Genomic DNA, 144,179 nt, shown 5'->3' with positions numbered 1-144,179 from the left:
CTGGTACCCCGGTTGCCTCCTAGCAGACAGCTTCTCTCTAATCAATCTTCACAGTACTCTCAGGGCTGAAAACACAGAGAGCAGAAGGGTGATCCTGGGCTGGGATACTGGGGGCAGCTGAGCCTAGTTATCTAGAACCGCAACTAGAGTGGCAAGTGCCGAGGTTCAAGGCCAGGGAGGCGGAAACCCTCATCCTGCCTCCAGGCAAGTCAGGAGCTGATGCTTAACATTAAAGCCCCGGCCGACCCCAGCAGACCCCAGCAGACCCATTTCCCAGAACCCAGCCTGCTGTCCCCGCTGTCTGCAAGGGCAGCCTCAAAGACTTTGCTCACGGTGCTCCTCCCTGCCCTTCGTCCCAGCATCTACTCCATAGGCACTTCCATGTTTTCAGGAGGCGACACTGACTTTCACAAACCAGACAGTCATCAACATGAGCCTCGGAAACAGCTCTGACCCTTTTACTCCCAAATCAAAACCTTTCAGTGTTCACAGAATTAAGTGCAAACCTTTTGCGGGGCACTCAGCACTCTCTGGCCCAGCTCCTGTCTTCCTTCGTGTTCTTGCTTTCAGTGATCTAACCTTTCGTCTCCCCTGCCCACCTCTCCCTCCCCAGCCCAGCATTCTGGGTTCCAGCCTCTCCTCCTTCCCTGTACAAGTTTCTCTTTTGCTTCCCAATCTTTGCTCAAGCTGTTCTCTTGGCCTGGGAACGCTCCAGATCAACTCCCACCTCCTCCAGGAAGCCTTCCTGGTCCCTCTGGCCATAGGGAATCTCTCCCTTCCTCCACTTTGTCCCCATCTCTTGCAGCATTTCTCCCTCATCTGCGGTTTCCAGCCTCATTTGTTTATCTTGTTCCTGGGGGCAGGCGCTAAATTGCCTTTGTGCCTGCTCATTCTGTAGGCCTGGCAGAGTGCTGACACTTAGTAGGTGTTCAATAGATGGGTTGCCAGATTGAGCTGAAAATTTCCAGTGAAAAGAGTTTGTGACTTATGTGTCCTGTGTCACATAGCCACAGACAGCCGAGTGTCCTAATGCCCTTTGTGCCTAGTTCTGGCACAAAGACACTTTCTCCCACGGAGAAACTTCCTAGTCCCACGACTCCCCCAGCAAGTGAGCAGTGAGTTGAGAGTGAGGAAGGCTCCCGAGTGACCTTCTCCATGGTGGCATCAGTCCCTGGCAGGCAGGGTTTAAGGGAGGACTAAATTGGTTTCTACCAATTTAGAGGCTGGTGTCTTGTCTTTTCTTCCTTTCTTCCTATTACTCTTTAAATAAAAGCAATAACTGTGCGGGATATACAAATTTGAACAGTACAGAAAGATCTAGAAAAATGATTAAAATCTCCCTCCTTTTCTGTGACCCCAATCCTCATCCCCAAAGTTTCCTATGTATCCCACCAGAAAAAAGTATGCGTTTATCTGCATAGAAATATATATCATTTTAAACAGTTACATAGGGGAGCAGGATATACACACATTATTCCATATCTGGCCTTTCCCCCATTTATTTAATGATGTATCTTCAGTGTCTTTTACTGAGTCTAGAACTTTGCCTCCTTATGTTTAATCACTGCAGACTATTCTGCTGTATGGATGGGCTGAAATTGATTTGGCCTGCTTTGACCAACTGAGAGTCATTTGGGTGGCCTCCAACTTTTGGAGTGACCATCACGTGTGCACACCTCGATTTTTTTTGTGCATGTATCCATAGGGGGCACCTAGTGGTAGAAGCGCAGAATTAAAGGAAACCTGCATTAGAAATGTCAGCCGAGGCCCGGCGCAGTGGCTCACCTGTAATCCCAGCACTTTGGGAGGCCAAGGCGGGAGGATCACTTGAGGTCAGGAGTTTGAGACCAGCCTGGCCAAGATGATAAAACTCTGACTCTACTAAAAATGCAAAACTTAGCAAGGCATAGTGGCGGGTGCCTGTAGTTCCAGCTACTCAGGAGGCTGAGGCAGGAGAATCGCTTCAACCTGGGAGGCAGAGGTTGCAGTGAGTCAAGATCGTGCCACTGCACTCCAGCCTGGGAGACAGCAAGACTCCGTCTCAAAAAAAAAAAAAAAAAAAGTCAGCAGAATTGCTAGAAAGACTACACCTGCTACTTTCCCACCAGCTGGGTAGAAGGGCATGGCTGGTTTCCCAGCAGGCACCAGTACCTGAGACACCTTTGCCCTTTGTGCAGGGTGTGCCCTTTGTGCTTTGGGGAGCTGTCCTCCTTGGCTCCCTCTCCTTTCCCCTGTCCTGCCTCAGGTTCCGTCTCTGGTCGGGTCTTCAGGCTGCCACGCTCCCAAGTGAAAGCTGAGGCATCAGGTAAGCCTATTGTTTGGCACACAAGACGCTTAACAGTAAATCAATTCAAAAGTAGCCTGAGTTCAAGTGTTCTTTTAAGGTGAACCAATCAAGTTGATCTGGTGGAATTTATTCAGATTTTTGTACCCTCTGAATCTCTGTGTAGAAAAGATGAAGAAGGCCCAGCATGGTGGCTCAGGCCTATAATTCTAGCACTTTGGGAGGCCGAGGTGGGAGGATTGCTTGAGCCCAGGAGTTCGAGACCAGTCTGAGCAATATAGTGAGATCCCCATCTCTACACAAACTAATAAAATTTTTAAAAAAGCAAAGAGGAATAGATGTTCATTTGAATCAACGTATACAATTTTGGTGGAAGGGCTATGTGTATCTGAGAGCGGCAAGACCAGACCAAGTGATGTAAGGCGAGCAGGTCCAGGATCAGAGGCTCCTGCAGGCTCCATAAGAATGAGGGGCCCTAGGACACAGGCTGTACCTGTGTGAGCGGCCCCTGTCAGCCACCCCACCATGCCCTTTTCCCTTCCCCAATCATGCTCCAGACACGTCTGGACTTTCTTCCAGGCCTTGCTAAGGGCTCATGACCGTCACCCATGCTCTGTCTCTTCCTGGACCCCTCTTTTCTGCCCTCCACATGGCCAGCTCCTTCTTATCTTCGGGTCTCAGACAGGCCTTTCCTCCCTCTATCCTCCTCCCCACTCTTCCAAAGGACACTCTGCCAAGTCCTTCAGAGCATCATTCCGTCCTCATTAACATCTGTTTGTTTGTTTTGTTGGCTGTCTACCTTCCCCGCCATAGGGTGTCAGCACCACGCTCTGCCTGTCAGCGCATTGCCCAGTGCACAGGGCCTCATGCAAGAGTCACTTGGTAGATGTGGAATAAAGGCATGCATCTGGCTGGGGGCAGTGGCTCATGCCTGTAATCCCAGCACTTTGGGAGGCCGAGGTGGGCAGATCACGAGGTCAAGAGATCGAGACCAGCCTGGCCAACATGGTGAAACCCTGTAGGTACTAAAAGTACAAAAATTAGCTGGGCTTGGTGGCGCATGCCTGTAGTCCCAGGTGCTCGAGAGGCTGCGACAGGAGAATCTCTTGCACCCGGGAGGCGGAGGTTGCAGTGAGCCGAGATCGTGCCACTGCACACCAGCCTGGCGACAGAGCAAGACTCTGTCTCAAAAAGAAAAAAAAAAAAGGCATGCATCTGTGAATGAAAAACCAAATTAGGAAAAGGGAAGGAGGAAAGAAAAAATTAGAGGGGATCTTCAGTGAAAGTAAATAAGTCCTCCGCTTCACCAGGCAGCACCAAAGAGGAGTGTCCACTTCTCGGGGAGATCAGGCTACACCAGCCACTGCCGCTTCCTGACCTAGGAGCTCCTGGTCCCTCTGAGGAGGTGGATCCTGTGAGAGGGTAGTTGCTATGGAGGTGGAGCTGAGAGGTGATTTCTGGCTGCTCCCAAACTATGCCAAAGAGGCAGAGAGATGTGGTAAGTGTACAAGAATGACACAGGAGTTTATGGGAGTTCAATGCCTCTCTGACCAGCCCGAGAATAAAGCATTAGGGAAAAAGGCATTGGGGAGAATTTGCCAGGAATTCTTAGCATCAAGCAGGAGGCTACCCACTTAATGTTTGTTACGGCGTTAGAGGCTGTCCTCAATGGGATAATCAGATAAGCATTTTTCTTTTTTTCCCGAGACAGAGTCTTGTTTTGTCGTCCAGGATAGAGTACAATGGCATGATCTCGGCTCACTGCAACCTCCGCCTTCCAGGTTCAAGCAATTCTCCTGCCTCAGCCTCCCGAGTAGCTAGAATTACAGGCGCACACCACCATGCCCAGCTAATTTTTGTATTTTAGTAGAAATCATGTTTCACCATGTTGGCCAGGCTGGTCTCAAACTCCTGACCTTGTGATCTGCCTGCCTCAGCCTCCCAAGTGCTGGGATTACGGGTGTGAGCCACTGCACCTGGCCCAGATAAGCATTTTAAACCACTGATACCCCTCATCGCTCTGTTACAGGAGATAACAGATGTAGACTGTCATACACTAGCTACTGAGAAAAATAATTTGAGCTGCCCCCAGGTGGTGCTGCCTGCCAGCCAACTGTTCACTGTGGGCAGTCGCTCTCTTTGTTCAACAGAATATGCACAACTATTTGAAAATTTTACTGTACTTTGTCCATGTTGTTTTACAAAAACAAGTGGAAAGTAGAAAAAAAAAGAGTAATCTCAAAGATAAGCAATATAAGTTTTCTATGCTTAATACACTTGCTTCCAAAATGGAGATCAGTGACCAATCTTTGGGTTCAGTTGAATGCTTACTGGACTTAAGTGGGTCTACTATAGACTTAATGGCAAAGGAAAAGAAAAACATAAAATAAAATGCTATACACATGTAATTGGAATTTAAAACTATTTTGGACCTCTCGGAATCAGGGCCACTACGAGCTAAATGGTGTCTTGTGCAAATTGGGAAGAGGAATTCCTTTCTTTTCTGGATAAGTACAACTCTACATCAGGATACACATGTGGATTTCAGTCTAACCCTTGGTCAGATGCCCTTGTATAGTGTACAACCTTACCAACGGTACAGTGCTGCCTGGGATGGAACAACCACTTATAATGCATAAGTTATTGCACTTCTATACAGTTAATTTGATACATATTTTCATATTTATAAAAGCAGAGGACTGCCAGTGTACAGTTTCTCTGTTCACTTGTTAAATTAGAAGGCTTGTCTCATATTTGAGACATCCCTATGTAATTTGAGAATGCAGGATCAATAACTATGAAAAATTGCCTGAAGGACAAGACCAGGGTTCACATTCCCTTCAGCAATCCTACTGCCTTCTTAGGACAGGAGCTGCTCTTTACCTTGTTTGCTAGTTATTTGGATGGCTTCTTCTTTCTTCTACTAGATTGTCAACTCTCTGAGGGCAAGAGCTGTTTGTCTCATTTGTCTCTTTACTTCTAGCAAACAGTGCAGAAACTTGTGGGGGTTCGTTGATTTCACTTTGATAGACAATGACAAGAATTTCTGCAGTAATTGTTGTTATAATGCAGAAGGGCTGATATATTTTCTCCAGGTGCTTGTACCTCTGAGCTTCTATAGCCTTCTGAGCATATGCAACACCTGGCTAACTGATTTGCTTTTATTTTAGAGGTTGATGGGAAAACCACTCAGACACCAGTAGGTGTTATGGCTCAGGGACATTTGTTAAGTATCAGATGTTACTCAGGACTGAGTCATGCCTTCTCAAAAGGCCTGCAATCAGAGACTGGTGGGTTCTAGTACTTTCGATGAATAGTGCATTTTTTTAGTGGGTTCTTTCCTATCCATGCCTGGGAGCATGGGCTGAGCTTTTGGAATAAGCCAAATGGGAGAAAGGGTCCGAAGTGGGAAGAAGCAAGCACCCACAGTAGCCGTACATGTGATGGGCTTTTGGGCAGCACCACAGACCGTGGAATGGAATGGCTTAGGTCCTCTTCATGAAGGTATAACTCGGGGATACACTTAGGAAAACTGCAGGACCCTCTCAGTTTGCCACACAATGGAGCTGCATCAGCTGGGAGCTGCCTCAAAGAGGAGTGAGTTGTGCTCATTTCCCGAATGTTGCCAATCTGGAAATTATCTTACGTTGGAAAAGCAACGACTGTTCCTGCACTCTCCTCCCATGTCCTGAAAACTTTGATTTTTTAAGGATATTCTGAGAAGAGTAAAAACCCACAGCTGCGGCCAGGTGTGGTGGCTCATGCCCGTAATCCTAGCACTTTGGGAGACAGAGACAGGTGGATCACCTGAGGTCAGAAGTTCAAGGCCGACCTGGCCAACATGGTGAAACCCTGTCTCTACTGAAAATACAAAAATTAACCAGGCGTGGTGGCACATGCCTGTAATCCCAGCTACTCGGGAGGCTGAGGCAGCAGAATCGCTTGAATTGGGGAGGCGGAGATTGTAGTGAGCCGAGATCACGCCATTGCACTTCAGCCTGGGCGACAAGAACAAAACTCTGTCTAAAACAAACAAACAAAACAAAACAAACAAACAAGAAAACCCCACAGCTGCTCCTTCTAAGCTATGTTGTATGCCGCAGGCCCTTGGGTAATGCGTTTCCACTCCTCCCCAGATAGCATACTACTCATTTTCACTTAATGTCTCTGTTCTTGAAACTGCCCATCTCACCCAATTTTCTCCCATCTCACAGTCAGGAATAAAGCTTACCTTGTTCAGCAAGTGGAGTACAGGCTCTTGGGTGGAGGAAATGTATTCACAATTTACAGATAAACCTCACAAGGTTGTTTCTGACCAGCAGCTGCTTTGAAAGTGACCCTCTCCTCAAACTCCACCAGATTGTGCCAATTGTGTTCTGTGTTGCCTTTCTCGGCTGCTTTCTGGATCCTCTTGGGCTAGGAACAGTTCCTCTTGGGCTCCATGCTTATTTTCTGTAAAATGAGCAGGAAGTCAATGTCTCCTAAAGTCTTGCCATTTCAAAGTGTGCTCCTAGGACAAGGGAAATGTGCAGCCCTCTGAAACTTGCAAGAAATGCAAAACAAACAAACAAACAAACAAAAAACAACAGCAGCAACAACAACAAAACCCAAACCAAAACAAAACGGAACAAAAAATTCAGGCATTGCACCAGAACTTCAGAATCTGTGTCCCCAGGTGATCAGCTTGTACGTGGAAGGTCGAGAAGAGCTACTCTGAAGTCCCTTATGGCTATAAAGCTTTATGATTCTGTGGGAAGGTATCCTGTAGCAACAGCCAAAACACATTGAGTCCTTAACTCCGTGCCAGGGATTCTTACATGAGCTCATCTCATCATCAGCACAAGCCCGAGGCAGGAGTAATCATGATTCATATTTTACAGGTGAGAAAGCTGACACTTGGCTCGGAGAAACTGGCTTCCTTGGCAGAGGTCACCCAGCTAATTGGGTACAGAGCTCAATCCACTGTCAGGTCAGCCTGACTTCAACCTCCCCTCCATGCAGCGTTGCCTCAGGGGTCCAAGGCCAAGTTTTGGGGAGTGATTGACCTTTGAACTTTGTATTGTCAGATGATGAGTTTGCCAGGTGGTGAGTGGGAGAGAGACATTCCAGGGAAGAAAAGAACCAGACAAGTGGCCCAGGGGCAGGAGAAAGCTGGGCAAGTCCAGAAGGTGGTCTGAGGTTTAGTTTTAACAAAATGAATGTTAATTTGGTATGAGCTTGTTTCTGTTGAGCACAGGGTGGGAGGAGGGGGAGATAGTCAGGTTACCGAAATTACCAGCAAGTTTAGATGAAATCTAATGACATTTTAATGTGTTTTCTGAAAGTACTGTCTATTGAAATGAAATGTATCACACCAGTGAAGTATATTCATTGTTCTGGAGAAGGATCATTCTTGTAGATTGACTTTGCTTTTTGTAATTTTGCTGCCAATATGTAAGAAAGGTCAACTTCACCCTTGCTACTTGAAGCAGCTCCAAGTCAATAGAGCCTGGAAGTCTCTCTTTGGAAGGATGGATGTTACCAAGGAATCATATAGTTGAAATTCTTCCTGCACTTGCCAGGTTCTGAAGTTGTCCTCAAGGGGTCCCCATTTCACTGGGCAAAGGATCAGAGGGTCTAATGGAGAGGCCAAAAGTAATTTCCTAACATAGTAGAGCCACGGTAAAACCCTCAAAGTCTCAGAGCCATCCATTGGAGTGAACATTCTTTTTTTTTTTTTTGAAATTATTATTATACTTTAAGTTCTGGGATACATGTGCAGAACATGCAGGTTTATTACATAGGTATACATGTGCCATGGAGTTTTGCTGCACCCATCAACCCATCATCTACATTAGGTATTTCTCCTAACGCTATCCCTCCCCTAGCTCCCCACACCCCAACAGGCCCCGGTGTGTGATGTTCCCCTCCCTGTGTCCATGTGTTCTCATTGTTCAACTCCCTTTTATGAGTGAGAATATGAGGTGTTTGGTTTTCCCTTCCTGTGTTAGTTTGTTGAGAATGATGGTTTTCAGCTTCATCCGCGTCCCTGGAAAGGGCATGAACTCATCCTTTTTTATGACTGAATAGTATTTCATAGTGTATATGTGCCACATTTTCTTTATCCAGTCTATCATTGATGGGCATTTGGGTTGGTCCCAAGTCTTTGCTATTGTGAACAGTGCTGCAATAAACATATGCATACATGTGTCTTTATAGTAGAATTATTTATAATCCTTTGGGTATATACCCAGTAGTGGGATTGCTGGGTCAAATGGCATTTCTGGTTCTACATTCTTGAGGAATCGCCACACTGTCTTCCACAATGGTTGAACTAATGTATACTCCCACCAACAATGTAAAAGCATTCCTATTTCTCCACATCCTCTCCAGCATCTGATGCTTCCTGAGTTTTTAATGATTGACATTCTAACGGGCATGAGATGGTATCTCACTGTGGTTTTGATTTGCATTTCTCTAATGACCAGTGATGATGAGCTTTTTTTTCATATGTTTGTTGGCTGCATAAATGTCTTCTTTTGAGAAGTGTCTGTTATAACCTTTGCCTACTTTTTGATGGGGTTTGTTTTTTTCTTGTAAATTTGTTTAAGTTCTTTGTAGATTCTGGATATTAGCCCTTTGTCAGATGGATAGATTGCAAAAATTTTCTCCCATTCTGTAAGTTGCCTGTTCACTCTGTTGATAGTTTATTTTGCTGTGCAGAAGCTCTTTAGTTTAATTAGATCCCATTTGTCAATTTTGGCTTTCGTTGCCATTGCTTTTGGTGTGTTAGTCATGAAGCCTTAGTCAATGCCTATGTCCTGATGGTATTGCCTAGGTTTTCTTCTAGGGTTTTTATGGTTTTAGGTCTAACATTTAAGTCTTTAATCAATCTTGAGTTAATTTTTGTATAAGGTGTAAGGAAGGGGTCCAGTTTCAGTTTTCTGCATATGGCTAGCCAGTTCTCCCAACACCATTTATTAAAAATAGGGAATCCTTTCCCCATTGCTAGTTTTTGTCAGGTTTGCCAAAGATCAGATGGTTGTAGATGTGTGGTGTTATTTCTGAGGCCTGTGTTCTATTCCATTGTCTATATATCTGTTTTGGTACCAGTACCATGCTGTTTTAGTTATTGTAGCCTTGTAGTATAGTTTGAAGTCAGGTAGCATGATGCTTCCACCTTTGTTCTTTTTGCTTAGGATTGTCTTGGCTTTATGGGCTCCTTTTTGATTCCATATGAAATTTAAAGTAGTTTTTTCTAATTCTGTGAAGAAAGTCAGTGGTAGCTTGATGGGGATAGCATTGAATCTACAAATTACTTTGGGCAGTGTGACCATTTTCACGATATTGATTCTTCCTATCCACGAGCATGGAATGTTTTTCCATTTGTTTTTTGCTCTCTTATTTCCTTGAGCAGTGGTTTGTAGTTCTCCCTGAAGAGGTCCTTCATATCCCTTGTAAGTTGTATTCCTGTGTATTTTATTCTCTTTTTAGCATTGTGAATGGGAGTTCTGGAGTGAACATTCTTTAAGCCCATCTTTAAAGAGTTTGTCAGAGGTCCTCACTCAGGGATGAATCATTTGGATAGAAATGTGAGAAAGAAAAGAAAACCAATATACCATTCTCTGTAACTTGGATTTTCCTCTTTTGAGGAGGTATCTGAATCATCTAGGAAGAATTGAACTATAAGGAACAAAACCTGCAAAGAAAGGTGGCCTAAACCATGAGGACAGGTACCAAGTAGCCCTGAGTTAGGGCAGCTCCAAGGGTTGCCAATTGGGTGGGTTTTCAATGACATTTTGAACTTGGGCTCTTCCCAATCTGTCTTCTTCAGCCTGTTGGTTTGTCCTCTTCCTGGCCCCCTCATGGTCCCAAGATGGCGGCAACAGTTCCAAAAGTCTACTGGCATGATGAAAGGAAGAATCATCTCATGGATCTCTTTCAAAGAGGAGGGAAGCCTTTCCAAAAAGCCCTTCAGCTGACTCCTCACACCTCATTGGCTGTAACTGTGTTATATGCTCTCTCTTCAACCAATTGCCAGCAAACTGCAATTGGTTTGGATTAGTGAAGATTTTTTCCCCTATAGTTGAAGAGGGCACCTTCCCTGAATGCTTGTCCAGGCTAGGCAGAGGGTGAAATCCTGAAGAAAATCAAGGTTCTACCAGCAGCAAAGAATGGATTTGGGTAGGTAACCAATAAGAGCTGCTATTAACAATCACGTATTAAGGACTGGCGTGGTGGCTCACGCCTGTAATCCTAACACTTTGAGAGGCTGAGGTAGGTGGATTGCCTGAGCTCAAGAGTTCAAGACCAGCCTGGGCAACATGGTGAAACCCTGTCTCTACTAAAAATACAAAAAATTAGCTGGGCCTGGTGGCACGCCTGTAGTCCCAGCTACTTGGGAGGCTGAGGCAGGAGAATCTCTTGAATCTGGGAAGCAGAGGTTGCAGTGAGCCAAGATTGCACCACTGCACTCCAGCCTGGGCAACACAGTGAGACTGTCTCAAAAACAAAACAAACAAAAAAACCAATTACGTTAAAAATAACAGAACATTTCTTCAACTTCTGAAATCAAGGGGTGTAATATTCAACTATTTTATGGAAATGCTGCATAACAAACAGCCACAACAATTTCAGAGGCATAAAACAATAATAGCCAATTGAGCTCATATCTCTGTGGGTCAGCTGGAGGTAGTCTAAAGTAGACTAGGCCTGGCTGGACATGGCTCAGCTCCACCTGACTCTTACCCTTCTCCTGCAACCACAGACTGGTTTGGGCATTTTCTTCTCACCAAGACGGTCGAGGTACCAGAGCCCAGGCCCAGAGTGTAGGTCTGTTCCAAGCCTCTTCTTGCATCATGTCTGCCAACATCCCATTGGGCAAAGCAGGTCTCGTGGCCAACCATGGCACTGGTGGGGTGGAAAGCCAATGCCCACTTCATGGAAAGTACCAGAGGCAAATGACAGAGGGTGTAAATACAGGCAAGGGTGACAAACTGGAGTCAGTGATGCAATCTACCACCCAAGAGGAAAGAAAGAAAATATTACATTGAAAATAAAATTGGGCCAGGTATGGTGGCTCATGCCTGTAATCCCAGAACTTTGGGAGGCTGAGGCGGGTGGATCACCTGAGGTCAGGAGTTCAAGACCAGCCTGGCCAACATGGTGAAACCCTATCTCTCCTAAAAATACAAAAAATTGGCTGGGCAGGGTGGTGGGCACCTATAATCCCAGCTACTTGGGAGGCTGAGGCAGGAGAATCACTTGAACCCAGGAGGCGGAGATTGCAGTAAGCCGAGATCGTGCCATTGCACACCAGCCTGGGCAACAAGAGGGAAACTCCATCTCAAAATAAATAAATAAATAAAAATAAAAATAAAAAATAAAATAAAAGTAAGGGTAACTTTAAAAATCCTTTTTTTTTTTAAAAAAAAAATGCACTTTAAAGATTTAAAATCTTTCTTTAGAGTATAAAAGAATTAGAGGATATTCAGGTACACAAACATTAAAAAGTTGTATGTGGGTATGTGTGCATACATAGCAAAGGATCTCAAAAGCAGATTTTTCTAGCTCTGAATGCCACCACTACCTATTGTTCTATTAGCACTATATATTAGGGTATCAGTTTCACAGAGCTAACTACTCCCATTGCTCCCTCTCCCCCTCTTCAAAAGCAATCTGTACAGTGTATATTGAGGAAATAAACGAAAACCACTGAAATGAGAACATGCAAGGTGTTTATCTAGAACAGAAACTCAAAGGCAGGCAGGGGAATGGGGGAAGCTTTATGGTGAAGAGAAAGGAAGATTTCGTGTGTACTTTGATTGGAGGTTGTTGGCACAGGGAAGCTGGAGGCAGACTAATTAGAAACAGGGCATTTTATGTGATTGGTCCTGAGGTGGTTGGAAGCAGGGGCAAAAAATAGGGAAGCTGGCAGTTGTTGCCCAAGACCTGACTTTTCTGGCTGATTGTTGCAGAGGCTGTGGTTTGGCTTCTGGTCAAGTTACTGCTAAGTTTGTGGATCAGAGGTCCACAGTCATCTAAGGTCTGGCCACTGTCCATTTGTATATTCAGTCTCTCAAGACACATCAGAGAAAGCTCCAACTCCTCAGCATGGAATCAAGAGCCCTTCACACTTGACTCCAAGCAAGGTGGGGTTTCTGATCCTCTCTCCTGAAATCAGAGCCACCCCTATCCACAGACACATCCAGATCCCACCTCACCAAACCAGCCATGGCAGATCTGCCATGTCCCCCGTATAGAGCATGTCTTTCTCATGCCATACTTTCGCCTGAACTTGCCTTTGGCCTGAATACCTTTCCATTGCTTTACACCTGTCCATCAAGAATGGGCCAAGAGCCTGCACCCTGCACCTTTTCTCAATCTCTTTTCCTCCACCTTATCCGGTTCTACCCCAAACAGAATTAATCGCTTCTTTCTCTGTGGTCCCTGAACTATTTATATGTACATTTATTGGAGTAGGGGAACTGCATTGTGCTAAAGGCATTTGCTACTGCTTTTTCCCTTCCCCTATGCTACGAATACCATGAAGAGGAACATTATGCTTTATCTGTTTCTAGTATAGGACTCTGCAGATAGTAGTCTCACAACAAAGGCTTTTTTGAAGGAAGAACAGAGGAGGAAAAGAAGGAAGCAAAGAAGAGGGAAGGAAAGGAAGGTCATACATAGGGTTGATAGATAAAATATGGGATACCCAGTTAAATTTGAATTTCAGATGAATAACGAATAATTTTTAGTATAAATATGTTCCAAATATTGCATTTGTAAATTTTTTTATTTTGAGACGGAGTCTCGCTCTGTCACCAGGCTGGAGTGCAGTGGTGCCATCTCGGCTCACTGCCAGCTCCTCCTCCTGGATTCACACCATTCTCCTGCCTCAGCCTCCTGAGTAGCTGGGACTACAGGCGCCCGCCACCACGCCTGGCTAAATTTTTTTTTTTTTTTTTTTTTTTTTTTTGTATTTTCAGTAGAGACGGGGTTTCACCGTGTTAGCCAGGATGGTCTTGATCTCCCGACCTCGTGATCTGCCCACCCTGGCCTCCCAAAGTGCTGGGAATACAGGCATGAGCCACCATGCCCGGCTGCATTTGTAAATTTTTAAATATTCCGTGGGACATACTCATACTAAAATACCACTTGTCCACTATACAAAACAAATTCATCTGGGCCTCCTGTATTCTTCTTTGCTAAATACAGCAACTCTGGTCAAAGGGCAAACACCTAATTAAATGTTATTATTATTATTATTATTTGGGGGCTTTTCTTTTTTTAATGTCAGTCATTTTTGGGAAACAGGTGGTTTTCTGTTACATGGATAAATAATTTAGTGGTAATTTCTGTCATACAAGCAATGTACACTGTACTCAATGTGTAGTCTTTTGTCCCTCACCCCCCACCACCCTTCTTCCTGAGTCCCCAAAGTCCATTAGGTAATTTTTTTTTTTTTTTTGAGATGTAGTCTTGCTCTGCTGCCCAGGCTGGAGTGCAGTGGCACAATCTCAACTCATGGCAAGCTCCGCCTCCTGGGTTCACGTGCCTGCCACCATGCCTGGCTAATTTTTTGTATTTTTAGTAGAGATGGGGTTTCACTGTGTTATCCAGGATGGTCTTGATCTCCTGACCTCATGATCTGCCCGCCTTGGCCTCCCAAAGTGCTAGGATTACAGGTGCAAGCCACCGCGCCCGGCCCTGCATTATGTCATTCTTATGCCTTTGTGTCCTCATAGCTTAGCTCCCACTAGTAAGTGAGAACATATGATATTTGGTTTTCCATTCCTGAGTTAGTTCACTTAGAATAATGGTCTCCAACTCCATCCAGGTTGCTATGAATGCTATTCACATGAGTAATATTCCATGGTGTACATATAACACATTTTCTTTATCCACTCATTGGTCAATGGGCATTTAGACTGGTTCCATATTTTTGCAATTGTGAATTGTGCTGCTATAAACATGTGTGTGCATATGTCTTTTTCACATAATGACTTATTTTCCTCTGGGTAGATACATAGTAGTGGGATTACTAGATCAAACGGTAGATCTACTTTCAGTTCTTTAAGGAATCTCCATTCTGTTTTCCATAGTGGTTGTACAAGTTTACATTCCCACCAGCAGTGTAAAAGTGTTCTCTTGTCACCAAATCCATGCCAACATCTATTATTTTTAAATTTTTGAATTATGACGTTTCTTACAGAGTAAGGTGGTATCTCATTGTGGTTTTAATTTGCATTTCCCTAGTAATTAGTGACGTTGAACATTTTTTCATGTTTCTTGGCCATTTGTATGTCTTCTTTTGAAGAACTGTCTATCCATGTCCTTTACCCACTTTTTGATGAGGTTATTTGTTTTTTCTTGCTGATTTGTTTCAGTTCCTTGTAGACTCTGGATAATAGTCCTTTGTCAGTTGCATAGTTTGTGGATATTTCCTGCCATTCTGTGGGTTTTCTGTTTGCTCTGCTGGTTATTTGTTTTGCTCTGCAGAAGCTTTTTAGCTTAATTAGGCCCCATCTGTTTAATTTTGTTTTGTTGCATTTGCTTTTGGGTTATTGGTCATGAACACTTTGCCTAAGCCAACGTCTAGAAGAGTTTTATCCAAGTTATCTTCTAGAATGTTTATGATTTCATGTCTTAGATTTAGGTCTTTGATCCACCTTGAGTTGATTTTTGTATAAGGTGAGAGATGAGGATCCAGTTTCATTTTTCTACATGTGGCTTGCCAATTGTCCCAGCACCATTTGTTGAATAGGGTGTCCTTTCCCCACTTTATGTTTTTGTTCACTTGGTGGAAGATCAGTTGGCTGTAAGTGTTTGGCTTTATTCTAGGTTCTCTATTCTGTTCCATTGGTCTACCTGCCTATTTTTATGCCAGTACTGTGCTGTTTTGGTGACTATGACCTTATAGTATAGCTTGAAGTCAGGTAATGTGATGCCTCCAGATTTGTTCTTCTTGCTGAGTCTTGCTTTGGCTATGTGGGCTCGTTTTTGGTACCATATAAATTTTAGGATTGTTTTTTCTAGTTCTTTGAAGAATCATGGAGGTATTTCGATGAGAATTGCATTGAATTTGTAGATTGCTTTTGGCCCTATGGTGATTTTCACAATATTGATTCTATCCATCCATGAGCATGGGATGTGTTTCCATTTGTTTGTGTTGTCTATGATTTCTTTCAGCAGTGTTTTGTAATTTTCCTTGTAGAAGTCTTTCACCTCCTTGGTTGAGTATATGTCTAAGTATTTTATTTTATTTTATTTTATTTTTTTGCTGCTGTTGTAAAATGGATTGAGTTCTTGATTTATTTCTCGGCTTGGTTGCTGTTGGTGTATAGCAGTACTACTGATTCGTGTACATTGATTTTGCCTCCTGAATTGATCTTGAAACTTGACTGAATTCATTTATCAGATCTAGGAGCTTTTTGGATGAGTCTTTAGGGTTTTGTAGGCATATGATCACATCCTCAGCAAACAGCGACAGTTTGACTTCCTCTTTACCGATTTGGATGCCCTTTATTTCTTTCTCTTGTCTGATCGTTCTGGCTGGGACTTCCAGTCTATGTTGAATAGAAGTGGTGAAGGTGGGCATTCTTATCTTGTTCCAGTTCTCAGGGGCAATGCTTTCAATTTTTCCCCATTCAGTATGATGTTGGCTGAGGGTTTGTCATAGATGGCTTCTATTACCTTGAGGCATATCCCTTCTATGCCAGTTTTGCTGAGGGTTTTAATCATAAAGCGATGCTAGATTTTGCCAAATGCCTTTTCTGAATCTGTTGAGATAATCATATAATTTTTGTTTTTAATTGTTTATGTGAAGTATCACATTTATTGACTTGCATATGATAAACTATCCCTGCATCCCTGCTATGAAACCCACTTGATTATGGGTGTATTATCTTTTCGATATGCTGTTGGATTCAGTTAGCTAGTATTTTGTTGCAGATTTTTGCATCTATGTTCATCAGGGATATTGGTCTGTAGTTTTCTTTTTTTATTATGTCTTTTCCCGGGTTTAGAATCAGGATGATACTGGCTCCATAGAATGATTTAGGGAGGATTCCCTCTTTATCTTTTGGAAGAGTTTCAATAAAATTGGTACCAATTCTTCTTTGAATGCCTGTGAATCCGTCTGGTCCTGGACTTTATTTTGTTCACAATTTTTTTTAACTGTTTTAATCTTGTTATTGGTCTATTTAGAGTTTCTATTTCTTCCTGATTTAATCTGGGAGGGTTGTATATTTCCAGGACTTTATCCATATCTAGATTTTCTAGTTTGTGTGCATAAAGGTGTCCACAGTAGCCTTTTGTATTTCAGTGGTATTGGTTGTAGTATCTCCCATTTCATTTTTAATTGAGCTTATTTGGATTTTCTCTCGTCTTTTCTTGGTTAATCTCGCTAATGATCTATCAATTTTGTTTATCTTTTCAAAGAACCAGCTTTTTGTTTCATTTATCTTTTGCATAGGTTTTGTTAGTTTGGTTGTTTCAATTTCATTTAGTTCTGCTCTGGTCTTGATTGTTTCTTTTCTTCTGCTGGGTTTGGGTTTGGTTTGTTCTTGTTTCTTTAGTTCCTTGAAGTGTGACCTCAAGGCTGGGGCACGTTAGCCCTGCCACCACACCCAGCTATTTTTCTGTCTCCTTGTCTGATGTTTTCTCACCCCAAGCCAACACCACTGCCCTGCCAACTGCCAGAGTATCCTCAGATTCCAGGAGCACTGCCTATTATTTTTTTTAATTATTATTATTTTTTGAGACTGGGTCTCACTCTGTTGCCCAGACTGGAGTGCAGTGGTGTGATCTTGGCTCACTGCAATCTCTGCCTCCTCAAGCAATCCTCCTGCCTCAGCCTACTAAGTAGTTGGGACTACGGGTGTACACCACAATCCCTAGCTCATTTCTGTATTTTTTGTAGACATGGAGTTTTGCCATGTCATCCAGGCTGGTCTCGAACTCTTGAACTCAAGCAATCCTTCCGCCTTGGCCTCTCAAAGTGCTTGGATTACAGGCATGAGCCACCACACCCGGCCCCTGATTAGATTTGAAAGTAGTCTGACTCCAAGGCCCAGAGAAAGTCTCTTTGGTCCACTTTTCCCTTCCCCATTTGCAAGAACTCTGCCATGGGGCTGGTCAGGCTTTACTGCCGTTGGGCTGACATGATAACCCACCAAAAGGGTGGCTCCTTTTTTGGAGATCAGAAACTAGGCTGGTGGTTGCCTGGAGAGTGCTTTGAAGCATCATAGAGGAGAGGAAATGCATGGAATGGTTGTGGGAAGACAAGCAGAAGGAAGCATAGGGCCCGTTTTCTAAGTCTCAGGCATTTCCTTCTCATGGAAGATGTAAGTTAACTGTGGAGTACAAGGAGGAAGCCTTCCGTGATAAAGCATGGTGTTCAGAGGAGCCCTGCATAGTCAGGAAGGAGGAAAAGACAAAGGCTGCTCCACACGGTGCCCCACCTCTCATTCTGGACCCCAATTCATCCATTGACATTGCAGGGAGAACGTGTGCAGTGGGTTGAATGAGGATCCTAAAAACCTGCGAATGTGACCTTATTTGGAAACGGGGTCTTTGCAGACGTAATTCAAGATTTTGAGATGAAGTGGTCATCCTGATTATCCAAGTGGGCCTGAAATCCAATGACACGTGTCCTGATAAAGGACACACAGAGGAAAAGACAGACACATGGAGGAAAAGGTAAAGTGAAGACAGAGCAAAGCCACCCAAGCCAAGGAATGCTGATGGCACTAGAAGCTGGAAGAGGCAAGAAAGGAGCCTCTCCTGGAACCTTCAGAGGGAGCGTAGCCCTGCCGACACCTTGATTTTGACTTCCAGCCTCCAGAACTGTAAGAGAACAAATTTCTATTGTTTTAAGCCACTGAATTTGTAGTAATTTGTCATGACAGTTGTAGAAAACTAATGGGACATACGAGTAGAGTCCTAAAGCCCAGCCTGTGGTCAGGGAGGTGGAGAGGGAGCTGAGGATGTCCTCCCCAAAGGCCACAAGCTCATGTGAATATAAAGCCTTTTTTGGTTTCTTTTGAGTAAATCACTCACAATCCCATAGATTTTCTTTTTTCTTTTTTTTTTTTTTTTTTTTAGACAGAGTCTTGCTCTGTCGCAGGCTGGAGTGTAATGGCCTGATCTCAGCTCTCTGCAACCTCTGCCCCCTGGGTTCAAGCAATTTGGGTTCAAGTGATTTTCATGCCTCAGCCTCCTGAGTAGCTGGGACTACAGGCATACACCACCACGCCTGGCTAATTTTTGTATTTTTAGTAGAGACGGGGTTTCACCATGTTGGCCAGGCTGGTCTTGAACTCCTGGCTACAAGTGACCCCCCTGCCTCAACCTGCCTGGGATTACAGGCATGAGTCACCGCACCCAGCCAGATTTCCAATTTTATAGAAGACCAAGCCCTACTTACCAGATACTTTTATGTAAACTATTCAGTTGCTACTAACATTGGGCAGAAGGCATTGTTTTACATTTTAATATCATGTACAAAACCACTTTTTTTTGATAAAGCAAATCAGTGGTTTCCAAGTGGGGTGCTCAGTACAATCTGCTGGGTTGTGTGAAAAATATTGGAACTTTGGGGCTAAAAAATAAGAAAGCAATTATATTTTCCTAATCTTTTAATATTCAGAAGATGATACTTTCAAGGATCATTTCTATCATTTGTTACTAGAAAAGTTTCTCTGAATGTGTAGAACACCAAAAAGTATTAAAAATTAAAAAAAAAACACAAAGCATAAAAAGGACTCAGCTTGACAGTCATAGCTTTCCTCAGAGGCTCCTTTGTCACCCAAGGCACAGGTGCACCATTGAAGGCTCTATGATGTCGGGGCCGGTGCTGGTAACCTCACCACCTGCACATCAACACTCAAGGGAATCTGAGATAGTTTGGTCTATTTGCAAGTGGGTAGATGGATTTACAAACTACACAACCTAGATCCTTTTTTGTTTTTGTTTTTAAAGAGACAGGATCTGGCCCTGTCCCCCACACTGGAGTGCAGTGGTGTGATCTTAGCTCACTGCAGCCTCGAACTCCTAGGCTCAAGTAATCCTCCTGTCTCAGCCTCCTGAGTAGCTGAGACTACAGGTGCATGCCACCACACCCAGCCTTTTCTTTTTTTTCGTAGAGATGAGGTCTCTCTGTGTTGCCCAGGCTAGTGTCAAACTCCTGGCCTCAAGAGCTCCTCCTGCTTCAGCCTCCCAATTGCTAGGATTTACAGATGTGAGGCACTGCACCCAACCCATGATCTAGTTTTACCTAAATTGGTCTTTACAAAATGAAAATATGGTTTCAATAGATTATTATAGATTGAAGATTAAAGATAATACTAATAGTACAAGTCCCAGAAAACCATAAGAAATTGGCAGAGCTTACGTGGCTAGTGTCAGCTCTGTATCAGCACATTATGAGGTAAAATGAAATCTGCCAAGAAGTCAGCTTCTTTGCCCCCCAAACTAAAATGATCAAGAGGGTCCCTTGAAAGATGGATTTACGGCCACTGTCATTCATAATGAGCTCACCCTTAGTGTGTATTGTGCCTAGGAATATTATTTATTAATAGTAAAATGCCATCAAAGCACCAAAATATTACATCTTTAACTCATCTTTTAAATTTTTAAATTTAATGAAATGTATATGTAATGTATACATAACTAAAATATTACATCTTTAACTCATCTTTTAAAAATTTAATGAAATTTATATGTAATGTATACATAAATATGCGTGTATTAGAGCTGCAAGTTTTTTAAAAAATAGAGATTTCTATGGACCAAACTGTGTTCCAACAAATACATATGTTGAAGCCCAATGCGACCGTATTTGGACATGGGGCTTTCAGGAGGGAATTCAGGTTAAATGAGGTCATAAGGGTGGGGTCCTAATCAATCAAATTGGTGACCTTGTAAGAGAGGGGTGAGAGAGAGATTGTACTCTCTCTCCACGTGCATGCACCCAGGAAAGGCCATGTAAGAATATAGCAAGAAGGTGGCCATCTGCAGGCCAGGAAGAGAGACCTCACCACAACCTAACCATGCCGGCACCCTGATCTTGGGTTTCCAGAACTATGAGAAATAAATTTCTGTTGTTTAATCCATTCTGTCTGTGTTATTTTGTGACGGCAGCCTGAACAGACTAACACAGGGATATATGATCAAAAACATTTGGAGACCACTGAGGAATGAGTCAGTGTGGCTGGTTGTGGCAGTAACAGCTCCCACTTGTTCCTGGTTCCCTGGTTCCATGCCCTTGAGTGGTCCCCTCCCATGGACTCTGACCTTGTGACTTGCTTTGGACAATGGAAAAATAGCTAGAGGAAAGTGCTTGTGAGTTGGAGTTTGCCTTCTTTCTTACTGTGGGACTTTCTGGCACCTATTGAACAAGCCCATTGTACCCTTCCTGTAGGTTAAGAAACCATGGGGAAGGTGGCTGCAAACATCCCAGCTGAGGCCCAGGACTCATGTATTAGGCCATCCTGGATGACCCATGTATCAGGCCATCCTGAACCACCCACCTCTGGCTAACCTGGTCCAGAACACAAGCATTGCTCAGATCACCCATAGAGTCATGAGAAAGCAGAAACGTCTGTTGCTTGAAGCCACTAAGTTTCTGGGTGGTTATGGAGAAAGAGCAAGTCCTACAGTGGGGCAGGTACATCACAAGCTCTTTTGCCCGGTTTAAATGCCTTGTAGCCTCACAAATGGATGTTCATCAGATGTGTGACATTTCCAGAGCCTAGAATAGGACCTAGCACATATTAGATGCTCAAAAACATTTATTGAGTGAGTGAATGAAGAAGATAAATCATAGCAAATACACATTGAACAGTTCCTAAATATGTTTACATGGATTTTTGCACTTAATCCTTTGCCCAAAATGTGAGGTAGGTACTATGATTTTCATGCCCATTTTAAGATGGGGCAACCAAAGCTTAGGGAAGTTAATTCCCTTGCCGGAGATTAGACCACTGGAAACAGCTGGGTAGGGACTGGGTCTCTCCCATCCTGCCTGTCTGCCTGCATAGTAGCCGCTTAGGTGCTGTGCAATACCACCAATTCTAGACTGCCTGTCCCGCTATATGGAATGAAATTCTGAGAATAAAAGCCAGTACCAGAATTTTCAGAGTCCCTCTGTTGCTTAAGTTGTCCTTAGTTCATTGGACCCCTCCATGCATACAGTGGTGGTTGGGGTCTGATCACTTAGCTCTGAGAACCAGGTTTCTCATCATGGTGGCAGCTGTGTGCCTGGTAGGCCCTGCTTGATTGGGAAGAGGTCACCAATGGAGGTCGTTAGGAGTAAAAGACGCAGACCAGGAACTGGCTGCTTCCAGCGCTAGTACCTAGGAGGAGAGCCAGGCTGTGCTCCAGCTTGGGCTCAATGAGAACTAATTGATGCCAGTTGCAGTCCCAGGGACCCAGGTGGTGCCCATTATGCAAAGGAACAAAGCCAGCTCAGTAGAGAGTCTGCGCTAGGCAGGGCTTCTGCAGCCAATAGCTTTCCCTGGTAGCAGTCTGTGTGCGGCCTTCTGTCTGTCCGTCCTGACCTGCATTCATCTTCAGATAGACAGAAGCAGCACAGATTGGATTGGCCTGGTAGGGTCTACACACAGGGTGCACGCTGGGCCACTTGGGCTTTGTTTACGGCAGGCTCCAGTCTGAAGGGAGCAGGTCTGGCAGCTTCTAGGAGAGGACTCTCATGTAACTGGCTAGTGTGCTCAGAGCTTTACATGAGGTTATTCTTTCAGTCCTTGACGGGAACGAGCTCCCAGTTCCAAGTGTTCCCATGCTGTTATTCTCCATTACAGTATACTATTTGCTATGATGATTTTGTGTATTTATTTGCTTTATCATCTCTTCCCCATTGGGCTTCAAGTTCCATGAAGGTCAAAGTCTTACCTTTTTCTCCATATCTTCAGCATAACATCATGCAAATAGCAGATGTATAATAAAAATTTGTTTTTTTTGTTTTTTTTTTTTTTTGAGATGGAGTCTCATTCTGTCACCCAGGCTGGAGTGCAGTGGTACAATCTCGGCTTACTACGAACTCCACCTCCCGGTTTCAAGCTATTCTCCCGCCTCAGCTTCCAGAGTAGCTGGGATTACAGGCGCATGCCACCAAGCTCAGCTAATTTTTGTATTTTTAGTATAGATGGGATATCACCATGTTGGCCAGGCTGGACTTGAACTCCTGACTTCAAGTGATCTGCCTGCCTCGGTCTCCCAAAGTGCTGGGATTATAGGCTTGAGCTATCACGCCTGGCCTTGTTTGATAAATTCTTGAAGAAAGACATTTTAATTTTTTATTTAATAAAAGCAAAACTGAAGTTTAGCAATGTTGGGTAACTTACTCGTGGTTACACAGCTAGTAAATCTTAGGAACTAAATTCTAACTTGGGTTCAACTGACTGTGAAACCTGTGAGATTTTCTAAAGCATGAGGTAGGTACCACCTGTGGTAGGAGAGAGAATTTAAGTCCTGCACAAGCACATTTAAAAAAATATTAAATTATAATGCAAAAGTCATTTCCTTTCCATTTATCTTTCAGTTCTGATTATTTCAAGAAAATAATTTTTCCAAAAAGGAGCAGGCCTCGAGCTCAGAGCCAGGCTAGAAGAATGAGGTTTGGCTGTGAGAGGCAGAAAGCTTGAAAAGAGTGGTGTAACAAGATAAAGTATATTTCTTTCTCGCGTAAATGAACCAGAGGCAGGCAGCCTAGGGTTGTAAAAGCAGTTCTATGATTGTCAGCAATGTACTTCATTGCTCTGGCATCCGCATTAGAATCTACTCTATAGCCCGAGATGGTTGCTGCAGCTCCTGCCATCATGTCTATCTTCTAGCCATCAGGAAGAAGGGGAAATTCCTGCCTTGTTCTTTCAGGACCACTTCCTGGAAGTCATATGCAACAATTCAGTTTATAGTCCTTTAGCCACTAGGAGAATTGAAAAAGGAAGGAATGGAGGGAGGAGGAAACAATAATTATGTTCCCATCACTGTATTAGGAGCCTGGCTTTCATAAGGCCCATGGGCTTGTTGCACTTGGCAGAGTCTGTAAGCTGGAAGCTTTGATCAGAAGATCAAGAAGTGCTTGGTTGTTGGACAGTCTGTACGCTGGGACTTACCCTGTGGTTCTGGGTCCGAGACTGATGAGGAGAGGAAGTCACTGTACTGGGCCTTGTGAGGGAGGAGCAATTTCCTTTTCTCCCCAGGATTTATATGTGGGAGGAGGGGCTGTTCCCCTTATTATGCCTCTAAGCCCAGTGAAGGGGGAAGATTGCCAAAGAATCCCTATAGAGTTCAGGGGTACCCTCAGGGGGCAGAGCCTGGTACTCCATCCCGGTCAGATAATGCCCAGGCCCTGGACTTGCTGATCTCTGAATGCGCCGACCTCTGGATGGGCCTCATTGAGCAGGGGAGAAGAGGGCAGACAGTAGGCTGGGGCAGACACTTGTCCACCCATGTGTGGCCCTGAACACCCATATGTGTGAGTTTCCCAGGCATCCAAGGTACATGGTGGAAGGTTACATCCACCAGCAAGAGGCTATGGGTGTAACTGCCAGTGAAGATAGCTCAGGTGTGTGGTGGAATAGAGCTAGATTGCTCATGTTAGGGAATTAGGCAATGGAAGGCCCCCCTTGGATCTAGGTGAACTCATGTCTGCATCCCGTAAGGCACCAGCCTCTGGAAGCTGCCCCCAGTAAGGGTTAGCCCTGTAAGCAACACCCACCAACCCTGAGGAGACTGCTGTCCTTTATCCTGAATTTCTGGCTCCCAGCTCCTACTCCTAAAAAGCTGGAGAAGAGAAGGGGAGGGTTGTCCCAGAGACAGACCAAGCTTCCCTCCACCCCTAGGTCATAGAGGAGGAAGACGGGAAGGCAGATTGCTTGACCTCGTGCAAAACCCTGTAGCTGCGAGCCCATCTGTGGTGGGGAGGGGGGTCACCTTGGAGTCAGATAAGAGATTAGAGTTCTAAACCAGACGGGGCTGAGCTTCAATAAGGAAAGGGATCCGAAAGTTCTGAAATCTGCCCAAGATCTTGTGAAGTGATGGGAAAGGAAGGGTTAACAGAGACTGGTTCATTCTTTGATTTGCCAAATGTACTTGCCACATACTATGCGCTAGGCACTGCCAAGGGCACAGGTCTCTGCCCTCATCAAGCAGCAAGAGAGACAGATGATGAAAAATAAACACACACTCCAGGGTCAGGGAGTGAAAAGTGCAATGAGGGACTAGGAAGGGCATGGAGGGAGACAGCCACCTTCCCAGGAAGGGGTACTGAACAAGGACTTGAGTGAGGGGGGATTTCCTGTGACTGCTTGCGGAAAGACCCAACTAAGGTGGACATTTGCACTTTCTCCCTTTTCCCACTGGAGGTGGCCCACCCAGCCTGGTAGAGTCTCCCTGAGTGTGTCAAAACCGGCTGGTAATAAGGATCTCAGATTCCCAAACCCAACCCTGGGATTCTGACCCAGTTGCATAGGGGGAAGAGGCAGGAACCTTTCCCCAAACTGCTCATCTGAGTCTGATCATCTGAAAGTCCAAGAACCACTGATTGACTCAATCATCACATCTGCTACTCACTAAGCCCCTGCTAGACTGAGGAGGGAGTTGGAACCATTGGTACTGGGAGCTCTTACTGTGTATCAGGTACTCTATTAAGCACTTTATCTGCATTATCTTTAAAAAAAAAAAAATCATTGTGACAACAGTGAGTACTATTCTACCCATTTTATTTTTATTTTTTAAAAACACAATTAGTACATTGATTATTCTATGCATTTTGTAGCTGAGGAAACCGAGGCTCAGAGACATTAAATAACTTGCTTGAGATCACAAGGTGACATGGTGGAGCCAGGTTCTGACCTGGGCATCAAACTGTGGCCCAAAGATGAGACAGAGATGCACTAAGGAAGGAACCAGCCACACAAGGCAATAAATTCCAGGTGACAAATAGGACAACTTAAGATTCCAGAGGACAGAAAGAAGCCAGTGAGGTCTGGATGTTGAGATGTGAGGGCTGGGCCATCTCCAGTGGGGAGTGGAGTACAGGAAAGGAGAAGCAGGCAGAAGATGATGGTCTAGATCCAGAGTGTGTGGAACAGTTGCAGGAGAGAAGCAGAGACCAGAGACCATGTGGGCCCTGGATGGGGAGGTGGAGATAGTGAAACTGACCCAATGTCCCATGATCTTTTATTTTATTTTTTATTTTTATTTTTTAATACATAGAAATGGACCCTTTTGGTCTTAAAGCTCGAAACTTACATTTGTTTTATCTGAGTTCCTTCCTGAGGAAATGACCTTCAGGCCTCTCAAAAAAGGTATCAGGCCAGGCACGGTGGCTCACACCTGTAATCCCAGCACTTTGGGAGGCCGAGGTAGGTGGATCACTTGAGGTCAGGAGTTCAAGACCAGCCTGGCCAACATGGTGAAACCCTGTCTCTACAAAAAATACAAAAAAATTAGCCAGGCTTGGTGGCGGGCGCCTGTAACCCAAGCTACTCGGGAGGCTGAGGCAGGAGACTTGCTTAAATCCAGGAGGCGGAGGTTACAGCGAGCTAAGATTGTGCCACTGCACTCCAGCCTGTGCAAAAAGTTCAAAAAAAAAAAAAGAAAGTAATCAAGAACTGAAACTCATCAGATCACCCTATCCAGACAAAAAGACTCCAGGCCCTTCATTAATCATGATTGGTTCCTTCCCCACCTACTTCCTGTTTTCTTACACATTGTTACATTTATTCCTCACTGTATAAACCCCTAGTTTTGGTTGGTCAGGGAGACGGATTTGAGCCTGAGCTCCTATCTCCTTGGCTGCAGCACCCGATTAAAGCCTTATTCTGTCATCTGAATGATTGACTTTCTGTGTGGCAAGCAGCAGGACCTAGACTGAGCCCCTGATGTTTCTGTAACAGTAGTACTTGCTTTGGCTCCCTATGGTAAGAGACAAGGATCCCTGTCCTAGGGTGGAGAGATAAATGGAGGCTGGGGACCAGAATTTTCCTGGAAACTAATAGGAGACACCTAACCAGAGGTTTCATGTTCAACGTAGCTAAAGATAGGAACTCAATGCAAAAACCAAAATGGTGAAAGTTCTCTGCCTCTATCTTTGTGGCACCTCCATGGACTGGTACTCAGGGACATGCATCTTCTCTGCCCCCCACCTCCCTTTGCTATGCCTCTGATAATTTGCAGGAGGCTTGGAGGTATTTTGTTTTTCTGCCTCCAGCATTCATGAGATCTCGGTAGTCTTATAATAAACCCTGCCTTCTGCTTCAGTTAGTTTAAATGGTTTCTGATCCTTGCAACCGACATATCCCTGTCTAGAATAGAAATAATGGGGAAAAAAAGAATAGAATAGAAATGACAAATATGGTTTCTGATATAGGCAAGTTGAGATGCAGGAATGGACCATACATGTGGAACTCTACCAGGAAGCTAGGGATTGAGCGATGGTTCTTGAGTGATGCATTAGTTAAGATAACACCAGGTGCTGTGGCAGAGAAAGCCTGAAAACCTCAGTCGCTTAACACAAGGTGATTTCTTGTTTGTACCACAAACGTGGCTATTTGTGTTCAGGCAGCCTTCACCCAGGAAGCACATCCTTCCTTCTTGTGGCTCCTCCCTCCCGTATATAACCTTGGAGTCCTCTGCGGTCAACTATGCCTAGGCCAGGCCTGTGGGAAGCATCCTGCCCAAATGTGACAAAGATCCCCTCCACTCACTTGCCATTGGCAAAAACAGGTTTTCAGTCACATGATCCCACCAAAATCCAAGGGAGCTGATGCCATGGAAAATAATATGGCTATTCCTCAAAAAGTTCAATAGAATTACCATCTTGACCCAGCAATTCTATTGCTAGAAAATTCTATTTCTAGGTTTCCATCCCCAAGAATTGAAGACAGGTGTTCAAACAAGTACTTGTACACCAGCGTGTGTAACATTATTCACAACAGCTCATAGGTGAAAAGAGCTCAAGTGTCCATCAGTGATGAATGGATAGACAAATTGTGGTCTACCCATGCAATGGAATATTATTTAGCCATAAAAAGGAATGAAGTGCTGATATATGCTACAACGTGGATAAACCTGGAAAATATATTAAATAAAAGAAATCAGGCACGAAAGGCCACATATTGAATGATTCCTTTTATAAGAAATATCCAGAATAGGTCAATCCATACAGATAGCAGTTTGGTGGTTGTTAGGGGCTGGGGAGAAGGAGGACTAGGGAGTAATTACTTAGTAGGTATAGGCTTTTCAAATCTTGGAGTGATTGAAGGTGTTTTGGAAGTTGATATAGGGAGTGGCTGCACAACACTGAATATACTAAATGCCACTGGTTGGCCCACTTTAAAATGGCTAATTTCATGTTATGTGAATTTCATCAGAATTTTTTTATTTTTATTTTTATTTTTTATTTTTATTTGTATATTTTTTGAGACGGAGTCTCACTCTGTGCCGGGCAGTGGCACAATCTCAGCTCACTGCAACCTCCACCTCCCAGGTTCAAGCGATTCTCCTGCCTCAGCCTCCCAACTGGCTGGGATTACAGGCACCTGCCACCACGCTTGGCTAATTTTTTGTATTTTTTTTTTCTTTTGAGACAGAGTTTCAATCTTGTTGCCCAGGCTGGAGTGCAACGGCGCAATCTCAGCTCACCACAACCTCCCCCTCCCAGGTTCAGGCGATTCTCCTGCCTCAGCCTCCTGAATAGCTAGGAATACAGGCATGCGCCACCATGCTTGGCTAATTATTGCATTTTTAGTAGAGACAGGGTTTCTCCATGTTGGTCAGGCTGGTCTCGCACTCCTGACCTCAGGTGATCTGCCCTCCTTGGCCTCCCAGAATGCTGGGATTACAGGCGTGAGTCACCATGCCCAGCAATTTTTTTGTATTTTTAGTAGAGACGGGGTTTTGCCATGTTGACCAGGCTGGTCTCGAATTCCTGACCTCAGATGATCCACCTGCCTTGGCATCCCAAAGTGCTGGGATTACAGGCGTGAGCCACTGCACCCGGCCCATCTGAATTTCTAAAAAGGTAGCAAGAGGGCTGGAAAATGTTGTCCCTGGCTGGACAGCTGCTGCTTCCTAATGATGACCCCACAATCCAGAAGAGGGTCACGTATCTTTGGTGACCAGCTAAATATCTGTGTGCACATATCTGCCTCACACTGTCCCCAGAATACACACCTTCTCCCCAAAGGAAATATCTCAAAGACCTCTTAGGTCATATCCAGCTCAAAGCTGAGGATGTGCAGTCCTCTGTTGAGTTTGGATGCAGCTTCTCTTGCTTTGGTGACACATAAACTAAAAGCACAAGTTATCCAAATGACTCCCCACTGCCCCCACCTCAACACCCAGCATACGGAGGCAGAGTAGAAACAGCATGATGGCCCAGTGCAGTGGTTCACGCCTGTAATCCCTGAGCTTTGGGAGGTAGAGGCAGGTGGATCACCTGAGGTCAGGAGTTTGAGACCAGCCTGGCTAACACGATGAAACCCTGTCTCTACTAAAAATTCCAAAAATTAGCTGGGCGTGGTGGTGGGCACCTGTAATCCCAGCTACTCGGGAGGCTGAGGCAGAAGAATTGCTTGAACCTGGGAGTCAGAGGTTGCAGTGAGCCGAAACCATACCACTGCACTCCAGCCTAGGCAACATGAGCAAAACTCTGTCTCAAAAAAAAAAAAAAAAAAAAAGAAGAAGAAAGAAAGGAAGGGAGGAAGGAAGGAAGAAAGGAACAGCCAGCATGACTACTGGCCGGGCGCAGTGGCTCACGCCTGTAATCCCAACACTTTGGGAAACTGAGGCAGATGGATCACTTGAAGTCAGGAGTTCAAGACCAGCCTGGCCAACATGAAGAAACTCTGTCTCTACTAAAAATACAAAAATTAGCCAGGTGTGGTGGTGCACACCTGTAGTCCCAGCTACTTGGGAGGCTGAGGCATGAGAATTGCTTGAAAGGGAGACGGAGGTTGCAGTGAGCCAAGATCGCGTCACTGCACTCCAACTCCAGCCTGGGGGACACAGTGAGACTCCATCTCAGAAAAAACAAAACAAAACAAAACAAAAAGGAACAGTGCAACTACACTACACACTTGAATTCAGAAAGGAAAGAATGGCAGACAGCAGCCACTGGCTATGGCAACTGTGAGATCCTGCAAAGGCAGGCACTGGGGAGGTGAGACCACTGATGGAATCCCTCCATTAAACCCCATTCTGATTCCTAGAAGAAGCACCCGAATCCATTGTTCTTGGTGGCCCTGACCCCACCCTTTGGGAGATTCCTCCTTGATCATTATTTCTTGGGCCACATCTAAAGTTAGTACTGGGGAGTTTGCCCCTCTTAGAGAGTGCACAGTGTGTGTAAGCCAACTTCCTGCCTGTGCAATCCATGGGGCCCAAGGATTGTTTAATGCTTGAACAGTCAAAACCTTTCCTAGTTTCGACTTGTCTTTTCTTTGGCAATGAAATGCCCTAAAAAATGTAGTGGGCTTCTTACCACACACAAAACGTACATACTGTATTATTTTAGTTATGTTCAAGAATGAGCAAAATTAATCAACGGTGACATTTTGTGCAATGCCAAGCACTTTCCCAGAAAGAATCCCTTTGATTGGAATCTTATAGATAGAAGAGAGAGGCCGGGCACGGTGGCTCATGCCTGTAATCTCAGCACTTTGGGAGGCTTAGGCAGGTGGATCATGTGAGGTCAGGAGTTGGAGACCAGCCTCACCAAAATGATGAAATCCCATCTCTGCTAAAAATACAAAAAATTAGCCTGGCGTGGTGGTGGGTGCCTGTAATGCCAGCTACTCAGGAGGCTGAGGCAGGAGAATCGCTTGAACCTGGGAGGTGGACATTGCAGTGAGCTGAGGTTGCGCCATTCCACTTCAGCCTGGGCAATAAGAGTGAAACTCTGTCTCGAAAAAAAAAAAAAAAAGAGAGAGATTCAGAGGGACTAAGTGACTTGCCTAAAGTCACAGAGCCAGTTTGAGCAGAGGCAGAACTGGAACCCACATCTCCATATTTACAGCCCAGGGAGTTCTTTCACTCTTGGCTGTAGCAACGAGTGTACAGACACAGCAGTTACCAAATACAGCTTTTTCTTTTGGTGCTTTTAATTAGCACATATGAAATACGCTGCCAATCTAATTTAATTATAATTAGGTAACCAGAAGGCTGATTATGTTGTAAATTTAGATTAAAGAGCTGTTGTTTTCAATTAGGCTTGATTGTAAAGTGCTTTGACACTTCTCCCGGCCTCAAGGAAAGTTCATAATTTCCCACTTACTTTGATTTTGCCCAGGTCTGGGGTGGTAATAACTGGACTCAAGTTCCCAGGGCATCCCTAGTCTGGTACAGATTTAGACCTGGTACATATCTTGGTGGCAAGGGCCCCCAGATGATGCTGGGCTGTTTGGTCAGGTGTTTTCAGCTGCCTGTTATGGAGGATCCAACTGAAAATGGCTCAGTCCTCAAGAGGACCTAACATCTAATGTAAGAAGCGTGGAGATAAGGGAGTTCCAGGGTTGGTTAATCTGCTTTCAAAATGTCCTTAAGGACCTAGACTCATTCCATCTTCCTGCTCTACCAACTTCGGCATGTTGGCTTCTATCCTCAGTCTAGTCCCTGACTGGTGGTATGATGGTTCTTGCAGCTCCAAACTTTCCCATCCCCCCAAGAAGAGAACATTCCTTCTTGTATCCCTTCAGCTTCTGGTAGACTTCTCATGACTCTTTGGCCACGATTGCAGCACAGACCTGTTCTTAAGTCAATCACTCTGCCTAAGGAATCACCATGACTGGCTTGAGCAAATCAAGATTCATCTTGTAGAGTCTTTCCTGGTGATCATGGTTGCCTGATGCCTGCCAGCACATCCGTAGAGGCCGTAGGGGCAGGGAGTGGCTGTTGCTAGGCTGCCAACTGTCCATACCTGGAACTAGTGTGGCCACAACCTCAGCAGGTCTGGGTGAGCCCAGCCCAAGTCTGCAATACAATCAGAGAAATCCAGCTGCAAATAATTGCTTCTTGACTCTGCATCAGATATCTGCCATCTCTATGTTTCATAGGGCTGTTGGCAGAAAAGTCAAACTCTGTAAAATACTTGAAGAGATTTATTCTGAGCCAGGTGTAAGGACCATGACTCATAACACAGTCTTACAGGTCCTGAGAACATGTGTCCAAAGTAGTTGGGTTCTAGCTTGGTTTTATACCTTTTAGGGAGACATAAGACATCATCAATCAATATATCTAAGGTATACATTGGTTCTGCCTGGAAAGGTGGGACAACTCAAAGTTGGGGGCTTACATGTCACAGATGGATTCAAAGATTTTCTGATTGGCTTGAGAGAGCTATGCTATTATCTAAATACTTGGAATCAATAGAAAGTAGTGTCTGCGTTAAGATAAAGGGTTGTGAGACCAAGGTTCTTATTATGTAGATGAAATCTCATAGGTGGCAGCCCTTAGAGGGAATAAATGACAAGTGTTTTCTATTCAGACCCTTAAAAGGTGCTGGACTCTCAGCCAATCTCTTCAGGATCAGAAGAAGACCTGAAAAGGGAAGGGGATTCTCTATAGAAAGTAAATTTTTCCCACAAGAGAGATATTTGCAGGGCCATATCAGATTATGTCAAATAAATATATTTTGGGGTAAAATACTTGGAATTTTTTCAGGGCCTGCTATCTGTCATGTGATGCTGTAGTAGAGTCAGGTTGGGATTCGGTATCTTATTGCTACCAAGAGTCTGTTCTGACTGTCTTCAGATCGCCCTTTTAATGTTAATGCTGGTCAGTTGTGCCTGATATGCCAAGGGGAGGAGAGTATAATGAGGCACGTTCAACTCCCTCTTCCCATCACGGCCTGAACTAGTTTTTCAGGTTTCTTTGAAATCCCCTTGGCTGAGAGGAGGGGTTCATTCAATTTGGTTGTGGGGCTTAGAATTTTATTTTCGGTTTACAGGGCTAAGCTTTAGCATTGCTTTTAGGTAGTGTTGGCAGCATAAGCCATAGATAGGTGGGGAAAAAGAATGGTAAAAAGAGGAGAAAGAGAGGACCTTCTAAAGATGAAGAAGGAGGTTAGCTGATGGGAAGAAGAGAAGTACAAATGGCTAGGGAGGGGCCAAGCCCGCCCACCCACACCTGCATTGTCTCTGGGGAATATTGGGAGAGGTGCCTCTTGGAAAGAGGGTATCAGGAAGAAGGAGACAGGCCCTCAGCACCTCAGGGAACCCTCCCAGCAGTTCTCAGAGGTAAGTATTATCTGTCTGACCTAAATGCTATTGTCCTATTGCCCCAGGCTGCCTCCGGAACTGACCATCCTCCTGCTGGCCAGCCACCTGCGTTTCTCCAGGGCATGTGTGTCCCTCTGGGCCATCTGTGGACACCTCCAGAATGGGGTGTGGGGGACACCTACTTACATTCCAGCTCCTAACCTCTGACTGTGGGACTTTCCTTATGGTCTCTTAGCCTCGGCTTCCTCAGCTGTAAAAACTCTACCTCATAGGGTTCTAGTGAGGATTAAATAAGATAATCCATAGAAAATGCTTAGCACAGTGTCTGGCATGCAGTTGTTAGGAATAAATTTTCGGTGCCACCAAAGAAATAGCGCTCAAACATAAATTTAATTTTCTTAGCAAAACAATTTTTACTTCTATAGAAGGGTGCGACTTGTGGATGGAGCAACGACGAGAGCATGCCTGAACAAGGGAGGGGAAGGGGTTCTTATTCCTGATGCAGGTAGCCCCTCCTGCTGTGTCGTTCCCCTCTTGGCTAGGGTTGGACTACAGAGTCTAAGCTAATTCTGATTGGCTATTTTAAAGAGAGTAGGGGTACAAATCAGAGTGGAGGGGTGAGTAGCTTCGATGGGAAAGATGGTTATGGAACAGGTAACTAAAGGTGACTTAGGTCAGAGCAGGTGACCAGGCCGGGCACGGTGGCTCACGCCTGTAATTCCAGCACTTTGGGAGGCTGAGGCAGGCAGAGCATGAGGTCAGGAGATCGAGACCATCCTGACTAACATGGTGAAACACTGTCTCTACTAAAAATACAAAAAATTAGCCGGGCCTAGTGGTGGGCCCCTGTAGTCCCAGCTACTCGGGAGGCTGAGGCAGGAGAATGGCATGAACCTGGGAGGCGGAGCTTGCAGTGAGCCAAGATCGCACCACTGCGCTCCAGCCTGGGCGACAGAGCGAGACTCGTCTCAAAAAACAAACAAACAAAAAAAACCAGGTGACCAGTATGAGTCAGGACAGAGCAGGTGACCAGAGGAACAGATGTGAACTACTGATTAAAACTGGTGGAAAAGGTTGTTTACTGAAACTATGAGGAAGTTAAACTTTAAAATGAAGGACAAAGAATAGGGGAGCTGAACATACTGATACATTGGTTCCTCGGAGAAGATCTCAGAACTCATTGTACTTAACAATCTACAGGCTAAAACCTTTGAAGAGGAATTTATTATATCCTACATAGTTAACATGCAGTGAATGTTTGCCATTGTTATTATCATTGTTAGTAGTAGCCTTAATATTACTAATATAGTCATGCACCACATAAAGGATGTTTTGGTCCACAACAGACCACATGCATAACGGGAGTCCCAAAAGATTATAATGGAGCTGAAAAATTCCTGTCACCTACTGATGTCTTAGTGATTCTGACCCTGTGTAGGCCCAGCTAATTCTTAGTTTTTAACAAAAAAGTTTAAAAAGTAAAAAATAATTTTCAAAATAGAAAAAAGCTTTCTTGTATGATATAAAGAAATTTTTTTTTTTTTTTTTTTGAGACAGAGTCGCGCTCTGTCACCCAGGCTGGAGTGCAGTGGCGTGATCTCAGCTCACTGCAAGCTCCGCCTCCCGGGATCACGCCATTCTCCTGCCTCAGCCTCCCAAGTAGCTGGGACTACAGGCACCTGCCACCACGCCTGGCTAGTTTTTTGTATTTTTTAGTACACACGGTGTTTCACCATGTTGGTCTCTTAGCCAGGATGGTCTCGATCTCCTGACCTCGTGATCCGCCCGCCTTGGCCTCCGACAGTGCTGGGATTACAGGCGTGAGCCACTGCGCCCAGCTGAAGGAAAATATTTTTGTATAGCTGGACGACGTGTGTTTTAAGCTAAGTGTTATTACAAAAGAGTCAAAAAGTTAAAAAATTAAAAAGCTTAGAAAGTAGAAAAGTTAAAGTAAGCTAAGGTTAACTTATTAAAGATAGAAATGTTTGAAAATAAATTTAGTGTAGTGTAAGTGTACTGTATAAAGTCTACAGTAGTGCACAGCAATGTCCTAGGTCTTCACAGTCGCTCACCACGCATTCACCGACTCACCCAGAGCAACTTCCAGTCTTGTAAGCTCCATTCACGGTAAGTGCCCTATGCAAGTATACCATTTTTATCTTTGATACCATATTTTTTGCTGTACCTTTTCAATGTTTAGGTATGTTTAGATTCACAACACGTTCCAATTGCCTATAGGACCCGGTACAGTCACATGCTGTACAGGTTTGTAGCCTGGGAGCAACAGGCTGTGCCACATAGCCTAGGTGTGTAGTAGGCTGTGCCATTGAGGTTTGTATAAATACAGTCTATGATGTTCCCACAACAACAAAATTGCCTAACAACTCCTTTCTCAGAATGCATTATCATCAGTAAGCAACGCATGCCTGTATTATTAGGCATGGTGCTCTGGGCCACATGGAAAAGCTGTATAATGCTGTGGCCATCCTCACCCTCAGGCTCCTCAGTGTTGGTTTTAAGGGTAGTTCTTGTCTAAAGGAAAGGCAGCCCAGGCTGGATGAAGAAGCCACTGGTATGGGCCAGGCACCCAGTAGCTTTACAACAGCTATCGGATGCCTTCCCTGCCTTAGCATTATACAACCAAGTCAATGACCTTCCCATTTTCAAACCTTAAGGATGATGCTTAAACTCTCACCTCGGAGATATTGTGCCCCAGGAAAGAATTTTCTGTTTTGAATCTCTGATGACTGCACAGGAAGGCCTCTGTTTCCTTACAAAACATGCCTCTCAAAATATTGGGACAACTGAACGGTTCTCATAAAGCTAAAAATAGTATAAAATTCTCAACGACAACTGTCCTTTCCAATAGTCCTTGACAGTACTTTGTTGCCTTTGAACTTAATTTTGTTCTTTACTTTGCAATGAAACACATCAATGACTGGCTGAAGTCCCATGAATGGACGGATAGAGATTAGAATGCCTGCTTGCCTCCTCCCAATGGTTTCTATCTGTGTCTAAATCGGATTAACTTTGTAGATTTTTTTCTTAATCACTGGTATCAGATCATCCAGTTTTCCATTTTCTACTCATTTTTATAAAGTAATGAGGCAAAGCATGCAATTTTTATAAACATATAATATTGACCAGATACATAGAGGGTTGCTGCCAAAACTGACCTGTAGGCTAGCAGGAGGCACCTCTGTGCCAAAGCTGATGTTTGGGTTTAGAATATGAAAGGTGATTTGAGGTATGGTGTATGAAAGAGCTGATTGTGTGTGAAACAAGTGATGTGGAGACTCGTTTGTATCTGCTGCCTCTTAAATATGACAAGATAGATACCAACTCCTCCTGGATGATTAGTGTGGCCTTCAAAAGACACGCTGGCCTCTACCCAGGGTTAATCCGTTGAGAGTGTTGGTGCCAAGATCGAAGAACCAGGTGTCTTGTTGCTCACAGTTGCCAACCTCAGATCTGCCCCTGGCACCTGGCAGTGATGGCTGACAGTGGAGATCCAGTCCTGCATTTCGGTGCCAGGAAGGGCCTCCCTTGCAGGCCACAGCTGAACTGTGTTAGGCCCAGGTACCCTCTTCCTCTAAGACTCCATTGGGATTGGACACCCTGGACCACTCAATGTTGTTTCATCACCCAAAGTACAAGCAATGACTTTTAATAAACTTCTGAGTTCCTTTTTTTTTTTTCTGAGATGAACTTCTTTCCCTCTTGTCACCCAGGCTGGAGTGCAATGGCGCGATCTCGGCTCACTGCAACCTCTGCCTCCCGGGTTCAAGCGATTCTCCTGCCTCAGCTTCCCAAGTAGCTGGGATTACAGGCATGTGCCACCACACCTAGCTGATTTTTGTATTTTTGGTAGAGACAGGGTTTCACCATGTTGGTCAGGCTGGTCTTGAACTCCTGACCTCAGGTGATCCACCTGCCTCGGCCTCCCAAAGTGCTGGAATTACAGGCATGAGCCACTGTGCCTGGCAGCACATTCTTTGATGTATTTTTTGCTTGAAATATTCCCTCCAGGTTCTTGCCTTAACCTGAGCTATTCTCCGAGCACTGCCTCCCTTGTGACCTCTGAAGGGCACACTGTTTTCTCATGTCCTATATTCCTCTGATAGTGAGGTGGTGTTGATGTCTTCCTTGTTCCCACACTGCTTCCATTTCAGTCCTTCCCTTTCCTCTTGTGAGCGCCGCTGAGGCTCTCACCATGGACGTTTTCCACCTCACCTCTTCATAGAAACGATTTCCTGCTCATTATCAACCGCCCCCCCGCCACTCTTGTTTTTTCTATCCAGATAGAGTGTCACTCATCTCCTGGGCTAGAGTGCAGTGGTGCGATCTCAGCTCACTGCAACCTCTGCCTCCAGAATTCAAGCGATTCTCCTGCCTCAGCCTCACGAGTAGCTGGAATGACAGGCGTGCGCCATCACCCCCAGCTAGTTTTGTATTTTTTGGTAGACACGGGGTTTCGCCATGTTGGCCAGGCTGGTCTTGAACTCCTCACATCAAGTGATCTGCTCACCTTGCCCTCCCAAAGTGCTGGGATTACGGGCGTGAGCCACCGTGCCCAGCCAACCTCCTCTCTTTTGTTCCTGGGTGGATTTAATCTCCATGCCAACTCCTGCCATCATTCATTCTCTTGAGGGAAACGTCAACATCCCCACAGATGGCTCTTCCAGGCCTCTGGCCTCTTACCTCCCTGGCCTCCTCACCAGGCCTAATTCTAACTTTTGCGTCACAAGTGCAAATGGACTCATTTGTATGTCTAAATATTTAAATGTTATACATACAGCTAACAAACTGCTAAGTAACATACTTCCTATCTTCCTTCCTTGACAAACATACCTTCAGATGATAACAAAATAAAAAATACATGTAAAGTTATGGTAAAATAACAAGGATGACTGAATGGAACTATTATTGTGTATCTCTGGGTGTTCTTTTCATGGACTGGCAACATGTGGATGAGTAATAAAAAAATACATAATTCATAAATTATATGTATTTTATGAAAGTTAATTTTCTTGCCATCTTTTAAGTAAATTACCAATTATGTTGTTATAATCAAGACTTTTATGTAATATGTGTTCTATTGAGAGTAATGACAAATTAGGCAACCTTTCTGGGGATATTATGGTTCTTAGGGTGTTTTTCATTAATTTGAAAATGCAGAAACTATGTTCTGCTGAGGTCAGAGCAACTGGAATTATCAATTAAGTTCTTAAAGCCATACTTAGATGGGAAATGAACTATAAATTTAATATATCATGCTCAAACATTTTAATGGGGTTAGGCTGTATATAATCAATTACTGTCACAGAAAATAGTACAAAATATTTTAATTTCATTATACAAATTTCTTTTTTTTTTTTTTGAGATGGAGTCTCACTCTGTCCCCCAGGTTGGAGTGCATTGGCATGATCTTGGCTCACTGCAAGCTCCGCCTCCCGGGTTCACACCATTCTCCTGCCTCAGCCTCCTGAGTAGCTGGGACTACAGGTGCTGGCCACCACACCTGGCTAATTTTTTATATTTTTAGTAAAGACAGGGTTTCACCATATTAGCCAGGATGGTCTCGATCTCCTGACCTTGTGATCCACCTGCCTCGGCCTCCCAAAGTATTGGGATTACAGGTGTGAGCCACTGTGCCTGGCCTCATTATGTAAATTTCTATCACTAATATGAGTTTCACTGTCTCCAAGCAACATCAAGATCAATACAATACTTTTAAGTATTTTCCTTTCAAATTCTTTAATGCTGGGATATAATAAGAAAATTGACAACAGCAGCATGTTATTCAATTTATTAAAATCTTTTTCCAGATGGTATCATGATCTAAAATGGCCAAAAATATTCTCCAAAGAAATTAAAGGAAATTTTTTGAAAATCATACATTAATTTTCTTCATGGTCATGCAAACATGTTTGTTTCCTTTTAAATTTTCTTTAAAAATTAAAAAAATTATGCCAGGCGCGGTGGCTCACGCCTGTAATCCCAGCACTTTGGGAGGCCGAGGCGGGCGGATCACAAGGTCAGGAGATCGAGACCACGGTGAAACCCCGTTTCTACTAAAAATACAAAAAATTAGCCGGGCGCGGTGGCGGGCGCCTGTAGTCCCAGCTACTCAGGAGGCTGAGGCAGGAGAATGGCGTGAACCCGGGAGGCGGAGCTTGCAGTGAGCCGAGATTGCGCCACTGCACTCCAGCCTGGGCGACAGAGCGAGACTGTCTCAAAAAAAAAAAAAAAAAATTAAAAAAATTATTCAAGAAGTAAATTCAAGAAGTAAAATAGACAACTCTAGTTTTTTCTTGTAAGTGACAGTTCACACCAACTGTGGTTGTGCAACTGTGGATAGTGCAAATACAAAAGTAATTTCATTTTCCACTAAAGACCACAATTCACTCATACTTGAACATCATTTATTGTTTCACTGAACTCTTCCAGTGTGTCTCATCTATCTTGTCTAACTTAAACTGCTTTAATGCAGCGAGTAGCTCCAGGACCCTGCATGAGAACACAAAAATGGTCACTTGGTGCAACTGAGAAATAAGATTTTGCTTTGCAAGAATCTACTGCATCAATGCCAACTGAAAAGGATTTGAAAAGTTAGTTTTCTGTCTCTGTTAAGTGCTTCTGTTGTTCAGATCCTCTCTGCACTCTGAAGCAGTTTCTTTCGTTCATATGACACCATCCAGAAACCTTCAAGGCCTCCAGATGTGGTTGCTTTCTGATTTGAGGACCAAGAGTGCAGAGAAGCACTTAATGGGAGCTGCATTGTGTGAGGCATGGGAGTGAATGTGTGGGGTGTGGTTATGCTGCACCAGCTCTGAGCACTGAATACCAATGCCTGTATGCCCTTGGTGAATTTACTGTGTGTAGCATACAAAGGGCACATACAGAGCTCTTTAAAATGTGGGGCCCATGGCAGCGGCCCCTTTTGAGGTGAGGTCTCCTCCCACCCAGGGACTTTTGCTTCCACTCCATCTTGGCCAACCACTCCCATGGTCCCACTATACCTGTCTGTGTTTCTGGTTGCAAACAACAGAAACCAATGCCAGTTAACTAAAGTAGAAGAGGAATTTATTGCAAGGACATCGAGTCTGAGGAAACTGGCCTAGAACACAGACAGAAAGCAAGGAAAGCTGGGCAGTTGAGAATACAGCTGAGGTCATGCCAGAGGGGAAGCTTGGTTAACACATTGCCTCTAGTCCCACCCTTACTGTGAAACCTGAACTCTGCAGATATCATGAATCATTTCCAGTGATTCCCGTGGTTTTGTATTACTCTCTTCAGACTCAGATACCTTGGCAGAGGGATCTGGTTGGCTGAGTACAGCATGTGTGCCCTTGCTCTTGATGGTAGCGTATGGGGAGAGGGAATGTCTGGCACCCTTTGGCTTCCTGGACCACAGTAGGTGGGGACTTGCCTAAGCAAACAAATGTGAATGTGTACAAATAGGAAGGAAATCAGGCACTTGACAGACAAAAACAAAGGTCAATGTCTGCTATTCCCACAGTAGGTCTTGTCACCAGCAGCAACCGCAATACCTTTGAAATCATGAATTCAGCCTAACTTTGGGTTATGACCCAACCTGCTAGTTTCTTGCTTAAGGACAGATGTCCCTTGCAATAGCTCTTCAACCTCACGGACACCTCTCATCCATGAAAAACTCTACCTTCTCTCTACCCATCTGCTCCATCTATCTTCACTTTCTTATTCAGCTTGGAGTCCATGGCTGATTCATCATTTCCATTGCTCATTGAACTTTGCTTCCCTTGCATGCATCTAATAAATTCCCAGCTTTGAATAGAATGTGATGCTCTATCCCGGTGTATATCAGAACGAGCCATCCTTGAAACCTTTCCCTGGCCCTCAATGTTGAATCTACCATCAAGAACTGTCCATTCTAATGCCAAAATCTGTAGCCTCCTGGTTCTCTCTATATCCACTGCCATCCTTCTAGTCCAAGCCACCATCATCTCTTGCCTGAAGTATTGCCACAATTCCCCAGTTAGTCTCTGTTTTCACTCTTTCCTTTCCTACAGACCATTCCCCTCAAGGCAGTTAGATGTCCTTATCAAATGTAGGTCACTTCCTATGCCACTTCTCTACCTCTTTTCCATTCAAACAGAAACACTAAATCCTCAACAGGCCTTACAAGGACCTGCATGACCCAGCCGTGTCCTTTCTGCCTACGCCATTCCTATCCACTCCCCTTCAGGCTACTGCAGTCTCATTGCCTTTCTTTCAGTTCAGAGATGATGTCAAACATTTTCCTTATGTTCTCCCTTCTGCCTGGAATGTTCTCTTCCTAACTCATTGTCTGGCTCTCTTCTACCCATCCTTTCATCTTAGCAGAAATATTCTTTTTCAGAGAGGTTCTCCTTGATCCTCCAAAGTAAAAGAATTCTCTCTGTAATGCCCAGTCATGGCATTCTTTCGTAGCGCTTGTCATGCCTTGGCTCATATGGTTGTTTAGTGCTTGATACCTCCATGGAATGGAAACTCCATGAGGAAGAGTGCTTTTTGTCTGTTTACTTTTTTTTTTTGAGACAGGTCTCACTCTGTCACCCAGGCTGGAGTGCAGTGGTGTGATCTTGGCTCACTGCAGCCTCCACCTCTGAGCTCAAGTGATCCTCCCACCTCAGCCTCCTGAGTAGCTGGGACTACAGGAGCACTCCACCATGCCCAGGTAATTTTTGTATTTTTCATAGAGACAGGGTTTCACCATGTTGCCCAAGCTGGTCTTGAACTCCTGGGCTCAAGTGATCCTCCTGCCTCGGGCTCTCAAAGTGTTGAGTTTACAGGCGTAAGCCATGCACCCAGCAATCCATGTACTCTTATAGCCCCTGCACAGTACCTGAACACAGAAATATTGGTGAATGACTGAGTGAAAGGGATAGGCCTGCAATGAGGTGTCGACATAACTCCCCGTCCCCTGCCTGCTTGTTTTCTCCCGACCTCCTTCAGCCTCAAGTAATTTCCTTCAGCTCCTAAACTCATCAGGGTTATGAGAGAATCTGCATCGTTTTCTCTGTTTCCCTGCTAGGATGGAATTCAGAATTCAGATGTTAAGACGTAAAAGGAAGGAATAAAATTGAACATGGAAAGAAATACTGAATACAGAATACTCCCCCGAGTGGCTACACATCCTCACTGTAATCCTTAATTTCAGTGTGCAACTGTTGAGGCTTGAGTTATTTACACGGCTCTAATCCTCTTACCTTCCAATCAAGATCATTCCAATAGCTCTGCAGTTAGACTTCCAACTGCATTATGCATTCACAAATTATTTCTTTGTCATGCTGTATTGGTACAATTCTAATCTCCTAGGGATTAAACACAAGTATTCATTCTTCTTTATCCTAATATAGTTTATCTCCATCAAAGTTGAGTTTTTCAGTTTTCCATGCTAATTCCTTTGTGTAATTAATAGTCAATTTAAAATGAATAGCAATTAAAAGAAATCATCTATATGTCTGTATGTTGTCTACTACAGTCTTTTCTGATTCAATGAGTTCTTGACTGCTTAGAAGAGGCATGTATAATTTTTGGATTTTTCACATATATTTTTTCTCCTCTTCTTTCCTCTTATTCACTTCGGAGCAATTTCATCCTTCACTAACAATGCCACAAATGCCAGGTTGGAAGGGTAGATGAAAATAAATAAAAATTGCAATAATACTTTCTCTTAGGGACAAATGTATCGCATAGTACATGCTGTGCTGTCAGAGTTGACTAAAGGACAAAAGTCTTTTCAGCCAGTCACCACGGGCCACACCCATAATCCCAGCACTTTCAGAGGACAAGGTGAGCCCAGGAGTTTGAGACCAGCCTGGGCAACGTGATGAAACTTCATCTCTACAAAAATTAACTGGGCCTGGTGGTGCACACCTATAGTCTCAGCTACTTGAGAGGCTGAGGTGGGGGTACCGCTTGAGCCTGGGGGGACAAAACTGCAGTGAGCCATGATGATGCAACTGCACTCCAGCCTGGGCAACAGAGCAAGATCTTGTCTCAAAAAGAAAAACGTCTTTTGATATAAAATATGATTTCAAGTAGATTTAAGCTAGTCATACACTGATTCATTAAAAAGTATGGAACAATTACAAATAAGTATTGTGTGGGAAAGTGACAATGTATTTAAAGTCATACAAAGACTAATCCTGAGTCATCAAGTCTCTGTAGCACCCCACCCCCATGTTTTAACTATTTGAGACAATTGGCCACATATGCATTTCATAATTAAAGAAACATGGATTATGTCTTTCTTTTTTATTTTTACTTATTTATTTATTTTTAAGATGCAGTCTCACTCTGTCTCCCAGGCTGGAGTGCAGTGGCATGATCTCAGCTCACTGCAACCTCTGTCTCCCAGGTTCAACTGATTCTTCTGCCTCAGCCTCCTGAGTAGCTGAGACTACAGGAATGTGCCACCACGTCCAGCTAATTTTTGTATTTTTAGTAGAGACAGGGTTTCACCATGTTGGCCAGGTTGGTCTTGAACTCCTGATCTCAGGTGATCCACCCGCCTTGGCCTCCCAAAGTGCTGGGATTACAGACATGAGCCACTGTGCCTGGCCGGCTATGTCTTTGTTGATTCTAATCAGTACATACATAATTTTGCATAGATATATTGATTAGGGAGGCATTTATGAAGGGCAGGTAGTGGAGAGGCTGGGGTAAGGTTAGGTAAGAGGAGTTCTAGGAGATTCCATACTTCAGCCTATAATGGACATTGTAGCCTACCCAGCACTTATTTAAACTTTCCAGATTGACTCCAATATTTGTTCTTCTATCCACTCCTTCCCCTCTCAGCCAATGTACTTAGGGAGAAGCTGATCCCATGCTGAGTTCCAGGAATGGGCCTTATTTTCCAGGAATGAATCCATATGCTTTCCAGTAAAGGGCTCTGGAATCCAGGTCTAAGTGCCATGTGATTGGTTTAGGAATGGACCAATGACACACTGTGAGGAAGTTTGCTGAGGGCTTCTGGGAATTTGCTCATAATAGAAAGCTACTAGAATTTACAGGCCCTTTTCATCTTGACCTTCTTGTACATGGACATGAGGCCAGGGGCTGTGGCAGGCATTTTGTAGGCAGTCTAAAGGTGAAGCCTGCACAAGAGAGACCGGGACAAAGAACACCACAGAGAAGCAGAGCTCAGTAATTGCTGAGCCCTGCCTCACCTCTGCCATTCCTAGACCTTCTCAGTCTCTTAGCCAATGAACAACCTTGATTTTAAAGCAATTTTTATTTGAGTTTTCACTTCTGGAAGCCAAAACAAACATTTTAATCTATGGAATCCCAATTTATACTTCCTTAACATTTTTGTTTATTTGTTAATCTTTAAGTTTCAGAATTATTTTCTGATTATAAAATAATACATACTTATTGTAGAGAACCAAGAAAACATTGAAAGATACAAAGAAGATTAAGACCATCCAAAATCTCATTATCCCTAGATAACTGCTATTGAGTTTTGAGTTAGTTTCCTCTTTATGTATCCAAACTGACACAGAAATTGTACACATATATTTATCCTGCTTTAATGAAATTCACAGCCTAGTGGGAAATAGAAACAAACAAACAAAAATTAAACTAATAGATGAATATCTGTGACTATGGAAGGTCATAGTGGCTATTAACCTGTGTTCACTGTTTTTGGGTCAATGTTGCCAATAACGTTATACCCCATCTCCACAACCCAGAACAAATCAAAGATTTTATGTTAATAACTATTAAAGTATAATATGCTCTTAAGTATAACAATGTCTTACAATGCCACAAAATCAACCAGTTACCAATATGTTCATTTGGTTTCCTTTCAGTAGGATTTCTTATAGAAAATTGTCCCCTGTCAGTGACTGGTTTCGCTCAACTGTCATTAGGTCTTGTCACAGTAGTTTAATTACAGCAAAAATGAGTGTCTTATATTGATCATTTTGACAGCACACATATAAAAGGTTTAGTATTCATCAGTGTGCTGGGTAAAAACCCTTGGAGCAGGGCCCTCAAGAGGATGTAAGTTATATTGCTATGATAGTACCAAGCTTAAAAAAACCGACATCAATTCTCAGTTCTGGAATCTAGAAGTCTGAAATCAAGGTGTTGGCAGGATGACACGCCCTCCAGAGGCTCAAGAGGACAATTTGTCTCTTCCAGCTTTTGGGTGGCTGCCAGCATTCCCTGACTTGTGAATGCCATCACACCAATCTCTGCTTCTGTGGTTACATTACCTCCTCCTCTTCTCTGCGTCTTCTCCTCTTCTACCTCTCTTTTATAAGGACTCTGTCATTGGATTGATGGCCCACTTGGATAATCCAGGATGATCTTCTCAAGAACTTTGATTACATCTGCAAATGCCGTTTTTCCAAATAAGGTCATACTGACAAGTTCTAGGGATTAGGATATGGACATACCTTGTGGGAGACCATATTCAATTCACTGCAATTAGAGAGGGAGTGAAAAATCACCTACTCTGATGGTAGACTTCTCTGTCTTCTTATACTTCTGTTCATTTTTGCTTAATATATTTTGTGGCTATATGGTGGCTATGATATAAATCCTTAAATATGTAAAGACTTGCTTTATGACACAGTATGTTAGAGACACTTTTTTGACTCTATCTTCCCTGTATATTGGACTTTTTTTTTTTTTTTTTAATGTAAAGACCCTTTATCTCATCGCACGCACCCACCCATCTACCTAGAAAGTGTCTGTTGATGATAAATCATCAGTTGTCTGAAACAGAATTTGCCTTCCTTCTCCCTTTCTTTTGCCACACATGTAATTCTAAGGTTTTATGTTTTCCCCTTCAGCATACCACTTAATTCTCTTTTCCCTTTTTTTTTTTTTGGAGACAGTCTCACTCTGTCACCCAGGCTGGAGTGCAGTGGCGCGATCTCGGCTCACTGCAGCCTCGACCTCCAGGACTCAAGTGATCTACCTCAGCCTCTGGAGTAGCTGGGACCACAGGCACACGCCACCATGCCCTGCTAATTTTTTTTTTGATATTGGGTCTTGTTATGTTGGTCTGGCTGGTCTCGAATTCCTGGGCCCAAGCGGGCCTCCCGTCTCGGTCTCCTAAAGTGGTAGAATCACAGGCCTGACCCACTGCGCCCAGCCCTTTTTTTTTTTTTGAGTGGAGTCTCGCTCTGTCGCCCAGGCTGGAGTGCAGTGGCACGATCTCTGCTCACTGCAACCTCTACCTCCCGAGTTCCAGCAATTCTCCTGCCTTAGCCTCCCGGGTAGCTGGGACTACAGGCACATGCCACCATGCCAGGCTAATTTTTGTATTTTTAGTAGAAACGGGGTTTCACCGTGTTAGCCAGGATAGTCTCATCTCCTGACCTCGTGATCCACCCACCTCGGCATTCCAAAGTACTGGGATTACAGGCGTGAGCCACCGCGCCCGGCGGAAGCCGGCATTTTTAAAAGTTGGATTGTTGGTCTCAGTGCATACAAGCGTAAAGGAATTTTAAAAACAAGCATGAGTAACTCCAACGCATTTCTTTTTTGGGCCATCCTGCTATGTGTGATTCGGTTTTTAGTCTGGGTTTTGTGTTTGTGTCGCGACAGCTGGGGACCGACCCAAGGAGCAGTCGGACCACAGGCCGCCCAGGGCGGTCTCATCCGCTTATAACCTGAGACCCCGGGGTCTCTTGTGGCCCCGTATCTCCGTCCCAAGCAAAAGCCGGGGCACTCAGACACTCAGAGGTGCGAAGGCCCGGTAGATTTCGAGGACGTGAGAAAAACAACTCCGGTAAGTCTGGCCAGTCCACAGCTACTGCCAAGACCGCTCCGCGCGTCCTCAGGAGCCGGCCGGCTCCTCGTCGTCATGGTAACCAGATTGCGACCGCGCGTGCGCAAGACAAACACCTTTGTCACGTGAGGCCTGGCCGGGGGCGGGGCCGGCGAACGCCCGTCAGGACCCGTCGCGCCTCCCTTGTCAGTTCCCTGCCAGTCGAGGCGGGGCGAACCTCTGCCCTGTTGCGTGGGAGTGACTCACAGCTCCCGCCCCTTTTGGCTCCGCTTTCTTGCGGCCAGTCCCTCGCACCACGTGCCCTCCTGGCCGCGCCCCCAGCTGCCCTTTCCAACTGCCTGTTGGAAGCCGCTGTAAAATGTCGTGAGGAGCGCCGCTGCTTTACGGCTGCCTCTCCCAGACTAGAGCCCCGGAGCGCCCACCGCCGTCAGCCGCGTCTCCAAGCTAGTCGGCCCCGTGGAGAGCAAGAGACCCTGCGCACCGCAGCCCTCTCCGCTGCGCCCATTCCTGCCCCCGGCGATGTGAGCTCGGGGAGGCAGCGGTGCCCGCTGGCCCGGGGTTGAGACGGGCGGCAGGTGCCTGTGAGGCGGGCGGGTGCCGGGGGCCAGCAGGATGGAGGAAAGCATGGAAGAGGAGGAGGGGGGCAGCTACGAGGCGATGATGGACGACCAGAACCACAACAACTGGGAGGCTGCGGTGGACGGCTTCCGGCAGCCCCTGCCACCCCCACCGCCCCCCTCTTCGATCCCGGCCCCTGCCCGAGAGCCTCCAGGGGGGCAGCTGCTGGCGGTGCCCGCGGTCTCCGTGGACAGGAAAGGCCCCAAGGAGGGGCTCCTGATGGGGCCGCCGCCACCGCCTGAGGCTAATGGGGTGATCATGATGTTGAAGAGCTGCGACGCGGCCGCCGCCGTGGCCAAGGCGGCCCCCGCCCCCACCGCCAGCTCCACCATCAACATCAACACCTCCACCTCCAAGTTCTGTGAGTCCAGCCTTTCCCAGCAGCCTTGGCTTTTCTCCACCTCACTCGGACGCCGTATCCACCCCCTCTTGGAGAAAGCCCCGCTTCCTTTGTTTCAGGCCTCGGTCTTTCCTCTTCTCCCGTCCCCCTTCGCCTCCGTGCCTCCCTCCCCCTCACCGTCCCCTCCCCCTCATTTGGTGTCTGCGGCCAGCGCCTGAGCGGCCCTGGCTTCTTGTATTACCTGGTCTAGAGAGGCAGCCTGGTACACACGGAGCCCCAAGTTCTACCAACGCGATCCCTATCACAACTGGCAGTCTCTCAACATTGGGAACCGCTTTTCGCACCCGTCTTCTCTTGAAGTTTCACCCTCAAAGTGAGGGGAAAAGAAGGCTGCCTGAGTCTCGTTAGGGAAAGGCCTTCAGTCTTTTGCAGCCAGAGAGTAAAAAGAAACCTGGCAACTTGTGTTCTTGTGCTTTTGGCTAGGCCGTGTTAAACAAGTCAGGACTTTGAAAGTTGACCTATATCTACACCTCGTTCCTCTTCTGTGTTACACCTTTGCATCCTGCTAGGGTAATGTGTGAGTTACTTTCCTACGCGGTGGCAGCTCCGACATTGTTTTGAAGCTAATAATGCATAAAATCACTCTTCAGAGCTTACACTCATAAGAATAAGCCTTTCAGGATGGGTTATGTCTTGTGTCCAAACCCAAGATTAGGTTGCATGTTGAACTTTATGTTAGTGATCTGTCTTAACGCTCAATTGCAAGCAGAAAGATTTAAGACCAAAATCTGTTTTGTAATCCGAAACTGCCTCTGACCAGGATGTATGTATGCTTCCATAGCTAGGAAAAGAATGTGCTTTTACTTTGGGGGGGGTGTGTGTGTGTGTGTGGTGGTGGTGGTGATAGGATGTTGAAAATGAGATGTGACCATCACAGCCAGGTTTTTCTCTCCTATTACTAACTGCAAGTTTTGAATGGCATCTGGTAAGCAACTGGAGAGTTCATTTCTAGCTACTAATTTTATCAAGCTGTACTTGTCCAGTTAGCTGTGCAGAGAAAATATTTGCCTTGATGCAGATAGTCGGAATCTTACACACTGTGTGTGGGAACAGCGTGTAATTTTATTTGCCTCAAGATACTGCCTTAGTCAAAGACATTGATATGTAGGTTTGGTAAAATTTATATACGCTTTGTCTCCTTATTCATGATAATCATGTTTGTATTGTATAGTTTGTGTGTTGAAGGCTGTGTTGTGGAACCAGACCTTCTGTAGAGTGGCAGAATGACTTCACCTGAGTCATGAAGGAAGCTTGCTTTAGTAAAGTTCATTTGAAGAGTTCAAAAAAAAAAAAAAAAAAGCATAAAGTTAGGAACAGAAATCAGTAAAATTGAGAACAAAAGGATTTGTCACACCAAAAGATTATTTTTGTGAAAAGTTTAGTAAGCTAGGCAGACCTCTGATAAAATCGACAAGAAAAAAAGATGCCAATAAATGAAAAATGGAAAATAACTACAAATATCAGATAAAAAAAGAACGTTGTGAACTTAGGCTGGTAAATTTGAAAGCCTAAATGACAGAATTCTTAGAAAACTATTAAATGTGAAAATTGGTATCAGAAGAAATATCTTGAACTAATAAACTGAAATGGTAAAGATCTCCCTTTTTAGAAGCTCTGGATCCAGATACTCTGATGAGTTCCATCAGACTTTAACACTTAATTCTTTTTGCAAGTTGTCCTGGAAAATGGTGAGAAAAAACACCAAGTTCATTTTATGAGGCTTGTGAAATCTTGATTCTAAAACAGATAAGGACGTGTAAGAAGAGAAAATTATAGGTCTGTTTTACTTAGATAGAAATGAAAATACTGCAAAAAAATACTAGCTCATCAAATCCAACAGTGTGTTAACAGTCGTGATCCATAGAGTTAATCCTAGAGATGTAAGCGTGATTTAACGTCTACTTTGTCGCTCTGGAAGTACAACTATTCCACTGAAATCAGGGAACCCCTTTTAATGGCAGTATTGCCCATCTTTAACCCAGAATTACAAGGGACAACCACCACAGCATTTTTTTCAGTAATTATATTTAATTATTTATATATTTTTCAGTTGGTGAAGGACCTTCTCAGAGCACAGTTTAGGGAGTAAGAGTGGGTTAGAACATGACAAATTCATATTCCTTTCTTCATATGTCTGGACTCATTTCTCCACCTACTAAGGCATTTCTATTCTGACCACCTCTTCCTGACTCTTCTTCCTTTTCCTCTCCTCTTTTTCCTTTGTGTCCATTTTCTTCCTCCACACCTCTTCTCCTTCTCTTCCGTTCAATAGAGTGTACCCATTTTAGGTGTGCAGTCTAATGCATTTTAACCCATGTTTCCGTCTGGCGTGGAGTTTGATTTTACCCTACTAATAGCTAAAAGGTAGCCTATTACAATTAAAGGTTGACTATCCCTCATCCGAAATGCTTGGGACCACAAGTGTTTGGGATTTCAGATTTTTTTGGATTTTGGAATATTTGCATTATACTAAATGATTGAGCATCCCAAATTCAAAATCCAAAATTTTCCAATGGACATTTCCTTTAAGCGTCATATTGGTGCTCAAAAAGTTTCAGATTTTGGATTTTTGGATTTAGAATTCTCTACTTGTATTACTGGGCGCTGCTGACATAAGCTGGGGGACTCCTGGGTGAGAGATGAAGGAATTTATTTTTCTTACCGTAGCACACAGCATGAGAATTGCTATATTTGCATAGGTTCTCCCTTGCCCCAAGTCCCAAGAGGGTGACATGCTATGGCCAAGATGGATGCTCTCTCAGTGGTTTTGTGTTGCAGCTGAAGAACATCAAACTTGGGGAATCCACTACTTTTATAGAAAGCAGTAGCAAATCTGCTCTTTGTCTAGGGGGAGATGTTATCTCGTCTTTCAAGGTTACCAGGTACAGAATGGCCCAGGTTCAAGAGTGATTGGTCATGGCCTTGCATTCCTGGCATACTCAGTAAGACATGTGGGAGTGCGTGTGGCCCACGGAGGACTGTCCAGTGGTAACAACAACAACAACAACAACAACCACCACCACCACCACCACCACAACAAGATAACAGTTCTGTCACCCTGAAATACTTCCCTATGTCTCTCTCTCTCTCTCTTTTTTTTTTCTTTTGAGACAGCATATCACTCTGTCGCCCAGGCTGGAGTGCTGTGGCACAATCTTGGCTCACTGCAATCTCCGGCTCCCGGGTTCAAGTGATTCTCCCACCTCAGCCTCCCGAGCAGCTGGGATTACAGGCACACAGCACCACGCCTAGCTTATTTTTGTGTTTTTAGTAGGGATGGGGTTTCACCATGTTGACCAGGCTAGTCTCGAACTCCTGGCCTCAAGTGATCCACATGACTCGGACTCCCAGAGTGCTGGGATTACAGTTGTAAACTACCATGCTCCGCCTTCGCTGTGTCTCTTTGCAGTCAGTTAACCCTGCCTGCTTCCCCCAGCCCCAAGCATTCCTACTGATCTGCTTTGTGTCACTGTAGGATTTCATATAAATGAAATCATACAATGTGTATTGTTTTGTGCTTAACTTGTTCCTTCTTATTCTGTTCTTGAGATTCTTCCATGTTCTCACATATGTCAGTAACTTATTCTTTTTTCTGGCTGAGGAGTAGTATTTTTTTTTTTTGGATATCCCAAAGTAGGTTTTTTCTTTTTTTTTTTTTTTGATTTACCAAAAAATCATTAATTTGTTGGTCATTAGTTTGATCATTTAGGTGGTCTCTGGTTTTGGCTGTTATGAACACAGCTGCTGTAAACAACCATGTACAAGGTTTGATGTGGGTAAAGGTTTCATACAAGTGGAATTCCTTGCTTATATGTTATTAACATAAACTTTATGAGAAACTGCCAAACAATTCTTTAGGGTGGTAGCACCATTTTACACTCCCATCAGCTGTATATGACAGCTCCAGTTGCTCCACTTACTTAATTGGCACTTGTGCTGGTTAGGTTCTGCATTCTTGGTATTGACAGTCTTTTAAAGTTTAGCCTTTCTAGAGCATTGGTCCCCACCAGGGACCAGTTTTGTGGAAGAGACGATTTTTCTGTGGACTGGGGGATGGTTTGGGGATGAAACTGTTCCACCTCGGATCATCATATCTTAGAGTCTCATAAGGAGCGTGCAACCTAGATCCCTTGCGTTATAGGGTTGGCGCTCCTTTGAGAATTTAATTCCTGCACTGATCTGACAGGAGGCGGAGCCCAGGTGGTAATGCTCACCGGCCCACAGCTCACCTCCTGCTGTGTGGCCTGGTTCCTTCCAGGCCACCGACCGGTTCCCACGACCTGGGGTTGGGGACCCCTGTTCTAGAGGATAAGTGTAGTATCTCTTTGTGTGTTTACTTTGCATTTCTCTTTTACATGTGCCGTTGTTTTTTTCATGTGATCATTTGCTTGCGTTATAATTTTGTTTGTGAGCATCGGCTCACATCTTTTGTTGTTTGTCTTAATGTGTGTAAAGAATTCACTGTAAGTTTTGGATACAAGTTTTGTCAGGCATGTATTATTACTGTTTTCTCTCTCTGGCTTGTCTTTTTTTTTCCTTAATGGTGTCCTCTGAAGAGTAGCTGTTTTTTAATTTTGATGATGTCTAAACTGTCAATTTTTTCTTCTCTGGCTGTTGCTTTTTGTATCCTAAGAAATATTTGTCTGCCCCAAAGTCAAGATATTTTCTGTATTTTTTCAAGCAGTTTTATGGTTTTAGCTTTTATGTTTAGGTCTGTGATCTGAATTACGAGTTGATATCTTTATAGTGTGAGATAAGGATTGAGGCTCCTTTTTTACATATGGATATCTAATTGTGTTGGTACTATTTGTTGAAAAGACTATCCTTTTCTTACTGAGGCAACTTTGTCAGAAGTAACTGATCATGTATGTATGGGCGTCAGTTCTGTTTCATTAATCTTACTTAGTCCATCATATTTAGGATTGTTGAATATCTTCTTGATGAATTGACTGTTTATCATGATGGAATGTCTGTCTTTATCCTTGTTAATGTTCCTTACCCTAAAGACTACTTTTACTTGTAGGCATTCTAGGTTTTTTTTAAAGGATTGTTGTTTGCATAGTGTATTTACCATCATTTTACTTTTATTTGTGTAAAGTACATTTCTTGTAGACAGCATATGGTTAGATCTTGCTTTTTTAAAATCCAGTCTGACAACCTCTGCTACCATTGTGTTTAATGTAGTTACCAATATGGTAGGGTTTAAATCATACTGTCTTGCACTTTTGTTTACTCTTTGTCCATCTGTTATTTTAAAAATCTTCCTCTTTTCCTGTCTTTTTTTTTTTTTTTTGGAGATGGAGTCTCGCTCTGTGGCCAGGCTGGAGTGCAGTGGCACGATCTCAGTTCACTGCAACCTCTGCCTCCCTGGTTCAAGTGATTCTCCTGCCTCGGCCTCCTGAGTAGCTGGGATTACAGCCCTGCACCAACACACCCGGCTAATTTTTGTATTTTTAGTAGAGATGAGGTTTCGCCATGTTGGCCAGGCTGGTCTTGAATTCCTGACCTCAGGTGATCTGCGCACTTTGGCCTCCCAAAGTGCTAGGATTACAGGCGTGAGCCACTGTGCCCAGCCCTTTTCCTGTCTTCTTTTTTGTTATTTTTATGATTCAGTTTTGTCTCCAGTTTGGCTTATTAGGATGGTTGTTTTGCTCTTTGGGGGTTACTCTAGGATTTATGATTATGAAAGTTTTACTTATAACAGTCTACCTTTAAATAGTGTTAGACTACTTATAATATAAAAACCTAATAGCGGTATACTTCCATTTATCCACTCTTGTCCTTTATGCTATTGTTGTACATTTTACTTTAATATGTCATAATTCCCCAAACACACTGTCATTAATTTTGCTCAAAACAGTCATTTATCTTTTTTTAAAAGTTGGAATAAGCCAGGCATGGTGGCTCATGCCTGTAATCTCAGCACTGTGGGAGGCTGAGGTGGGTGAATCACGAGGTCAGGAGTTCAAGACCAGCCTGGCCAACGTGGTGAAACCCCGTCTGTACTAAAAATACAAAAATTTGCTGGTTATAGTGGTGCGCGCCTATAATCCCAGCTACTCAGGAGGCTGAGGCAGGAGAATTGCTTGAACACAGGAGGTGATGGTTGCAGTGAGCTGAGATCGCACCATTGCATTCCAACCTGGGCAGCATGACGAGAATCTGTTCCCATCCTGGCCCCCCAAAAAAAGTTGGAATGAAATTTATGTAACACACAATTAATTATTTTAAAGTGAACAATTCAGTGGTATTTAGTACATGCCCAGTGTTGTGCAACTACCTCTGTCTATCTAGTTCCAAAACATTTTCATCAACCCAAAATAACATTCCATGCCCGTTAAGCAATTAGTTCCATTTCCTCACTTCTCCCTGCCCCTGGCATCCACCAGTTTGCTTTCTGTCTCTATGGGTTTACCTATTCCAGATCATTGTGTGTGTGTTTTGTTTTTGTTTTTGTTTTGAGACGGAATTTCGCTCTTGTTGCCCAGGGTGGAGTGCAGTGGTGTGATCTCGGCTCACCGCAACCTCCACCTCCCGGGCTCAAGTGATTCTCCTGCCCCAGCCTCCTGAGTAGCTGGGTCTACAGGCATGCACCACCATGTCCGGCTAACTTTGTATTTTTAGTAGAGATGGGATTTCTGCCATGTTGGCAACGCTGGTCTCGAACTCCTGACCTCAAGTAATCCGCCCGCCTCAGCCTCCCGAAGTGCTAGGATTATAGGCATGAGCCACCTTGCCCAGCCTCCAGATATTTCATATGAATGGAATCATACTGAGATTTCTTTGAAATAACAATAAACTGGAGTGTAAATCTTTCGTATTTACCCAGATAGTTGCCATATCTGTCCCTCTTCTTTCCTTTGTGTAGATGGAAGTTTCCACCTCTTATTTTTCTTCCCTCTTTAGGGAAGAAAATATTTTTATAATGTAGTTATATTATACATTTTTTTCTTATATTTTAAATATTTTTTATAATGTAGTTCTTTAATATTTCTTATAATGTAGTTCTGTTGGCCTTCAATTTATTCAGCTTTTGTCTGCAGAAATCTTTATTTTATCTTCATTTTCTAAGGATATTTGCTGGATGTAGAATTCTAGCTATACAGCTTTTTTTTTTTTCTTCTATAAGCACTTTAAAGATGTCAAGATGTCTTTCCATTGTCTTCTGACCTGCATTGTTTCTTTTTTCTTTTCTTTTCTTTCTTTTTTTTTTTTTTGAGACGGAATGTAGCTCTCGTTGCCCAGGCTGGAGTGCAGTGGCGCGATCTCAGCTCACTGCAACCTCCACCTCCCCGGCTGAAGCGATTCTCCTTCCTCAGCCTCCTGAGTAGCTAGGACTACAGGCACACGCCACCACGCCCAGTTAATTTTTTGTATGTTTAGTAGAGATGGGGTTTCACCGTGTTAGCCAGGATGGTTCGATCTCCTGACCTCGTAATCCACCCGCCTCAGCCTCCCAAAGTGCTGGGATTATAGGCGTTGAGCCACGGTGCCTGGCCACTATCACAGTTTAAAAAAATTTTTTTATTTTGAGACAGAGACTCACTCTATCTCCCAGGCTGGAGTGCAGTGGTGTGATCTTGGCTCACTGTAGCCTCTGCCTCCTGGGTTCAAGAAAATCTGGTGCCTCAGCTTCCTGAATAGCTGGGATTACAGTCATGTGCCACCATGCCCGGCTAATGTTTGTATTTTTAGTAGAGACAGGGTTTCACCATGTTGGCCAGGCTGGTCTCAAACTCCTGATCTCAGGTGAGCCACTGCACCCGGCCTTATTGTTTCTTTAATAAATGTCTGTATAGTCTTATCTTTGTTTCTCTCTATTTATGTCCCTTTTTTCTCTGGGTACTTTAAAAATTTTTACTTAATCTTAAGTTTTCAGCAATTTTTTATGTTCTTTTTTGATGTTTATTTTTTGAATTTGTGGGGTTTTAGAATTTGTCAAATTTGGAAAATTATTCATTATTTTTTGTCAGAACCCCCCTGCCACTAGTTACACATATGTTATATCACTTATTATTGTACCATGTGTCACTGAGGTTCTTTCTGTTCATTTTCGTAAAGATTTTTATTTGTATTTTTTTTACTCTCTGTGCTTTAGTTTGGATAAATTTTAATGCTATGTCTTTACGCTGACTGATGTTTTCTTTTTCAGTATCTAATCTGCTGTTAATCCTGCTCTTAATCAGTGAGAGCTCCAAGTGTTTTTAATGCAGGCTGACAGTCCAGGTTTCAGTTAACCAAGCAAACTGTTAAAACTGTACCCAGCTTCTTGAAGTAGTATAGTGAAAAAAGAATCTTTAGTAAGTGCATTCCTTTTAATGACTTGTCTCATCTAAAGTTCTGTCTTCATTATTCAGCACCTTCCGAATCCATTCCCACATGTATTCCCAGATTTCTGCTGTATAATGTATTAAAGTCTTATAGTTCTTTTGGAATGTAAGCTGTCTCCTATTTATTGAGGGTTGGTACTTATTCCCTTGGGAAATCTGATTCTAGTTAGAGATCTAGAGACAGTGAGTTCTGCTTAGAGAGAGAATCTTTTTTGTGAGGTTTCAGGTAATAATATGGCAAGGTCTTCAATCAAGTAAAGTTAGTCTCATGTTGGGAAGGAGGGGTGTGTAAGCAGGGTTTCATGAGGTCAGGGTTTTCAGATTGATCGTACTCCACCAAAATGGCCCCGTTTGTGCTGGGATTACAGGAGTGAACCACTGTTCCCGGCCAAACTTCAGGATCTTATTGGAGATCTTGTCTTGCTATTTTTTGACCTGCATCATATAAAATGATGTTGATGAAACTGTAAGAGAAAGCCATTTTAATGTTTACTTAAGGCCCAGTCCCAAATCTCTAAAGAAATTGAATACTGTTTATTTACCGTAGACCGTATGTATTCACATTGTAAACTGTTAAGCACTATGTAAAAGTTGATTGTTGATATCCTTTTATGGTATGTCTTGACAGGGCAAACTGGCCTTTCATTTTTCTTCCTGCTTCTGTGGACATTTGGTTATTAACCTCTATAGATAAAGTTGAATAGATCTGTAATATGTAGTTGCAGGTATGCTGATTCATCATCTGAATGGCATTTTATTAAGTGTTCATTGTATGCCAAAGTAATATTTTAGCCTCTGGTAATGAAGAGACACAGTTTAATGTGGGAGATGACAGAAAGATAATTATGATACATTATGATTAAATGCTATAAAAGAGTTATGTATTTGGTAGCATTCAGGAAAGAGAGTCTTTATAAAAATGAATAGAAGTTGGCCAGGAGGATGGGGGTGGGGATGGGGAAGCTGGACTGGAAGAGACTTCCTTGCAGAGGGGCAGCCTGTGCCAAAGACCCAGAATTGAAATTATTTTTGGAATACAGAGTATGAGGAGAGAGTGGCACAAATTAAACATGGATAGATAGAAAAGGCTAGATAGTGAAGGACCGTGTTAGAGGAAGGATTTTCTTCTGTAGTAATGGGAGGTTTCAAGGGAGAAATTTGCTTTAGTGTGTTAATTTAGAGCGGAGAGAGAATGAAGGCCTAGAGGCTAGTTAGGGGTGTTAAAATTTCTGTAGTCTAGACAAAGATGAAGACTTGAACGAATACAATTTTACAAGACAGGAGGTTTAGGATTCAATTTGGAGATATTTAGGGACTAGAATCTACAAAATTTGGGGGGTGAGGGAAGGAAGATGAAGATTAAAGATTGCTGGTTTGGATGACGGGTAGCTGTCAGTGCCTTTGACCCAGATGTGAAGGAGTAAAGGTGTGAAGTGAGGGTGTGTGTGTGTGTGTGTGTCTGTCTGTCTGTCTCTTTTAAGGTGTCTATGGAACAGTCAGAGAGGTCCAGAGGCAGTTGGTAAATTCTGAGTTTTCTCATTTCCTTTGCCTTAGAATATTGGAGATACTATGAAACAAAATTTATCCTGAAACAAAAATTTAATTTCAATAGATTTTGCTTTTCCATTTCTGAGGATTTGAGATTCACCAGACTCTTTGTACTTAAAAAACAAAAACAGTACTTTGCTCTTATTAAAATAATACAGGTTTATAATTTTAAAACTCAAATTATGCAAAAAGACACATAATGAAAATCAGTGGTTCCTTTCCCTACCCCTTCCCATTCCTAGACCTGTTACTCAAAGTCAGTCATTTAATTACGATTCATTTAGCTGTTTCTTCTGGTATTAGCCACACATTTCAATGTGGTGATATTGTTACTGCTTAATTTATCATTCTTATATTGTCTATTGACTTCCAGGATTTAATTCTTTTATACCTCTAACATACCTTACCTTTCTAGTTCTTTTACTATCACAGTTTTGTTTTGTTTTGTTTTTTTTGAGATGGAGTCTTGCACTGTCATCCAGGCTGGAGTGCAGTGGCATGATCTTGTCTTATTGCAAGCTCTGCCTCCCAGGTTCACCCCATTCTCCTGCCTCAGCCTCCTGAGTAGCTGGGACTACAGGCACCTGCCACTACACCCAGCTAATTTTTTGTATTTTTGGTAGAGATGGAGTGCAGTGGTGTGATCTCGGCTCACTGTAGCCTCTGCCACCTGGGTTCAAGAAAATCTGGTGCCTCAGCTTCCTGAGTAGCTGGGATTACAATCATGTGCCACCATGCCCGGCTAGTTTTTGCATTTTTATTAGAGATGGAGTTTTGCCATGTTAGCCAGGCTGGTCTTGAACTCCTGGTCTCAAGCCATCTGCCTGCATTGGCTTCCCAAAGTGCTGGAATTACAGATGTGAGCCATTGCACCCGGCCACAATTTGTGGTTTAATCAGTAAGCCATATTTACATTATAGCTATGTAAATATTTACTGAAGGGCCTAAAGTGTACTCAGTTTACATTTTATTTTACATAGAATGTTGTTAGTTGCCTGATTTGTATTGGCATAATTATTGTTGAACTTAGTCTTTTTTTCTTTAAGATGGAGTCTTGCTCTGTCACCCAGGCTGGAGTGCAGTGGTGTGATCTCAGATCACTGCAACCTCCGCCTCCCAGGTTCAAGCGATCCTCCCACCATAGTCTCCTCAGTAGCTGGGATTACAGGTGCATACCACCACACCCAGCTAATTTTTTTGTATTTTTAGTAAAGACGGGGTTTCACCATGTTGGCCAGGCTGGTCTCGAACTCCTGACCTCAGGTGATCCACCTGCCTCAGCTTCCCAAAGCGCTGGGATTACAGGCATGAGCCACCGCACCCAACTGAACTTAACTCTTAAAACTTCTCAACAGCTTCGTTTGATTCACCATGTACCTGGCACTGGTGTTTTTGAAATGCTCGAACAAATCAGCTTTTGTTTTTGTCTGTCTGTGAAGCTTAGTCCTCTTGTTTCTGTTTATTGCTTAGGGCCAGTGCATAGTTGCCACTCAGGGACTTCCCGGATACTTGGAATGATTGCTTCTTCGTCTTCATTTTTATTGATGAATTTCCAAGTATGTGTATAGAGCATATCTTCTAGTCATTTCCTGAGAGTGTGTGGATAAAGTTTCAGGTCTTGGCATATCTAAAAATGCTGTTTTCACACTTGATTGATAGTTTGGGTATATAATTCTTAACAGAAAATAACTTTTCCTTGGCATCTTAAAAGTATTGCTTCATTAACTTTAAGCACGCATATTACAATGGAGAAGTCAGGTGCCATTCGTTTTTTCCCCTTGAGAAAATTTCTGAGATTTAAAAAATATTAATGTGTTAATATTTCTCTCCCTTTACGTTTTCTTTATTCTGTTTTCTCTGGAATTACTGGTAGTCAAATGTTGAATTCTGTTTTGATCTTCTAAGTCTGTTAACCACATTTTGCTACATCCCCTTTCTCATAAAGCTGTGGGAGATTTTCTTGGTGTTGTATTTTTAACACTGACTTTTTTTTTTTTTTTTTTTTGAGACGGGGTCTCCCTCTGTTGCCCTGGATGGAGTGCAGTGGAGCAATCTCGGCTCACTGCAAGCTGCGCCTCCTGAGTTCACGCCATTCTCCTGCCTCAGCCTCCCGAGGAGCTGGGACTACAAGCGCTCGCCACCATACCCGGCTAATTTTTTTTGTATTTTTAGTAGAGATGGGGTTTCACTGAGTTAGCCAGGATGGTCTCGATCTCCTGACCTCGTGATCCACACGCCTTGGCCTCCCAAAGTGCTGGAATTACAGGCGTGAGCCACCGCGCTCAGCCTTTTTTTTTTTTTTTAAGAGCACTTGGGGCTGGGCGCGGTGGCTCACGCCTCTAATCCCAGCACTTTGGGAGGCCGAGGTGGGTGGATCACAAGGTCAGGAGATGGAGACCATCCTGGCTAACATGGTGAAACCCCGTCTCTACTAAAATTACAAAAAATTATCCAGTTGTGGTGGCACGTGGCTGTACTCCCAGCTACTCTGGAGGCTGAGGCAGGAGAATGGCGTGAACCCGGGAGGCGGAGCTTGCAGTGAGCGGAGATCGCGCCACTGCTCTCCAGCCTGGAGACAGAGCGAGACTCTGTCTCAAAAAAAAAAAAAAAAAAAGAGCGCTTGGATTGCTTGTTTTTTATGACACGGTTTTTAATTTTTATCTTACCTTTCTAAATGTAGTAATTATAGTTTTTAAACAAGTTCTATTCTCTGGATTATCTTTGTTTTTAGCTTTTCAAATTTTGTTTTGATCTCTTGTCCGAGACTTTCTACAAATCTTTCGTGATTCTTAGTTGTCTATTCATATTTAAAAGTGAAAAAAGATAATTGCTAGCTCTGTGTTTATAATGAGCCTTGTCAGGTTGAAGTGTTGGGCTTCATGTTTGTTAGGCTGATTGAATGCAGGGCTGCTATTTTGTTGAGGAACTGCCAAATACTAGTATGTGAATGTCTTTTCTCTGGGACTGTTTAGTTTCTCTAGAGAAGGATCTTCCACTCTTGAGAGAATGGCAGAGTGGATAGGTGGAGGGGGAAGCAAAGCATCTTTTTCCTGGCGCATAGCATTCTGGAATGAAAGGAGTGGGGCTAGATGTTTGAGCATTTCTTATGCTGATTTCTGCTTAATCTGCCAGCTCTGTGCTTCTCATTCCCTCACAGTCCTGACCCGCATGTTTCTAGGTCTCAGAGTCCTAACCCTTTGTCTCTCAGTTTCTCCACAGAATAATCCTCCTCTTTTCTTTTTACTGTTTAGTCTGCAAACTTTTCTACTGCATCTGCCACCCATTTCCAAAAATGCCTTTTCATAGTATTCCGTCTTCAAGTCCTGACCTTTTCAGGGGCCTACAGGGCAAGGTTTGTTTATCCACCATTGGTGTCCACCACAGCACCTGCCTCAGACTACTGCTTCAAGGTTCAGACTCTACTGGGCTTTTAATGCCAAAGAGAGATTGACTTACTTAAATCTTGGAAGACACCATTAAATTTTAAAACTGTGGTAAACCTGCAATTAGCATAGTTTACACCTATGTAATCTCAGTTGGGCAAATACTTTTCTGTTTTGAATTTTGAGTACTTTGAATTTTATGAGATTTTGGATTAGGTGGAGTTGGAGCCAAATTGGATGTCTTGATAGCTCTTGAACTTTTTGTATGTGTATGTATGTCGTAACATGTCCATTTTAGGAACTGTGTCACAGGCTCCTATGGATGTTGTAATGGTAGAACCAGTGTTGTACAGTAACTATTCTAAAGGAACATAGATCTCAATCTGCTGGTAGGCTACAACAGCTAGGTCTTTTTTTTTTTTTTTTTTTTTTTTTTTTTTTTTTTTAGATAGTAGTGATGAAGGAAGTTTCTAGTATTTTATTACATTTCCTCTAATTGAAAATTGTGTAGATTTCTAAGCAGTAAAACGGTAACCGTGTGTTTGCTTTACAAGTTTTACAGTGTTTTGGGGGACGAGGCACTTCATTTGAAGCAAGGCAAAGGAGGTTTTATACAGCTTGTATGTTACAAGGCTTATCTGGACCAAAATGTTGTCTTGTTATGGGGTGGGGGGCACAGAACCCTTAAAGAGTATGTTAATGGGAACTTAGATGAAATGAAAATAAGACATCGGTGTCATCTGGTTGTTTACGTGAATGTAACCATACAATGAGGAATGACTAACTCTTGATCACAGTAGACATTTTAAATTGTCCATAGTGTTTAAACTGAATTATATAAACCATAAACCCTAAAGCTTAGAAACTTCCCAAACAAATACCTGAAGCACACAACTTTCAAAAGGCTTTAACTTACTTTAGAAACAATTGCTGCCCTCTTGTACTGGCAAATCAAAATATACCTGAGTAGACGGTACAAGTTTTTTTCCCCTCCTAATAAGGAAAAGGATAAAGTACAGTTATGCTTTGCTTAACAACAGGGATACATTCTGAGAATGGTTTTGTTAGGCGATTTTCCATACTGTGGGAACATCATGGGGTATACTTACACAAACCTAGGTAGTATAGCCCACTACAACTTTAGGCTATATAGGATATAGTCTATCGCTTTTAGGCTACAAACCTGTACGATATGTACAGCATGCTACTGTACTGAATACTGTATGCAACTGTAACATAATGGTATTTGTATATTTAAACATAGAAAAGGTACAGTAAAAACATGGTATAAAAGGTAAAAAAATGGTACACTTATATATGGCACCTATCATGATTGGAGCTTGCAAGACTGGAAGTTGTGTGGGTGAGTGGGATGAGTGAATGTGAAGCCCTTTCTGTATATTGCTCTAGACTTTTTAAAAACACTGTACACTTAGGTTTTACTAAATTTATGTAAAAATTGCTCTGGCCAGATGCTATAGCTCACGTCTGTCATCCCAGCACTTTGGGAGGCTGAGGCAGGCAGATCACTTGAGCCCAGGAGTTTGAGACCACCCTGGGGAACATGGCAAAACCTCATCTCTATCAAAAAAAAAAAAACAAACAGAAATTAGCTGAGTGTGGTGGCACTTGCCTGTAGTCCCAGCTACTCTGGAGGTTGAGATGGGAGGATCACTTGAGCCCCAGAGGCAGAGGTTGCAGTGAGCTGAGATTGCGCCACTGTACTCCAGCCTGGGCGACAGAGTGAGAGAAGCTGTCTCAAAAAATATATATATAATAATAATAATAATAATAATAATAATAATAATAATAAATCAACCTTAGCTTCCTGTAACTTTTTTACTTTATAAACCTTTTAAGTTTTAAACTTTTTGGCTCCTCTGTAATAACACTTAGCTTAAAACATAAACACAGTACAACTATACAAAAATATTTTCTTATCCTGATAAAGTTTTTTCTGTTTAAAAATATTTCTGTATGATTTTTACTTCTTACACTTTTTATGACCATTCCTCTCCTGTATCTACAAGGGCTTCCCTTCCATTCCTCAGGTTATGTTCTTGGCCTTCAACTGCTCTGAGTCTGAATCTTGGAAGAGTTCAGTCGTCCCCCTGTGCTGGAGGGAGCAGAACATTTTGCTGGAACATTCAGCCAGATTTATTGGATTGTTATTGACAGATAAGCATAATCTAGTGACAAAAAGTCCTATTTTTCTTTTAGATAGCATACATTAACTAGCTGGAGTTAAATAGGTAACAAAGGGCTCTTTTCTCCTTGTCCGTTCTGATTATCTAGTTGCAGTTAATTTTTTTTTTTTTTTTTTTTTTTTTGAGACGGAGTCTCGCGCTGTCACCCAGGCTGGAGTGCAGTGGCCGGATCTCAGCTCACTGCAAGCTCCGCCTCCCGGGTTCACGCCATTCTCCTGCCTCCGCCTCCCGAGTAGCTGGGACTACAGGCGTCCACCACCTCGGCCGGCTAGTTTTTTGTATTTTTTAGTAGAGACGGGGTTTCACCGTGTTAACCAGGATGGTCTCGATCTCCTGACCTCGTGATCCGCCCGTCTCGGCCTCCCAAAGTGCTGGGATTACAGGCTTGAGCCACCGCGCCCGGCCTGCAGTTAATTATAATTAAAAAGTCATTTATAATTTAGCCTTTTAAATTTGGCTTAATTATTTATTTTATAATTGCAATTACTACATTCTTAAAGATTCTGTTCTAAATGAAGGTGACTTTTGGTGGGGAGAAAGGATATGGAAGAGTTTTAGTGAATCTTTGGTAGGAAGACAGTTCCTAGCTACCTTTTTAACATTTTGTTTGATATATTCACACCTTTATTTGACTCTTCAATTCAAGTTGTTGAGAACAGGCAAACCATATATTAGCAATTGAGGAAAGAGGAACACCTAAGTGAACCCTGGCTGTCCTGAGCTGCTGAAGCATTAGAATGTTTTTCAGACTTTAACAGGCGTTAAGAATTATCTGGAGGGCTTGTTAAACAGCTTCCTGGGTTCCACCCACCCCTAGAATTTCTGATACAGCAGATCTGTGTTGGGGCCTGACCGTCTGCATTTGCAGCAAGTTTCCAGGTGATGCTACTGCTGCTGCTCTGGATCTACACTTTGGAAGCACTGATAGAAAGTAATAATCAGTCTCTACAGTAGACCAAGTATGAATTCATAATGCTTACTATAATTTCTGAATTTATTCTTCCCTTATAAAACAAACAAACCTTAAAAGGATTATATAGTAGGGCTAACCTGGTTTGCTTTAGCCTGTGTGAAATCACATGTGATTTAAGCTTTAATTCCAAAACAGCTAATAAGCAATATATCTTGTACTGTTTTTCTGTTCAGCATTTGTTTTGCCTCACTAAGTTAATTCGCTTTACAGATGTTATTGAGTACCTACCAGGTGTCATATCCTGTTTAGAGTTGGGGTTCTAGCAGTGAATTCCTTCTCCATGGGGCTTACGTCTAGTTTGAGGGAGATTGACAATAAATAATATGTCAACTTATTTGGATTAAAAAAGTGTAAGAGTTGAACATATTTATTCCTGCCTGGTATGAATTATAGACCTCTAATGGTTTCCTGTTTATCAGCAACCCGATAATATTTCCTGAATGAAGGTTCCAGCTATTCCATATGTTTTAGACTTGGTTTCATTTTATCTTAGTAAAGGTCAGTTAAACTACTTTCTCAGTGGAATTTAGACTGTGTGAGCTTGTTATTTTATAAATATGTGTTTCTAGGTTTAAGCCTTGTGGCATGATGTTTTTACATTTTTTTTAGTAAGTGTTTTAAAATTTCTTGAACTTCAATGCCTCTAGAGGGCAACACACATTCTGCTGTTCAATAAAGCCCTCACCACTTTTGTTATTCTTGCACCAGGCCTGCTTTACTTGTTTATGTTATTAGCATGGCTCTTGTAGGTGTTTGTGCCTGTAGTGCCTTCTTTAAATAGCTTAAAAAGTAGTTCATTATTTTCAAGCTGAAAATCTAACCTAGATGAAATTTAGTAATTTAGTGGTAACTTAATTTTGTTTAGATTTCATACTTTCATTTTGGCTCTTACTTGCTGATAATGCTCATTACATACAGAAAAGGAATTTAGTTAATTATCTAAAAAGTAAAATTCAAGGAATTCTTTAGTTCATTGGATGTCTGTATATACTCTTTAGCCACATATAATATACATTGAAAAGACTGGCACAATACACTGGCACAGCCACAATATACTGGTGGTGAGATTATGAGTGATTTTTTATTTCCTCCTTTTGCTTATGTATTTTCTAATAACAGGCTTAATACTGAACTATAGAAATCAAGAAATAAAAAGTTGAAAAGTATTGTCTAAATAGGCAGCCCTGCAGATCTCCTAAGATCTCATCATGCTGCTCTGATCTTAGCATTCCCATTTTAAAGTAGTAAATCAGCTGTCTTCTACACATAGCATGAATTTTGGCTACTCTTTTGTGTTTTGTTTCATTTTTGAGACAGTCTTGCTTTGTTGCCCAGACTGAGTACAGGGGTGTGAGTGAACATGGCTTGCTGCAACCTTGGTCTTTGGGCTTAAAAGATCCTCCCACCTCAGCCTCCCGAGTAGCTGAGACCACAGGCGTGCGTCACCACGCTCAGCTAATTTTTTTTTTAATTAAATTTTTGTAGAGGTGAGGTCTCACCATATTGCCCAGTGTAGTCTTGAACTTCTGGGCACAGTCGTTGCTCTCGGCTCGGCCTCCCAAACTGCTGGGATTACAGACATGAGCCATCGCATCTGGCCTTCTCTTTCTTTTGGTCAGTGTAAACTTTTCTGTGGGCAAAGTTGAAAGTAATTACATATCTCTAATATAAGGATCTAGTTTTTAAGTTCAAGATTACACACACACTCTGAGACTGTATGTGTCAGATGTTAAACTGAACAAATAGCTAGGAGTTTTTGTTTTTTAAACCAAGGATTGGGTTGAGATAAGCAAGTAAATAAGTATCTTAAAGTTTCCTGCATTGTCATTTTAAGTGTTCACTGCAGATTGTTATGAAGAACCTTCCTGGGAAGAAATGTTAGCTAGCATGTAAGGTCACTGAATTGGCTTTCTATTAGTTATTCAGGTAACATAGATATGTATTGTATATAATAATATGTGTGGAAATAGAAACAGCTTTTGTTTTTAATGTGTGGAAATAGGGTTTTAGATTCTCTACTGTGACACATGCCTTTTTCAATTTGGTTTTAAAGTCTCTTTTCAAAGATATGTAAAAGCATCAGCAGTCACTGTTTCTGTAGTGAGTCCCCATTTTGTACTTAGAACTACAGGACTTTACATTTTGGTTTCTTTTTCCCCGTTTCTTCATATCTTTGACTTGGTGATTTGCGAAAGTGCGAAGCCTGTGCTTGAGAAGTAGGAGTGCTCCCAGATGGAGCCATAGCATGTGGTTTATTGAACTAAGCATTTTAGGAGCCCAGGAGATTGGTATATTAATTACTGGCATTACTACTCGTAGTTTTCTTTTTGAGCATGTTATCTAAGCTTCAACTCTCAACTTTTGGTGTAGAGAGGTATTTCATGTGGTTTAGGTGGTACACTGATAAGGGATTCTCTAACTCAGAATCACATAGAATGTAATTTCTTTTTCAGTTTTTTTGAATCCTAAGGATTACAGAAATACAAAGGTCATATTCTAGAGCTAGTGTGTAACACTTTTCAGTATCAAGTGCAAGAGGGTGACCCTGGGAAGCAGCTCTGGGGGGATTGGGGAAGTGAGACAGGGAAGGTAAGGAAGCCAGTAAGGTAAAGTCACCACTGCAGGCAGCTGGAGTTTAGTACCAGTGAGGAGCTCTGGGAGTCAGTGTAGCACAGGGGCCTGAGAGTCATCTCACCCAAAAGGAGAGGGAGCTACTGGGGTAATGACACTGAATCTTCAGTAGTCATTGGTTGAAGTCTGCTCTGGGGTTGTTAATTCGCCCACAATTTCTTACCTGCTCCTTCTGCAAGCAGAGCAAGCTCTGGCAGCTGGACAAAACACTGAGAGAAGTAGCTTTAGGGTATGGATGGGGTAAATGGGTGGGTGGGGCACCAACAGTATCTGCTATGCCCCCTGGACAGCTAAGCTTTTTGTGCAGTCTTCCTCATTTTAGTAAACGACAACCCCATCCTTCGGTGCTCAAGCGAGAAGCTTTGGAGGAGCCACTGTTGACCTTACTTTCACATCTCACATCTAATCTATCAGTGAATCTTGTTGACTCTATTTTTAAAATATCTTCAAAATCTGACCTCTCCTTATTGTCCTCAGTGCCACCCTCTGGCCCAATCTCATATCAGCTCATAGCCTCCAAACTGAGTTTACTCTCAGCACAGCTGCTGGAATGATCCATATAAAACCTAACCCAGATCATGTCACTCCTCTGCTCAAAACCCTCCAGAGAGGCCTCCATCTTAGAGTAAAAGTCAAAGTCTTTACAATGGCCCATAAGGACCTACATGGTCTGGCCTCTTCCTACTGCATGTTTGCGCACATGCATGTACAATTCTTTTTGTCTTTAGCTTTACATTAGTCAAAACACTCCTTTATTCACCATTCCCTTCAGTGTGGGTTATGTGATTCATTTGTAATTAGGTTCGTTTTGTTGTGTTTTGCATTCTGTCTTTACCACTACAGCTTTGTTGGTTTTTTTAAAATTTGCATAGTCATTTGATATACAGTTCTGTTGGTGTTGACAAATGCGTGAAGTGGTGTATCCCCCACCACAGTTCCATGCAAGACAGTTAATTGCCATAAAAATTCCTTCATGCTACTGCTTTATAGATAATCCTTCTCCCCACCTTCCAGCCCCTGTCGACCACTGATCTGTTTTCTTCCCTGTGGTTTTGCCTTTAGTAGTATCATGTAAGTGGGACTCTTAGACTATGTAGCCCTTGGGTCTGGCTTCTTTGACTTAGCAAAATGCATTTAAGATTATGCCATGCTGTTTTGTGAACATTCCTCAGTAGTTCATTCCTCAGATGTCCTATGAAATAAAATTAAATAACAGAAGTGAATCGATTTAAAGAAAGTATTGAACAAAAGTGATATAGATGGTACATAGAAAAAAATCTGGAACCTGGATGACGAAGGTGTGGAAATCAATAATGTGATAAAAAGACGCTGGGAAGGCTTTGTTTTACCTGGTATCTCTGACAGTAATGAGTCTTGTGTTCTTGAGTCACTTAACCTCTCTGCTTCCTAGTCTGGTAAAATAATGAAATACCTGGTCTCGTTGTTGTTACTCCTGAGGTAACTGTGGTTCATGACACAGAATATAGGTAGGTTCTTCTGGTAGCTCTTTTTAAAATATTAACATTTCAGTGCCGTGAAGCAACTGTTACCTGGATTTCAAAGCTGTTAGGATCCACTGTACAAATGCTTTGTGAAACCTGTAGTGTGGGAGTAAGAGCCTGTCTGTAGGAGTGAAGTAAGCCTCAGCACAGGGTGCCAGTTCACTGACTTCTTTTCTGTTGGGCTTATCCAGTTTAAGATAGTAGCAGCCTGAGTTGGAGCTGTAGTAATGATGAAGAGGTGCTGGTGGTATTGTAAATCTCAGCAAGTTTTCCAGCAACCTCTTTGTGACTGCAGCATTTGGACCTTAATCCTCATAGTCCTGTCCTTAGGTACATTTCCTCAAGGATGTCTACAAAGATTGATCGTTGGTGTTCACAGTTTCTCTGAATTTTCCTGTGGTTCATTGATAGGTCATTTTGTCACATAATTGACTGTGTATCTGAGGGTCAGAGCATGTTTGAGACTGCTCCGCTGATGACAGAGGCTTATGGGAAACCCAGAAGGAAACCAGTGATGCTTGCTTGTTGGGTTGTTATTTTTAAAGATGGACAGGTCCATACTAATTCCTCTTAAACTCATGATTAATGGCTGCTTAACATCCTTGACCAGGTTGCTTTTTTTGTTTTTAATTGAAATAGGAGAGTCAGGTGATAGAGTGTCAGTGTAAAAGCAGAAGAGTAAGTGAGAGGAATTTGAGAGTGCAAAATGGCTGTGATTTGTGTTTGCTGCACATATAGCATGTAGTAATATTTATTTTACTTTTTACTTTTAGTAATGAATGTTATAACTATTGAAGATTATAAGAGCACATACTGGCCAAAATTGGATGGTGCCATAGATCAACTTTTAACTCAGAGTCCTGGTGACTATATCCCCATATCCTATGAACAGATATACAGGTAAGTCAAGATTTAATTTGCTTTGGTCTGAAAGGGTGTACCGAGGTTCAGGGCACTTGAATTATTCTGCACACAAATATGTAATGTAGAAAACGAAAGATGAGGCTCTGTGAGTGTTTTATGTATTCCACACTTACGGATTGGAGAGTTTGGTTTATACTTTTTGATTGAAAAGTGGTTTTCAAATTATGACAGAGTAAGCCTGCCACCTCCACCATACATAATGCAGACACTGTGGAAGTCAGCAATAAAAGCAAGAATGACTGAAGTATCTGGCATAAAAATTGTATTTTTAGTCTCAGAGGGAGACCTTAGTTTAATCTGTTGGTGTTTATTGACATGCAGTTCTAACTCTCTTCGGTTATTTTGTTTCCCAGCTTTTGGTAAATGGAAGCAGCAAATTAGGAAGTGGGGTGGGATATGAGATCAGCACAGTGAAAGGAGGAAGTGGCAAGTATGTTGTTCCACACAGCTGATGTACAAAGACGTTGTATTGCAAACACTTCCGTGAGTTAGAAACCTCTCTTTACTGATTATCAATCACTCTCTCTTCCTTATTTTGACATTCATTTAAAGAGAGAGAGAACCTGGTTTATAAGTAGTTATCATATTCAGACCTTAGATTCTCACCTAATGTTAGATTATCTAGTACTGATTAAATGTGTAATACACTACTTAGAAGAGCATATTGACAGCAGATGGTACTATCTTTTCCATCCGAACACTGATGGGGGAGGATGAATTTTTTATTTAAAAGTTGTGATTGGTTACTTTTTGAAGGTGTGAATTATTGGATCTGTGGCTATATATCAAAAGTGTGCTTTAAAAACTTGGTCTGAGTTAAGTGCTTTATGATTAACTTGGTTTGTGGGGGTTTTTGTTTGTTTTACAGTTGTGTGTATAAATGTGTATGCCAGCAGCACTCGGAACAGATGTATAGTGATCTGATTAAAAAGATAACTAATCACTTAGAGAGAGTCTCGAAGGAGCTGCAGGTAAAGAACTGATTGTATTGATTTTTGCTTCCTTGGGTTTTCCTGACTGGTTGCAGTTAGCTTGTCTAATACACATTTGGAAGCTTGTTAATTTGATTATGATATAAATTTATAAATGTTTTCTAGATGAATGTTGATCAAATCATGTAATTTTTGGAATAGATTATTAATTTGAAAATTTGGTATAAATTGTGGAAATTTTTGGATTAAATATATTTCAGAACTTAACTGATTCCATTGATTACCATGTCAACATTTCTTTTGTTTAAAACCTTATGTTTTTCAGTTAATGTCAATATTTGGTGACTTTTATGATACAAAACAAAATATGTGTATGTTTTAACTTTTTTTGGAACTCGTATTATCATCTTCGAAGAGTGGTTTGCCTGCTAATTTATAATGCCTTTCAATATGAACAACTGAAGTAAACACTTTATTGATAAACCTCCTGTAAATAGGCATCATCTCAGCTCTAAAGTCTGGGGCAGGTTGCAGAAAGTCTTCTGTTTAAGGGAGCACTTAGCTTGATCCTCCCCCTCCCCACTTCAGTAAACCTTCAGTGCTTGAAGATCAGGTATTATTAAGTTGGTGCAAAAGTAATTGTGGTTTTTGCCATTGAAAATAATGACAGAAACCTCCGTTACTTTTGCACCAACCAAATAATCTTTATACCAGGGCTTGATCCCACTTTGCTTTTGGTATGGAAGTAGAACAATGTCTAGAAAAATCGCTCAGCAATCCCAGCACTTTGGGAGGCCGAGACGGGCAGATCACAAAATCAGGAGATGGAGACCATCCTGGCCAACATGGTGAAACCCCGTCTCTACTAAAATACAAAAAAACTAGCTGGGCGTGGTTGCATACTCCTGTAGTCCCAGCTACTCAGGAGGCTGAGGCAGGGGAATCGCTTGAAACCAGGAGGCAGAGGTCGCAGTTAGCCGAGATTGCGTCACTGCACTCCAGCCTGGCGACAGAGTGAGACTCCGTCTCAAAAAAAAAAAAAAAAAAAAAAGAAAAGTCACTCAGCGATAGATTACCAGGGTCTACACCACAATTAGGAAGCACCCCAGCAGTTTTGAAATAACCACAGTTTATAGCATATGCTGGGTTGGGCTTTGGGCTTTGAATATTGTTGTTCACAACTTGTGGTCTGAGACAGTTTAGTCTTTTTTGTCTTTTTTCCCCCAAACAGTTGTTGTACTAAGTAGCATTTTGTTTTCTTTTTCAAATGATAGAGCTGTGTTTTGTCATAGTCAAATGTATACTTTTCTTGTTGTTAGTATAAATTTCTTTCTTCATATTTTTGCCGCCAACTATAACATCTTTATTCATTTAACACATATATTTAGTGCCTAGGCAATGTGTATAAATTGTTGATGAAACCCTAGGTCTATGCTTTATAGCTTTTGAGTGATTTGCTTTCTAATTCTTCACTCCACCATCTACCTGAATTCCCACCTGAATCCAATTTATGAACTGCTGGTCTCGCTGTGGACTCTGTCCACTTCTGTTCACTTGCCAGTACCCTAGTCAGGTTCATCATCATTTCTCAAGTGTTTTGCTGAAGTAAATGCTTATCTCAACTGCCATACTTTATTGATACACCTTAACTAGTTTTTGATTGATGAATATTTAGGTTACTTCCAGTCTTTGGCTATTACTAACAGTGCTGAAGTGTATAGTCAGTCTTGTAAGTAATGTCGTTTACTAAGTCCATATTGTGGTTCACAGAAGTTGTATCAAGTTGCATTCTCATCAGTTCTGTGTGTATCACAGTGTCTATTTTCCCTCACCCTACTAATACAGACTATTATGAAACTAAATAATTTTTAGTCTTATATTAATATAGGAATGATTCTTATTAATGATTAAAACGTAAGTCAGGGTGATATTTCTTTTGATGTTAGTGTTTTTTTTAGTTTTTTTGAGATGGGGTCTCACTCTGTCTCCCGGGCTGGAGTGCAGTGGCACAGTCATGGCTTACTGCAGCTTTCACCTCCCTGGGCTCAGGTGATCAGCCTCCCCCGTAGCTGACACTACAGGTATGTGCCACCATGCCTGGCAAAATCTTTGTGTTTCTTGCCTTAGAGATGGGGTTTTGCCATGCTGCTCATGCTGGCCTCAAACTCCTGGACTCAAGCGATCTGCCAACCTCAGCCTCCCAAAGTGCTAGGATTACAGGTGTGAACCACTGTGCCCAGCCTGATGTTAATGTTTTTAAAAGGGGTAATATTTAGTTTGTTTTTAGAATCAATACATGTCCCACTTTGAGTTCAGCAATATGCTCTTATGAAAAGTCTAGCTTCAAAGTGATTCCTTTTATAAGATTATAAAGTCTGTAACCATTATTAAATAGCAGTGGGGAGTAGTTTAAAACATGGGGATCCGGGGCTCTGTTTTCAGCTCTGTCACTCAGCATTTGTGTGTTTGCCTCTTTATTAAACATGCTAATATATATCATCTTATACATTTTCTTGACACTGAAATGAAGTAGATTTACTAAAATATCTTGTTCCTTCACACTAAGGTGTAAGGTATTTTCTCGACATTAAAAGGAAGTAGATTTACTAAAATATCTAGTTCTTTACACTAAAGTGTAAGGTATTTTTTTCTTCTGCTTCCTGCCTGGCAAATGCTTCTTCATTCTTTTCTCAGGCTTAAACTCGTTTGTGTCCATCTATGTAAAGCCTTCCTGGAACTCCTGCACTCCTCTTTAAACAGAACAGACTATTGGCATTTCTTCTGTGGATCCATAGCAGCTCAGCAATAAGAACTCTATTAGGGCAGTGATTGTGTTATTGTTTCTGCTTCCCTATCTGGCTACTTCACAGGCCCTCCCTTGACGGGGATGGACTCTGTCTTGTTTGTCTTTTTTTCCTTAGTGTCTGCCACAATTACAACTCAGCAAATGTGTTTTGGCTGAATGCTGAGTAACTCAATATGAGCTGTGCTAATGGAAAGAGTAGCATAATTAGCTTCAGATGACCGCTACTCCTATGCTCTTTAGATTTGTGGGCATTTTATTTATTTGTTCAGTGTGATGTGTGTGGCCTGATGTAATCTTTATTTTATAGAGACCTTAAGGCAGTTTTCATGGGGGACAGATCAGGAGACTGTGCCAGGCTTTATGAGCCAGAAACATTTTATTTGGATGGAGCATTTTGTTTGCAGCTCTGGTTTTCATAATGAAATATTGTTGTTATGAGCCAAAACAAGTGTGTGGGAGGAGTTGCATTTGACAGATAATCAGAAATTTAGTGCTGGAGTTGATAAATCAATGATTTGGACCTAGAGGGTGTCAGCCTCAGTCAAGGGCATCTTAAAATAGCTGTGGGTTTGTATAGTTTATATGTCAGAGGGATTTATTTATTTTTATCCCAAAGCATATCCTGTTGGGGAGGTTGAAGAGTATATAAAATAATGTTCCCATATTCTCCAGTTATTTTTAGTGATGACTTCAAAACTAGAGAACATGGTTTTTAGAGATTTTAGAATAATTTGTTGAATGTAAATGTTTTTTACGTGACAGCATAATCTAACTTGCTGCCTCTTTTTTTTTTTGAACACATTTCTTTCATTTTGGAAATAATGACATTTCTACTTCAGGCACTTTAAAAAGTTTTTTTTTGTTGTTGCTGTTAAACTAATAAAACAAATAGCTAAGTCCCCTTAGTATTCTCCTTACTATTATATTTCAGTATGTGTATATCTATACATGTTAACTTACTGCTGGATTATTTGAAATCGTGACAGTATATTTTGCTTTAATGTTTTTAAACCATGCTCTTCTCTTGTCCTTACTAACTCCCCTCTTCTTATTTATTTATTTATTTGTCAGATAGTGTCTCAGTCTGTTACCTAGACTGGAGTGCAGTGGTATAATCCTGACTCACTGCAGCCTTGACCTCCTGGGCTCAAATGATCCTCTGGCCTCAGCACTCCCAAATAGCTGGGACTACAGGCGTGCACCTCCATGCCTGGCTAATTTTTGTGTTTCTTGTAGAGGTGGGGTTTTACCATGTTGCCCAGGCTGGTGTTCAACTTCTGGACTCAAGTGATCATCCTGCCTTGGCCTCCCAAAGTGCTGTGATTACAGGCATGGGCCGCCACTCCCGGCTGTTCTTTCTTTAAATGTGATAATGAAATTTTATTTTTATTTTTATTTTTCTGTATCTCTAGAACGTCAAAATGTAAATTTCCAATTCTGGTATTTTCCTATATCAGTGAATGGAAATAGATGACTATAGAGAGTAAATTGGTTTACCAATTCAGTAAATAATATTCTGAATAGTTTTGGAAAATTCTATGGAAACATTTAGAAATTACCATATTTTTGGTGAGAGACCTGGACCAGGACCCTCAGACTAGGACCTACACTTGCCTGTTGGATTTGAATTTCATCTTACAGATACCTCATACTGAGGTCCAAATCTAAATTCCTCTTCATTCAAATTAGTTTCTTTCTGAGCCTTGATATTTCATATTCCTCTTAGCTTTTTCTCTCGTATTTCTGGGTGCTTAAGGTGGATGGAATACTATAATATCTCTTGCTCTGTCCTCTTTCATTCCCGTTGTTGTCTTCCTCTTCCACGTCATCATTGGCTCATGCCTGCACTAGTGGAGTATTTTTTTAATTGGTTGTCTTCCTGCAGTCTCTTCTTTTGGCTGAACAATCTAAAAACTCTAATTTGATGGATATACTTTCTTGTTCAAAAATCTAAAATACTATTTACTGCTTTCCTTAATTAAGTAAACACAGCTGATTTTTTGGTCAGTGTAAAAAAACTGAGTGGTTTTATTGGTTGCAGGGGTTCCTAGTGGTAACGCTAATGTATCATATTTAAGTATGACTCTATTATTGGTGGACATAAAATTGGTAAGACTAGATAGTGTGGACCGTCCCCCCGCTGAGAGCAATTACAAAAATTAGACCACAGAACTAACAAAAAAAGTGAATTATAGCGCCAGGATCTAAGAGAAGAAGGAAACTCAGAGAGAGGAACCTAACATTTGAGCCATTTATCTACTGGGGTCACCTGTTTATTCTGGAAAAGGAGGCTAATGAGCTGAGAAATTTAATAGAGCTTTGACTCACTTGTGGGGGTTGGGTAATAAATTGGAGTGTAAGGCCCATTAAACCTGAAGTACCACATCCCAGGAGTAGCAAGAATAAAAAAAAAAAAGACTAGCCTTCTTAATCTCTAAAGCCTGATTCCTGATTGGATTAAGATGGTCTTGATTTGTCCAGGCACGGTGGCTCATGTCTGTAATCCTAGCACTTTGGGAGGCCAAGGAGGGCGGATCACAAGATCAGGAGTTAAAGACCAACCTGGCCAAGATGGTGAAACCCTGTCCCTACTAAAAATACAAAAAAATTAGCTGGTCGTGGTGGTGGGCGCCTGTAATCCCAGCTACTCAGAAGGCTGAGACAGAGAATTGCTTGAACCCCGGAGGCAGAGGTTGCAGTGAGCCGAGATCGCGCCACTGCACTCCAGCCTGGGCGACAGAGCGAGACACCATCTCCCATAAAAAAAAGAAAAAAAAGATGGTCTTGATTTGCTAGAGCCTCGATTAAGCTTACTAGTAGCAAAAGTAAATTCTGGAGAGATACCATTATCCTAGGCATCAAATTGTTTCTATAGTTTTTCATAAGCAGAATCTGACACTTAATCCGAAATAACTAGTCACAGTAGGAGATGAGGCGATCATCAAACCAGGCGAAATTGTGAAGTACGTTTTTAGGCAAGAATTGGGAGAATTCATCACCAATAGTTTCTTAAAGAAATAAAAGTGTTTTTCAGGTAGAAAGAAAATGTTTCCAGATGAAAACTTGAAGATTCACATAGGAATGAAGAAGGGAAAACATAAATATGCAAGTGTAGATCAATAATAATGATAACGTCTTCTAGGGTATAAGAATATATATATATAAAATCAAAACTCGCACCAATAATGTGTAAGGTTGAAGTGTGGGGAGTGAAGGTTTAAAATGTTCTGAAACGCTTGCATTGTTCGGGAAATGGTAAAACACTACTTTCTTTTAGACTATGATAAGGCAAGGATGCAGTCTGTAGTAAAAGAACATAGTTAACAAGACATAGAGGAGAAAAAAATGGAATAATTTTAAAATAAATCAAGAAAGGATTTTTAAAAAGCACAGAGAACAGATGAGATAAATAGAAAAAGAGTAGGATAATAAAACTTCAACATGTCTATTATTATATGAAATGTTAAAGACTAAGTGCTGCATTAAAAAAAAGAAGACAATTTCAGACTGGTACTGTTCCTTGTGGAGCAGGGATACCCCGTGGACAGTGTGTCTAGAGTAGCAGCTCAGAGGCAGTTCTGCACTCATACCCACTTTTAACTATTGCAAATTAAGGGCAGTATGCAGAGATTTCTAGAACGAGGGGGAGGGTGGTAACTTCTGGGTTGGGTTGTTGCCATGGAAATGGGTGGTAACTTCTGGGTGTTGCCATGGCAGTGGTCAACTGACATGGCACACTGGTGGGCATGTCTTATGGGGAGGTGCTTCTGCCCTGACCTGTTTTTAGCTTGTCCTCCGTTTGGTCCTGATACCCAAGCCCCACCTCTGGAGTAGAGTTCTTCCTCCTATTATGAAGTTGAGAACTTTCACCTTTTCATTTAAAGGAAGCACTTACAGCTTCTCTTTGGCATATCTGAATTGCCAACATCATTTCTCTTGCTCTTTGGAGTCATTATTAAGTAAAGTAAGGGTTGTTTGAGCATGTGCTGTGATAATCGTGACAGTTGAACTAATAACTGAGATGGCTGAGGGACTGACGGATAGTGTCAACAGTGTGGATATGCTGGACAAAGTGCTGATAGATATCTCAGGTGGGATGGAGCTGGATGGTGTAAGATTTCATCATGTTACTCAGAAGACCATGCAGTTTAAAACTTAAGAATTGTGGCTAGGTGCAGTGGCTCACACGTGTAATCCCAACACTTTGGGAGGCCAAGGCGGGCAGATTACCTGAGGTCGGGAGATCGAGACCAGCCTGAGAAACGTGGAGAAACCCCATCTCTACTAAAAAAAAAAATACAAAATTAGCCGGGTGTGGTGGCAGGCGCCTGTAGTCCCAGCTACTTAGGAGGCTGAGACAGGAGAATCGCTTGAACCTGGGAGGCGGAGGTTGCAGTGAGCCGAGATCGCACCATTGCACTCTAGCCTGGGTGACGAGCGAAACTCTGTCTCAAGAAAAAAAAAAAAAAGAATTGTTTGTTTCTGGAGTTTTCTGTTTAATATTTTCAGACTGTGGTTGACTGGGTAACTTAAATCTCAGAAAGGGAAACTGGATAAGGTGGGGGACTACTGTAATGGATAGATGGATATATAATCTTTTAAAACTGTCTTAAATGACACTTCCTCATTTCATTTTTTCTATGTGTATTTCTGAATCCAGAATCCATTGAAACAATTGTGAGGCATTTTCTCCTCAATTAGTGTCGATACATTTATTGTGTATGCTAATGTGTTATCTAAAAGAGTAAAAGAGAGTATATTTTCACCAAATAAAAATATTCTGACATTTTGATATAGTAGTTTTGTACTCAGTGACCCATTAACAGTTCTTTTGTCAGTGCTTTGGAACTCACACTGTACGTTAGCCCCAGTAAACAGTGTTGACACAGAGATTTGGTTCCTAGGCCAGGATGGTAACATTCAAATGGGAGGATTAGTGCAGATACTACTAACCTACATTCAGGGTCCTATTGGGGAGAGACCACAGAGACAAAGGTGCTGGGAAATGTAGTTTTTATCTCAAATAAGGTTGAATTTATAGTAGTTTAAATATTTAACTTTTAATTAAAAGTAAGTTAACTGATTACATTTAAACCATTTTAATAAAATTAGAGTAATATTGATGTCTAACTATATGTTGGTTTTAAGCAAAATAAGTTGACTGTCAAATAAATTAATAATGGAAATTCATAGAAACTAAACCGTAATCAGCCAACAGTACTTAACTTTGATTCACTATTTGTAGACTCCAATTTGCATATAAAATCTTTACTGCCAGATTGCCAATAAACTGAGTGGTTAAAATCCCTTGGTGGTTAAAATGAGAGCAAGGATTGCTTTGCTATTTATTTTTTGTCCAGTGGGTGGCAGCATAACTCAACTAGTTATCTTGTGTATGGTCTTTTGAAATTTTTTATGCGTTTTAAAGGTTTTAATTTCTAAATCTCTTGTATTACAAAGTGTATTCTAAGAAAACTTTCCTCCCCCACATACTCTATTTGTTCCTTGCTAAAGTAAGATTTTAGATAATAAGAAAATTGATATCTTCATAGGTTTCAAATAAAATAAATATCATTGCAACTGGTAAATAGCCCTTTACATGTGTGTTCTACTGAAAATGTTTCTAAGTTATGTGGAAATCTGTTTTTTTCATCTCTACTAGAACTTAAAGCAGTTGTTGTGGCAAACCCAAGAATTTGCCAGGGAGATGCCCTAACCCTCGATCATTTGATAGACTCTCATTCAGACCATGATTCTAATAAGTTTACTGTCTTCCTTTGAAAGCAAGGATTTTGTTTGCATTTTCATGTGCTTTCATAGGACTTAACATAATACCAGGCCCAAAATAGAGATCCAGTAAAAAGTACTTGGTATAAGTTGGTTACAAAAACATACGCTGGCTTTACCACTGACATTACTAGAGGCATGTATTTGTTCCAGGTGGAACATCATCCCGAACTTGGAAAATGAGGAGAGTAAAATCACATAAATAATAGCTATTTGCATTTGTTTATTATCATGGTGTACAGAGTACAATTATGGATTGTATTCTTTTTAAAATATACTGTCTTTGAGACTGAACTGTGTAACTTAAGTTAGAAAAGATAAGGAAAAAGGTTTCCTTTCCAAAATAATAGCAAATAGGTGTAAGTACTGTAAGTAAGTTAGTGTTTGCTAAGTGTTACATAGAGATAAAGTGTGTGGGGAAGGGAGAAGTCAGCCTAGCTTTATCTGGCTTCTTTGAATATTTCTCCATTTAGTAATACTTGAACCTTTTATAGCTGCTCAGTGTCACCTAGCTAGTTACTTTAAAAGCTAGGATTAGAATACAGATTGTTTCATGTAGATAAGCTAAATGAACCCAGGATCACAGAAGCCGGATTTAATTCAGTTTATTAAGTCCAAATAGTATTTGGAAAATGAAGGAAGTGTTATTTTAGAAATAAATCATGAAAAAAATTTCATATAATGATAGTAGCAGTTAACGTTGAGAAGTAAAAGATCTAAGTGAAAAGAGAAATATCTTCTTAGATTCAGTTGACTTTATTGTAGCTTTCAATTGAAAACCATGCTTATAGTTTATATGAGAAGTGTCTGATACGTAATAGCTCTTAAATAGCTCCTGAAGATCATTACCTTCTATATCACTATTTTTTGGATATTATTCTAATATGGAAATATCTGCACAGCAAGAATGAGAATGGAGTGTCAGATGTATTTGTATATTTGGAAAGAAATTCCTTTTTTTTTTTTTTGAGACGGAGTTTCGCTCTTGTTGCCCAGGCTGGAGTGCAATGGCGCCGTCTCCGCTCACCGCAACCTCCGCCTCCCAGATTCAAGCGATTCTCCTGCCTTGGCCCCCCGAGTAGCTGGTATTACAGGCATGTGCCACCACTCCCGGCTAATTTTGTAGTTTTAGTAGAGACGGGGTTTCTCCATGTTGGTCAGGCTGGTCTTGAACTCCTGACCTCAGGTGATCTGCCTGCCTTGGCTTCCCAAAGTGCTGGGATTACAGGTGTGGCCACCGTGCTTGGCCAAGAAATTCCGTTTTTATGAAGCGCCTTTGTCAGCTTCCAGTATGTAACAGCTGTTGCTTCTAGAGCCTTGACACAGCTGTCCGTGGTAGTATATCGTATTGCTCTGGAAAGTCATGGAATAAGCTAGACTAAAAGCATATTACCCATTAGTAGTTTTTGCTATAGTCATCTAAAAGCAGATTTTTAGAAAAATTCCCAATTTGATTGAGAAAATAGTATTAAGGATCCTTGAGATGGCATCCAGGTGCATTTGTATGGGATACAAAACTGCTAAAATTGTACTTATTTAGGAATAAATGTTAAAGGATTTTGAATAAACTATTTGAGAATTTTGAACATTTCCATTTGACTCTTTTAAAAATAGTTTCCATTTCCCTGCTGAAATTCTCCCATCTTTTTGTGCATGTTATCTGCCTTTTCTACTAGGTCATTGCATATATTAATCATAGTTATTTTAAAGTGTCTGTATGATAGCTCCTTCATGTGGGCCCTCTCTGTGTCTGTGCATGTTGAATGTTTAATTCTTGACAGTGGGCTGTGTTTTTGCTCTTTTGGTCTTAGTTTTTTATTGAATGTTGGACATTGTATATAAAAAGAACAGTTTAGCTTAGAACTATTAAAATAAAAAGAACCAGTTTAGCTTAAAAAGAACAGTTTCTGTTTGGAAATGGGTATGCCTCGGCTGGGCGCGGTGGCTCACACCTGTAATCCCAGCACTTTAGGAGGCCGAGGCGGGCAGATCATGAGGTCAGGAGATTGAGACCATCCTGGCTAATACAGTGAAACCCCATCTCTACTAAAAAAAAAAATAGAAAAACTTAGCCGGGCGTGGTGGCAGGCACCTTAGTCCCAGCTACTCAGGAGGTTGAGGCAGGAGAATGGCTTGAACCCGGGAGGCGGAGCTTGCAGTGAGCAGAGATCGCACCACTGCACTTTAGGCTGGGTGACAGAGCGAGACTCCGTCTCAAAACAAACAAACAAAAAAAACGAAATGGGCATGGCTCTCTTCTGTCAGTATGAGGAGTTGAGTTAATCTTGTCAGTAGTTGATAGTTTGAGTTTTCTTGTTGCTTTAGGCTCCATGTTCCTCTAGTGGTGGACTGTGGCTACCCTGTTCTTTATGTGATTCAGGAGTGTTTTCAGTGCTTTGCTCCTGCCCTCAGCTCCTACCGGGCCCTGTCTCACTGGGAGGGGTAGGGGGATGTCTGTCTTTGCTCTATTGTCCCTCTCCCAGCTTCCCCTAGCTGCTGTTACTTGGTACGCGGCTTGGGGTGGGAGTGCAGGGCAGGTTTGCGTGTGTGGGTTTTTGTTTGGGAATTTGTTTTGTTTTGTTTTCTTGCTCCTGCCTCAGTCATAGGTAGTCCCTGTGCCCCTAAGCCTCGGAGGTGGGGCTTTCTCAGTGTTCCCATACACCTTCTCCCCACCCCAGTTGCGGATAGCCCTTACGTCTTGTCAGGTGAGGGGTTGTCAGCTTGTTCAGTTAAGGGTCAGATAGTAAATATCTTCACAGGCCGTGTGGTCTTTGTCCAGCTCCTGCGTTCAGCTCTGCTGGTGCAAATGAAAGCAGCCACACAGATTACATAATGAAGGAGCATTGCTGTGTTCCAAAATAACTGTACTTAATAAAAGTGGGGGGTAGACAAGATTTGGCCCACAGGCTCTAGTTTGTTGATCTCTGGTCTAGTGTGCAGGTGAGTTCCCTCCCCCACTCTCCCCTCCCTTGTCCTGCCTGGCACACACCCTGTGGCAACCACATTTTACCTTGTGTCTTTGGGGAACCTTGGGAGTAAGCAAGTTTCTTGCGCTTCCATCAGCAGCAGTGTATTTTTGCTTCACAATAATGTGGAAACCTGGGCATGAGTGGATTTTCTACCATCCTGAAAATGGTTGCTGACCTTTGTCAGCAGGGCTGGAGGATCACCTGCCTGTCTTCCAGTGGTAGATAGTTTTTGCCTAAGGTCAAAGAAGGGTCAGCAGGGTGCAGGGTTTCTTACCCCTTCCCTTCAGCAAATGGCTTTCCTTTGAATCTGGGTAGGTTCTAGGGCGCAGGCAGTTTTTGTTCATGTCTTCCATTGGCAGTTAATCACCATCTTTTTTGTCAGGGGGGACCCCATGATGTGTTCATCGGCTTCTTTAGGTATTCCTGCTTCATCCTCAAGTCTTACTAACCCGGGCACATCTTGTCATGGAGGATGGCCTCTCGGATTTCTTTCCCTGCCCCCAGTCCTTCTCTTGATGACCCAGTGGAAACCCATGGAAAAGAGTTGGAGAGGAGGCGCTGACTGCCCTTGTGTTGAAGCTCCCAGGGATTCTGCACTGTTAGTTCACACTTGGCCTTTAATGATTCATTACAGTTTCTGTTGTTTGCTTACATGCTTTTATGACTACCATCACCAACAGAGAAATAGTCCATCTGTCCTTTATGTTCTTTAGAGGAGCTTGTCGCTCTGAAATTCTTCTCACCTAGTTGGACATTGCAAGTGTAAGTTAAAGACACCTTAGGTGTCTGATGAGCTCAAAAAATTATGATTATTTTGGTTAACCAGCTTTTTCTTATCATAAGAACGGGAGTGATGTTCTTTCATAGCTTTCTGCTTTCTAAGCTGAGGTGGAACTTGAGTTGTATTTTAATAACTTTATACTCCCTGAATTTGATACTGGTCAAGAAGCCGTTAACTTTTAAGAGAAAAATTTACCTATAGTCTAACAATAATGTTAAAATGTTAGTGTATCCTATTTTTACTGATTTCAGTGCAGTTTGCAGCTAAATTGTCCTGCAGTAAATGCCTGTGTTACATGGGTGATTACTGCTCAGTTTTCTCTTGAATCCTGCAGACTTCCTTCCTGTAGAGCTCCTCTCATTTCTTGGAAGAGGCTTAAGATGTAGCGGTTCCTAAATGCTTAACAGGTGGGCCAGCTGTGTAGACTTCCCTGAAGTTCTCACTAAAAATACACACCTCCGGAAAGTTTCTGCATCAAGACTTTGGAGTGTGGCAAAGGAATCTGCATCATTACCAGTCCCTTCAAGTGATTCGGAGAGAAGCATTCTTTGAGGTCCATTGGCCTATGGAAATGTATCATTGTTCCTGAACCTAGTCTCTCTCTTAAGCAGGGAGTGCAGTAAGATTGTGGGCTGGGCGCGGTGGCTCATGCCTGTAATCCCAGCACTTTGGGAGGCCGAGGCGGGCGGATCATGAGGTCTGGGGATCGAGACCATCCTGGCTAACATGGTGAAACACCGTCTCTACTAAAAATACAAAAAATTAGCCGGGTGTGATGGCGGGCACCTGTAGTCCCAGCTACCCAGGAGGCTGAGGCAGGAGAATGGCGAGAACCCAGGGGGCGGAGCTTGTGGTGAGCCGAGATCACCCCACTGCACTCCAGCCTGGGCCACAGAGTGAGACTCTGTCTCCAAAAAAAAAGAGTAAGATTATGTTGTTGCTGATGCTGCTCATACATTTGCACAGCTAGAGTGCTGGTCTGGATTAGAAGTATCCATGCAGACCTGGATAACATAAACAGCAAAGCATTGCCTAAATATCCAGTGACAAGGAACTGATGAAATAGACAATGATGTGTCCAAACAGTTGTTAAAATTAGGTTATAGAAAGAAATTTGACCTGGGAGAGATGGTGATGATCTATAGCTGGGCGATAAAATCAGGTTACAGGCTGTGCACGGTGGATCACGCCTGTAATCCCAGCACTTTGGGAGGCCGAGGCAGGCGGATCACCATCCCAGCTAACACAGTGAAACCCCGTCTCTACTAAAAAAAAAAAATACAAAAAAATTAGCCAGGTATGGTGGCAGGCGCCTGTAGTCCCAGCTACTCGGGAGGCTGAGGCAGGAGAATGGCGTGAACCTGGGAGGTGAAGCTTGCAGTGAGCCGAGATCGTGCCACTGTACTCCAGCCTGGGCGACAGAGCGAGACTCCGTCTCTAAAAAAAATAAAAATAAAATCAGGTTACAAAATAAGCCATAGTTGTTTAGAAACAGACACATGCACACAGGAAGAAAAAAAAAGAACAAAGGGACCAAAATGGTAATAATTTTCTACCAATGTTGGTAGTGGTTATTTTTGTATAGTTGCATTTTAAATTTTTAAAAATTTCAAGGAACATATATTACTTCCACAAAGATACATGTTTTGTCATATTTATTAGGGCCTTCTCTTCCTCCCCTTCTTCCTGTCTACTTCATTCCAGCATGCAAAAGTCACTTATTTATTTGAAGACAACCAGAATGCTTTTGTGAAGATAAAAGCACATATTCTTAATTTTTTTCATGTTTCATTTTGGTTGGATGGGGACGAGGATGGGGGTAGGCAGAGGAGGAGGGATATAAATATGAAATTGTAGAACTCGTTTGTATTTTACATCTGCATTGTCCAGTTAGTCATGTATGACTATTACAATTAAAATGAAGTAAATATTTGGTTCCTTAGTTTAATTAAACACATTCCAAGGATCAATAACCACACGTGGCCAGTGGTTACCATATTGAACAGTGCAGATACAGAACATTCCCATCATCAAAGAAAGTTCCTTTGGGCAGTACTGACCCACATGATAGTATATTTAAGTCTGTTGACTAGTAAAATTGTTTAAACAAATCATCCTCTTCTAAAATTATTACTATACATCAGATTAGGGTGACTGACCAACCAACCTTTCTTGTTTAGCTTTGAAAATTAAAGATGACAAGCTTTCTTTCCCCTTGCCTTCTGTGAAGGTGTGGTATGTATATCAAATCTGTCTTTTCCCTTCTTGCTGTAAGGCATTTTTCACACTAGGACCATGTATGTATATGTATATATTTTTAGCGTATTTCACAGTGGTGTTTGACTATTTAAACTAGACACTGAAATTATTTTTTATATAATTATGCATAAGACTATTATCTAGTTCTACCTTTTTTAATTTAAAAGTTGTTTTGAAATTATTGTCTGTAACATCTATATGAAGTTACTCAGTGCAACAATCTGGTAACAAAGGATTAGCACCAAGCTATCAGTATGACATCTGATTAAATAAATAGTACATTCAAGCATCTTACAGAAATAGATATTCTTCTTAGTGTGTGTGTTTTGAGGACCTTGGAGGGTCCCCAGAAGCCTTTCAGAGGGGTCTATGAATAATGATGGATAGATGCTGGTGCCTTAGCATGAATCTTCATTTCCACATGCTTGTGAGGGGGAGGAAGCCGTTTTCATTAAGAATGTCCCAGATGAAACAGAGAAAATTATTAATTTTATTAAATTCTGACTTTATACTTTAAAAAATATTTTATGTAAAGAAACGGGACACTGCATACCAGAGTACAATGGCGGTTTTGAGAAAAAGTGCTTGTGTGATTGTATGAATTTTGAACTAACCCTGCCTTTCCCCATAGAACACTATTTTCACTTGAAAAATGGCTGACAGACTATGGTTAGACTTTGGCATTTGACAGACATTTTCTCAGAAATTAGTGAACTAAGATTGTCACTTCAAGGAAAATGACTGACAGTATTTGTTGCCAATAATGAAATTTGAGCTTTGAAGTGAAAATTAAAATTTTGGAAAATTTGTATCTACCACTGTGACCTTGATAGCTTCCCAATACTTAAAAAGACTTCTGATGAGATAAGTGTTGATACTGTCTCATTAGAGATGTATTTTTTGATATTGTCTAATGAAATCAACATTGGGAAGATCTACATAACTCAGAGAATCAGTATTTTCCAAATGACCAATGTGTGATGTTATAAAGTATATATGGAAAAGATCCATTCAAAGTAGAAGATAGACCAGTGGCTTTTAATGGAATAGACTAAAACAAATTCATTGACTGTTTCAGAAAATAACACATCACAACTGATTCCATTGCAGAAGCAGATATGAGAATCCAGCTGTCTTCTATTAAGCTAGGCTCTAAAGAGACTTGCAAAAATGTAAAAACAGTGACACGCCTCTTACTAAATTTTGTTTTGGTAAATAGTTATTTTTCATAAAAATAAGATGGTGATGAGTTTGTTATTGTCATTTTAGAATGAAATAATCTGTATTTTTAGAACCTAAATTTTTATTATGGTAAATACTCATAGATACAACCTGCATATAAACAAAAAGCAGATTTTTGGAATCTTGAGTTGTTTTTAGGAGTGTAAAGGTTTCCAGAGACCAAAATGTTAGCAAGAACCACTGGAATAAAACTGACTACAAGATCCATTGTTAGGGAAAGTACAGATGTGTGTGATTATACCTTAGCATTTGTGTGTAAAGAGCTATAAATGGAACATTTATTTTCTAGTATAGGCATAAAGTTCTTCTGGAAGGATATAAAAAGTATTGGTTGGTTCAGGGAGGAAGGAATGAAAGGAAAACTTACTCTAAACCCATTTGAACTCATTTGAATTTTCAACCAGATGAATGCATTACTCATTGTTTTAAAAATATTCTCACACAGCTATATTACAAAACTCAGGGAATCTAGATCTGTTACGAAAAATTGGAGCAAGTTTGGAGTAATAGTGATGTTGGTGGCGGTCCATCTGGAGTGGCTACTGCCATCACGCCGCTGTAGTAGGGAGGTGGCACTGGTGGGGCTACACGCTCCATGGACCCGGCAGGAGCTAGGGACAAGCAGGAGCTTTGCCTCTTCTGAGTTGGGTGAGCACACTGGGTGCTGCTGCAGCCACCCAATCCACAGCTGTGGACTCAGACATCCCTGCATTCTTGGGGGCCCAGGAAGGACCCCCTGCCCTCGAACGCTTAGAAGAGTCTGCTCCCACTGCCTGGCTTCTCCCTGCTGTTGGCACCCACTCTGATCTTGGAGCAAAGTTGGGGGTGAGCCCAGGTGCTGTCGCAGCCTGGCCAGGTGTGCACATGCTCAGGGCAGTGCAAACACACTAGCCCCCTGCTGCCTCAGTCCCCTTTGGACTTTGGGCACCGACAAGTATAGAAAGGAAGCCGAGGGGTGCCGAGCTCAGCTTGGCGCTGGCCTGCAAGCGCCCCTTGGCACCTACAGCATGGGCTCCTTGAATGGCAGCAGTAGGCAGACAGGTTCCTGGGTAGAAGAGGGCAGGTCCCCAGTGAGGCCCCCACCTTCAAGTCAAGGAGGGCCTGAAGGCTGGGGCCAGGCTGCCAGTCTTACAGACTGGAGTGGGAACTTGTGGTGGCTTTTCCAGGCCTGCCTGTGGCTGGCCATGGACCAGTGGGCACGTACTTCCTCCCTTCTGGGCCCATAAAAGCCCTGGGCTTACCCAGAGCTGAACAGTTGTTGAGATGACCAGCTGCAGAGAGGAGCCACTCACTTTAGGGCCTGTTTTCTGCTGAGAGCTGTGCAGACAATGGGACGACCAGCTGCAGAGAGGAGCTACCCTTTCTGCTAGGAGCTGAACACTTGTCCAGACACCCAGGCTGTGGAAAGGAGCTGCTCCCTGCAGGTTTCCTTTGAGCTGTTCTGTTGCTCAGTGAAGCTCCTCTTTGTCTTGCTCCTCCACTTGTCTGCGGATCTTTTCTTCTGGTCGCAGGACAGGAACTCGGGGCCCACTGAATGGTGAAGCTGAAGAGCTGTAACACAAACAGGGCTGAGACATGCCCCTTGCTCGCCACATTGTGGGCGAAGAGAAGGAAAGAAGAGTTGTGACCCTTCGGGAAACCCAGACCTGGGAGCTCCCTGAGCCAGGGTTGTCACTCCCTCTTTGGGGCCCTTTGGTTCTTGGAGTTTTCAAGCTTCCAGGCACCACCATATTTCCCAGTGCCATCTGTGGAAGCTGCTTGTGGTGTGCCTGGTCCGGCCACAGCCTCTCAGAGAGCCGGCACCTGTGCCAGCACCTGGAGCTGCTTGCCCTGCTGCAGCAGCCAGCATGTCTGCCTGTGTGCAGTGGCCGGACCCCATGCTCACTCACACACCCCTTGCCATTCCACACCTGACTTGCCTTTGGCAGGCGTGGGACCCAGGCCAGTAGTGTGAGCCGAGCGCAGCCTGCCAGGTCGAGTGGGCAAAATGAGCCCAGTGGGTCTCAGCAAAACTCAGGTAAAGACGGGGGTTTCTGGCCAGAAAAACGACACCCCAAAGATCCTGTAACAATGGTTATTATTTTTCTGGCAGTTTTTTCTTGTTTTCTTTGGGGAAAAAGCAAAGCTTGCTTGTTTAGGGGTAAAAACTTGAATGTCCAAGCCAAATACTGTCATGTTGAAATAAGGTAAATCAAATAGGTAACAGTTTCCCCAATGGGGCCTAGAGTGTAGGATAAAGTGATCTTTTGTAAAAAGAGAACATTATTTTAATGCAACAGCTTTTAAGATTTTTTTCACATAATGCTTCTAAAATGTATTTCTTTGCCGAAATAATCATTTTTAGAGTTCTTCGAAGCAGTTTAGAGGAAGATGTTACATATGATTCTGTTCACGAGTTATAGGTAAAAGTTTGCCTATAACATAGATCCATTTTCCCCAAGTTCTTTAGTTAACAAAGAATGCTTTTAAAAATGTTATTAGGCCAGGTGCGGTGGCTCATGGCTGTAATCCCAGCACTTCGGGAGGTCGAAGTGGGCGGATCACTTGAGGTCAGGAGTCGACACCAGCCTGGCCAACATGGTGAAACCCCATCTCTCCTAAAAATACAAAAATTAGCTGGGTGTGGTTGCCCACACCTGTAATCCCAGCTACTCAGGAGGCTGAGACAGAGGAATCACTTGAACCCGGGAGACGGAGGTTGCAGTGAGCCGAGATGATGCCATTGCACTCCAGCCTGGGTGACAGAGCAAGACTCCATCTCAAAAACAAAAATGTTGTTGGATTTTTTTTGAAGCATTAGACAAATGGGTAGTTAATTCAGAAAGGAGTTTGCTTCCTAGTTGCATATACATGTGTAATACTTGACATTTTCAAAACACCCACTATTTTATTTGATTTTCATCACATCTTGGAAGTACCACAGCTAGTATTTTTCCTATCTTGAATGTATAAATATAGATATTGAGGGCAAAATGAATTTCTTAATGTCATACAGCCTTGTTAAGTAGGAATTTAGATTTAAATAATGCTAAATTAGATTGAGAGTCAAAGTTGAGATCTTTCCTTGCAAAACAAGGAAACGAGACTCTTTCCTTGCAAAACAATGCATTCTGTATCTGCTATGTTCCACGCACTGTGGTCAGCACTGGAGATACACAGATAAGACACAAATATTGCCCTCCAGGGGCTTGAAGGTAGTGACAGAGACTACCCAGTGAGGGAAGTGAGTGTAGTGGTGCCCCACGGAAGGGCCATGTAGTTAGATATTTTTGAAGGAATGACTAGAAGTTAGCCAGCTTAGTGGGTGTGGATAGAGATGGTCAGGTAGAAAGAAGAGTCAGGGAGGCCTTGTGTCTTTTGGGGAGTGCTAGTATTCCCATTGTCAGTCCTGTTCTTTGCCGTGCAACCAGAGGTAGACAGTTGTGCCCTATATTGAGAAGTTTGTAAAAAGGTTTCAGGGTGCCAAAAGAGAATTTAAGTAGATGCAGAAGACCTTGGATTGATCATGGTTTGACTCGTAGTTCTTGGGTTTATTCACTGTAGAATTATAGATGACTATTTCTGAGCCCCAGTCACCTCATCTGTAAAATGGAAATAACATTCAATTTATAGGCAGTTAGAAGGACTAAGAAAAAGCAATGGGCTGGGTGTGATGGCTCACACCTGTAATCCCAGCCCTTTGGGAGGCTGAGGCTTGAGCCCAGGAATTTAAAACCAGTCTGGGCGATATAGCAAGACCCCATCTCTACCAAAACAAACAAACAGACAAACAAACAAATTAGGCAGGCCTAGTGCTGCATACCTGTAGTCCCAGCTACTTGGGAGGTGGCTGAGGTGGGAGGATCGATCAATTGAGCCTGGGAGGTGGAGGCCGCAGTGAGCTGCACTCCAGCCTGGAAGACAGAGCAAGACCTGTCTCAAAATGTACAAAAAAAAAAAAAAAAAAAAAAATTAAAAAAGGAAATGTAAATAAAAACACCTAGCGTGCACCAAACCTGTAAGTACTCAGTAATGGGAGATGAATTAGGAGAAGTAAAGACAATTCTTTACATGTATATAAGCTTCTAAGTAGAACTGAAATATGAGTTGAATCTTCTTTGAAAATAGTATCAAAATATTTGAACATTTCTGAAACAGCTTAGCTGAAGTGGTCTTATAATTTCATGTTTTAAAATTTAATATTTAGGAATCCTTCCATATGGCATTTCTTAATATCCTTATTTGAAAGCAAGACTTTTTGTGTAAGATGTGATTGATAGGCTGTGGGACTAACACAAGTTAGTTCTTGTGTAGAATCAGTTTTGTTTGCATTCTGTTGTGTACCATGCTCATCCCCCAACACTCTGACCCAGAAATGAATTCTTAATTGGAAGACCTGGATCTGTCGTTTGCTGATGGTCTAATCTTAGACAAATTAGTGGCCATTTAGGTGTTTCTTTAGTGTTAAAATGGGACCTAATTAACTTAGCTTTACAGAATAGAATGAAATCATGCATGGATGCACTTTTGTAAAACAGTGTCTTCGACTGGGCTGCCACAACAAAATACAGTTGACCCTTGAACAACACGGGTTTGACCCATGTAGGTCCACTTATCCATGGATTTTCTCCCACCCCTGTGACACAGCAAGGCCAACCCTTTTCCCACTGTGGAGATGAGGATGAAAATCTTTATGATGATACACTTCCACTTAATGAATAGATACATTTTTTCTTCTTGATGATTTTGTTAATATTTTTTCTCCAGCTTACTTTATTGTAAGACTACAGTATAAATGATACATATAATATACAAAATATGTGTTAATTGACGGTTTATGTTACCAGTGAGACTTCTGGTCAACAGTAGTCTGGTAAATTTGGGGGGGATATGAAAAAGTAATACACAGATTTTTGACTGTGTTTGGGTGTTGGCTCGCCTAACTCTCCGGTTTTTCAAGGGTCAGCTGTACTATACACTGGGTGGCTTAAACAAAGAAATTTGTTTCTTATGGTTCTGGAGGCTAGGAAGTCCAAGACAAAGGTGCTTCCTATTTGGTTCCGGGTGAGGGCCCTCTTCCTGGCTTGTAAATGGCTGCCTTCTCACTGCAGTCCTCACATGGCCTTTTTTTCTGAGCCCTGTGGGAGGAGTGAGAACCTGAGTGTTCTGGTGTTTCTTCATCTAAGGACACTAATCCTATAGGATCAGGGCTCTACCCTCGTGACTTCATGTAGCCTTAATTACTTCCTTATTCCTAGTATGGCAGTATGAGGGGTTTAGGGCTTCAACATAGGAATTTTAGAGGAACACCGTCTATATTCTACTCAGTTTATAACATATGAAAAAGTTGGAAGTGTTCTCTTTTGATGGTTTTATGATTTGGTATTTTGTAAAAGTGAGTTAATAGAGGAATGTATTGTATTTTACTACTCTACAGAGCTGAAGATGTATATGTGTCATTTGTATCCATGCTTTCTAACTAATATTTATAATTAGTTACAGAAGTGGTTTACAACCAAGTTAGCATAGAAATCAGAATATTTCTGTGCTTAAGGTAATTGTAAATTTCATTAGCCATTCTAGTAGTACATGAAGCCTATACCACTTAGTTGAATATCCTCCCAACTTATTCCAGGTTCAAATATAGTTTGGTTTCTATATAGAATATCCATGTAATTCAGTAATAGTTTTAAAAAATCATGTTATTTATCTTTGAGTGCATCTTTTTTTTTTTTTTTGAGACAAAGTTTTGCTCTATCGCCCAGGCTGTAGTGCAGTGGTGTGATCTCGGCTCACTGCAACCTCCGCCTCCAGGTTCAAGTGATTCTCCTGCCTGAGGCTCCCAAGTGGCTGGGATTACAGGCACCTGCCACTCCACCTGGCTAATTTTTGTAGTTTTAGTAGAGACGGGGTTTCACCGTGTTGGCCAGGCTGGTCTTGAATTCCTGACCTCAAGTGATCCACCCACCTTGGCCTCACAAAATGCTGGGATTACAGGTGTGAGCCACCACCCCCGGCCTGAGTGCACCTTTTTATTCAGTAAAAGAAGAAGCCTTTTAATTAACATTTGAGGTTACACAGCTTTTAAAGATGGCTAAACCTCAGTTTTACATAGATTTTGGAACAAAGGTAGAAGTCTTACCTTCAGAGTGTACGTGTCTTCCTCTTTTTTTTTTTTTTTGGTGAATCTCTATGAATTTTGAATTCCTTCTATTTGTATTTCAGATTGTGGTGGAAGGTCTTTCCCAGGTTTCCCAGATTGATCACACTTCTGTTCTTTCTCACAGGCCAGCCCTCCAGATCTCTATATTGAAAGATTTAATATAGCTCTTGGACAATATATGGGAGCATTGCAGAGCATTGTGCCTCTTTTCATATATATGGTAAGTTAGAGAGCTCCTTCCTCCTTCCCAAATACCTAGGTGTATTGGTCAGAGCACAAATAGATGCAAAGAGTTAAGCATGTTCTGTTTTTCTTTTAGTACATTTGTGTTAGAAATGGAAATTTAATTATTTCAGTAATGTTTGATAGTTGTTGACATAGAAGAACTTTTTTTTCTGCTTTGAAATTCCGTTAAGTAACAATTGCTGAATAGACAAGTAGGCATTAAGATAAGCAGTCACCCACATGAGTACTTACTTTATTTCTGCTATGTGGAAGGCACTGTGTTTGGTTCTACAAATATAAAGATATGTAAGATTTCTTGTCCTCAGAAAGTAAAATGCCAAGTAAGTTCTTCCATAAAAAATAGAACAGTAAAACATTGCTGCCATTCTGATGATCTGTTTTATTTGGAGAGTTATGCTGAGTATAAGCTGTAGACTGTGACTTTGTTGATCAGCTTCCTCCCTGTTTTAAATATCCAGAGTCATAGAGTCTTAATGTTAGTGCTCCTGTTGCATGGAGGAGCCCTTAGAAACCATGATCCCCATTCTTTATTAGACTAGGGAATGAGATGTTCAGGTTGATCCTACTTTTTGTAGCATGTAGGTTGCTGTATGTGGATGGCAATCTTACGAATGACTTACTTTCCATAAAATGCACTTAACAAAAACAAAACAAAAGTACACCTACCTCTAATTTAGAAGGCACTTCCCAAAAGACGATGTAGTACCTCATGATTTTCATTTACACTTACTTCCTGGTTACTGACAACAATTTTAATAGTACTGGTTTTCTAGTCGGTATAATGCCAAAGAAACTGGTTTTTGCCTTTTACCAAGAAAGGAATGTATAAAAAGTCTTTTCTTTTGGTTTAAGTGCCAGAACTCCTTTATGAATCATGAAACTAAGGAAAAATATTATTGATAACACTAGGAATAAGTGCCTCTAGGTTAGCAGAATTAACTTACTGGGGAGAGTGTAAGCCTGGGAGGGTAGCTAAATTGTATCATTTTGGTGAAATCCTGTCATGGGCTATTCATCAGGAGTGTGTGTTAGGTAAATGTCCTGTACTGACAGAGCAAACATTTTATTTCTGTGCCAGCCGACTCCTTATTCTTGCTGTTTTAAAGTTTTCAGTGGAGACCAGGTATGGAAGCGGAGCTGAAAGACAGGGCCTATTTGTGGATAAAGGAGTTTAGGGTGGGTGAATAGATTTCTTGACTTGCATGTCTGCCATTTTAATGGCATTTACCAGTAAGCATGTTGGCTAGGTAGCATTAGTAATAAAAACAAAAGTCTAATTTATAATTTTGAATCAAAAGGTAAATAGCTGGTTTATTAAAAGAATAGGTTAAGACAGAAAGGTGATTTATGCTTTTCTGTATTGCCATTGTTGCTTTCTTAAACTTTATGGTGGGATCCTGGGGTTTAAGAAGTCTTGTGTCAGTTAAGAGTAAATGAACTTCAAACTTACTGTTTCAGCTAGCAGAATTCAAATAAGGGATCTTAGATTGTAAAGTGTAACTACAACTTTTCTTATAGATTAAGAGCTTGAATTTGCTTTGTAGTTACTTTTGAAAATTTGTTATTTAAATTGCTTTTATTGTCCAGAAGATAGAAATTATTTGAACTTTGGTACTGCTTTGTTAGAAAAGTATATTAAAGAAAATAGTTTGAAATGTTAACCTACTAGTGCCATAATAAGCAAAGTTTCTTTTGCTGACACAGAAATTTTTAAAAACATTTGTCAAAATTAATGTCTTTGTTAGAAGTCTGTCTATATGAATATCAAGAAATTGTCATTAAACTAGAAGATTAATTGTAACTAAGGTCTTGTTGAAAGGCACAGAGATCAAATAAAGACATTTATTTTTGCTTACAATTTTGGAATTTAACATTATTGTACCTGAGACAAAGTTAAAAAGAGGTGGACTAATTGGAGTTTCTAAGTACTTCTGAAGTTTTCATACTATTTATTTTTATTGGTTTCTAGTTACTTACAAAGAGTAGAAAGGGTACATTAAAATGCTGGGCATTCAGATCTTAAATGTCAATAGGACAATATACCAGGAGAGAAAAGCATTATGAACATGTTACAGTGCTGCAGAGGTTTTGTTTATGGCCAGTCTTGGGGGCCAGTTTATGGCCAGATTCTGGGGGGCTTGCTCCCAACAGATTGTCATTGGTGGCAGGGATAGATAGATCAAGGGAACAGAGCCCAGAAATAAGCTGAAGTAAATGTAGAAGTTTAATAAGAAAGGTGACATTTCAGATCAGTAAGGAAGGAGTAGATTTTTCCATACCTAATGTTAGGAATTTTTTTTGTTTTTCCCTGTAGAGATGGGATCTTGGTATGTTATCCAGGCTGGTCTCTAACATCCGTCCACCTATAAGACTTCCACATATAAGAATTACGCAGGTTTATTGTCATCAGTAGGGACTATTATTTAAATAATTTATGGAAGACAGAAAAATATGCAATTATAAGTAACACAACTCTGTTTTTTTAAGAGAAAAATCTTCCAATATACAACATTAAATGAAAAATGAAAAAGCAGGATACAATGCAGTGTTTAATATTTTCTCACTAGTATTTTTTTTTTTTAGGGGGAAAAAAGCATATCCACATATATGCAAGGAACATCCTAGAAAGAATATACAGAAGTTTTCCCAGTGTAGAATGAATGGGACCTTTTGGGATTGGGTCAGAAGGTCTGCATTGAGAGACTTTTTATTGCATACTGTTTTGCATGCTTTCTATTTTTTAACCATGTGCATCTTATTTTTATATATTTTTTAAAAAGACGGAAAAAAACTTGTGTAAGAATTAAATGGCTAGACTTAGTGGCTCACATCTGTGATCCCAGCTACTCAGGTGGCTGAAGTGGGAGGCCAGGCATTTGAGACCAGCCTGGGCAATAGAGTGAAACCTTATCTCCAAAAAGAAATCTTTTTAAATTAAATTGAGAGAATCAGTGAGCGACTTAACATTCCTCTATGTGTTTTCTACTCTTCTGCATTAACACTTAAATATGAAAAACTTTTTTTGCTGGGCGTGGTAGCTCACGCCTGGAATCCCAGCACTTTGGGAGGCAGAGGTGGGCGGATCACCTGAGGTCAGGAGTTTGAGACCAGCCTGACCAATATGATTGCATTCCAGCTTGGGCAACAAGAGTAAAACTCTGTCTCAATAAAAAACAAACAAAAAAAACCAACTTTGTTTTGGACTTGCCAGTAATTCTAGTCAAGATTTCAGCTGCAAGAAACAGAAAACATGATTCAAAGTGATTTAAATAATGAAGAGTATTATCTCTTGTAATAAAACTCCAGAAATGAGGCTGTGTCCAAGGTTGGTTGAATCTGTGGTTCAACAGTATTACTAAGGACTTGGTTTTTGGTCTCTCTGCTGTCCATAACATCTGTTTTATCCTCTTCCCTGTCACGGGTGTCCGTGTGAAGAGACCACCAAAAGGCTTTTGTGTGAGCAATAAAGCTTTTTAATCACCTGGGTGCAGGTGGGCTGAGTCAGCAAAGGGAGATAGGGGTGGGGCAGTTTTATAGGATTTGTGTAGGTAGTGGAAAATTACAGTCAAAGAGGTTGTTGTCTGGTGGGCAGGGGTCACAAGGTGCTCAGACCGGGAGCTCAGAGGGAGCTTCTGAGACTCATTGTCCAGGAGAAGGAATTTCACAAGATAATGTCCTCAGTTAAGGCAGGAACCAGCCATTTTCACTTCTTTTGTGATTCTTCAGTTGCTTCAGGCCATCTGGATGTATAGGTGCAGGCTTGGGCTCAGAGGCCTGACATTCCCCTCATGGTTATAAGATGACTGCAAGAGATTTTTCCCTCATGCCAAGGTTTCTCTAAGGCTGCTTGGGCTGCCTTGAGTGTCTACCTCTGAACCAAAGGTGGTCCCCAGGGAATGCCAGAAGCTGAATGACTTTCATCAGTGAAATTGAGTGTGTGCTGGGGAGTCAGCCAGTGCACGTCCACAGCCTGCTTTCAACCCAGATCATTGATAAATGGGGTAATTTTCATTAGTGTTTCTCCATGTTGTCTTTTGATGATATATTTTTAAAGGGTGTTCCACACAGTGTGGTTCTGCAATGTTTGTGCATCCCTGTCTAGTTAATGTTGGATATCTCCCAGTGTTCTTTCGGAGATGTATGGTTGAAAATGTTTTTTCATGTTTTCAACCCGTGCCAGAAAGACAAGTAACTAACAGCTGCAGGGCTTTTGTTGTTGGATGTTGAGTTTTTCTGTTTTAATTGATGCCTTTATGCATTGTTTTCTAAAATATTTAGTGCTCCAGTTCATTAGACTAACCATTTCCCCAATTAATACACAAAAAAGATTTCATTTTATTTTTCAGAATAAGTTTTACATCGAAACCAAGCTTAACAGAGACTTAAAAGATGACCTTATAAAGCTGTTTACGGAACATGTTGCAGAAAAGCACATTTACAGCCTAATGCGTAAGTAATTCAGCTTATAGGGGTGAGATAACACTAGCAATGATCTTTCCTTTTTCTTTTTGGTCTGAGAGCACTGTCATGTAAATCCCAATATTAACATCTTCTGAACCAGATAGGAAGTGTTGAAGCCCACCTGAGACACTGTGGAATTAAAAATGGGACTTGAAGGTCACCCGGTGAGCTGTGAGCACCTTTACCAGGTCATTGGACAGTGCCCTTGTGTCTGCCCTGATAACTTGTTGCCCGCCCCTTTTTTTTCCCTGACAGTGGGGAAAGTATTATTAGGAAGTTCACTTCTAACTTTACTACCAGTAACTCTAGAAGGAATACAGTGTTGTTTCTCTGAAATGGTAGTACAGAATCCTCTGATTTTTACTCTTTAGTGCAGAAACCCTTCTCTAGTCTGGTTCTGTCATTTATTCTCTATTTTAGGCAAACTTCTTTGCCTCTTGTGGCCCTGAGTTTTCTCTCCTGTGAATTAGGATTTGTAAAGTATTTCATGTGCCTGTGTAGATTATTAAGAATATTAAGCTCAGTTAGTTTCTCCTCTCCCCATTCTTGAGTCCTCTTCCCCTCGCAGTAGGTAGCATCTCATCCTGCCTTTCCTGAAAGAATATACTTCTCCAGGTAGAGTTAGGAAGTCCCTGTAACCTAATGTCTCGGCATCCTTTTAAAGCTCATATCTTGTATGACACATCAAGTCATTTTTTCGAATGTGGCACATATTTGGGTTGGCAGGATGTATTTTTGCTTTCCTGTGAACCATAATTAGTGTCTGCCACAATGAACTTTTACTAGAATTTACAAAAGAATTGTTTCAAGCTTGACCATAAACTTTTTTTTTCCCGTTTTTAATGTTAAGTGAAAGAATTATCGAGCGTGGGGCTAGTTTAGAAAGGTAGGGTTTTTTCAAAGAATAGTGTAGTTGAAGATAATATACATTTCATTATTATGTTCCCAAGAGATTCCAGAAACAGAAAAGAGGCCTAGAGTCTTGGGAATATGACTTGCATTTTTTTTTTTTGTAAGGCTGGGAGATGTTTATAAACATCTTTAAACATTGGCTCATGAGGTATTCCAGGTATTATAACCCTTAAGTATTTCCTGATACTGACATTGTCTTTTTGCTTTCATGACAAGATAGAGCATTTTGAAATCTTGTTAAAATTCTGTAGAGAAATGCTACCATTTGGTAGAAAAAGCCTGTCTACTTTGTAAATATATTTTTATATTTGCCAGTAATTTGGAAACTAATTTTATTGGATGTATGCAAAGAGAATATTCAAGAAAGAATATAGTAGTCCAGATCTGGTGAGAGAAAACATAATCATATTGTCTGGTTTTCAATAAAAATTACACTTAAAGGTGGATATATCTTTTTATTTCCAATTAAACAGAAAGGTCCTTAAGCTTTTGTAAATTGGACAAAACTGAGTTTGTCAGATATTTATTGCACAATTATCAGGCATTGTACTTAGAGAAATGACTGGCCTCATTGGTTTGAGCTTCAGAACAACAAGGGACAATGTTTAACTGTATTATGTGGATGATCATCGAAGGTTTTTAAACACACACAGGCACTGCTTATATTTGGTAGGGACCTATACTTTAAAAATATTTAATTCTCCTAACCCTATAGAATAGGTGTAATCATTACCCTCATTTTAGAAATGGAGAAACGGAAACAGAGGTTAAAGTTTCAACCAGAAAAGCACAGCTATTAATATCGTTTCCACTTATACATTTTTATATTACCCCTTTACTGCAGCAAAACAAATAACTACATTCAATTTGTGTAATTTTCTACAATCTGATCAATAATTTCCTTCCCGTGGCTTCAGATAGATCTGGAAAGCTAGTGTTCACATTTATTATTGTTGTGTACCAAATCATCCAAAAACACAGTGCCTTGAAACACCAACAGTCTTTTATTTTGCTCTGCAATTTGGGAGGGCTTGGTGGGGTAGCTTATGTCTGCTCTGCTCAGCATTGTCTGTTGTGGCTTAACTGGGGGCTGGGGCTTTCAGTGTGACTCATTCACGTGGCTGGTAAGTTGGTGCTAGCTTTTGGTTCCTCTGTGTTTCCTTCATGAGTGAGTATCTCAAGATACAGGAAATGGAAACTGCTGGTTTCTTAGATCCTGGGCTCAGAAGCTGGCACAGTGCCACTTTTGCTGTATTCTGCTGGGCAAGTGGTCACAGAGCCAAAATTCCAGGAGAGAGGAATATATCCTACCTCTTGATAAAAGGCATGTCAGAAGAATTTGGGAGCCATGTCTTAAAACCAATACAAAAATGTAAAACAAATACTGTCTCTGTTAATAAAGAATCAGTTATTGAATGCCCATATCATTCATTATTGGTATGTTTCATGAATGAAAACAGTAACTTCTTACTGGGGATAAAACTAATTTTCTGTCGGCTCCATGGTATAATCATTTTTTACATATTTGCTTATAAAATAAAGTGGCTTCTATTTTTGGCTGATAGTAAAATTGTTTTCCTTTGAAATTATTTGAATTAAACTCTGAAAGCTGCAGAACTACTAGGATCTATTGTTAATCAAGGTTATTTACATAGTGTGTTAGTGATTCTGAGCAAATGTAACAATAAATGTGTAGCATGGGGTTAATGGTAGAAATTTCCTGGGAAAATATAGTACGTTGACTTTTACAGCAGCAGATTTCTAGTTCAGTTTGCATAGTGTTCTAAATAGTTACGTTTTAGTTAATTTTCTTAGGCAATTCTGCCTTTTAGTTCAAACCATTGTAGTTTGAAATTTTTTTGAAGCCAAGAGTATTTTCAGTTTTAAGAATTGCTTTTCAAATTAATAAAGGAGAGAATCTCCTAAGCAAGTGTGTAGCAATGAGGAATACTTGAAAGAGCAGAGGAGGTCCCAATTCAGGTATCAAAAGGTGTGTGACTTTCTCAGCAAGGCACTTAACCTGTCTAGACTTTACGATTAGAACTTATCTATTCTAGTGTTTAAACTATATGGCTTATTGATATCTGTGTGATGATTGTTGCATATAAGCAAGCATTTCGGTGTTGGTATGGTGAAGTAGAGTACAGAATTTAGAGTGAAACGTTCTTGAACCTCTTTTGCCTCTAGCTAACTCTGTGACTTCAGGTGAACTATTCAGTGAGGGGTTTTTGTTTTGGCCTTAGTTTCCTTACCTGTTAAAAATAGAAAGGTAAATGATCGAACTTGTGAGAATTAAATATATGTAAAGTACCTAGCACTTGCTAAATGCTCAGTACTCTTTCCTCTCTCAAGTTACCACCCCCAAACTCCCATTTCTTTTTCCTTAAAAGGGGAGATTAACTAGAAAATCTTTTAAACACTTTTTCTATAGAGTGACACCTTAACTCTAATAATCTTTTGTTATTAAATGTAATCATTTTAAAATTTATTTCAAATATTTATGTACATTTTATGTATCTTTGTATTTATCATTTCTTCATAGCTATCAAATTTGACATAGGTGATTACAGTAATGGTAGGAATGGTTTGCAAATGTGTATACTTGACCACATAATCAATATGTTGTTGAATATGAAGAGTTAGTAGGATCATGCCTAATTGGAGGCCAAAATGGTGAAAAGGTTAGGAAGATGGATTAATAAAGAGAGAGAGTGCTTGGATTTTGGATACATGTTGAAATTAGAATCTTATGAGTAGAAAAAACTCTGAAAACCTAACACTTAGAATTTAAATTTTTAAACATTGCATTTTAAAGCAACATGATTTTCTGAAATGCTTAGCATTTGCCTACACCAGGCTTGTCCAGCCCATGGCCTGCAGGCCCCACGTGGCCCAGTAAGGCTTTGAATGCTGCCCAACACAAATTTGTAAACTTTTTTTTTTTTTTTTTGAGATAGCATCTTGCTCTATCACCCAGGCCAGAGTGCAGTGGCGTGATCTCGGCTCACTGCAGCCCCCGCCTCCTGGGTTCAAGCAGTTCTCTGCCTCAGACTCCTGAGTAGCTGGGATACAGGCGCCCACTGCCACGCCTGGCTAATTTTTTTGTATTTTTGGTAGAGATGGGGTTTCGCCAGCCTGGTCTTGAACTCCTGACCTCGTGATCCACCCTCCTCAGCTTCCCAAAGTGTAAGGGATTACAGGTGTGAGCCACCACTCCCAGCCCATAAATTTTCTTAAAATGAGTTTTTTTTGCAATTTTTTAAAGCCCATCAGCTGTTGTTAGTGTATTTTATGTGTGGCCCAAGACAGTTCTTCCATTGTGGGCCAGGGGAGCCAAAAGATTGGACACCCCTGGTGGTCTATGCCGTTCAAACTTGTAACTGTCTACTAATGATAAAATCGGAAGGATAAACTTAACAGTCCATCTCTGATGGCCTTCATCATATATATGCAGACATAACTCAAATTGTATGTTTGAGACTATAAAATCCTCATTGGCCTAGTAAGATGGCATTTCTCTTTTTAGAAAGGCATGAACAGAACAAAATCAGTTTATATGTGATGTTACAAGCCTGGCTTAGGGTAAAATCATACCAAGTTTGTTGTTGTTATTAGCAAATGTAGGTCTTTGAGATAAATTAAAAATGAATCATTTTAGGTCAGTAGTATCTGTTGTGTTCACTAATCAATGGAATTTGTATTTGTTAGTGATCTAATCTAGAAGAATTGTTAGTTGTATTTGTTAGTGATCTAATCTAGAGGAATTATTCCTCCTCATTAAAAACTTTTTTAAAATGTTTGTGTGGCAGTAGATAACCTAAAAGAAAACTGTCTCTGTTGTCATGTTCAGAGTCAGGGTCACCAAAGACATGAAAAATGAGAAAGATGAGCCATCATCATCCCTCGCCCTTAGCTCTTGTAAGAAAATAGTAGATGTAGCTATAGCGTTTGGGCAAATGAATTTCTGTCTCTGATCACAGTTACCAAATAATTACTAATGGTGATTTGGGGGAAGGAGAAATGATTGAGGGAGGTTATTGTATGATACTTTATTCTCCAAATGTAATGGAAGCATTTTCAACTCAACTCAGTTATAATGTATCATTCATGATAGGTTATACTAGTGCTTTTAGAAAGCTTTATTTACTTTTCAGAACCTCCATGAATTGATTCATTTCCATTAGTGTGTCAGCAGACCTTCACGTATTTTAGCTACTGCACTGGATTGAAAAAATAAAATCCTTAGTATATAAACGTTTGATTGGTTTATTTGACTGTTCATTTCTTACAATTGTTTATGTTTCAGGAGTTTTTGGGAAAACAGTAATAGAGAAATCTGGACAATCAATACGTGTTACATTCTTTTTAACCTGTTTTCTCTTATTTCAGCTTTACTTTTAGAAGCCCAATCAACACCATTTCAGGTCACACCTTCAACTATGGCAAATATTGTGAAAGGCCTGTATACCCTCAGACCAGGTAAACATTTCTCATTTCTGTTGGAGTTGGAACTGTTTGTTACAGCCTTTTCCAAGAGGGCAGTGGTTCTGTATGTGTTTTGTGAGGCCTAATGGTACTTGCATTTGCTGGAGCAAAAAAATTGAATAGACATTCATCATTGTAAAATGTAAACTCAGAGCTCAGTTGGAATGTTCTCTGCTAGTGGAAACCAACTAGTTTGTTTTCTTTGCAGAACCTGTGAGGGAAATACAAGAAATAAATTGTAGAATACAATTTATTTTATGGATAAAATTGAACCTCATATTTGGTCTTAATTTCTCCTTTACTTCCTACCTCACGCTGCACAGACATCCACATTCACAAGTCCATCTTCTTAGGCCTGTTAAGTAACTTGCAAAGTTACAGTCATTTTGTAAAGATGTTCTGGGGAGAGAAATAGAACTAATCACAAGAACTGAAGGAAATACCAAAGATAATAGTCAAAAGCATGGTTTTAAAATTAATGTGTCTGTCTTAGAATAAAACACTATAAATTTAAAGGAATCCCAAGGAGCTTTTGTATATATCTTTCTATAAGCGAGAACCTCAAACTTGTCAGAATTGTCTGGCAACTTATAAATGTCCATGGGAGAGAGATTATAGAAGTTATCAAGATAGAACATTGTTCTACAATCTATAAACACAAGGGATGCTTTTTAGACAGTAATTACCTTTTTGTGAAATTCTTTTATTGTTTGAGGATTAAATGAAATAAAACATGATATAAAGAGCTTAACGCACAGTACCTGATAACGTAATAAGCATGCAACCATTCACTGCTGTTATTACTATCCATTTGAGTTTAATGGTTATTTTAGTTAATTGATGGCTTGTTTGCTTCATTAATTTAAACGACCTGTCAGAATTTAGCAAGCTAAAATGGAAACCAAGTGAAAACTGGGTACTAGTAGACTGATTTTAGAAATACCTTCTTAGGCCGAGTGCGGTGGCTCACACCTGTAATCCCAGCACTTTGGGAGACTGAGGCGGGCAGATCATAGGTCAGGAGATCCAGACCATCCTGGCTAACATGGTGAAACCCTGTCTCTACTAAAAATACAAAAAAATTAGCCTGGCATAGTGGTGGGCGCGTTTAGTCCCAGCTACTCGGAAGGCAGGAAAATGGCGTGAACCCAGGAGGTGAAGCTTCCAGCCTGGGTGATAGAGCGAGACCCTGTCTTAAAAAAAAAAAAAAACAAAAAACAACCTTCTTAGGCTACTTTAAATGATTAATGACTTCTAGAGTATTCAAATTTATTGTTAAATTTGGATCTAGGTTTTGAGCTCTACTCTGATTTTTGACAGAAATTACTTGTATAAAGTAGTAAAGATATTTTATTGCATGTGTCCAATAAACTGATATTTTTCTGTATCTAGTTTCTCAGAATTTTACAGCAGTGTGATGAAGATGGCTCCTGAAATAGTGTGTGTGTGTACGTGTACTAGGTTATGAATGATTTTTTTTCTTTTGAAAGCATCTAAGTACAGTATGATAAATTCTGCCTCCCAAGTAGGCAGCTTTATAAGCTCTGGCTTTTATAAGTAACAAAATTGCAAAATAAAGTTAATCACTAAAGGTAGAAAAGTATTGTGGGTACATGTTTATCTAAATGCTATTTTATCCAGGTTCAAACTCTTGTAATAGGGTTTATACTACTTGTAAGGAGAATTCTATATTTGAGAATTGTCCTTTTGAAAAGGTGAATTTTATCACATACTAACCTTTTGCTGCCCTGCACATTTTCTGAGATACTTGAAAACATATTTTGACGTTTACATGTTTTGCCAGTACCCATTATGTTCCTGCTTTATTAAAGCCATTTTATTCACCTGACAGATTAAGATTAGAATATTTTAAAAGTTGAATTTTGAAAGGAAAAGTTTGTTCCACTGCAGTAGTTCTTAAGAGCTGGTCTTTGTATGACTGCATCTGAGTCACTTATGAAGGCTTTTTAAAGTCTAGATTCCTGGGGCTGTAATCCTTGGAGATTCTGATGACTTACCATTTTGGCATCCAGTCTTTAGAAATAGTTGCAACAATCCTATTCTGCCCTTTTTCAGTTAATACACACACTTTGTTTCTTCATCTTTATTTTGTAGCAGATGGGTTTGACTTTGCCAGCTCTGACTGATTAGTGATTCCCCGTAGCACTGTATTGAGACTCTTGGTGAAGCCATATTTGAGCTGGACTGGAAGGAGGGAAACATTTTGCCACGAGTTTCTCCCAAGGGGTGACTGAATGAATTGGTCCTTGTATCATTTGCAGTGTTTATTTGCCAATTTTAATTAGCCATTCTGCTGTTAGACATTTTGTTAACTTCCACTTTTTTACTTAACACAGACCAAATGTTCCACAGCATCAAACGTGGCTTTTTCTAATTTATAATCATTTACTCAGATTGTTGTTTTTAAAATGGGTTTACTAGATTCAAGATACTGATATTTTTATAGTTTTTGAGATGTATAGCCAAAATGTTTTCCAAGAGGAGAAATGTGAACAGGCTAGATTAAAACAATTCAAAATGAATAATAGCGTTAATTGAGGACCACCACCAAGGAAGGGAAATAATGGTTTCCCCATGCCCTTGATACAGGTGGGTGTTAATTCTCTTTAATGTTCACTGAATAAAAGGGAGAGAGCATGTTTATTTTAGCTTTAATTTTTTTTTGAATATTAACAGGGCTATTTATTCTGTTTATATTATTCTTACAGGTTCTTTCACTCATTTACCTGGTCTTACTGATTTGTACATATTCGTCATAATAAAGATAGTAATTCGTCTTTGTCATATCTGGTACAGGTGTTTTCCTGTAACTTCTTTGCCTTATTTTCTATAGTCTCCTGATCTTTTTAAAAATGATTTGATAACCACTTAATTCTTTTTTTTTTTTTTTTACTGTTGTGTATATATATATTTGCTGTAATTTAACAGGGGTCAAAAAATATTTTCAGAGTACTAACCAGTTACCTCCAGCCCACTTTAAACGTTCAGTCCCCCCTACCTTTTGAGCTGCCTCTTTTTTTAAATATATCTACTTACTATTTGTACTGTTCTATTCTTGGGCTATATATTATATATTGTTTTAATTAATGGCTAATAAGGCTGATATTTCCACCAAGCCCCCTCCCACTCAGAATTGTGTGGTAATCACATTCATGTTTTCTTCCATACTTCAGATTTGTTCAAAAATTCCCTAGGGATTTTCACTAAATTCTGTTAAATCAGTAAAATATAAAAATGGCTTTCTTCATACTGTAAAATTTTTTTTTTTTTTTTTTTGAGATGGAGTCTTGTTCTGTGGGCCAGGCTGGAGTGCAGTGGTGCCATCTCCGCTCACTGCAAGCTCCGCCTCCCGGGTTCACACCATTCTCCTGCCTCAGCCTCCCGAGTAGCTGGGACTACAGGTGCCGCCCACCACGCCCAGCTAATTTATTGTATTTTTAGTAGAGACGGGGTTTCACCGTGTTAACCAGGATGGTCTCGATCTCCTGACCTCGTGATCCGCTCGCCTTGGCCTCCCAAAGTGCTGGGATTGCAGGCCTGAGCCACCGCGCCTGGCCTATAAAATTCTTTTTAGAAGGGAAATTTTACTGCTATATGTTTTTTACCAGAATGGGATTGCACTAATTTTTTTCCCCTGCTTTAAATTTGGCTTACTATGTATTTTAAAAGAAAACTTTACCTTTTCCATTTAATTTGATGTGTTTATATGCTTTCCTTAATGAATTGTTTCCTTTCCTCACAGAGTGGGTTCAGATGGCTCCAACTCTATTTTCTAAATTTATTCCAAACATTCTCCCTCCGGCGGTGGAATCTGAACTTTCTGAATATGCTGCTCAAGATCAGAAATTTCAAAGAGAACTTATACAGAATGGTTTTACAAGGCAAGTTTTTTTTCTTTAGTGGTCATATATGTCCATTTCCCTAGGCCAGTTTGGCTTGACATGGGATAAATGGTAAGGTTCTGAGAATGGGAGGTAACTGGCCAAGAGTCTTGCTGCTGCAAGAAGACATTAATTAGCTCCTTGTCTGTAGAAATGTTGAAGCCGGGTTTTGATTTTGTGGAAGCTGCTCTTCATTACATACATTTTTTTTGTTTTGTTTTTGAGACGGAGTCTTGCTCTGTTGTCCAGACTGGAGTGCAGTGGCACAATCTCGGCTTACCGCAACTCCACTCCTGGGCTCAAGCAGTTCTCCTGCCTCAGCCTTCCAAGTAGCTGGGATTACAGGCGTGCGCCACCACGCCTGGCTAATTGTTTTGTATTTTTAGTAGAGATGAGGTTTCACCATGTTGGCCAGGCTGGTTTCGAACTCCTGACCTCAAGTGATCTGCCCACCTCGGCCTCTCAGAGTGCTGGGATTATAGGCATGAGCTGCCAGGCCCAGCCCATACCTTTTGAAGAAGGGATTTCTCACTGGGTGAGCAGTTAGGTGGGCAAGCTCCAAGAGCTCTTTTAACTTTGATTTTCTTGTATTAGTCCTGTGCATATGGAAAAACATTATAGAACTTCTCTGATCTGTTATAATGTACTTTTATGGCTAACCTAGCAAAGAGCTTTAAATTCTGTATTTTGGCCGGGCACGGTGGCTCAAGCCTGTAATCCCAGCACTTTGGGAGGCCGAGATGGGTGGATCACGAGGTCAGGAGATCGAGACCATCCTGGCTAACACGGTGAAACCCCGTCTCTACTAAGAAATACAAAAAACTAGCCGGGCGAGGTGGCGGGCGCCTGTAGTCCCAGCTACTCGGGAGGCTGAGGCAGGAGAATGGCGTGAACCCGGGAGGCGGAGCTTCCAGTGAGCTGAGATCCGGCCACTGCACTCCAGCCTGGGCTACAGAGCAAGACTCTGTCTCAAAAAAAAATAAAAAAATAAAATAAATAAAATAAATTCTGTATTTCACACTTCCCTCTTGCCCTAAATTCTAGTGGTTTCTTCTTAAAAAAATAGGGCATCTCTTTATTTGCCTGTCTTGGTTTTGATAATTTTCCTAAAGTTTTTGCACTTCATTATCGTGGTCATATCCCAGAAAATCTTGCAGAGTGCATTTTTCAACTAAAATACATTATTGTAAGATTTTTGTGATTCCCTATGAGAAAATAGCCTATATCAGCAAATCATTGAAGGGCACAGTCATATCGTGCATTTTTATAATCCTTACTCTTAGCACTGCTCTGTCCTCTCTCATTTGGCTTCCTGATAGGAAGAAAGTTGTGGAAAGGAACACGCTTGAGGTATCTTAGGCATAGTCATGTCTACAAAAAGTAGGTTGAGTGTTGACTCACTTATCTGGCTAGAGCTGGGGCTGGGCATTTTTTCAAAGGGTCTGAGGCCAAACTGAATTTCAGAAAAACAAGCCTTGACTAGGGTCACTGTTATGAAGTCTCAGATTAGGGACAAAAGCAGGTAATTTGTTGGTCCCTGGACTGGTATTTCCGTTTTCTGTCCTGGTAACATCTGTACTGGTGTTGGTGGTGGGGGCAGTGAGTAATCCACTGATCATTTACCCCATCATTGACAGCTTAACACTGGAAGGGATCAGTGAAGTTGTGGAGATGGGCCTAGGAGACCTGGGGCTTTCTGTGGCCAGGGGAAGGAAGGGCCAGTGGGAAATGCTGAAATGTAGTTTTTCTCTTTAGTGTCAAGGGATTAGGTATTTCCTCACATTAATTGTAATAAGTTCCAGCAGAAAGAGGGTGGTATTATTTTCATACACAGAATGAGGCCATTTATAAAAAGTATACATTGAGAAGTTTTGCCTCCCACCTGTCTCCCTACGCATTCCACCCCATCAAGTAACCATTTTTATGTTTGTGATTCCTTCATTTTTTAAAATATAAATACAAGCAAACACAATATATGCTCATATTTCTGTTTCTTATACATTCCATCATATGTATAGACTAAAACCTAACCAGTCCCCAGTAGATGGCCACATGAGTTATTTCTAGTCTTTTGTTATAATGGACAGTGCTGCAGTGAATCACCTTGTATATGCATTATTTTGTACTTGTTACAGGTATATCTGGAGGGTGAATTCTCAGAAGTGGGATGGCTGGGTTAACAATAAATGCAGTTGTAATTTTGATTAATATTGCCAGATTGCCCTCCACAGGGGATTTATGCCATTTTGCATATCCACCAGCAAAGGTGGAAAGTCCCTATTCTTTATGGCCTTGTGTGTACAGTATGTTGTTACACGTTTGTATTTTTGCCAACCTAGTAGGTGAAAAATAATTACTCAGAAGTGGTTTAATTTGCATTTCTTATATGAGTAAGGTTGAGCATATTTTCATATGTTTGCATTTGTTTTTCTGCAAACTACCTGTTTAAAGTTCTTTGCTTGTTTTTCTCTTAGTCTTGATTTCTAGGAAATCTCTATAGTGAAGACATTGATTCTCTGTCCAAGATATGACATGTTTTTCTCAATTTGTTTTTGCTTATGGTGGTTTTGTTTTGCTATGCAGAAGTCATGCAGAAGTATCTGATTTTTTTTTGGCCATATCTATATTTTGAATTATAGTTAATAGTTTTTCCTTAAATTTTTTTGAGTAGCTAGCCCTACAGGCACACCACCCCCCTTGGCTAACTTTTAATTTTTTTTAGAGACAGGGTCCTCCTATGTTGCCCAGACTGATCTTGAATTCCTGGGCTCAAGGGTTCCTCTCGCCTCAGCTTCCGAAAGCACTGAGATTACAGGCGTGAGCCACCGTGCCCGGCCAATTTTTTTTTTTAGTTTGTTTTGAGGTGTAGTCTCTGTTGCCCAGGCTGGAGTGCAGTGGCGTGATCTCGGCTCACTGCAACATCTGCTTCCTGGGTTCAAGTGATTCTCCTGCCTCAGCCTCCTGAGTAGCTGGGATTACAGGTTTGCACCACCACACCCAGCTAATTTTTGTATTTTTAGTAGAGATGGGGTTTCACCATATTGGCCAGGCTAGTCTCAAACTCCTGACCTCAAGTGATACACTTGGCCTCCCAAAGTGCTGGGATTACAGGTGTGAGCCACTGCACCTGGCCCAACATTCTTAAATAAATGCAAAATAATCTGAGTATGATGTTTAGGGTTTTTTCTAGGCTTACCATAATTTTGAAGTCTTTATACTTTCATACGTTCATGTTTTATTTAAACATTTGCTCTTAATTTAGGATGAGTTTATACCTTTTAAAAAAAAAGACAGCCTTCTGAAAACTTTTTTGTGAAGCAGTACAGGAATATAACTCTTGTGAATTTTGAGCATATTGAGTTTGCCTTCCAGAGCAATGTGTGGAATTGCTTTAACATGCCCATTTTTCTAATCCTAATTTTGGTACTGGAATAAGGGAACAGAGTGCAGGACTGCTTGGTTTATGGTAGCTCTTATGTCAGATTTGCTTGGGATGAGATGAGTAACTGCCTCTGTAAATAACCTCAGGCTGCATTGCCTCTGCACGTGAAGGACTAACGTGGCACTATTCAGATGTGGCAGTATTCAGCCAATGGCCAGTTTGGTTATATTCAGGGAAATGTCTTGGGTTTTTGGTATAAATAGGAATTTTTGTTTCTCAGAATTATTTTATAAAACTTCTGGCTGGATTTAAGTATTAGGCGGTATTCCAAGGGGTGATAAAATGTTTTTACAAACTTAATGGGACTATTTTTATAATTAACACTTTATTATACATGTACTATGAGGATTAAACTCTGCCTCATAAATTATTCTGACAGGTGCTTTGCACAGAGTAAGCCTGCCAAAGTGGACATTCTTGTATCTAATTCCGAGCTTACTCATGCTGACCAGGAAGGATGTGCACATGCCACCTTTGACAGCTCTGGTGGAGAGCCTGCCTCTGCTCTTGTGCATGGACCTTCATGCCTTCTTTGATTAGGAATAATATTTTGGAAGAAGTGGTGTACACTGATAACCCCCAAAAAGGAGAATATAGTACAGCCTGTCTTAAGAATTCTGTTTCTGCCTCTTCTTATCTGAGAAGTCATTTTATGGTTTATGCCTAACCAACCATGATTCCTGTTCAGTGTTATGGGCACTTTTTCATGTAAGATGAACTTAAGTGATGTAGTGATCCTGAGTAGGTAACAAACAGCTTTAATGTGGATAGCACAGAGTAAGTCTTTGAATTGTTTTAAAATAATGTGAATGTTGTCAAATACATCCTTTTTTGCAGTTAGTGAACAGATTATCATTTGAGCTGGAATTTTTGTGAATTGTAATTGTTAGGTGCATGGAAATATAGGGTAGGCTAGAATTAACATATAAGCTAAAAGCAACAGCTTTTTATCTCTTACCTACATAATTGAATTGATTGGCAAGGGGTAGAAGTTTGGTATCTGTTGTCAAAGGTAACACTACAGAAGATAACTACTAGATCTAAGTAACCAAGGTAAGAACATAGGTCTTTTAGCTGAGCAGTTGATGCCGAAATTTGGGCTTTTTTGTTTTGTAGTTAGGGTCTGGTTTATGAGAGAGCATTCTGGACTTAATCTCTTCAGCAGCCTCTTGCATAAATCACATTGATATTCCTTTTCCTGCCTCCAGTTGTTTTCACGTCTGTATTTTTCTCCTGTTATATTTATATGTTCAGTTATTTAACCTTTGAGGAATGCAAATGAAGGTTGTGTCTGAAAGTCAAGGTTCCAGATATAAAATTCTGTCTTCCTTTTTAATCATTAACTTGTTTCAGAATATTTGGTGAATGCAGCGGTGATGATACTAGTGTAAATAACAATGGAAGACACTTGGCTTTGGCTAGGTGTAGTGTTAACAGGTGCTTAAAAAGTGGCCTGAGGGCCGGCCTGTTAGAGCTCCTTTGGCTGTGGAAGCTAGTTTGTGCTGAATGTGGTGCCTAGAGAAAAACCCTTCAGAGGTCATATGGTGTGTTCTCTCTCTGCCAGTCAGTTGAGGCTCCTTACCCAGCTTAGCAAGAGGTTTCTGGTCCTAAACATAACCAGAGAAAGTAAATGGGAAACTTTATCTGAAAGATTATTCAAAAGCAGGAAATAAATCACCTTGGTTAGCATGTTAATAATTTGAGACTATAAGTTACTCACTACTTTATCAATTCAACAAATATTTATTGTCTATACTCTTCTAAGCAGTGGAGTGAACAAGACAGGCCAAGTTCCTGTTTTCATGGAACTTATGTTCTGATGTTGTGAGGCAAATAACATGTAAAAAAAATAATATTGAGTAATAAGTCCTATGAGTGGACAGTAAGTAGTAAAGTGCTGATGTGCAAGGGACAGCCAGTGAGCCAGGATGGCTGATGTGTAGTGAACCGAGGCCGAGAGTGGAGGAAAGTGAGGTGGGAGAGTAAGCTGGAGAGTGAGTTGGAATTAATTTTTAACTGTAGTGGGAAGCCACTGAAGGGCTTTCATGAGAGGCGTGAACTAGTCTGTCTTCTACATGAGATCACTGGCTCTTGTCTGGGTTGATAAATAAGGCTTGTGTACTTGTGTAGGGAAGAGAAGACTGTGGCTTGGCTTGGGATCATAGCAGTGGAGTTGATGAGGAATGATTGGTTTTGGGACAGAATGCCCCAGAGTGAGGGAAAGAGAGGATGCCCAAGGATTTTGGGCTGAGTGATTGAGCTGGCAGATTGAGGGAGGAATGGAGATGGATTGGAGTGAGCATTGTATTCTGGTCATGGTAAACTTGCCAGTGTATGTAAATCATCCAAATGGACATGGTGATGAGGCAGTTGGACCTGCAGATCTCAAGGGTAGAGAGGAAGGCAGAGCTGGAGATGTAGATATGGGAGCCTCTGGCCTGTGGAGAGAGTGTATGATCACCATCCTAGACTAAGAAGAATGCACATGGAGAAGAAAAGATGACCAGCGACAGAGCGCTGGGTAGAGCCAGCAAAGGAGACCTGAAAAGGATGGCAGACAGGGTGAAATAAGGTCAGGAACGTGTGCTGTGGCATTACTGAAGCCTAAAAAGAAAAACCTCGTGTTTCAGGAAGAAATCAACTTACAAATGCTGAGGAAGAAAGGCCAGTAGTGATGATTATTACTCATTACCTAAGCATCTGAGTCATTTCTGTTACTGTCTGAGAAGCTGGAGAGACAAAAAAATAGGTTTTGTAGGTAGCTTAGGGCCTAGTCAGAACCTCTATTTTAACTCTAAAGTGGAACTAGAACTTCCATAAGTGTTTGAGGATGAGCTGGTTAATACAGGTAAAGGCTCATATTCTTCCATCTGCAGAAAGCATAGTGAGGTACGTCAGGATTCTAAGATGTTTAATATGTATTTTTAAATAGGTTGTTTGGTTAGAACTGAAATGTCTGCTATACTTTTATTATCAAATATGTTGATCCATTCTTCCTGTTTTGATGTGAAGTCAGTTTTGTTGAGAACCTCTATTTACTTAACTCCAAAGTGAAACTAGAACTTCCATAGGTGTTCGATGATGAGCTGGTTGATACAGGTAAAGGCTCATTTTCTTCCATCTCCAGAAAGCATAGTGAGGTATATCAAGATTCTAAGATGTTTAATATGTATTTTTAAATAGGTTGTTTGGTTAGAACTGAAATGTCTGCTGTACTTTTATTTTCAAATATGTTGATCCATTCCTCTTGTTTTGATGTGAAGTCAGTTTTGTTGACTGCCTCTTCTTTTCTTATCCCCAGAGGTGACCAGTCCCGGAAGAGAGCTGGGGATGAGTTGGCTTATAGTAAGTAATGATATTCCTTCCCATCTTGATGGTTTTGTGATGTAAAGCAGCCATATTAATGCACTGTGATAACAGTGCATTGAATTTGATGATACCCATGTTGTTCTCATAAGGCACTGCTTGTAATCAGGGTGCTTTGCATGCTGTGGCAGCTCCAGCTGGTAGTGATGGTTCTCAGGGAGTTGGCAAGAGGCCACCAAGTTCTTTAGTTTCTACTGGGGTGACATTGTAGCCCAGTCTTAGTGCCTTAGGATCTCAGTCCCCTTTTACTTCCCTCCACACCACATGGTTTTGAGGATTTTTTTTTAAAGCCTTTTTTGGGGAGTTGGGAGAGGAGTGAGAAATGTGTTGAATAAACAAGATTCCTGCCACTATCAAATGCTGTCTGCTCTTCATACTTTTTCCTGTTCTGATGTTTTTTCAGACAGTTCGTCAGCGTGTGCAAGTTCCAGGGGGTACAGATAGTGAATGTACTTTCCTTCCTGAAAAGAGGACACACTGGAGCTGCAGAGACTGTATTCAGAGCACAGTGGGGGCTGCAGACACTCAGGAGCTCTGTCACAAAGCTGTTCGTGGAAGAGGATGTTGGACTTCTTGGTTTGTAATTTTAAAACAAAAACTAAACAAAAAACAAAAAAAGTTGCTGCTAGACTTGGGGGTGATTTTGAAATGGGACAATCTTTTAATGAGTTTATCTACAGATTCTGTGAGGAAAAAGCATCTCAGAAAGTGACCATTTCTAAGTGAAATCTGACAGCCAAAATCAGCAGCTTCCTCCAAAAATAGAAGAGCAGAAGAATTTTTTTTTTAAGCACTTGTTTTGTTCATTTGTGGACTTGGCATTTTGGTGTATTGGTTTCACATGTCAGGATCTCTTTTGCTTTAAAACCAAGCAGATCATTACAATACAGTATTTTTCACCCATAACCAAAACAACCCCTTTTAAAAGAGTTGGTCTTTGTTTAGCATTAGAAAGTCTTAATAAAGGAAAATGCTAACTCTGCTTTTGCTAGAACTTTCCCCCATCAGTTCACAACTTTTTTCTACTCTGTGCCTTGAGCTTTGTGCACTTTGCAACTGTGTGACCATGTTGTCAAACTCCTCCTGGAGAAGTGTATGGTATCTAAACTCACCCACCCAGATGGCAGGTGTGGCCCTGTAGCAGGATGCTAATTAAGTGGGAAAATATACACCTGTTGCACATTGGTCAGATTTTCCCCTGGTTCACCAGAGCATATTCATGTTAATGTTGGGGACCAACTCTCATAGAGCATTTCCATTCCCTGTGCCACTTAACACGATGTCACCAGCTGCTGTAGTATTGGCAGTACTCTAGTTTAGGGATGGGCGGTATTTTAGCTCTGAAGTTCCCCTTAGTATTATTGAGAGCTACTTCCTGTAATGCTCTAGGAAGCAGATAGTTATTAAGTCCAAATACACCCAGTGGTGTGGGGTTCCTGATCACTTCATTTTAAATGAGTGAGATAATTACTTAAAAAAAGTCTGTCATTTGAACGTTATATTTGAGTGTGATAGGGAAGAAGTAGCACTGCTGTCTTAAGGCTCCCTTCTAGCTGTGGCAAAGCTATATTTCTGTTACTCTACATCCACAGTGCTTTTTAGTCCTTCATAAAAGGTTGTTGTTGTAAGCCCAAGAAAATAGATGCAGCAAGAGAAAAATACTTTTCTTCTCAATTTTGCTTGAATCTTAATTGAGCATAGGCTTCTCTACTAGGCAACATCAGACTAATAATATTTACCTCTTCAGAGAACTTGAGGGGAAAAGAAACATCCCAGGGATATTGTTGCATGTCTGCTCTGCAGGTTTTTCATAAAGCTGCCTCTGCCAATTCAGTTTGTTATTTTTGTAGGGGAGTGGTGTGAATGGGAGAGTTAGAAATGAGATATTGGGAGCAAGTAAGTCACCCAATAATAGAAGTCCTTGATTTGCAAAACTGTTATGCAGAGAAATAAAGATAAAGGTTGTCAGATTTATTTTTTAAAGTACTTAACCAGAGCTGGTGGATTTTGTGGACTTTAATTTGACTCAGTTCACTCTGTGAGCATCCTGGATTGCATCGATGAACACTGAATTACTGTAAGAACGTAGACAGGCTCTCACTATGACCTGGACAGTTTACTACACCGGTAACATTCTAATATCAAGGAGAATTCCATTCATCATGGAACATTCACATTTTACTTTTCTCAATGGAATGCTTGCTGCAGGCTTACAAATCACACCTAGAACTGAAGTCTGAGTGGTGTTAATGATTTTTCTGAAAGGAATAAAATTGGAATGTTTCTTTAAATGTGGAAAATTTCTTCAGTATCCTAATAATATACCCAAATGCTTTTTCTGGGAGAGAGCATTCTTTTACAAAAGAACTTTCCCTATAAAAGCATCACAGTATAATGTGAATTGGCATTAAAATCTTTGGATGCTTTTGCATTATTAAGTTCATGGAGAAATATTTTGTATTTTACTATGTATGTATTAATAAAAAGTGGGCAAAGTAAAGTCTGCAAAATTTAGCTTCTCTAAATTTTTGCTCAGTGTCTGCAGCTGGCTATGGGTCAGGGCTTAGTACAACAAAACCTTGCCTGGAAGGCACTCTAGAAAGGTTGTACATAGTCTCCCAGTCTGCATGTCCTGGCTGTTAATCATCTTGGCCCCTTGAGGCACATCGCAGTATGAAGGACCTGTTTAAGTTGAAATAGACTTGGTTATTTATTGGGACTCTTAAAAATTCTGAGTTTGCAATATGAGAGGAAATAAGATTTCCTACCCCTTCCTCTCATTTTATATTGACTATTTGCCAGAAAGTATTTTCTTCTATTTTCTTGTATTTTGCTTTTGAGATGGAGTCTCACTCTGTCACCCAGGCTGGAGTGCCGTGGTGTGATCTTGGCTCACTGCAACCTCTGCCTCCTGGGTTCAAGTGATTCTCCTGCCTCGGCCTCCTGAGTAGCTGGGATTACAGGCATGTGCCACCACGCCTGGCTACTTTTTGTATTTTGTTTTCAGTAGAGATGGGGTTTCACCATGTTGGTCAGGCTGGTCTCAAACTCCTGACCTCAAGTGATCCACCCGCCTCGGCCTCCCAAAGGGCTGGGGTTACAGGTGTGAGCCACTGTGCCTGGCCTTTTGTTTTGTATTCTTGCCAGTACAGTATATGGTTTTTCTACCCCAATTACATACTGGCTTTTGTACCAACATCACTAAAGGCCCAGATCATTGAAGATAGAAAACTGTACATGCAGGCTGATTGTCTGGTTAGTCAATGGCCAATTTGCTTAAACTGTCTAGTATGTATGTGCAGCCTGAAACTAGCTCCTTAAAAGGAAAGCCAGGTCAGTCATCTTGAAAAAATGACATGTAAAAGTAAATAATTGTTTTGAGAGACGGTACATATTTTAAAGATTGGCCTTAAGCTTCAGTAACATTTTCATTTTGTGACCTTTTGTTGTCACAGCTGTACCCTAACCTGACAGGAATTACTAGTGTTTTTTTTGTGGGGCAGAAAGCAAAACCTGGTGTTGTGACTATTATCCTAATAGTTCTTAGGCAAGGTTAGTAAGAAGCAACACAAACCCAGATGCATGCATTGTGCATTATTTTGTAGACAAGTTACTTTCCTTCTGTCCCTTTAACAAATTTGTAGCAATTACCCTCCCTTTCTTTGGGGTCTAGAGTGAAAGCTAATTTGTGGGTAGATGAGATTGCAGAAGAATGGATGTCCATGGCTGTGAACACTGCACATCCATCTCCAGTGCTCACACCTGTGCAGCTACCACTCCCTGGCTGCATGCCATGCTGTCGGGTTGCAGATTTGCACACATAAATTCCTCAGGAAGAGTTTGCATGAGCATCACCTCGCAATATTCTGTACTGACCAAACAAGGGATTTGAATGTTTTTCAGCACAAAAGGATGACTTCCGAGTGGTGGTCTGTACACATACTAGCAAAGGTAATGGTGATCTCGCAAACAAAATTGGTTTCTGCAGTTGGAAGTGAGCAGGAGCACTTGTATTATAGTATTTAAATAATCCTGGTTCATCTCTTTTTAAGCAGAGTAACCCTTCCAGATTTTGTCTTTTTATTATTGAGGCTGGCTTTATTTTCTTCTTTTTCCCCCTTTTTTATAGCAGTTAATTATTTTTGTGATTATTATACAAGAAGGATTGCCCTTGAGTTAAAATGTTATTGTTTCATAAGCAGCTATTAAAATAACTGAGCATTGTTTTATGAAATACACTAATCTGAGATACTGAAAAGCTTTGCAACTAAAAAGCAAAACAACCTACATTAGTCATCTAGCTATTGTTTGGATGTTTTGAGTTGATTTTTTTATGGTGCCTCTTTTAGCTTGGAATATTATGTTTACTTTAATTCAAGTCTAGGCCTTTTAAAGGGTCCTTAAAAATAAAGTTCGGAATGTCAATCCCTTTGACACCTATTACAGGTTTATAGGACCTTTTTGGTTGTGATTACTGTTTTCAATACAATTGTGTAAATAAGTTCACTTTTGTCAGAAGTTAAAATGGAGGTCATAGGAGTTCATGGAGAAATAGCTCTCCTATTTCTTTCATTACCCCCATTGAAATTCACCCCAGTTTCTGGCCACAAGAATATGAGAAAGGAACCCTGTTCTTTTCCAAGGGAAATTATCCTTCTCTGTCCCCACTGTTGATTAACTGAAGTCCCAGACACCTTCCTTCCTCCACTGGCCAAGACCCACCTTGAACCTGTTTTCAGAGCCGAGTGGCATGAATACATGTACTGTTTCTGCTTCTGTTGACGGAGTGGCTATGGGAGTATTAAAGGAAATGCTAATTCGAGCTTCATTCTTAGGGGAACCTACTATATATTGCATCCCTGCTGGTTGGAAATTATCTTCATCTCTGGACTGCATTGTTTAGAAAAATGTAATGGCTTACGATTCTGAGAACTTTATAGTGTGGCTCTGGGGTTAAGAATTCTGTGGTTTGAAAAAAAATAAATATTTTGTATTGATTCTTACATGTCATTTCAATGTTGTGACTATGTACTAAATGCAGTAAGACTGTGGGTGTTCTCTTAGAAGAGTGCGTTTTGTTAAACAGATGGCAGATCACTCTCATTAGTCCTGTTTGTCAATATTACAGCCACGCACTTCAGGATAACTTAATCAAATGAGAAGTCATGGGAAGCTATGGCTAGTAACAGGAATGCTTAAGAAAAATTTGGAGGGCAAGCACAGGCAAGAGGCTTTGCCACTCACTAGCACAGCCAGAGCAAGGATAAAGCAATGAAGTCTTGTGCCTAGTGGTGCTTGTTTGTCAGAAGCCATAGTGAGCTCAGCACAGGGCGTTCTGTACATCATCTCATTAATCCAAGAAAAACAGAATGGCGGAGGAAACTCCTACTGACCTGGGATACAAAGCCACTGACTTTGGCTCTTGATCTTTTGGTGGGTTCTGAATCACTCCTGTATTAGGGCGTATACTATCACTCTAAAACATTGTGGTGAATGAAATAAATCTTGTACAGATGTCCTTGGCCTTGTTATGTTATGTTATAAATCCTGTACAGATGTCCTTGGCCTTAATACCTGGTTCACTGGAACTGTTATAATATAGAACATTTGATTTTGCTTATAGCATATTAATATTGCCTCCTAAGTGACAGCCACACTGAGCACACGTCTGTTACCACAGTTACTTAGCCTGCAGGGTGAGTGTTGATCTTGACTTCTGTAACCAGTGCTAAAAAACAGTGTGTAACAAAATACATATGATCATATCTATTCTATATTCATATATAGTATGGATACGGATATCAGTATATTTATAATTTTTGTGTTTTAAACCCTAGTTTCTTCTGTGGCCCTTTAACCAACTTTTGGACTTAGGTTGTTTTTTTGTTTGCATTTATTGGTACTATGGTTTTTTATAACCCTTTGTGTTTTCTTGCTGTGAAATTAGTGTCATTCCCTAGGTTATTTGTAACCTTATCTACCATTTGGTTATCACATATGGCAGAATTCAGCGACTCTGACAATTTCCATTTTCACTCCCCTGCCCCACAGTTAAGTAGGGTGCCACTTAACCTCCCTCCCCTTTAGCAGGTTTGTTTTTTACTAAGTACAAACCTTTTCTACTAGAACCAGCTGTGTGTGTGTGTGTGTGTGAATTTTATTTCTTCTTTTGGTCTGTTTCTCAATAATCCAAAATTCTAAAATACCTTGAATATCAAAAAGCATGATAGTAGAATGAATATCACACATAATAGAGCCTGAGAGCAACTAGCTTAACTGGTTGTAATCTTGAGTAGGTTTTTTTTTTTTAATCTGTTTTCCTTTATTAAGCCTTCTCCCTCCCTAAATTGTTAAGCCAGAAGAGCATAATAATTCAAAACTTTCTAGTAATGTACCTACATGTCTAATAGTGTACCTCGAAATATATAAAGAAAAAGTGGCTCACACCTGTAATCCCACCACTTTGAGAGGCTGAGGTGGGAAGATTGCTTGAAGCCAGGATTTGAGACCAGCCTGGGCAACAAAGACCCCATCTCTAAAAAAGAATTTTTAAAATTAGGGCCAGACATGGTGGCTCATGCCTGTAATTCCAGCACTTTAGGAGGCTGAGGTGGGCATATCATTTGAGGTCAGGAGTTCAAGACCAGCCCGGTCAACATGGTGAAACTCCATCTTTACTGAAAATACAAAAATCAGTGGGGCGTGGTGGTGCATGCCTGTGATCGCAGCTACTTGGGAGGCTGAGGCAGGAAAATCGCCCGAACCCGGGAGGCAGAGGTTTCAGTGAGCCGAGATCGCGCCATTGCACTCCAGCCTGAGCGACAAGAGTAAAATTATCTGAAGTGCAAAAAAAAAAAAAAAAAAAGTTGAGCCTGGCACAGTGGCCCCTCACCCGTAATCTCAGTACTTCGGGAGGCTGAGGCAGGTGGATCACTTGAGGCCAGGAGCTCAAGACCAGCCTGGCTAACATGGAGAAACTCTGTCTCTACTAAAAATAAAAAATAAAAAAAAACTAGCTGGGCATGGTGGCACACACCGGTAGTCCCAGCTGCTCGGGTGACTGAGGCACGAGAATCACTTGAACCCAGGAGGTGAAGGTTGCAGTGGGCTAAGATTGCACCACTGGACTCCAGCCTGGGCAACAGAGTGAGACTGTCAAAAAAAAAAAAAAAAAAAAAAAAAGTTGGGCATGGTGGTACCTGTTTTTAGTCCTAGCTACTTGGAAGGCTAAGGTGTGAGGCAGGAGGATTGCTTGAACCCAGGAGTTTGAGGCTGCATTGAGCTATGATGATACCACTGCGTTTCAGCTAGGATAACAGAGTGAGACCCTGTCTATAAAAAAATATAAAAAGTTAAAAGAAAAAAAGACTACAAAAAGGAAAAATGAACACAACTACAAGGAGAAATAGATCAATCTACCAGCATAAGGGGCATTTTCAACAGACCCCTCTCAGTAATTAATAGATCTTGCAAAGACCAAATCAGGAAGACTATTAAGGACGTACAAGATTTAAATAGTACAGCTAATCAGTTTGATCTGCCAGATAAATACACACACATGTGTAAAACATGTTGTACCTTTCAGTAGGAAAATAAACATTTTTTGCAAACCAAATCTAACAGTGTATTCAAAATGTAACAAATGATGACTGAAATGGATTGGTCTCAGGAATACAAGGTTGGTTTTTTAATGTAATTAAGAAATGCTGTTTATAAAAAGTACCTAAGAAATTTTAAAATGAGAAAATGATGAAAAAAACTTAATGGACCTAAATAAATGTAGAGAATATAAGGGGTAACACTCAATATTATCTAAATCTCAACTTTTTCTCCAAATTGCAATTCCAAAAAAGTTCCCAGTGATTTTCACTGTGGAACCTGACAAGTTGATTCTTCGATATAAATGGAAGAGCAAAGGGCCAAGGATATCCCAAGACCTTTCTGAATGGATTGTGAGGGGAACGAGCACTACAAGATTCTAACACTTACTGCCAAAGATGGTGATTAAAACAATGACTTTGGAGTAGGGGAGAATTTCATCAAGATAGAAAATGCAAACTATCAATTAAAAGATAAGTACTTTGGCTACATTGATCATACGTACTTAATACCAAACATACTGTAGAGTGAAAAGAGAAGCCAAATCTGGAATAAGATATAAATATTGATAATATATACATAACTGCTAAAGAGCACCTGAATGCAAATCAGCAATGAAAACAACTCAGGAGAGACAGACCCCAAACACTAGCAGGCATTTCACAGAAGAAACAGAAATGGCCCATAAATGTAAAAAGATGTTCAGCCTCATTAGACATCAGAAAATGCACATTCAAACCACAGATACCGTTTCCTTGCTGACAACTTGGCAGAAATTATGAGAAGTCTGAAAATAACAGTCTGAGAGATTATGACAACAAACCATCTGTTGTTGGCGTGTAAATCTATACTTTGGAGAACAGTATTGTCTAATGAAATTGAACATAGGCATCTCTTATAGCCCACTATTTATACTTAGAAAAACTCATGTGCATGTGTACCAGGAAACATATGCAGGAATGTTTATAACAGCATTATGTGTAATAATTACAGGGAATGAAGGAGGGAGCCAAATGCCCATCTAGCATACAGTGAATAAATGAAGTGTATGCTAGATACAAGTGTATGCTAGATAGTGGAATTCTCTAGAGTAGTCAAGGCATCATACCACTGTGGGCTTCAACATGGATGCATCTCAGAAATCATATCGAGTGAAGTCAGAATAGAGCCAGCATGGGTACCTTCAGAATCAGGAAAAACTGTTGTTTAGGGAGTCATACACAAGTAGCAAAGCTATAAAGGAAAGACAGTTATGAACATTCAGGAACGTAGTTTCCTCGGGAGGGTGGTGGAGGGGAATGAGAACGGAGGGGAGAACGGGGGCTTGTAAGCGCTTAATACGAACGTTTGGACCATTCCAAACATGCCAGTTCTCTGAGTTAATGTATATTCAGTGCAAAGCCAATTCAGATAACCAACGGTATTTATTTATATAATCTAAAAAACTCATGGAAGTATAAACAGATGAAAATAGGAAAATCCCCACTGAATGTGAAAAAAATGGAAGGAACTTGCTGTACCAAAAAATACATCCCGTTCTAAGTGCAATTAAGTTAAAACAGTTATGCCAGTGTAAACAAACAAGTCAATGGAAATAGTTTAGAAAACAGAAGATAACTCAAATTTAGAATTTAGAGTACACTAAAGGCGGCTTTTTGAAATCATGCTGTGGTCAATTATTTAATGAAAGGTGCTGGTATAATTAGAGAACATTAAACTGATTCCTGTCATACCATTCACCAAGAGAAATTCCAGATTGTGAACTAAAAAAAAATGTTGTTGGCCGGGCGCGGTGGCTCACGCCTGTAATCCCAGCACTTTGGGAGGCCGAGACGGGCGGATCACGAGGTTGGGAGATCGAGACCACCCTGGCTAACACGGTGAAACCCCGCTCTACTGAAAATACAAAAATTAGCCAGGCGCGGTGGCGGGCGCCTGTAGTCCTGGCTACTCAGGAGGCTGAGGCAGGAGAATGGCGTGAACCCGGGAGGCGGAGCTTGCAGTGAGTAGAGATCGCACCACTGCATTCCAGCCTGGGCGACAGAGCGAGACTCTGTCTTAAAAAAAAAAAAAAAAAAAAAAAAAAATTGTTGTAAAAACTAGAAACTTTTTTTTCTTGGGATTGGAGAAGTTTTTTCTAAGGATACAAGCAATGAAACAAAACCCTATGTAAACTCACTCACCTGCCTTTAATGCCATAGTGTGCACACCCCAGCGTGTGTGTTTATGTGTATACATAGACATACATATTTTAAAAGTTTAAATTTGAACATATGTTACTAATACATTTAAAACAAAAGTAGAAAATCAAAAAGATGAGGTAAAAATGTTTTGAAATATTGTTTGTGGTATTTGTGGTTAATAAACCTTTACTCTTTCTAAAAAAAAAATTTTTTTCTTTTAGAGAGAGTCATGATTAAAAATGCTTGTCATTTTCGAAACTCCTAGTTTTAACACTTCATAAAAACGACTTAATGTTCTTAAGGTAAGTTTATCTTGATGCTTGGTTTTAATGACTATTGTAGCTGAATAAGTCACTTCATTAATTTAGATTTGTGGATCCAAATATGGCTGTGCTTACTGAAAATATTTTTGAGTTCCATCCACCAATTTTGCAAAAGTGTTTGTTGAAATTTTTATAAGTTTTCATCTTTTCCAATGTCAGTAACTTGTTTATGCTGAATAATTAGGAGCGCTGCATTTTTATTTTTGCTAAAAATGGGTTCAAAACCTGCTGCAACTTATTTTTGAATTTCATTTCCCAAGTTTAAGTGCACACTTTGAAGAGTTTTTATAGGTGACAATTTTTGGCAACACATTTTCATGAATTCTTGCTTGGTCATCATTAGTATTATGTTATCTTTACCTAGAAGGGTCAGGTTAAATCTGTCCATTTAAAAAAATACCTTCTAGATTGCATATTGCTTACAGACACTTGTCACCACAGGAAAGATTAGCACATTCAAGCCTTTTTATCAATTAAAAAATATATACCATATTTAAGAATTTTGCTATGAGATAACCAGCAAATTTAGGGGTTTAATTTCCTCATCTCATTATAAACTGTTGTCAAGATGCTCTTGTGTAAGATAATAAAAATCTACGTCCAGTTGACTGATGGTGCACACAGACAACAATATTCTGGAAGAGAGTGGTGTCCCTGTTGCTCCCTCTGCGATAAGGAGCTCTCAGCACTTCTTTGAGGATTCCTCACTGACTGGCATGTGCTGCCTGGCCACTACCATGCAGCCTGTGTGTCTGTTATGTATTGGTAAGGCTTCTTTACTCTTAAAAACTTACGTTTTCTTCCTGTACCTCAGTGGATCACCTTGTTCACTTTGGAGATCACGGACTTAAACAATGGGAGAGACTTATATCACCTCACAGAAGTCCCAAGGTTGGGCAGTTCCAGGGCTGATAAATACAATTAATTGATATCCAGGACTTGGATTTCTTCCCACTTTCTGCTCTGCCAGCCTCATTATGTTCACTTTGTCTTCAGTGTTGCTTCCTTCAAGATCTTTACTTGACTGCTGCAGTGGTCAGAATGACAACAAACAGTTGAAGCAGAGAGCCTCTGTTCCCCAGCGTGGCTCTTTTAAGAGCAGTGAAACTTCCCTGAAGCACAGCAGCCCAGTTCCCTTCAGTTTTCATTGAGGGGAATTGGGATAACTCAGGAGAATGGGACCACCGTGGTAGACTTAGACTAAACAGATCTACCCTCCTGGGGCTGGGGCTTGGGACCTGGCTCTAGCTCACATTGGGTTAAGGAGGTGGGGCTGTCTGGATAAAGCCGGGTCTCAGGACGGTGAAGGGGAAGGATGGCTGCTAGTGACTCTTGGCTGCATGAGTCCACTCCATGGGTCTGTGACAGCTGCCCATTGGGAGCCTTTGGGAGATGGGAAAACCAAACTCTGACTCCACATCAACTTTGTTTTTACACAACACCAGTCTTTCTGTCTGCTCTTCAGGATGAACCAGTGTGCTTTGGTTTGATAGTCATGGTAGATCATTTCTCCTAGAATCTATAAACACAGAATCCAATCACCCTCCTGACTAGAATAGCCAGGGAGCTATGATTAAAGAAGACAAAGAGCTTACGCTAGCATAGGCGAAAGAAAAAGTCCCTGTCTGAAAAGGATAATTTTTTCTTGGGTATGTCCAGATTCACCCGTAACAAAGCTAAGCAGGATGGTGGTCTGTAACGAGGTGTTGGGAACCAAAAATAGGGCCTTGCCTGTTGAGATAGTGTTTGGTGAACAATCTTGTCCCTAAGACAGCTCAGACAGCATTGGGGAAAGGGAATAGATGTCATCTGAGCACATGTGACACAGTGACAGCTGCTCTTCACTGGATACCTGTCTGCATGGGAGGTGCTTCACTTATGTCTTAGGAACAATCCAGTGAGGCAGTGACCAGCACCACTCTACGGATGTATGGTTAGCAGTTCTGACACGACCCCAGTGACTGCCACTCCCACATTCACACCCTTATGTAGTCCCCTCACCTTGAGTGTGGGCTGGACCCAGCAACTTGCTTCTAATAAAAAGAATGTGGCCCAAGTGATGGACTGTCACTTCTGTGATTAGGTTACAGAAGACTCGTCATTTTGCCGATGTTCTCTCCTCAGCCTTCACTTGACAGGGCCACTGGGCAAGGAACTGAGGGTGTCATCCAGCCAACAGCTACCAAGGAACTGAGGCCTTCAGTCTAACAGCCTGAGAGGATCTAAATCCTGCTGACAGCCTGAGTGAACTTGGAATAGATGTTGGTCTGGTTGAAGCTTGAGATGATTGTGACCCTGGCTGACACCTTGATCACAGCCTTGCAACAAACCCTGAAACAGAATTTAGCTAAGCTGTGCCCAGATTCCTGACCCAGGGAAACTCAGAAATAATTGTGTGGTGTTTTAAGCTACTAAATTTTGGGGGTAATTTGTTAACACAGCAATACAATTATTACAAGGTGAGACAGCCCAGATGTCAGACTTAAATTTAACCTGCCCCAAATCACACAATGGAAGATTTGAACCCCCATCTACAAGGTGATTTGTTTTACTGCTCAGTCCTCCCTCCTGGCATCCTCCAGTACAGGTCAACACTGGGCTGTGGGCCTCCGTTAGACCTAGCAGGGCTGTTCTTAAGACCCTACTAATCATACCTTCCCTGGCAATGGTGGTGAAGCCATCCGTGATCATCATAACCTCAGAGGAGAGAGCCTTTTCAGCCAGGGCTCCATGAATAAAGCTTTGCAGAAAAGGGTGTTTGAATAATTTTTGTCACTTTTCCCAAGGATAGTAAACAGCTTCTAGATGCACAGGAGTGAAATTACATATAATGGATGCCTTAGGGCACCAGGGCTATTTAACTGGGCAGGCCACGTCAGGCCAGGGCCCAGGAGAGCCCTCGTGGGTAGGAGACATGAAGGTACCTGAAGACTCAGAGGTGAAGGGAACAAGCAAATGGCAGAGCTGGGATATTGATCAGGACTTCGGAGAGGCAGCACAGTGCAATTGAAAGACCAGATGCTTCAGACCTGATACCTCTGGGGCCAGCTGGTTCCAGGCCCTGGTGAGTTGTGTCTCCCTGGGCAGGTCACTCAGCTCTCTGAGCTTCAGTTTACTCCCCTGTGAAACCATAGTACTCACACTTTCACTGGCGCTTTCAGTTTTTCCCTGGCTAGATGTTTCGCAGCCTTCAGATCTCAGAATAACAGCAGCTACCACTACTGTAGCTACTCCCACTGAGTAGTTCCCAGGGGCTTAGTGTGCGCCTGGCACCGTACAGAGCACTCGATGCCTCTGTCGTCTCAACTCACAACAGCCTCATTTTCCACTGAGAAAGCTGGAACTCAACAGACATCAACAATCGCTGGTCCTGGACAATTGCTCACTGTCAGTGGTCGATGTAAAGGCTTCAGGACGTAACCATAGCACACGGCCTGGCATGGAGCATGTGCCCAGTGAGTGCCCAATTCCTCCCTATGGCAGATCACAGTGTGCTGCAATGTGGCTCAGCTGTCTGGATGGCAGAAGAGTCCAAGGGCTGTAATAACTCGGCCTCCTTATGCCCAAACAGTGTCATCCTCAGCACAGCCTGTGGACTGTCTGAGGATCTCTGCTGAGGGTGTCTGTGGGCTGTTAGCAGCATTCTCTGTTGGGCAGGGCTCCCTACGCTCTGGGTAGCCTCTGGGCCTGCGGACAGCCCAGTCTAGTGCCCCAGCATTTGGAAAGTGCAAGGTCAGATTTTTGGGACACATTGTGGGGAGAGGGACCCAACAGGGCTGTTAAGAGCATGATCTCTCAGCAGGACCATTGACTCCAGAAAACACAGTTGAGTGGTGTATTAGTCTGTTTTCACTGCCGCCCGAGACTGGGCAATTTACAAAAGAAGCTTAATTGGTCTTAAAGTTCACGTGGATGGGGAAGTCTCACTATCATGGTAAAAGGCAAGGAGGAGCACATCAACATCTTACACGGATAGCAGCAGGCAAAGAGTTTGTGCAGGGAAATTCCCATTTTTAAAACCATCAGATCTCGGGAGACACATTCACTATCAGAAGAACAGCACAGGAAAGACCCGCTTCCCTAATTCACCTTCCAGTGGGTCCCTCCCACAACATGGGGAAATTCAAGATTAGATTTGGGTGGGGACACAGCCAGACCATATCAAGTGGCTAATCATCATATGCTGTTCAGAGAGAAGGAGACTCAGGCCAAGGTCAAATATACTAGAGGAGGCTAAATGCTATTGCAGGGAGAGCTCATCCTGGAATCTGGATCAGACAGAATTTTGACTCCACCATTATTAAGTCACTGAGCCACTCTGACCTCCAGTCTCATCTATAAAACAAACTGGCCCATGGTAGTGAACACTCTTTTTTCGGCCTGCTCAGCTGCCATTTGCACTTCTTTATATAATTTTCTTGGGTGAACTGCTTCTCTGTTCAACATAGTCCTGGGCGGGGGTGGGTGGGGGGACATCCGGTGAAGGCGTCCTGCCTTCCTCAGCCAGCAGATGGGAATGTACCTGAGCCAATCGGGCCCCTCTCCTGGAGCTGGAATTATGTATGGGGCAATTTGAAATGCAAAAGGCAGGAGCCGGCCCTTCCCAAGAGGAGAGACACCTGCAGCCGGTGCTGGGGCTCTCTGATCCTTGCCCTCCCAAAGGCTGCAGTGCCTCAATGGCCTTTCCTTTTCACTGTAAGGGGTGAGGGTCAGTGTTTGCCGCTCGCAGCCCACATGCCCTAAGACCCCCAGGGGATCCATGTGTGTTCTTGCTTTCCGTGTAGTCGCTTCCTCATAAGTGAAGTCTTTGTTAGCTGCTTTGAGCATTTCTAAAACAAAGTGGTAAACAAATACATTTATGAGATGGTGGCTTGCCGGTTTCTTCCCTCCGCATTTTCTCTTTGGAAAAAACGGGGGAGACTATCTAGGCTGATCCCCAATCTAGAGTTCCTGGGGTGGAGTGCTGAGGGACAGTCCCCAAGAGCCTGTGATGGTTAATATTGTCAACTTGATTGGAGTGAAGATTGAAAGTATTGTTCCTGGGGGTGTCTGTGGGGGAGTTGTCAAAAGAGATTAACATTTGAGTCAGTGGACTGGGAGAGGCAGACCCACCCTCAGTCTGGGTGGGCACCACCTAATCAGCTGACAGCGTGGCTAGAATAAAGCAGGCAGAAAATGTTGGAGGACTAGACTGGCAGCGTCTTCTGGCCTTCATCTTTCTCCCATTCTGGATGCTGCCTTCCCTCGAACATCAGACTCCAAGTACTTCAGTTTTTAGACTCTTGAACTTACACCAGTGGTTTGCCAGGGGCTCTCAGGCCTTCAGCCACTGACTGAAGGCTGCACTGTCGGCTTCCCTACTTGTGAGGTTTTGGGACTTGGACTGGCTTTCTTGCTCCTCAGCTTGCAGACGGCCTATTGTGGGACTTCACCTTGTGATGGTGTGAGTCAATACTCCTTAGTAAACTCCCTTTCATATATTCATCTATCCTTTTAGTCCTGTCTCTCTAGAGGACCCTAACTAATACAGAGTCCTTGATCCCTGATGAGCCACCAGCAGAGAAACCCAAGTGTCCTCTTACAGTGACTGGACTCCCGGGAGTCCTTGCCCAGCTCCAAAGTGAGCTGCATGAGCAGGCTCTGGTGAATGAATGCCTCTGCACGGTTGCTGGCACATCTCTCAAAGCCCTGGTCCAAACCTTTTAATGGACTGCAAAACACTGCTGGCTGCGTCTCTCCCCCAGCTGACCATTTGTAAATTGCTTTCGCCCTGATGCCTGATGGGGTGAAAAATGCATTTCCCATATCCAGGCTGCAGCAGGTGGATTTCTGCCACCACCACAGCAGGAGCTCACAGGGCCAGCCTGGCCAGCCTGTGAGAGAGGACTGGTGTCATTCTAGGAGGGGGTGGGCAGGTGACGGGCCCTGTTCGGGGACCCTTGCCCACGCACCACAGGTTCTAATGGCTGGAATGGGCAGGGGCGAGGGTGGTCCTCTGATCACTGGTCACAGGATCTGCTGGAAGGAACCCTCCACTCCTACCCTGCCTCACTGGGTCTTGAGCAGGACACCGAATCTCAGGCCTAAGTTTTTGTTTTCTAAATGAGGTCCCCACTGAGCGGGTCCTTGCTTTGTGCCTGGTATCTTATTTCTCATGGCCCAGGGGGCAGTGCTGCTGCCAGGTTTGTTGCTGTGTCGTACCAGGGCTGTCTGACTCCAGGGGGACATCGGGTACACTGGTGGCACTGCTAGGCCAGTCTCCCTATTGTCCTCAGGACCATCCCCTCTGACATTGCTGCTCTGCCAGCCTGGGCCCAGCCAGCAGCTGTTGGAGCAGCACCATGGCATCTGCCTTCTTGGAGGGCTGCCGCCTCTCTGTCCCCTTCCTCTGAGTGAGATGGGTGAGAGCTGAATGTTGTCACGTCATCTTCCCGGGGTTTAGCGTGGGTGCTGGTTAGGAGCACAGGCCTCTAAAACTCTGCCTCTGCCTACAGAAGTCTCCATCCCCCAACCCATAACCTGGGGATGCCCTCTACTAGAAATGGGTTAGCACTAACATTACAGAGAATGATAGTAGCTACGATTATTTAGATGACTTTTCTCTTTAAAGGAAAACAGTTACCACTTAGTAAGTATTGAAAAAAACGGCAGTAATTATTATCATACTGTCTAGCCAAAGCCTGTTCAAGTTCCCTTTTAACTTTCTCTTCTTTGGGCCAAAATTAGATTTGTGTTTTCTTTTAACTCAATAAACAGTCACTGAGCAGCCTCCACGTATTAGATTAGACGATCTCCATGGTAATCCGGAGCGCCTGCATCTGATTAAATCTGTACCCAGGCCTCCGTCCAAGGCTGCGATCCCTGAAAGGAAGTCCTTGTGGAAAAACAGTAGCTTTCAATTACCAAGTGTTGCTGTCGTCAGGCTTGCACTAAGCGCTTTATATACAAATTGGCATTTAATGACCAAAACAGTCCCGTGGCGGGGCTGCTAACATTTGCAATCCTGTTTTACAAATGGGATAAGTGGAGTTCAGAGAAATCCAGTAATTTATCCAGAGTCCCTCAGGTACCAGGGGACAGAGCTGGGTCCACCTCGGGTCAGACCCCGAGGCCTTTTTCTCCCGGGCCACACTGCAGACCCCAGGGAGTGGCACAGTGGGAATGAAACTCTGAGCCACCTCTGCATTTTAGCCCGTTAAGGGGAAGTGAATATTTACTCCCAAAATGCTGCTCAGACTGGCTCATTTGGCAGCTTCCTCTGATGAGCTGAAATGCTGTTGCTCTGCAGCCACCCTGGGAGTCTCATTCTGGTCTAATGGGCTCTGATGGGCAGTTAAAGATGTGACAGATAAAGCAGAGAATGAGTTAGCACCTCACCACGATAGGGGCAGGCAGCCTCTTCCTAATCAGAGAGTCTTGTAGGGACTGGGAGCTACGTGATGGAACTGCTCTGTCCCCAACCTGGGAGGGGTTGGGGTGCTTAGGTCAGGGAGCAGAGTTGGAGCTAGAGTTCTACCCTTCTCTTCCTCATCTGCTCAGAAACGGAGTAATGAGAACATAAATTCAGCCCCAAGGAGTCAAGAAGGACCTGAGAGGCAAACACTGAACAGCTTGTGCCATCTCATGCCCCACCCCACAGCTACCCCAAAAAGTAGGTACCCTGATTATTCTGTTTTCAGACGAGGAGTTGAGGTTCAGAGAGGTACCCAGGGTTACACAGCCAGTAGGTGGCAGAACCAAGATGGCCAGACCCCAATCACAGCCCCACCTGAAACTAGACTCCAGCCCAGGAGCCTTGCTTCCTCCTGAAGACCCCACTGGACTGAGACCCCACCACCTGGTGTGCCTCTACTGTGCTGGCTAAAAGGGCTGCCTGCTGGAAGTCCAGGTTCCCTGATGGGTAGCTGATCTCCATCTTGCTGCAGAAGTCTAGAGTCTCATGTAAGCCGCCTCCCACAAATCCAGGTCTGGCCAGTGCCCCTCACCCTGCAACAGCAGCAACTCTCAGCAACAGCAGCGTTTCCTAGAGCTGTGCCCCAGGTCCTGATGTTCCCTGGCTGGGGGCCCTTGGCCAACAGACTGCCCTTCTGTTTTCTCATTGGCAAGAAGAGGGCATCCCTGAACATCAGCGTGCTGAATTGTCACTAAGGGAGCTAGTTAGTAATGCAGCTTTTACCCTCCCCATCCCTCCCTACCTCCCTGAGATTCTGAGTCTGCAGGTCTGGAGCAGGGCCCAGAAACCTGCATTTCAGCCTCATGCTCCAGGGGACTTGGCTGTGCATGGTGGGTCCACCAAACGTGGGGACCTGTTGGCTAGATTAGGTCTTAGGTCCTAATTTCTATATTGTATGAAAGTTGTCAATCAAAATGGAATCTCTTGTGTTAAAAACACGAGAGCCAGGGAAGTTCATGAAGAAAGGGTTCTCACACTTGGATACCTTGGCTACAAAAAGTATCAGAAAAGCCTGCAAACCCTTAACCTTGCACAAAGGCCATTGCAACCTTACACAACAAATACTTCTGCCCAGAAACCTTGGACTGGCGTCACCCCTGTTACTGATCTTAGTAGCCAAGGATAATTATTTCAAAACAATTATATAATCCTTCTCATTTTACCTTTAAAAACCTTTGTCTTCCGGCCGGATGCGGTGGCTCACACCTGTAATCCTAGCACTTTGGGAGGCTGAGGTGGGTGGGTCACGAGGTCAGGAGATCGAGACCATCCTGGCTAACACGGTGAAATCCCGTTTCTACTAAAAATATAAAAAATTAGTCGGGCGTGGTGGTGGATGCCTGTAGTCCCAGCTACAATGGCACAATCTCGGGTCACCACAACCTCCGCCTCCTGGGTTCAAGCGATTCTTCTGCCTCAGCCTCCCGAGTAGCTGGGATTACAGGCATGCACCACTACGCCATCTAATTTTGTATTTTTAGTAGAGACAGGGTTTATCCATGTTGGTCAGGCTGGTCTTGAACTCCTGACCTCAGGTGATCTGCCCGCCTCAGCCTCCCAAAGTGCTGAGATTACAGGCGTGAGCCACCGCACCCGGTCCAAATAACCATTTTCTTTTGGAGAGGCTCTCTTTTTTATTTAGGTTGACAGTTGTCTAATTGGGGATAATTCTAAAGTCATCTTTCAACTTGTCTCATCTTAGGGCTAAAATTAAAATTCCAATTTAGTGGGGCCTTGTATTTAATTCTGCTGCTACTCTCTGAGCTCCTGTGATGGCACGGGACCTGGAGTGGGAGCTGCTGGGACACACAGTCAGTGGTCCTTGTCCTCCTGGAGGTTCACGTAATAGAGTACTTGGTGGCAGCTCGGAGGAATGGAGCGTTCGATGTAGGTCCAGAGGTCCGGGACACTGGTCTTTTCTGGAATTCACGCTGCCTTTCCCCATGAGTGCTCTCAGCCTCCCGGATGGATCCTGTCCAGGGCACCCTCCTCTCTGGCCGCAGCTCAGACAGGGACGTCACATCTCAGTGGCTGATTAGTCCTGGGAAACCTGCCGTCCGCTGGCCCAGTCAGGGTGGAGAGATTACCTAGCTAGCTGGCCATGTGGTGGGGGCTTTGGAATGGAGCCCCTAGAGCCCTCTGCAATCAAGGTCTCAGATTAATGGACATAAACAAGATCACTGATTTCCTCAAATAAGTGGATTGTGAATGGCTCCTCTGGTAAACAGGCCTGGTCCCATTCATCGTCAAGGGCGGAAGATTCAGCTTGGTGGGATCAGGGTCTTGCCCGGATATTTTACAATCTGTGAGAACAGGGTGTGGCATGAGGAGGAGTGTCACTTACAGGCTCCACTGGCCCCTTGTATGAGAGGCTAGGCCCTAAGCAGAAGTAAGGTAGATCTGGGGTAGATACTTAGGCTATGAGTGGGCAACGCAGGCCCCTAAGTTCCAGGGCAGTGGGCTGAACAGGAGGGCAGGGCTCATCACCAGGGGACTTGAATGCCAGAAGCAGTGACTCTCAGTCATGTGAGGACAATATGAGGATTGCCCGCAGACCACTGCCCAGAAGTGTCCTGCTCAGGTGGTTTGAGGGCCTGGTGTGGACGAGGGCCCTGGCTGGAAGTCAGGAGTCTTTGGGCGGGGCTCGGGACCTTTCTGGGTGAGTACCCCACGTGCTACCCTCTATACAGCGTACTCCTGGGCAGGAATGCTGTTGGGCTTGACAGACTGTCTCTTATTGTCATCTACCTTTGACAAACGGTTCAGAGTCTCCTGGAGTGTAGGACACTCCAGATGTCAGCTTTATTTTTATTTTTACTTATTTTTTTGAGATGGAGTCTCGCTCTGCTGCCCAGGCTGGAGTGCAGTGGTGCAATCTCAGCTCACTGCAACCTCCGCCTCCGGGGTTCAAGTGATTCTCTTTCCTCAGCCTCCTGAGTAGCTGGGACTACAGGCACCCACCACCATGCCTGGCAAATTTTTGTATATTTAGTAGAGATGGGGCATCAACCATATTGTTCAGGCTGGTCTCGAACTCCTGACCTTATGATCTGCCCACCTCGGCCTCCCAACATGCTAGGATTACAGGTATGAGCCACCATGCCCAGCCTATTTTTTTGAGATGGAGTCTTGCTTTTGTCACCCAGGCTGGAGTGCAATGGCACAATCTTGGCTCACTGCAACCTTCACCTCCCAGGTTCAAGCAATTCTCCTGCTTCAGCCTCCCGAGTAGCTAGGATTACAGGTGTCCGCCACCACACTCGGCTACTTTTTTTATTTTTAGTAGAGATGAGGTTTCGCTATGTTGCCAGGCTGGTCTCGAACTCCTGACCTCGTGATCCACCCGCCTTGGCGGGTGCTGGGATTACAGGTATGAGCCACTGCGCCTGGCCAGCTTTATTGCCTCTAGAGCTGTGCTATCAAAATACAGTAGCCACATGTAGCTGTTGACAAATTCAAGAAAATTAAATAAAATTTAAAATTCAGTTCCTCAGTTGCATTAACCGCATTTCAAAATAATAGCCGTGTGTGGTCAGTGGCTACCATACTGGACAGTACAGCTCTAGAACATTCCCATTTCCACATCAATTTCTATTAGACAGTACAGCTCTAGAGCCTTGATCCAATGATTCTCTCTACTTTTCTGTATTAAGTTTTTCCACATTAGAAGAAAAAGAGCTTTGATCCATTATCAGGCAGAAGGCAGGACAAATGCAGTGAACATAATGTCTCCTAAAATGGTCAAAGGGTGCTCAGCCTCCATCAATATTAGAGAAATGCAAATTAACCATCCCAAGATACTATAGTTCACCTATATGATTGGGAAAAAACAAAGTTTGATACACACTCTGTTGGAGGAGCTGTGGGTAGCCCACACCACCAGCTGCTCTGAGGTCTCTCCAGAGACACACCACTGACCTAGTACACAGAATGAAGGCAGACCAATGCCAAAGCAGTCGGGTGGGAACCAGTCTTCCCGAGTCAAGTGGAATCCTCCTCCTCATCCTCATGACAGCAGCCACCCTCTCTTGAGCATGATCTGAAGCTCTCTCTTTGCAGGCATGATCTCATTTCACCCTCCCGGTGGCTCTGTGAGGCTCAGCAAGGTTAGGCCCTGGTCCAATGTCACACAACCAGCAAGCAATGTGTTTAGATGCCAACCCATGTGCTCCCACTCTAGAGCTCACAGTCATTGAGTTAGTTGTTCGTGCAACAATTATTTTTTCAGTGTCTATTTTGTGCCAGGTACCATCCTTGCAACTTGAGGGGGGGGTCTCTAAAGCTTCCAAATGGAGATCCAGGGCTCCAGCATCAGTTGTACCCCCCTTCTGGTGCCAGTCCCCTGGGAGGCTGACAGTGTTGGCAGAGAGGTAAATGTCCTCAACTTCAGCTTGTGGAACATGAGGGATGAACGAACGATCTTCCAAACCCTCCTGTCAGGCCCAGGCATGTGAAATTGCAAGGGAAGAGCTCGTCACCACCTGCCGTTGCCCTGCGAGAAAGGCTGTCAGAGTCAGGAAAACCAGCAAGCAGGGCGGTGGTCTGGCTCCTGCAAAGAGGGCGTGGTTTCTCAGTCATGCCTGGTGAGGATTCTAGTTCTCCCTGGCATGATTCAGGCTCTTGCTAGTGGGGCTACCTGGGACTCACAGGGGCCTAATCTGACGCTTCCATCCTCCCCCCAGAACCCCAGAATCTGCTCCCTCTTGCCCAACTCAAACAGAGATGCAGAACACCCTCGCTGGGGTGCCGGGAGACAGGTGTTCCCCAGAGCAGGTTTTTCCAACTCAGGCTCCTCCCGTCCCTCCCTTTCCATTGAAGGATTCTCAGCTGCCATTCAGAACAGAGACTTATGAAGTCCGTAGCCACCAGGCACATGGAAATATTTAATTAAAATTACGTTTGACTTCATCAACCCCCACCCCACGCTCAGGACAAGTGAGCACAGGCAGTGTCTGGTCATTTCCATTTCCCCATCTCTTTTCCGGGAGACCTGTAGTCCAGAGAACAGGATCTCAAAGTGAGGTCTTTTCACATACTAATGGAGAAACTGAAGCTCAGAGCAGAAAAGTGACTAGCCCAGGATTACATAGCAGCCCAGTAAGAGAATCAGGCTTCCTGATTCCTTGTCTAGAATGATTCTCTGGAACTCAAGGTAGAGATGATCTGGGGTTTGAGTTACTATCTGGACCAGGGAGAATCAGAGGTCTGCTGAGAAGTCTGCAGAACCTTGACACAGGAGAAAGTGGAGGAAATTGATCAATAGCAATCAGTTTCTACTGCTCAGCAATCAAAGGATAAGAGAGATCTTATCAACTGTCAGAAGATGAGGCCCCTGCCTGCAAATCTGTAGGTAGTTGAACACCACATCTCCAGTGCGGTTTGCTACATTATTTTTTAATTTAATCTTTTGTACAGAAATTATTCACATAGTTTCAAATTTTAGAAGTATAAAAAAGTACATAGGGAAAATTCTCACCCTACCTCTGTCTCTCATCCGCCCAGAATCTTACCTTTCTTTTGCCCACAGGTAACCAATCACGTTAAAGTTTCTTGTATCCTTCCAGATTATACTTATGTAAATACAATGTGCAAATACAAATGTAAATTCTAATTTATCCCCCTCTATGGACTGTCCTTCACTTTGCTTGGACATTTCTTCCCTGCAGTGCAGAGAGCATGTCATTCTTTTTCTCAGTTGCATAGTAGTCCATTGCACTGATGTATTCAACTAGTGCCCCATTAATGACCATTTAGGTGGTTTCTAATCTTTGGCCAGTCTAGGTATCCTGTAATAAAAATTTTGTGTATATGCCATGTGGAACATGAGCCAGTTGATCTCTAGGATTAATTCCCAAAAGTGGAATCTTAGAGTAAAATAACATATGGATCTAAGATTTGGCTTGTGATTGCCAAATTGCCCTCCTTAGAAGCAATATCAGTCAATTTAGACTCCCACTGCTATGTACAGTCTGCCCAAAACCCCACCAAGAGTGTGTGTTATTAAACTTTCAGGTTGGAGTAAAGTGGGAGGGAGAAATGGCGGATAGGAGGCAGGATTAACTGGCAGCTCCCACCCAGACAGACTGAGCAGTGTGTGGAGACTCACACCATGAACCTTTGCTCCAAGAACTACCACAGGAACATACCAGGAGGGCTGAGAGAATCCATAGTCTGCTTGCTTTCTCAGCTGAGAGGTTTGTGGCCTGGGGCAAGTTCCCATTGGCTTCCTGGAAATACAGTGCTGGTTGGGGGACAGAGTGGGAGTGAGACCAGCCTTTCAGGCTGCGGGCTGCGTGGGAGCTGGATGAGGCATGTGGCTGCTGGCTTTCCCCCGCTTCCCTGGCAACCTGTGTGATGCAGCAGAGGCAGCCATAATCACCTTGGGAACATCATTCCATTGGCCTAGAAACCACACTCCATCCGCCACAGCAGCCACAGCAAGCCCTGCCCAAGGAGGATCTGAGCTCAGACACACCTAACCCTGCCCCAACCTAATGGTCTTTCTCTACCTGCCCTGGTAGCCAAAGATAAAGGACATAAACTCTTGGGAGCTCTATGGCCTACTTCCTGAGAAACCTGAATACTTATCCAAAGGCGACCCTAGGGCAAGCTTGTATCCTCCCCATAAACCACGGCTGATGAGCTCTTGAATGCACCACCTCCTGGCTGGAGGCCAACCAACATAAAACCAGCACACTAAACAAAAAGAAAGGCAAGGATCTAAACAGAGTCTGCTTCACTACCTGGCTACCTCCACTGGAGCAAATGTTGGTATATCCATGGCTGAGAGACCTGAAGATGGATCACATCACAGGACTCTTTGCAGACACTCCCCAGTACTGGCCTAGAACCCAGTAGCTCTGCTGGGTGGCTCAACCCAGAAGAGAAATAATAATCACTGCAGTTTGGCTCTCAGGAAGCCCCGTCCCTAGGGGAAGGGGGAGAACACCACATCAAGTGAGCACCCTGTGGGACAAAAGAATCTGAACAGCAGCCCTTGAGTTCCAGATTTTCTCTCTGACATAGTCTTACCCAAATAAGAAGGAACCAGAAAAACAATTCTAGTAATATGAGAAAACAGTGTTCTTTTACACCCCCAGAAGATCACACTAGCTCACCAGCAGTGGATCCAAACCAAGAAATCTCTGAATTGCCAGAAAAAGAATTCAGAAGGTCGATTATTAAGCTAAACAAGGAGGCACCAGAGAAGGGTGAAGTCCAACTTAAATTAAAAAAAAAAATTATATAGACTATGAATGGAAAAATCTCCAGTGAAATAGATAGCGTAAACAAACAATCACAACTTCTGGAAATGAAGGACACCACTTAAAGAAATGTAAAATGCACTGGAAAGTCTTAGCAATAGAATCCAACAAGTAGAAGAAAGAACTTCAGAGCTCAAAGAAGACTTTCGAATTAACCCAATCAGACAAAAAGAAAAAAGAATAATTTAAAAAATGAACAAGGCCTCCAAGAAATTTGGGATTATGTTAAACAGTCAAACCTAAGAATATGTGGTATTCCTGAGGAAGAAGAGAAATCTGAAAGTTTGGAAATCATATTTGAGGGAATAATTGAGGAAACTTCCCTGGCCTTGTTAGAGATCTAGACATCCAAATACAGGAAGCTTAAAGTACACCTGGGAAATTCATTGCAAAAAGATCATCACCTAGGCACATAGTCATCAAGTCAAGACGACGGAAAGAATCTTAAGAGCTGTGAGGCAAAAGCATCAGGTAATTTATAAAGGAAAACCTATCAGATTACAGCAGACTTCACAGCAAAAACCCTACAAGCTAGAAGGGATTGGGGTCCTATCTTTAGCCTCCTGAAACAAAACATTTATCAGCCAATAATTTTGTATCCAGTGAAACTAAGCTTCATAAAGGAAGGAAAGATACAAGTGCTGACAGAATTTGCCACTACTAACCCAGCACTACAAGAACTGCTAAAAGGAGCTCTAATCTTGAAAGAAATCCTCAAAATCCACCAAAATAGAATCTCTTTAAAGCATAAATCTTACAGGCCCTATAAAACATAACAACAATAACAAAAAAAATCCAAAGTATTCAGGCAACAAATAGCATGATGAATAGAAAAGTACCTCATATCTCAATACTAACATTGAATGTAAATGGTGTAAATGCTCCACTTAAAAGTTACAGAATGGCTGAATGGATGAGAATTCACCAAGTATCTGCTGTCTTCAAGAGACTCGCCTGACACATAAGGACTCACGTAAACTTATGATAAAGGGGTGGAAAAAGATACTCCATGCAAATGAACACCAAAAGTGAGCATAGCTATTCTTGTATCAGACAAAACAAACTTTAAAGCAACAGCAGTTAAAAAAAAACAAAGAACATTATATAATGATAAAAGGACTAGTCCAACAGGAAAATATAGTCCTAAGTATTTATGCACCTAACCCTGGAGCTCCCAAATTTTTAAAACAGTTACTAATAGACCTAAGAAATGAGATAGAAAGCAACACAGTAATAGTGGAGAACTTCAGTACCACACTGACTGCACCAGACAGGTCATGAAGATAGAAAGTCAACAAAGAAACAATGGACTTAAACCATACCCTAGAACAAATGGACTTAACAGATACTTACAGAACATTCTACCCGACAACTGCAGTATATACATTCTTTTCTGCAGCACATGGAACATTCTCCAAGACAGACCATATGATAGGCCACAAAACAAGTCTCAACACATTTAAGAAAATTGAAATTATATCAAGTACTCTTTCACACCACAGTGGAATTGGGAATCAATTCCAAAAGGAACCCTCAAAACCATGCAAATACATGGAAATTAAATAACCTGCACCTGAATGATCACTGTAGCAACAATGAAATGAAGATGGAAATTTAAAACTTCTTTGAACTGAACAGTAATAATGGCACAATCTATCAAAACTCTGGGATACAGCAAAAGCAGTGCTAAAAGGAAAATTTATAGCATTAAATGCCCACATCAAAAAGTTTGAAAGAGCACAAATAGACAATCTAAGGTCACACTTCAGGGAACTAGAGAAACAAAAACCAAACCCAAACCCAGCAGAAGAAAAGAAATAACTAAGAGCAGAACTAAATGAAATTAAAACAAACAGATTTTGGGATCATGGTGGATGGGAGGCAGGACTAGATTGCATCTCCGGACAGAGCAGCATGCGGAGGCTTGCACTGTGAATTTTCACTCTAGATTGACTGCAAGAACAAGCCAGCAATCCTGAGAGGACCCACAGACCCTCTGAAGGAAGCGGACTGCTCCTGCAGGACCCGTGGAGGCACCTCAAATCTGAGAGTGCCCCAGCTGCGTAAGTGGGAAAGGGAGACCTTCCTCTCCCAAACAGAACCCCTCCACTGGAGAAGCCAAAGATCTGTTGGCAGGAGAAGTTTCCGACTTTACCTGGAGCTGAATCGAGTTAGAGAACTGAGCCAAGTGAAATACAGGGGTAGAGGAAGCCACAGAAGGGCCCTGGGAGCTTGCTGGGTCCCCAAGCAGCTCATTCCTGCTGGCGGATCCATCAGGAGGGTGGCCAGATGAGCAGGGGTTAAAACTCCACAGGGAGAAGGAATTCTTTTTTTTTTTTTTTCTTAATTTTAATTTATTTCTACATTAAAATCTAAGTGAAAGGTTAAAATCTTTGGCCAAAGCATAAAAGTTATGGATATTCTATTTTTATGATCAAATTTTAAGAATGCAGATAACATATAAATTGAATGTGGAATCACAGAAAAACACAAAGAACAAAATATTAATAAAGTCATAAAATTCTATTACTCAGAGACTGCATTCCTAATATCCTGACATAGATATTTCCATGTAAATAGCTCTTTGAAATGCCTATCTCTTAGTTATAAACTATTTAACTATTTTTTTAATTTTCTCTATGAAATATACAAACTAATGTTCATAGAAAGATACATTTCAGGAATAATAACCTACTTAAAAAAATCTGGCAATTCTCTGCTGCCATTGGTTGAATGAATGCATACCCAAATCAGCTCTGTTTGTATCAAATATTAGTGCTATTATATCATCATCAAAGTGAACTTTTTTATTAAGTTGTTGAAAACCACTGAGATTTGGGGGTTAATTTTTACTATAACTCACCTAATCTATCATTTTCTAACTGATATACTTTTCATACCACTCTGTATACAATGCTTTCTTTTGGCATCAAACTGTATCTAGACAAACCGTTATTATTCACCCATGTACCCTTTTCCCATGGTTCCAAGCTTCTGAGATTTTTATATTACTCTTTCATTCTGGATAACTATTTACTGCTAACTTCGTCTGAGGTTAGTTGCAGATTATACTTTAGTTTATCATTTTTCTGGAGAAGGAATTCTTTGGCTGAACTTTGTAACCATTTCAACAGGGTAAGAAGTCTCCTGGCCAGAAGTCGGGGGAGGGTGTGAATCCTGCTTGCAGACTTCACAGGCAGGGGCAGAACTAAAGTCCTTTTCTTTCGCAGCTGGGAGGCAGAAAGCCATGGGCAAGTTTTCAAGCCCGTCTTGCCCCTCTGCTTAGAAACAGACTCAGGGCTATTGCAGGCGGGGTCGGGGGTGGGGGTGGGGAGCATGGTGGGAGTGAGATGACCAGCCCTTCAGTTTGCATGGGAGCTGGGTAAGGCCTGTGACTACTGACTTTCCCCCACTTCCCTGACAACCTGCATCACTCAGCAGAGGCAGCCATAATCCTGAGGTACACAACTCCAGTGACCTGGGAATCTCACTCCCATCTCCCACAGCAGCTGCATCAAGACCTGCCCAAGGAGAGTCTGAACTTAGACAAACCTATCCCCACCCCACCTGATGGTCCTTCCCTATCCATCTTGTTAGGGAAAGACAAAGGGCATATAATCTTGGGAGTTCTAAGGCCTCACCCACTGCCAGTCCCTCTCCACGCTACTACAGCTGATGCTTTCTGGAAAGCTTCACCTCCTGGCAGGAGGCCAATCAGCCCAAAACTAGAGCATTAAACCACCAAGGCTAAGGACCCTCATGGAGTCCAGTGCACTCTGTGCCACCTCCACCAGAACAGGCACTGGTGGCGGAGAGACCCATAGACAGTTGACATCACAGGACTCTGTGCAGACAACCCCCAGTAGACTCGCTGGGTGGCTAGACCCAGAAGAGAGACAACAATCACTGCAATTCAGCTCACAGGAAGCCACATCCACAGGAAAAGGGGGAGAGTCTACAGCAAAGGAACACTCCGTGGTACGAAAAATTCTGGCAGCCTTCAGCCCTAGACCTTCCCTCTGACAGAGCCTACCCAAATAAGAAGGAACCAGAAAACCAACCCTGATAATTCAACAAAATGAGGCTCGTCAATACCCCCTAAAAATCACATTAGTTCACCAGCGATGGATCCAAACCAAGAAGAAATCCCTGATTTACCTGAAAAAGAATTCTGGAGGTTAGTTATTGAGCTAATTAGGGAGGGACCAGAGAAAGGCAAAGCCCAATGCAAGGAAATCCAAAAAATGGTATAGGAAGTGAAGGGAGAAATATTCTAGGAAATAGGTAACTTAAAGAAAAAACAACAAAAAATTAAGGAAACTTTGGACACAATTTTTAGAAATGCAAAATGCTCTGGAAAGTCTCAGCAATAGAATTGAACAAGTAGAAGAAAGAAATTCAGAGCTCGAAGACAAGGTCTTCAAATTAACCCAATCCAAGACAAAGAAAATAAGAAAATATGAACAAAGCCTCCAAGAAGTCTGAAATTATGTTAAATAACCAAACCTAAGAATAATCAACATCCCTGAGGAAAAAGACAATTCCAAAAACCTGGAAAACATATCTGGGAGAATAATCAAAGAAAACTTCCCTGGCCTTGCTAGAGACCTAGATGTGCAATACAAGAAGCACAAAGAACACCTGGGAAATTCATTGCAAAAAGATCTTTGCCTAAGCACATTGTCATCAGGTTAAACAAAGTTAAGGCAAAGGAAATAATCTTAAGAGCTGTGAGACAGAAGCACCAGGTAACCTATAAAGGAAAATCTATCAGATTAACAGCATATTTCTCAGCAGAAACCCAACGAGCTAGAAGGGATTGGGGCCCTATCTTTAGCCTCTTCAAACAAAACAATTATCAGTCAAGAATTTTGTATCCAGTGAAACTAAACATCATATATGAAGGAAATATACAGTCATTTTCAGACAAACAAATGCTGAGAGAATTTGCCATTACCAAGCCACCACTACAAGAACTGCTAAAAGGAACTCTAAATCCTGAAGCAAATCCTGGAAACAGATCAAAACAGAGCATCTTTAAAGCATAAATCACACAGGACCTATAAAACAAAAATACAAATTAAAAAGCAAAAACAAAAAAAACCAAAGTACACAGGCAATAAAGAGCATGATGAATGCAACAGTACCTCACATTTCAATATGAACATTAAATGTAAATGGCCTAAATACAGAACCTCAGAATGGATAAGAACTCACCAACAAACTATCTGCTGCCTTCAGGAGACTCACCTAACACATAAGGACTCACATAAACTTACAGTAAAGGGGTGGAAAAAGGCAATTCATGCAAATAGACAGCAAAAGCAAGCAGGGGTAGCTATTCTTATATCAGACAAAACAAACTTTAAAGCAACAGCAGTTAAAGGAGACAAAGAGGGACATTACGTAATGGTAAAAGGCCTTGTTCAACAGAAAAATTTCACAATCCTAAACATACATGCACCTAACACTGGAGCTCCCAAATTTATAAAACAATTACTAATAGACCTAAGAAATGAGATAGACAGCAACACAATAGTAGTGAGGGATTTCAATACTCCACTGACAGCACTAGACAGGTCATCAAGAGAGAAAGTCAACAGAGAAAAAATGGATTTAAAGTATACCTTGGAACAAATGAACTTAACAGATATATCCAGAACATTTCACCCAACAACTGCAGAATGCACATTCTATTCAACAACACATGAACCTTCTCCAAGATAGACCGTATGATAGGCCATAAAATGAGCTCTAATAAATTTAAGAAAATTGAAATTATATCAAGCACTCTTTCAGACCACAGTGGAATAAAACCAGAAATCAACTCCAAAAGGAACCTTCAAAACCATGCAAATATATGGAAATTAAATAACGTGTTCCTGAATGAGCACTGGGTCAAAAATGAAATCAAGATGGAAATTAATTCTTCAAACTGAATGACAATAAAATACTAGCTAACCGAATCCAACAACGCATCAAAAAGATAATCCACCATGATCAAGTGGGTTTCATACCAGGAATGCAGGGATGGTTTAACATATGCAAGTCAATAAACGTGATGCACCACATAAACAGAATTAAAAACAAAAATCACATTATCATCTCTGTAGATGTAGAAAGAGCATTTGACAAAATCCAGCATCTCTTTGTGATTAAAAACCTCAGCAAAATTGGCATACAAGGGACATACCTTAACGTAATAAAAGCCATCTATGACAAACCCACAACCAACATAATACTGAATGGGGAAAAGTTGAAAGAATTCCCTCTGAGAACGGGAACAAGACAAGGATGCCCACTCTCACCACTCCTCTTCAACACAGTGCTGGAAGTCCTAGCCACAGCAATCAGACAAGAGAAAGAAAGGGCATCCACATTGGTAAAGGGGAAGTCAAACTGTTCCTGTTTGTTGACAATATGCTTGTTTACCTTGAAAACCCTAAGGACTCCTCCAGAAAGCTCCTAGAACTGATAAAAGAATTCAGCAAAGTTTCTGGATACAAGATTAATGTACACAAATCAGTAGCTCTTCTATACACCAACAGTGACCACGTAGAGAATCAAATCAAGAACTCAACCCCTTTTACAATAGCTGCAAAATAACAACAACAACAAACCCACCAAAACCAAAACAAACAAACAAAAAACACTTAGGAATATACCTAACAAAGGAGTTGAAAGACCCTACAAGGAAAACTATAAAACTCTACTGAAAGAAATCATAGATGACACAAACAAATGGAAACACGTCCCATGCTCATGGATGGGTGGAATCAATATTGTGAAAATGACCATATTGCCAAAAGCAATATATAAATTCAACACA

The 144,179-nt window shown here is 42.0% G+C and overlaps 1 protein-coding gene across 2 annotated transcripts; it reads left to right on the top strand.

Annotated features, from left to right (window-relative positions):
• Window positions 1-46,657: 46,657 nt before the first annotated feature.
• On the top strand, window positions 46,658-118,045 carry CACUL1 (CDK2 associated cullin domain 1). Of its 2 annotated transcripts, XM_005566558.4 has the most exons (9): window positions 46,658-47,258; window positions 68,645-68,771; window positions 69,664-69,766; window positions 91,838-91,933; window positions 96,306-96,408; window positions 101,722-101,811; window positions 105,581-105,719; window positions 112,463-112,506; window positions 112,931-118,045. In XM_005566558.4, the coding sequence occupies exons 1-9, from the start codon at window positions 46,892-46,894 to the stop codon at window positions 112,969-112,971; spliced, it is 1,110 nt and encodes a 369-aa protein (XP_005566615.2). In that variant the 5' UTR covers window positions 46,658-46,891; the 3' UTR covers window positions 112,972-118,045. The 2 variants fall into 2 exon arrangements, with proteins under 2 accessions (XP_005566615.2, XP_045217552.1); XM_045361617.3 differs by lacking the exon at window positions 91,838-91,933 and having other exon boundaries at window positions 112,931-117,530.
• Window positions 118,046-144,179: the final 26,134 nt, after the last annotated feature.

The sequence above is a fragment of the Macaca fascicularis genome, chromosome 9 (genome assembly GCF_037993035.2).
Source record: "Macaca fascicularis isolate 582-1 chromosome 9, T2T-MFA8v1.1".
NCBI classification, from domain to species: domain Eukaryota; kingdom Metazoa; phylum Chordata; class Mammalia; order Primates; family Cercopithecidae; genus Macaca; species Macaca fascicularis.
Note: the sequence above shows the minus strand (reverse complement) of the source record. Positions and strands in the feature narration are given on the sequence as shown.

What these genes read in the sequence shown, in the direction of transcription:
- CACUL1 (XM_005566558.4), top strand. Translation starts at nt 46,892, where the DNA reads ATGGAGGAAAGCATGGAAGAGGAGGAGGGGGGCAGCTACGAGGCGATG. An exon ending in TGCCTCTTTTCATATATATG is followed by an intron (nt 91,934 to 96,305) that starts GTAAGTTAGAGA and finishes TTTATTTTTCAG; the next exon opens with AATAAGTTTTACATCGAAAC. An exon ending in TGGGGATGAGTTGGCTTATA is followed by an intron (nt 112,507 to 112,930) that starts GTAAGTAATGAT and finishes ATGTTTTTTCAG; the next exon opens with ACAGTTCGTCAGCGTGTGCA.